Source organism: Scatophagus argus, chromosome 15 (assembly GCF_020382885.2).
Source record: "Scatophagus argus isolate fScaArg1 chromosome 15, fScaArg1.pri, whole genome shotgun sequence".
Classification (NCBI taxonomy): Eukaryota; Metazoa; Chordata; class Actinopteri; family Scatophagidae; genus Scatophagus; species Scatophagus argus.
Window position 1 is genome coordinate 19,006,979 of NC_058507.1, and position 144,179 is coordinate 19,151,157.

The window sequence follows — 144,179 nt, forward strand, 5'->3', positions numbered from 1 at the left end:
TGATCTCAAGCTTTCATATTGTGGGATGTAAGGAAGACTGCACTGTGAGGGCTGCTTAATCTATAAGATTTGTTTTTGTTGCATTTCGTCTGTTTCACATATAAAAGAAACCCTCAGATGTCTCTATCATGTGTACCCATTGCATATTCATTAATGATAAAGTTTGAGCAACGCTGTACATTTTATATGACAAGTGATAACTGCTCCCACGCTGAACTCTAGGTGTTCCTAGCTTTAAAGGTCATACCGTCCCTGCACCACATAAACAGAAACTACAGATCATTTGCTATAGATGGTAAATATACAGACATGTTGAGGTGAAAGATGAAAACACTCTATGAAATCACCTTTTGTTATGTACTCCTTCCTTTTGTGTAATAGCTAATAGGGCATAGTGCTGACGCAAGCTGGGGAGTTGTGAGCCAGTGTGTGGTGTTCAGTGCCTCTGACTCGGTGTTTGTGTGAGTCATTGTCACCTACTGCGATCGGGTTGTTAGGTCAAAAGAACAGCAAACCATTGTTGTGACAGCTAATAATATGCAAGTTGAGAGGCTTGTTTGGAGGAGGTGGTGTGTGTGTGTGTGTGTGTGTGTGTGTGTGTGTGTGTGTGTGTGTGTGCAGGTGTGGAGCTGAACACATGCTGCTTAAAAATATTAATGATTAGCTAGTAGATGTAATCATCATCAGGAAACATGTACTTTATCAGCAAGTGGTTTGGTTGTTAATTCATTTAGACTTCATTTAATTTAGAAACTACATCAATGAGTGAGTTAGGTGTACAATGTTAAGTGAACATTATTTAGCTCATTGTGGTTATGTGGTTTAACACCCCTTGAGCTAAAGTGCTGATCATCTTAAAGCTGCACCACTCGATATTTTTAAATCATCAAGATTTTGAGCACCTTTCAGCTCATTGCTGTCATTTTACCTGACCACAGCATTACTGTTTTGCTGTGACTGCTCTCAACAAGCTCTGACAAACCCTCTCTTTGCCCAGCACAAAATGGCAAACAGACAGCATTGGAGACTGTCTGTGGTGAAAATAGTGGAGCCTTTAATTACTGATGTGCTAAATACTCAGGAGTAGACCAAAACACAGCTTGAAGGAGAGTGAATCAGGTAAGTCATGAGAGGCATAACTCCAAATAAATGCTAATGTTGCTCTATGTAGGCTATACAAAATGTTGATGTCATAAAATATGAATGATCATATTCATTTTTTCCCTGATCATTCAAAAGAATTTGTAATTTACCCTAATTCCACTTTTCAAAGATTATAGGATTGATAATTCTTTTTCGGCACGTTCTCCATCCCAGGTCATCACACACTGATGCCTTTACTGTCTGTCTGCATACTCGAATCCTTCTTGCCACGAGGCTTAACATAAAACAACCCTTGGTTAGGTTTAGGAAATGATCTGCAACATATATTTGGTTTCACACAGGAAGCAAACACCACTCTGCTGGGTGAAAGTTGTGTGTGTGAACCACCCGTTAACCCTGAGTTCCACTTTCTCATTTGTAAATTATGTCACGTTATGCAGTTGCTCTGATCGCCTGGTTGCATTGAAGGTACATTAATTGATTTATAAGTCTGCTGAGTCTCACCTGGACATTAAAGGATACTTTCTGCATCTAGTGGTGATGAACCAAAATGGCGGTATTTGATGCCCTGGGAATGATATTGTTTTGTTTTCACTTTAGCCTCTCTTATGGGGGAGAGGCTAAAGCGGTGGTGAACACTGAGTTTGAAAGTGACACAAAGTAAAGGTCATAAAAAAGTAATCATTGTAACGGACTGTGCATATATAATACTCCTCTAGTCTGACCACTCAAAGTGCTTTACAAAACAAGCCGGCATTCACCCATTCACACAAATATTCACACACCAGTGGCAGAGGACACCATGCATGGTGCCACCTGCTCATCAGGAGCAATAACCATTCACAGGAACATTTTTGGGGTTCAGCGTCTTGCCCAGGGAAACTTCCGACATGCAGATTGCAGGGGCCTATGACTGAACCGCCAGCCTTCTGAATGATGGACGCTCGCTGTATCTCCTGAGCCACAGCCACCCATTGCCACTGGCTGCTTTCCACTATTCCATGTTTTACAGCACGTTCTTGACATCAAATGTGAAACAATAAAAGGAAAAACCAGAAAGGCAACTGACTATTTTTAGATGGTTTACCACCATTTAAAAAAGCCCCTTCATATACACACATATTTTAACATAAGAATGGTCCTTCTTCTGTCAAACAGAAAATAGGGCAGTATGACAGTGTACAAAAGTATAGAAATATATGAAATTCCAAGTAAATATATGCGCAAGCGAGAGAGGCATCATGAGTAAGTGGATAAGTGAGGGAATGTGTGAGTAAGCAAGCAAGCAAGTGGTTGTGTAAACCAGCAAAAATGCTGTTAAAACTGAAATTCATTAAGAGCAGAGACAGTACTAATTTGAGAGCTGGGAGCAAAACCAACTGTCAAACTAGTATTGTATTTGATATTGTGTTTAGTCTTGGTCTGTCTTTGCTCTCCATTTTCTGTGTTTGGCCACGAGCCCAATGGTTCTTACCAAAGATTTGAATCTTTAAAACAGCTCACACCGTATGTAGCTTAAGCAAAAGCTCAGTAATGTAATAATATATCCACTGTCATTTTTAACAATCAAACATGAGTACTGCGTTAACATTTGATGTGCTGGTGGGCATTTACAGCTCCAGGTCACTGCATGCAGAGTTGATACATGGCAACATTGTTTGACTAACAAGTGACATGTCCATACTTCAACAGACATCATTTCTTTTTCTTTTTTTTAACATCTAGAGCCTGATACATCTACTCAGCTCCCATTCTGGCCTTGATTGCTATCAAAACTTGTTTTGCACTTACAAGTTACAATCAAACTTGATTTGTGCTCCTTCAAATGTTTTATTGATTATAATCCGCCAAATCTCAAAATTCAAAGACTTTGAACCATACCTGTTCACTTACTATAAGCCAGCTTGGATAAGAACCTGAGCTCAAGTATCTAAAAATAGAAATTAGTGCCTGAGTAATACAAAATCTGGGAAATAACAGGTCATAAACAAAACGAAAGAGCATGCAAGACAGAGTGAGGAGTGTGAGAGCAAAGAAGTGGGTGAAGGAAAGTGTAGCTAACGTCCGGAGTGACTGTGGAGAGAGCTGAGTGGGTGGGGTGGTGGTGGAGGAGGAGAACTGAAGCTGGAGCTAGTGGTCTCAGCCTCTTTCTCAGAATTATCCCTCAGTGACGCAAGCTCCTCCACTCACATCCTGACAGCTGCTCCCTGCCTGGTTACAGCGCTCCTCGTCCTGCCCAATAACATTCATGTTCATTTCCGTTTTAACGCATGGCTTTTCCCCCTCTGGGTTTACCAGTACAGCTCCATTTAAGCTCATTAGTAAATACTCACTTGCTACTTTTTATTTTCATCTAATCTACGCACTAGTGGGACCTTGGTGTCGCATACACGTTAGAGCTCCTTTTTTGATGGAAAGAAGCTCTGGAAGAAAATATGTCATTATTGTTACTAAAACTCTAAAAATCTCAGGCATTGTTCTTCTTGAGTGGCATTGTTCTTCTTCTTTTTAATCACTCCACCACAACCAAATTTTTCCTGCCCGTCCGGTGTGGGAATCGAACCGGTGACCTGATCACAAGCCGCTTCTCCAACCTCTAGGTCACTGCTGTCCCCCTACAGAGATGGGTCCATGTTGCTTTAGCTTTAGCGTTTCTGTGGAATTTTTTTCCAATTCATGCAGTAGAGCATTTGTGAGGTCAGGACTCTGCCAGTCAGGTTCTTCCACTCCAAACTCATCCAACCATGTTTTTATGGACCTTTGCTTTGTGCACCTTCGCTTTGTGCACTGGGGCACAGTATGGCACAAAGTTGGAAGCATAGCATTGTCCCAGATATAATATGTAAGAAAGTACCTAAGTACCTAAGAAAATACATTTTATTTATATGGCACTTTTTAAAACACAGACTTACAAAGTGCCTCACACAAGAAAAACATAGAAAAATGACATATTGCAATAAAGAAAAGTGCAAAACAAAGTGCAATTAACATAAAAACAGACAGAAGAATAATACATTACAATAAAGCAACGTACAATTAAAATGAGCCACACACTATTTTTTTAAAAGAGTTCTAAAACAAGTTTGACTGGAGAGGTAGGTTTTTAAAAGCTTCTTAAAACAGACCAGAGAATCAGCAGATCTAATGGATTGGGGAAGTTGGTTCGAGAGAGCTGGGGCGAGCACAACAAAGGTACGATCACCTTTTGTCCTGAAGCTGGAACAGGGAATGGATTAAAGGCCAAGATCTGATGAGCCGTCGAGAAGTAGAATATGGTAGCAAGAAGTCAGAAATGTAGCAGGATGAGCAGGATTTTGTAGTTTATTCTAAATTTTATTGGAATCCAGTGGAGAGATACAAGAAAGTTTGCCAATGTCAGCGCACATATGTATGTCATTTGTAACCCTTAATAAAGCAGTCTCAGTGCTGTGCTTGGAATCCAGACTGATTGGACAATTAGCTAGATTTGTGAGGAATCTAATAAAGGAGGCTGCAGATAGATCACTGAAGAGGCAAGAGCAGATTTTAGGTTTCTGTGTTATCGTAGTAGGTAGTAAAGTTGCACCAAAGGTAAGAAATGTATGATCCGGGACAAAGTCAACCTTATTTAGGGAATTAGGGGATACATTCAGGGTAAAAATTAGGTCAAGTAATATGTAACATTTCACTGTGCCAGTGTTTCCATGCCACCACACAAAACACTATTAAGTTACTACTTTATGAGGAGTAGGGGGACTTCCATGGGGCCATTACTGGTATCTGACCTATTGTTCTGACTGAATTCTTTGAAGTTTAAACTAAGATTTTGGGACATTCCAGAGTGTATCTTTTTCCTTACAGCCCATTCATGAAATATGAGCTGCTTCCCCGAGGCCACAGGCACACTGACCAACAAGTAACATCCTTTTGCATGATGACTGTAATTATTTTGTTTATAGGGCTAAATCCAGACTAATTAATTTGAAATAAAATGATGAAGATAACTCCACTGTAAAACTGCCTAAAAAACAAAAACAGTTTCAGCACAGGGAAAGAGAGAGTTGTTCATAATTTTTTTTTCCAAAGAAATGGATAGGGATTGTGGATAGATTTGGTTGGAATCACAAAGCCCATTTCGAGACTATATGAAGCTTGCAGGACCACATTCGACGCAACTTAATTTTAACAATCTAATTTTGGTTAGAAATTCTTAACAGATGCTCTGTTATGGCTTGGCTTAGTATGTTTTCTGTTGTGCTTTTCTTTTTGTGCTCTCTCTGTTCCCCTTTCTATTTCTGTTCTTTTTGCAGAGCCTGTGTGGTAGGGGGTGTGGCTGGCTCCTCCTGTTGGCAGCTGAGGCACACCTGAGTTCTATCAGCCTATTCCCTCCACTTTATAAACCCGACCTTCACTCCTGCTTGCTGCCAGATTGTTCTATGCTCTACCTCTGTATGCTGTTCACCTGTGTTACCTGAATAGAGATTCTCCTGTGTTATGCTGCTGAAGATTTCTTCTTGCCAGCCAGCTCCAAGCCTCCTCAGCCTGTTTTTTGTTCTGGATTTAGTTAGTTGAGTGATTAAAAGAACCTTCTGTTCCCACTCATCAGTGTGTTCTAATCTTAAAAGAACCTAACATGCTCATTTGCTCCCAAGTCAACCGCCAATGTCTTACAAGAAATATGACCAGGAAGAGGCCTGTTCTCCTTCAGAGACAGCTTGTCTAACCATGGATTATCAACGGGATATCATGCCCTGTCAAGTGGCTAATTGAATCTTCCTTTACAAAAAGAATGATTGATCAGACCACTGATGGTTTGGTGAGCTCATTACCAGAAAAAAATATTTCTATGTACTCTAGCCGAAGCTCTTGCTTTTTTCTTTCTTACAAAGTACATAAGCTCACATCAGACATCCAGGAGAGAAACACTATTCAATATCTGCATTCTGTACAAAAAAGTGACAAATGCAATTGAAGAAGAAGAAGAATCACTTTATTGGCAGTATATATATTTTTACACACACACACACTGAATTTGTCTTCTGCATTTGAGCCATCCTTAGTTGAACACCACATGCAACACCCAGCAAATTACATGCAATTGGGCTTGTATGGTGCAGCAGGCAAAAAACATCCATAAACAGAACAAAACAAACAAGGAGTATGAAATCCATACTCACTTGTTCACATTCTTATTTCATTAAAATTATTTTCCTGTAAGCGTTTTGTTTTACAGCCTAACCATGCTATATCTTTGTATTTGTCATCGCATGTGTCATAGTCTTAATCATCATCTGTCTTATTTTGGTTTCCTTCTGGTTGACAGTTGTCTAGAAAATTTTCTTCTTATGCTACTGAAATGCATTTTAATAATTTATGGTGAACAAATTTTATTCATGTGGGCTGCAGTTGATACACCCTGGTAGACTGGCCTTTATCTATGTGGGTCTGGATTATTTTCTTATAGCATGTGTTTTAACTACATTGATTTAAACCTGACCATTTCTTTGTGTTGCTAAAATGATAACTGGTCGGGAAAATGTTTGAATTATTAGTAATATAATAGGTTAATAATAGGTTATAATAGGTAATTCCAGCGCACACGTTGTACCTCAGCGGAACTACACCTTTAAGGGAACCCGGAAGTACTTCTTCCACCGGATGTATAGACTTTTCAATGTGACTTACTTTGGCTAACATTGTTACGGATTTATATTCTCTCCGAGTTGTGTTTTTAAGCCTATAAAATGTTTCTTACCACCGCCAATCGTGAGTAATGCAGTCCTTTTATGTAGTTATTTAAAGCTTCGAGTACCGGGCTGTCTCAAACGTAATCTTAGTTAAATTAACCCATCAGTTCGTTAGCTGTAGCCTAGCGGTGTCAATTGCTCATGCTCTGATGTCAGTCAACATTACCTATTGTGACATTGTCTGTATCTACTTGTGTATTTTTCATGTCAGTATTTTGCGAAACTTCCAATGTAAAGAGTGTTGAGGTGTAGATGTTTGAGTTTGCCTTTTATTGTGCTGTTCTTGCGGTTATCTCTATCTGTGCTTTTTCATGTACTACTTTCATACATGTTGCTTGACTAGTTCGTTAAGCACGGCCTGATTCTGATACATCCTCTGTTCTCTTCCGTGTTTCAGTGGCCAAGGCAAAATCAAAGTAAGTGGAAGCCACTTGCATCGTTAAAATAAGAAGGTTAAGCTCTCGCACAACAATAGCAGATTCCGTGTAAGTTGCAGGCAGAGATGCAGTTACCTAACAGCTCACTGTTATTTTCCGTCAGGACCATCTTGGTGCAGATGATGAGCGCTGCAGGGACAGGCTACTTCTTCAACACAAAGAGGAACCGTCTCCGAGAAAAACTGGTGCTGCGCAAACATGATCCTATTGGTAAGATGTGACTGAGCAGCTGTTAACGCTCAGTGCGAGCACGTAAACACTCTTTATGAAACCGTAGTCTGTACTGGGAAAAAGAATAAAAGGACAAACCTGTCTTTATGGGAACTGTGCCGGGTTGTTAATGCTTTAGAACAAGCCGTTTAAAACTGCCTTTTGAGCAAAGAAACATAAGCATGTAGGGCTGTAGGAAACTGTCTGTCCAGATAAACTCAAATGTATCAGTCATAGGAACAAAAATCTCCAATTATCAGTTACCTTACAGGCATACTTATTCTCTCTTTAAAGTAGCAGATGCTAGATAAAATAATATCTTGGTGGCATGAGTAATAGTAAAATTCAAGACAACAAGTTTATTGTGGAAACGTCTGCATTCAGGCTACTGTGTTGAAACGTCTTCATATTAATTAAATGTCTGTATGTATCTGTGTTGTAGAATAGGTTTTGGCAGGTAAACCACTGACGTAGATAAATCATATAAATCATATCGGCTACAAGCTGAAGCTCTTAGTGTTAAATTCTCTTTTCTCATCCAGATGTTGTGACTTCTATCTCAAATCTGTTTCTTTCTTTGCAGTGAACAAGCATGTCCTGTTTTTTGAAAAGAGGAAGATCAGATCGATTTAACAATGCACCCAAATACCTGGACAACGTCAACCGTTTGGGTTTGAACAGACTTTTTATTATCATGGATCATACAAGGTGTTTCATCTGTCAGTGTTTCTGTTTGGTTTGACACATCTTCAAAGGATTTCTTCTTGGATCTGTGTTGGATCTGAAGGCCTCTGCTCTCTCCATGGCACTAAACCCTGACCAAGCTTCAACAAAGTGTTGTTCACCACTTTTCATGTATAAAAGTGACTTTTATTTATTGCAGTCACCATAGCTGTTTTGATCTGAAGCTCTTAAGTCAGGGAATAACATGTTAAGTGACTATTAAACAGTTCTAACTCTTAATCCAGTCAAGTGTGGTACAAGTTAAAACCAGCACCTGTAATTCAACCACTTGTGAAATGTGGGAAATTAAATAAATGAAATTATGCAAACCGAGGGTAAAGAGGGCTGTCAGCTGTTAATGCACAGTTGTACATTAAAGTAACACTGGTTACATCTTTAACAATCCCCAGTAGTTTCATAATGTTGTTCATTCTCCGATTTCTCAAAATCAGCTCATTTCGCAAGGCCCACGTCAGACTTGGTCCATTTAAACTGGTGTCTACTTGGTGATTTGCTGCTGTCAGATCAGTTCAGCTGGTAGGTCCTTTCTGAAGGGGTAAGACGTCTGTGTGCCGACAGCCTGCACGCTCACCCCCGCCACCTGATTGGCTCTACGGGCCATCTCTTCCAGAGGCATTGTAGGATAATGAGCCATGTAAAATGCCAGTGCTCCAATAAAGCTGTCTCCAGCACCCTGGGAAGAAACAGTATTACAACAACACTTTATTAAATTTCACCTGTGGTTCAGTCACTTCCACTGTGCAAGTCAAGTATCCCACTCAGTAGATTCATAAAACATATGATCTATCTGCCTGTACTCAAGGGACACATGGGGATGTTTAATTCAATAAACTGTCAACAGTAGGGGGTGCTATGGCATTTGTCAGCTGTTTTTCCAAGTGTTGTGTTCCTGCCTAACATCTCAACTACTTTTACACAGCTTACTGAAAATGTGTCTCAGTCACCTCTTTCAGAGAAACATCTGTATTATGGACATTAATCCTAACCATACAGACCCTTTTTCAATGCCAGCAGAATAATAAGTCAGATGTAATAAAGTCATGACATGTCTTAAATGTTGAATGATTGTTGCATCCTTCAGTATTTAGAAAAGTTGAATAATTTCCATTGAATTACAAGAAAAGACCAAACTTGTGCCTAATTAAGCACATTATTATCTGTTCAAGTGACTGATGGGTTGGAAAAGACTGCTGTATATTTATGTATAACATATTATCACTCAAATTGTTGGTAATTAACAAATTAAGAATAATTTTTTCTGAAACAACTTTCTAATCAAAAACTGAAAACAAACAAAAAAGAAACCCCACTGAGTTTTGAGAAGAACACATGCCTGCTTTAATCACTTGTCAGCGGTTTCACCATAACTGCCAAAAGCTCCGGTTTGGGCTATCTTTGAACAGATAAATCATGCATTTTCCCTCCTCGTCTATTGATAGAGATGGAATGTGCTGTCTACGCCCTGGAGGGGGTTGGCTGGAATGGGATGCCGGGGGAGGGGGGGGGACTTGCTGATGGGAAAAGGCACAATGGTATGTGGCGACACGCTCATGTTTAACCACAAATGGCCCCCCGACGCTGGTTCTCACAAGCCCGCTCTATTACTCATCACTGTGGCTCTCAAAAGACTTCACTGCACTCTCTCTTCTCAGTACCTTTGTAACCCCCCCCTCCCTCCCCCAACATCCCTCACCCTTCAACCTCAAAGCAACCCTTCAGTCAGAGGGCAGGCTGCATGCTGGTTGAGCTGGGATGATTCAGTGACTTAGGACAAAAAACAAAAACCCTAAACCTGATGCCAACCAGGCAGACAGAGCCATGTAGAGCACGGGGGACAGAGAGGGCCAAACAGGGTGCATGGTGGATGGGGCAGCTGAAGGGCATAGCCCAGACAACATGGATTTTGTCACAAGCACCTAAAGCATTTTAGCCAGATAATAGACAGGAGCAATGCGTGAAGAAAAAAAAGTGCTCTGATTCGACATTTGAAAGGTCATTATTGCATCCCAACCCAACCCGGTGCATGCCACTCGCGTGACTCCTGGACTGGAGAGATGCTGGAAAGAGTGAGATCAGAGCTCAGACATTTCACAGGCCTGGTGGATTTCCATGTTTAAAGACCTGGTGTGTTTATGTCTCCTGTCTGGTAGCTGGGCTGGGCTACAATACAGTCGCAGTTTGGAAATAAGGCTTTGGTGAAGCAGTCGCACTGGTTTGTCTGGCCCGTCTCCCAGAATCGAACCCCCAGTTCACATGCTGTGGTTGAAACGATGACACCACTCTTGAGTAGGGGTTGATGCTTGGGAACTGACAACCAGTGGAGGACAGTTCAGTGAGTGGTCAGTTTTAACAACTAGATCAGATAAAATAAAATTTAGGTCTTTACATTCATGGAGATGCCTCATTCTTTCTGCACAACTCATTTCTCTTTTATGGTTTTAGTCAGCACTCAACTAATCTATTATTCTATCTAATCTAACTAAAGTTCTGCCAAAACAACCACCTTTGTCTAGTAAGACTACAATCGGGTGAGGCTGAGACCGGTTTCTGAAAGCTTAAACTGGTATTAAGGGCTAAACTTGTGCTGACAGCTAAAATGTAACATATCTCATCCTAACAATACAATAAAATACGTATTATTAATTGAGGGTGGAAAAAACCCACGGACAACAGGCACATTTAGACAAAATCAGAATGTTATACAAATTAAATTTCTTGGGGGTGAAAAGCTACTTAAAATGGCCTGACTGAGTTTTGGAGGAGATTACCAATATCAGCGTCTGAGTTGGGTGGATCTGTACTTCCAAGGGAAAAAAAAAAAAAAACCAGACTGAATTTGCAGCACATATTGGGCTATATGTTGTATGATGTCTGAATTCCTGTTTGCAGAAGGTAAGTTCAAGTTGTGCAATTTCAAAAGCTTGAAAACATTTGTGTGAGCCCTTTCACATGATACAAAATGATTAGATGGATTAATATGAAAAAATATTGATCACAGCAGGGATGTTTAAAGGTGTACTAATGAAACAAGACACTGTTACGATGTAAACTTCAGGGCACTGGATGGCACGAGCCACCATCCAGCCTTTTCTACTTTCTTACTAACAGCGTCTCCTTCCCTGAGACTGGCATGTGACGCTACTGGATCTAGTGAATGAGACTCAACAAGACTGACAAGCGCTATCCCCTTCAGCCTTGCCACCGCTGCCCTCGACACAGTTTGGTGAAGGTTAGATCTGGAGGCCCGTCAATCAAGTGACACAAGTGCTCGCCGCGGATGAGCCCTGACGCTCTTACTCGTTGGCTCCGTCCGCTGCGTTGTGATCTCCGTGCCATTCCTCTGCCTGTTCTTCTCTGCTACTCAGACCGAAGTTAGAGATTAGAATGGCAGGTGTGTCTGTGAGAAGCTTACCAAATTAACAGAGAATAGTTTACGAAGTTCTCTTCAGATCTTATACTAATGTAAAAGTACAAATACCACAGTCTAAATTCACTAACAACCCCATGCCTAAGAATTTATGTTTATATAGATCCAATTTGCAACAGCAAATACATTTATAATGGTAGTACAACTGCAACCTGGGTTATGTTCTGAGAAGTTTATTTGAATTATCTTTTATCTGTGCCACACTGGATTCACAAGGATGTGGTTAGTGTGGATGGTGGAATACAAACTCTGACTCCAGAAATCACAGTTTGAGGCCAGACACAGGTCTGTGGTTAAGTGTAAGCAACAGAAGCTCTATGGTTAAGGTCAGGGAAGTGTTTTTCAATTAAATGTTCCACAAAACCCATAAGTATGTTGTCAGCGAATATTTTCCGGGTATAATTTGTATCAACATTTTAATCAACGTTTCCTCATCATGTTGACAGAAAACGTTATTGGTCACCATTACTTTTCCCTTAAAAATGTATTTATTTTGGCACATTACTTATACGTAAACATAGTTTCGAGGAGAAGGCTGCTTTTACGAGTAAATAACCTGAATTTAAAATCTTATTTAAGAAGTACAGAAGCATTATCAGCAAAATGTACATAAAGCATCAAAGCACTCATTATGCAGAAGGGCTCTTTTCATATTGTTATATTATCTAAGAAGATGATATTATTCTGTTTTTATCACTCGTGAATATTAATATATTACTGAATCACATATAATCTCATATAAGCAAATCATATGTTTTACTGTAAGAAGTAACCAGTAACTATAAAAGTAAAGTAACTATAAATAAAAAAGTAGAGTATTTCCCTCGCAAATTTAGTGGAGTAGGACAATCAAGTAGCATAGGGTGAAAATACAAGTAGAAGTATGCCAAAATTGTACTTAAGTATAGTATTTGAGTAAATGTTCTCTGTTCTCAGATATTTTCCAACACTGGTTTCAGTTTAACTTAGGTGACTTAAAGCATTTTTTCTCATAGACAGATTTAATATTATTAGGTCAGAATGAATCATTTTTCACTTCTTTTAACACAACAATGACAAACCTATAGGAAAAATCTTTATATATTTTTGCATCTAGTAGGCTTTCACTGACAAAACTTCAAGGAAGTGACCTTTTTTTAATGTTTCTGACAGCAGCATGAGTGGTGTGTGTTTTGGAAACATAGAAGAAAAAGTGACTGGTTAACACATGCTGCAATAGTTGCCATGTATAGACAAATAAAGGAGCGCAGACAGAAACTCAGAAGTCCATCAACAGAGAATCCAAGGACAAAGACAGCCGTGGCGCCCACATGCTTTGATTGACATCTTTATGAAGTGCAGTGCAGAAATGCCACAGCATTGAGTGCTAAGCACCAAAGACAAAAAACAAACAGAACCTATAGAAAATGAAGATCTCATAAAGGGCTTCACACTTCTCATCTCCCAATGTTATGAGTCTGTTGCACACACGGAACCTTTCAAACCTCCAGAACCTGTGAATGTAATTCTCACCCAGAGGCCTCCTGCGATCTTGACTCCCACCCCGATATGACAGATGGAGCTATGTACCGTTAACTCCCGAAGCCTCCAGCCTTTGTCAATGAAAGGCACCCCGGGGAGAGCAAAGACCAACTGAGGGGCAGCGATGACTCACAGTGGCTTCCACGTCCGGAAGCTTCCAGTAAGACTTGCAAACAGCCGTTAGCAACTCATCTGAAGTAACGAGGGAGGAAGATTCAGAGATCAAAAACACTTTTAATTGGACCAATTAGGGCTTTCACATCTTTGATGCATCTGCAGTGCTTTGCCTTTGTCCTCTTTCACTCTTTTTTGTATAAAACAGAGTGACATGACTGTACTGGCAGAGGACTGGCCGAACATCTGGGCTCCTAAACAGCAGCTGCTGCATCATGTGCAGTCTATTAGAACATGGTGATGTGGCAGTTTTCTCATTGTGTCATGCTGACCCACAGTTTGCATGGTTGAGGAATTCAGTGCTCAGGAGGTATTCCCTTACTTTGGCCCCCAGGAAGGAACCATGCCAGTTACATATCCCCAGCCAAAGGAGAAGACTGGGAATAATTTGACTGTCCAGACCCACTGTACAGCTGTAATGTCTGGTTCAGACAGTCTACCTTTCGCCCTACACAGTGGACCTCCAGCAGCAGTGGAAATCAAGGCCACCCAAGTTCTGCTGCGGCTGGAAGGAACTGTGTGTGTATGTATTTGTGTGTGTGGGTGCTATAGCCTCGTCTAACTGTCCACACAAAACAGTCAAGACTCTGATCTCAGCGAGGGAAGCCTGTACTCAATTTAAGACAAAAGAAAAGCAAATAGACGAAGGGGGAGACCCACAGTAGATCAGTGGATTTGCTTTGTCATCCAGATTCCTGACCCTGACTCAGCCCATGATTGCTTGCGCAGAGTAAAATGTTCTATTCAGACAGCTGCTGGAGAAGCAGATGATGAAATAGTTAGAGTCATGAGAAAGCCATATCATTATCCGAGCAAGATCAATCAAAAACAAATAAAAAAGTGACGAATTGCATCCAAATAAGAATAGTAAAAGGTGGATTCGTGTTCGTTCTGATAAGCTTTGGGTGGTGCCACCCGTGGCGCCCAACTGAACAGTAGCCTTGCTAAAATAGTGAGAAACCGCAAGTGACTCACTGTGTTGATATGGAAGAATACGGTCTCAATTCACAGTCCGATACTAACAAAACTAGACAGTCAGAGCAATAAAGCTGTAACACAAGAGGTGATCATAACTAAGGAGGCCGGTGTTACCGGAACAGTCTCAGAGATGTGAATAATGATCTTGGTAACAACCTGTTGTTTTTTTCCTCTCTCCATTAAAAAAAAAAAAAAAAAAAAAAAACAGAAAGGGCCTTACTGGAAGAGGGCTTATGATGTCCAAAAGAGTTAAACACTCCAGAATTTATGGGTCCATCAAAGAACAGAAAAGGGGGGAGGGGGGTGTCACGCAGCAGATCCGACCACAGCTTTCTGCTGACTGATGCAGGCCCAAGAGGTGAGTCATGGAAGAGGAGGGGGGGAGGATAGGGGTTGTGGATAAGTTCCCCTGGGGGCTACTGGGAAGTGGAGAGATTGAAAGATTCTGAATAAGGTAAGTTATTTGTGTCTGCTTGAAAAATGTGGGGGCACCAATGAGGTCACACTGTGTTCAAGAAGGCAAGACCTTTGTTCTTGAAACGCCACAGCGACCTGAGCTGCTGTTCAATTCAGCAGCTCCTTTGGAGTGTGTCTAAAAACATACAAACACACACACACACACACACACACTATATCTGATGTTTTTCATGTTGTCTTACAGTGCTGAATGATGAATAGAATTGGGAAATTACAGCACAATAAAAGTACCCAGTGGAATCATTCAGTCGAAGTATCCATTACACAAACAATTAACATGCTTAAATCATTTCTGGCATGTACAAAAGAGGTGATTAACACCTCTGTGCAGTGACGTATTTGCTTGGTAGAACACATGACCCACAAACAGCTCAAGAACAGGAAGCCGAGGCTCCTGTGACGACAACAAGCCACAGAGACCGGTGTGAAATGAGTCAAGCAACGCTGGCCTCTTCAGAAGATTTGAATCAGGGAGGGGAAAGAGCCGCTGGTCACCAAATCTCCAGTGATCTTAAACCTTTCCACTTGAGCAACAGACGGCTCTTTAGCTCCACTAGAGCTCAGAGTAACAGGAGTTCACTCAACTGTGATAAATTAGCAGATAAAAAGTTACATGTGACAGTGCTTTGTTATGGAACAGAGGATTTCCTGTGAAAAATAGTCTGTTCCTCTGTCATTGCTGGAAAGGACATTTTTAAAGAAATTCCTTCCATTATCTATACTGCGAGTGATGTGCTGATTTACGTTTCCATTTGAAACATTTTTCCTTTTTACTAATAAGGTGTGAGCCATTATCTTCTTCGAATGAAAAAATACATGCAATACTGTTAAATACTGTTAAAAAAGTGATTAAAATTTTTTTATCTATTATACTATTAATAATTATAAATTAATAATTATATATGCAAAATGATATGAAATACTGAAAATATATCATTCAGATATATACAAATATATACATAAAAACATTTTTATGTTTAATATACTTTGTAATTAGAAATTGAATATAATTTGAAACTGAAACACAAGACAAAAGTGATGGAGCAACCTACCAACCGACAAAGCTATCCCTAGAGCCAGAACCACTTGCATGATTAAACATGCTGAGGTTCAAGCTTTTATTAAATAACAGTGCTGATTTCTCTGGTTTACATCATTGTAAATGATATGCCCGATATGATATATCTGGACTTAGGAATGATGGTGGGACCAAACAAAAGCAAAAAGCAAATGCATCACATTGAGCTCTGGGAGACTGTGATAGGTATTTTCTGCTGTTTTCTAGACTAAACAATCGATAATTAAGATTAAGGTAATTTAGAGTGCACACCCTGACCAGCAGCTCTATAAGGCTGCACTTAGGCATAGTGACGGTTTGAGCTAACTGCTATGCAAACATGAGTACAATGACAATGTTAACATGCTGATGTTAGTTATTAACATTTCCTAAATATCACTAAACAAAAAGCACAGCTGAGGCTGATGTGGATGTTCTGAGTTTTGCAAGTATTTAGTTGTATAACAAAGTTGTCCTCCAATTAATGTTTGTATTAAAGATTTGTATTTTTTTTTTTTTTTAAAAAAAGCCTATTACAATTTCCTATGACCTACGTAAATGCCATTGAACAGCTTCAAAACCCCTCAAATTATTTATTTTCTATCAAATGAGAAAAAGGGATTGCATGGTATCTTTGCATGGAAAATAACCTTAACAGTTAACAGTTTCTATTCATTTTCTATCTGTCGTCTAATCAACTTACTGTTTCAACAAAGTATTGGACATATTACAGTTCATCCTGAGAACAGGAATGTCTGTACCATGTAACTCACAATTCAATAAAATACACAAATGTTGTGGTGGTGCTTTATCTCAGTACACTGAAAGTGTCTGGGCTTTGGGATGTTTGTTGAAAGAAACAAGCTGAAGTGAAAGACTTCACCTTGGGCTTTTTCTTCACTAAAATAACAACCAGATTACACAAATACACTATAAAGCATGTGTCATGCTTACCGTAGTGTCCACTGCCATAACTGCAGTAGATGGAACGTGTTTTGAGATAGACTCCTGTGCCTTGAGCACCACACAGCCTTGGGGTCCCAAAGTGATGATGACTGACCCGCAGCCTCGCCTCAGCAGCTCCTGACAGGCTCGATGAGCTTCCTCCACATTAGTTACTGAGGAGCCAGTCAGCAGCTCAGCCTGTATGTAGACAGTACCAGAGGAGCAGATGTACAGTACTGTATAATCATACACTCTTCATTTAAGCACTCATCACATTTAGCATAAAATGATAATTGGACACTATTTCTTCTAAACCAGTCTCCTCTTTTCTTTTCTAGGTCAGAGAGACAGGTTAATCAGAGGTTAGGAATTAAAATTAAAGATAGGGCAAAACCAACACCAGTGTGGGACACTGGGAGGATAAATAAGAAACTGCATTGTGGAAATTCCCCAAGGCAAAAACCCAGCACCAAGCACTGTGTATAACATGAAAGATATTCATACATTGCATTTTTTTGTCTTGTGAAAAAAAAAAAAGTCAAAATTAAAAGTTTTGTCTCTCTGGTGCACACAGTTAAATACATTACAGCCACTGAATTTGTCTCTAATTAGAAGTGTTTTACAAGGCTTTTGCTTTTAGTTTATAGTTTTGGTATTAACAGTTTGGGATGAGTCAGCTCTTAATTACACACTGACCGCGGTCGGACAGACTCATAAAACACACTCAATCTGTTAAGGATTTGGTGGATCCGTCAGCAGTCTGCGGGCCAAACATTTTCAAAGAGTAGGTCCTCTGACTACGCTGGTTCATCTGACTCCAAAATGACTAAACAGTGACAAAGCAGGACTCTGCAGCTGATGTCTGAGGAACTTCAAGGAAGCTCAGAACCACAGAAGATTTCTCCAGAGTAAGTGGCATCCTTTGATACAGATGAGCCACAACATTATTCTCTGGTGTTTAAAGGCAACTGCACAAAAGGTTTATCTGCAAGCATAACTGAGGCTTTAGAGAGCACTGTGAGAAAAATTCATAGGGGCAATATATCATTCAACATATCATTTATGTAACACCTATCCTTGTCCATTTAAATACTATCGCATACTTAATATTTTTAAATTTAAATATTTTTACTGTTGATGCCAATTTTTATTAAGTAATAAAATTACTGTTCAGAAGTGCTTGTCCTGCAATCCACCCAAAATCTCAGCCTCAAAAAAAAAAAAAAGCTTTTGGCTCAGTTTTTGTTTTTTACAAGCTTCAAGTTTTTAATGTCCTAAACTGAATTGTTAAATTCTCCTCAACGTTTCACTGTGCGATGTATCTCCCAAAATTCATTTTGTGTCGTCTGTGAGATGCTACAAGTAAAATTAGAACTATAGACTGATAGACACATGCACTCAATGTATGACAGAACATCTTTTGTAACTCCTGGTCATGAACTAAATTTCATGTTTTTTCTTTCGTCTCCAATGGTTAATTGCATGCACAACGTGCATGGACAATGACTGTACGTACATGTTCCTCACTTGTCTTCACTATTTATTATCACAGATATTTTATCACTTTATATCAGATAAAAAAAAATCTATATTTCTATCTCTATTTATATTATATATAAGTAAGAAATTGCTTAGTATAAATCAAATAAGAAATGACTACTTGCTTTGTTACTTACTTTAATCCTGGAGAAAACAATATTTTTTAAACCTTTCAAATGTTCAAATTTTGTCCACATGTGAAGAAAAATCAAAGTGTTTAAAAACCTGTAAAGGGGCAGAAACAGTGTTTCTCCTGAAGTATCTCAGGGTGGACTTTCCCTGTAATTTGCTGCAGAAATTACAGGTCTAGAATCACCTTGTTCTAATAATAGCAGGAGTATGAAAAACATACACACATTAAAAAAAAAAGTTGTTATTTTATGTTGATATCGTGCTTCTATGTGTGAGATCCCTTTCAGATCAGTGCATGATAGAAATGTGGATCCATTTTGGCAGGTGAGGTCCTCAGGTGGACATCAAAGATAATTCCCCTCACTGCGAACTGCTTCAACATAGTATGTGGGCTGAGGATCAAAGAGGACCTGCACTTTGTTATCCTTAAGCCCAGACGCCCCCCCCACCCCACCCCTCAGCCTGAGCGTGGTACAGTGAGACCACACGCACACACAGACAGTACACACATAGACAGTACACAATGTGTGCCAGCAATAACCCCACATGGGAGGGTCAAGGCACGGCTCATGCTAGTGTTGAACAGGGGTCTGAGGATCTGATCCCCCTGCTTTTGTGATCTGTCAAAGTGAACAATGACCTTGGACAGTTCAAAAATAAACCACAGAGTGTATCGGTGCTTTTAGAGCCCGCAGCCACCCCGGTGCTGTCGGATGCCAAGAGAGAAAAAGAGCTGTTTGTTAGTCATCAGCTTCACACCAGGGCAGGGAATCAATCTACCTCCCTCCGTGTACAAGAATATGAGAAAGTTGAATTATGTCTCTCTCGCTGACTGTGTGCGTGTATGCATATCTCAGACACACACACATTCAGTGCACACCTATTTTTTAAAGCATATGCAGTATAAAGCTGCTGACATGGTGGGTGTATTTGCAAGAATGTATATGTTCAGGCATATTGCTGCAGGGTGGAAATAATGTGCTGTCATTACAGCAATTGTGGGCATTTATATTTTTGCTTTACACAGTGTTTAGATTTGTTTTTCCACGCATAAAGTATCCCTTCTTACTGCGTAGCTCTTGTTCCTGTAAATGAATAACTTCATCATATATTGGTGTATTTACAGGATTACTATGTCCTCACCAACGCTTTTTACATTGCTATATTTTTACTAAAAAGACATCATGTCAGGTTTATTTTTTTATTACCCTCATAAATTATTGGAACGAAGTATTATAAAATTTCTCATGCTTTTGTCATGACCTGCAGATGTGTGTATATACATATATGAAATGTGCCAGTATATGTTAAAGCTCCTTAGACCATTTTTTAATTCAAAACCAAAGAATTACATAAATTTCTAATTTAAACTATGCATATAAAAATAAAAGATTTATATAAAAATATATTCAGCATTTGCAGCTTACTTTAGCGAGCTAACATTCTAAGTAAAATCTAACTTTTGGAATCTCTTGCTGGTGTTCACATTAGTGCATGAGACTCATAGGGACAGTAGTATTTAGTGCCAGACAATGTAAAGTATATTTTAATATACTGGAAATGATTGCCATATCATGTTTTGAAGGCCCCTGTGTTTAGTAACACTGATTACTATAAGTAAACCTTGAGAAATTTTCATCTAATTCAATACTCCACTCCTGTACCATTGATGTTCACTATAATTGCAGTCTGTTTAAAAACAATTTTAAAAACATCAAGATGAATTCTTTACAAATATCAAGGCATTTGGTAAAGTAGATGCATTTCAAGACTTTAATCATGGCTACATGATTAAAAGCCAGAACCAAAGATTTATCCAACACAGCACTGAAATTCCTCAGAGCTGATCAGTCACCGCCGCAGACAAACCGCATACTATAACCTGCTTCAATCAAGCATGTGATCATTTGTGCAGAAACATTTAACTCGCTTGTAACACCTGGAATAATGATAATGATGATAAAACGAAGCTCCAACAAAATGGGAAAAAAAAAAACATGAGGGAAAGAAAAATAGTGCACAGTCAGATTCTATTGGTCTAGGTTTTAGTCATGTAATGATATAGATTTTGTGTACTCCTACGAAGCGTTGTCCCTTGATTATTGGCAGGGAACTGTTCTTCTTCTGATGTATTTCTTGTACTTCTCAAATATTATGTCTGCCATCATAATGTCTGTCTGCATCAGGAGCAGCTGCTTTATGCTGCACTGCTGTGAGATCCAAACAGCGTGTCACCTCTTGGTCCCCTTTTAAAAGTATAATCACATAAAGTACAGTTGCATTAGTTACTGTAATCAACAATTTACTGCGTTTAAGAGATCTACATTTTTAACCACAGAATGACAAATGCTACTTAAACTGCTGTTTAACATTCAGAAATTTGCCATGGTCCATGTTGTCACCCTTTCTTTTTTGTTTGACACAAAATCTAAATGTCTTTTGACAAAGTGCGCTTTTCTTTGAATACATTTTATTTCAGATACTGTATTTAAGGGAGATTATTGCTTTATCTCACCTTCACCTTTTCCTGTGGGGATATTTTAGTGTTGTTTCCACCTCTGCATACTGCATAATATATAACATGACAGTATCTCCATGACCTGACACTCTTAAAAAAAAAAAGGAAAGAGAGAAGACATGTTGTGCTTTCGTCAACTCTCCCTTTCATGTCCCCACACCTGGCTACAGCTTCTCTCCGCCCTGCATCACCACATCAAATAGAGGCTCCCAGGCAAACTCACATCCACTTTATCCCCGAGGGGGTGGCTGACTCAGCCAGAGTGCACATCTGCCTTGTTGTTTTCACTACGATTCCCATCTATCCCTGCCCCTCATCACTCATCTGTCATCACCTGACAGTCAAGACACAAAGTGCCATGACACTAGTTTTTACCGTAAAAGGGTGGAGAGATGCTTATTTACCTCTTCATACCACAGGGTTTACATGTATTGCTAAAGGCAATGTTGGGGTTATTGATGTGCTGGTGGGGGTCATGACCCAGGAGGTACAGTTGAATCACTTTGAAAAGGTCTGTGTATGTGTGGGTGCTCATAACATCTCTAACCTCAGATCTTTTACTTTCACAGGGAAGATGAGAAGAAATATTTCTACCTGTATGCAATTTAGGGCAACATAACAAGTCTCTTAGGGCGGCACGGTGGTGCAGTGGTTAGCAAGAGGGTTCCCGGGATGGGCCCTTCTATGTGGAGTTTGCATGTTCTCCCTGTGCCTGTGTGGGTTTTCTCCAGGTTCTCCAGCTTCCTCCCACAATACCAAAGACGTGCATGTTAGGTTAATTGGCTACTCTATATTGCCCCTAGGTGTGAATGTGAGAGTGTGTGGTTGTCGGTTCTTCTGTGTTGGCCCTGCGATTGACTGGCGACCAGTCCAGGGTGAACCCCGCCTCTCGCCCGTAGTCAGCTATATATAGAAAATGGATGAATGGATGGACATTGCCCCTAGGTGTGAGTGTGTGCTTGTGTGGTTGTCTGTCTTTGTGTGTCAACCCTGCAACTGAGTCCAGGGTTTACCCTGCCTCTCACCTGTAGTCAGCTGGGATAGACTCCAGCCCCCCCGCGACCCTGACGGATAAACCGTATAGAGAGTAGATGGATAACAAGTCTCTTACAAAGTGCTGACTGGGCACATTTTCACTCCATCTTCAGCCATGTTCCTTAAGCATGATTTTGTGTATGTAGTCATCAAGTGCATATTTAAGAATCCCTTTTACAAAGATTTTTTTTTTTTTTTTTTAAAGTGGATCAGAAGAAAACCTTAAAAAGTCAGAAGACATGTTCATACACACTCATGGAGCTAACATTTGCCTAATTAGCAAGATAGCAACATCTGAAGAAAACGTGAGACTTCATTTTAGAAAGCAAAACTGATGCTTTCTGGGTGCAAAGGCAAGGCCTACCTTTTTCTCATTCTGAGAGTAATTCTTGGAACCTGCCTACCTGAGAATCTGCCCCTGATATCACTGTGTATGTGTGCAGTGTGAGAGCGAAAAGTTGCTCTACTTAAAGTTCTGATGCATAAGAACAGGTGTCAGTTTTCTTTTTGCTCCTTTGGTATTGTGACTGTCTGAAGAGAAAGATTATAGTGTCAGGAAGCATGAATGTTGACGTGATTAATACTGTCTAACTGTGTGTGATCAATCACCTCAGATTCATTACAGCAAAACACATCAGAGGCTCTGTAGAAACCTGTGTCCAGATCAGGAATGGCCGGCGCAGGGTTGAATATTGTCTTTACTGTAACAACAAAAAAAACAGACAGGCATCCATTTTATTGATGTCAGCAGCAATATCATAATCTCATTCAAGATAACAATCATTAACATGGATTTTAAAAAGAAATTATCAAAAATTATCAATCAATTAATCAATCATCAATGTTTTTAGTAATGCACTCAGTTATAATTGAGATTGCCTTTAAAAGGATACAATTTTGACCATGTCCCTCAGTGACACATTTTACACTTGTGTAGTGTTTCTTTTCCATTTGCTAAGCTTCACTGTCAAGGTCTGGCATTACCTTAATTAAACTTTCAATAGGAACAAAGGCTAGCAGGACACCGCTGGGGACTGCTCTCGCAGGCAAAGCTCAAGTGGATAAGCTTCTATAAAAAGACACCTTTTAAACGATTAAATTAGCATTCCCCTGAAAAGAACACTGGAGAGAAAAGGGAAGAAAAGAGCTGGTGGAAACGGCCTCACATCCTGTAGTTGTGTGTGGCGTGCTGTAACCCCTGTACCTCCAGGTTCATGTGTGAGGAAAAGATTCGACATGAGGTATATAACCCTATATATGTGTGTCAGTGTGTGGGTGAGATGAGTTGTGACCCTTTCTGTGTATGCTGAGGAGCGCGAGAGAGGGAGAGAGGGAGAGAGTGAGAGAAAGCAAGAGTGTTTGTCAGAAGTAATCCTCTGTACGTGTTGCACATCACTGTCTTATGCATATTCATGAGCTCAGAGCATTAATGCATCTAATACCATGATTTCTGTGTATGTGTGAGGATAAGCCCAGCTTGACGAAGCGATTAATTCTGATATCTGTGTATGAAATAAAGCCTCATGCAAGTGTATGTGTGTTCCTGTGTGTGTTTGCGAGGGAAATATATGTTCAGCGTTAGTGACATCAAAGTCTGTTGCGCAAAAGTGTGTGCCTAGTTCCTGTGTGAGTTTGTGTGTGTTTGCGTGGGCACACAAGAGAGCAGCTGCGTGGGTTTGTGCAGGGCTTTGGCCACCTGGCGCTTTGAGGTGGATGCTGGGCTGCTCGCGAGTAAAAGTGGAAATAATGTCTCTCTCTCTCTCTTTCAGCACACACTCTTACACTGTACTGTATGCATACCCACATGAGCCACAGCCATGTTGCAAAAAAAGTAACACTTGGCACTTTGTGACTCTTCCTCTTAGATATCTGAATTCTCCAACGCTTCAGTTTTGCTTAAGGAAGGATCTCTGTCCTTGCTCTGTCTGCAGCCCTCTGTATCCCTTCCTCATCTCCTCCTCCACTAAAAATATTTTAAACTCTTGTCTACCTCACTATCCTCACCATTAAAAGGACAGTGAGACAACAAAATGAAACGTTTGTTCCTGTACTCCAAAGTACACAATACTTTTCACATCAGCTTTAAGGTTTCACTGCAATTGACACTATCATATAGAAATTAAAAGCACATTTTTTTGTTTTGTTTCGAATCATTGCTGTTATGTTATCGTCTTGCAGTGTGGCTCATCATTGTTTTTAACGTTAATTAACGTTAATTGTTTTAACGATTCTTTTTTTGGTGTGGTTTTGGTGTTTTCATGAGATTTATTGACAGTGAGAAAAAAGGTAATGGTTGCAGGCACTCTTAGACACTGAGGTGTTGATTGCTTATGGCAGAGGGAAATTTAATTTTCAAATTTGATGATTTTGTGTATCTGGGTCTATAGTATAGCTTGCTACACACCTATAATATTTGTTATTATTTCCGCCCTAACAAAGATGCTGTGAGTCAAATCAAAACAATTAATATGCCTGACTAAGAAAAGCAGGTCTCTACGAACTACAGAGAGAAAGCTGCTGTTCTTGAGGAAATCAAGGCACAAGGAAGAGGAGAGGGATAAATGATTTGTTCAGCTTCAGCGACATTTGAAATTTATTGGGAACGTGTTTCAGCAAGTTGCAATTCAGTTCGTTAGTTAGTTTAAACCCCTTTTAATCCACCTTTTCGTTTGCACAATGTTTTCTGCCTACACAAATTTTTCAGCTTGTTCTCTTTTGCACAACTGTACTGTAAACAATCTTGAATCTCAATTAATGCATACACATAAAAATGTTTATTTGGATAATGATAAATACACAAACCTCCCACCCCAGTACTCAGGAGAGGAATCAGCAGTTTTCCTACTTTACCTCATCACTTTTTTCCAATGTTCTTCAGAAGCTCACATGCACATCAAACATGTGGTGTTAACCCCATGCTGATTTTGTAAGCTTGATTATGCTGTTAATTGGAGTGATTATCATAAAATTCAGTGACTTTAACAGACACCCTTCACTCTGTTAGTGAAGTGCTAACCACATCCTGCATGCCATGTAGATGGGACGAATAGAGTTGCATCATGTGAAAGGCTTACTCACACTGTACTCTGACTATATATTATTAGTTGTAGCCCTAGACAAAACTGATAGAAAATACATTGTTGTCCTCCACTGTCTGCCCCCTCATTTGCCATCTGTGGTGTAACTGACCGTGTCACTGATATTAAATGCATAGCGCCAAGCGCTCATGAAGTATACGTGCAATTAAAGAGCTGAGGATGGAAGCTTATCAATATGCACACAAGACCAGCTTGTGTAAAATCCCTAATGCACTGATGCATGAAGGAATCTGCCTCTCTGATGCAAGGAGCTGCTACTGTGGACGTAACATTAACCGACGTGTTGGTCTCAGGTTGCTATGTTTTGCTCTCCAGGTGTTAACGAAACCACAAAAACACACTCTGGCGCACACACCAAATACACACATATTCACAGCTGCTGCGACAGATGTGGCAATACTGAGATGTGTGCATACTGAGTCACGTCTGGCAGGAGAGTGTGTGTGCATGTGTGTGTCATGACTTTGGGTTTTTCTTTCTTTTTTTTGTATGAGAGGTTCAAAGTCTGGTCGCACATGCTGGATGTGCAGCCAGAACAGTCCAGAAAGTACAAAAATACAGCAGTTTATTGCTGTGGTCGATTTAAGAAGAGCGGTGGATGGAAAACAAGGGCAGAGGGAAAACAGAAAGACTCTTACACACTCTTACATACATGCACACTTAAACACACACATACACACACAAACACATACACACACACAAAAGAAATGAGTCATCACTGAGTATGTGAAAGGGCTTTAAGAGGCTCTAATTGCATCTGATGAGAAATATAAAAGCGGCTTCTTGCTCAGACAAGGAAGAGGGGGAGGAAGACGGGGTTAAGACGGAAGAAGAAAGAAAGAGTGAAACTACACAACTCCTACCATTTCCTCAGTTCTTAGAATAATTTAATTCCATTAACTTCTCCATATTAAATGGTATACGGCAATGAATTCCATACATACATATGTATGACAAGAGTTTTGGAGAGCTGACATCTACAGTATGTGTGGCTTGATGGTGACATTTGCGTAATTTGTGCGGCGCTTCACCCCCGCGTCAATAAATCCTCATCACCAAACCCATTAACACCCATTCTTTCCAGAGAACTCCATTTACGCAATGCTCTGGTGCGGCAGCATTGAGGTGCTGTCCTTGCCAAGTGTCTTCGCTCGTCTTGCCTCTCTCCTGGCACTGCATTCTGAGCCTAATCCCGTGGTACAGTCAATTCGGGGTGGGGGGGGCTTGAGGAAAGAGGGTGGCGCTCGGCGAGGCCATCTGGGTATCCCATCTGCAACACGGTTATGGCTGCGACTCTTTCGTTCTGGCAGCCTGCAGCGAGCGATTACCGACGACAGGCCATGATGACAGGGGTGAGAGGCTCCCCAGACGTCCCGAATGACGTGGAGGCCTGCTAATAATAGGATGCTTAAAGATGATGAGGTCAGTAACCTGGTTATCACCAAAAAGGTGGAGACATGGCGGTTGATATAGAAAGTGAGAAGAAGAGACACAACAAATACTGACAAAAATATTACATTTATCCACTTCTCACTCTTTGCTTCGATAAAGTGATAGTAGTCAGAAAGTGGAAAAGTGGAACACAAACAGAAACGTCACATGACACCCAGTCATTTAGATGCATCTTCTCATCCTCCACTGCAATGCCACTGTCAGGCAGACATCACTGAATCTAAGCTATGTGTAGGTTTCTTAAGCCATCCATCCATTTCTTCTGCTTTTGGTCATGGGGGCAGCAGCTTGAGCAGGGATGCCCAGACTTCCCTCTCCCTGGACTCTTCCTCCAGCACTTCTGGGTGGTTCCCAGGCCAGGAGAGTGACATAGTCCCTCCAGCGTGTCGCGGGTCTTCCTCTGGGCCTCCTCCCGGTGGGACACGCCCGAAACACCTCCCCAGGGAGATGTCCAAGAGGCATTCGAAACAGATGCCCAAGCATTAGCCACAATAAGCTACTAATCATAACTAAACCAAATAAGACTGTAGCAGTATAACCTCGGAGCGTTCTTGAACGTTTTTCATTCATTCATTTTCTATACCACTTATCTGTGAGGGTCGCAGGGGTGCTGGAGCCTATCCCAGCTGACTACGGGCAAGAGGCAGGGTACACCACCCGCCAGTCACAGGGCTGACACAAAGACAGACAACCACACACTCACACCTAGGGGCAATGTAGAGTAGCCAATTAACCTAATGTGCATGTTTTTGGGATTGTGGGGGGAAGCCAGGGTACCTAAGAGAAGACCCACGCAAGATCAGGGACAACATGCAAACTTCACACAGGCGGGTTCAGACTGGGATTCGAACCTGAAACCCTCATGATATGAGGCGACAGTGCTAACCATTGCACGACTGTGCTGTCAGCGGTCTTGACGTTTTAATTTGTAATATGTTTAGTTGCATGTAAAGGGTGATACTGTACCTGAAATATATCTTTTCACAGTGAAGCACTCAGTAGCTACTCAGTAGTTTATTTCTTCACATAAAATGCTGATTACAGTATGTTTGGATTCACAGCAGCTAGAATAGATTCAATTAGACGGTGATATTAGCATGAAATCCAGTTTTGTTAAAATATATCTGTTTCTATTTAAATCCTCTTGCTCTTAGCTGTTAAGCTTGTGAGTAGCTGGTTGCATTGGTTTTTACCTGGCATTGGTCGGAATCGCTTTTACTTTCTTTGTTATTACTAACTGACTGAATTTGTTTGAATTTGTTTTTTCTCTTTCTCTTTATACATAATATAATAAAAAAATCTATATAAAACTTCTCTGCCACGTATGGTCTGTTGTGTTTAGAGAATGTGCAGCTTCAAGCTAACCAGTGAGTAAACTCAGACAGAGCAGCTCATCTGGCCAAAAGAAGCAAGCTCAACAGGGTCATGTATGAGGATTACGACTGAAGCAGTTCATACAGTCACACTTTGGCAAAAATATGAGGGTTTGGACATACTCAGCAAACAGATGGCCAGTAGAGAAGTGGATTATGTTGCAGATGTGGTTTGAAAAGTTTCTATGGAAATACTGATACTTTTCTCCACACATTTTCTTCCTCTGCCACAACTAGAACTCATTGTAACATCATGAAGCCACACCATCATCACTGACCTTTACTCTCCTGAGCCAAGCGTAAAGCCTGCAAAGATGTCTGAGGGCTGATCTCCAGCTGGCACACCAGCACTTTTGCATGACTGATGGCTGGAAGAGCTTTATGAAGATCCTCGCTGCCCAGCAACATGTTGGCACCAGCTACGATCACAATGGCATTCTCACCTGCCAATGGACACCAAAAGAGATGTGTGAAGGAACAACCACTCTATGATGACTCTGAGAATGCATGGGTACTGCTTAAATAGGGCTAAACTGGGGATATGTGATGGGAGAAAATGTTATGACTTACTGGATATTTCATCTTTTTATTTTATCACAAACACACTTTTCATATGTGAAAATCACTGTCAGCTTTAAACGTGTGGCAAATGAACTATGATATTCAGGTGTTTGCTGAATTACTGTATTAACCCTTTAAGCAAAAATCTCTATTTGTCAATATATCCTAAAAGTCAAAATGCTTCAGATCAACTCACATTTAATCACATAAACCCAAATGTTTTGTCAGTTACTCTTTGGTTTGTTTTTCTCAGTCAGCATTCATTATCAACAACTAAGAAATGCGCTAAACATATTTGAATGGATTTCCCTTTTCACACTAATGGAAAAACGTATGAGCATCATCATCATTTATTGTGGGTCATTTCTTCAGTCTCCCAATTTAACACTTTCATTTAGACCTCTGTCTTATTTGAACACAGTGAACTCAAACAGTCAGCTGTTTGGCATGATGACATATGAGAATGTACTTTATTCGGTAAAAGCTTGAGAGGGGATGCACGTCATGAAAAGTTATAATTAACCTGTCTGTATTTACTACATGACAGAAATTGCTCTCCAGGAAGAAAGCTTTGGACTGTAGCAGACCGTAACCTGTGTGTGTGTGTGTGTGTGTGTGTATTACGGCCACTTGAGCAGTGGTGAGTCAATGGCAGTACTGAATGGACACAGTGTATGTGTATGCAGTACTGAGAAAGAATGCAAGGACAACACACATGTAATCTTAGTGGTGTGTGCACATGACCATTTCTCCAAGTCAAAGAGCTTTTAGGATCTCAAAAGGAAAAGCATTTACCTGCATCGTTGACAATGATGGAGGCAGCTCCTGTGGCAGCATTACAGGTCTGCCCTACAAAGTCTAAAACAGAAATAGAGAGAAAAGTTGAAAGCAAAAAACAGGGTTTGGAAGCATCCATTGTCTGTCTTTCCCGCAAAAAAAGCTGATTTTTATTTCTTGACAGCATAACAAAAAAAAAAAAAAAAAAAAAAAAATTAAAGTGACTATCAAATATTTCTGAAAAACAAAGTGCACCCATAACCACTTCTAATTTTTGGCTATGAACAGGCAGGCCACATACACCTGGTGTCTAATACAGCAGCACAAGTTTTGAAAAGCAACTTCATTTTTAACAAATCCAAATGATTTAACAATTATTGTCACAACAACGGGGATACTTAACAGTGCATACAAAACCCTCAAGTGTAACTAAAAAGAACAGACAAAATCCAGTCTAAAAAACCATTTCTCTGAAAGTGAACTTTTTGCCATGCAACATTGAAATGGCAACCAATTTGGCATATAATGAAAAAAAACCCTCTACTTTACCTGTGTATACACCACTGTCCTTGAAATTCTGGATGTAATTGTCTCCAAAGAAGTCTTTACCAACCTAAAAAAGATTGAAGGCAAAACGATAACAACAAAGAGAGTGTCAAGCGGGGTCAGACTTGGTTAGCGGCAACTTCTGAAAAGTGGTATACTCAAACCTCAGTTGGGTTGGATTTTCGTGTGCCCTGCCAGCATACTGGCATGGTGCCGCCGCCGAAAATGTGCAAAAACGAACACACAAAGTCAACAAACGCACACACGCGCAAACACACGACCAGCTGCGCCAAGCCTTCAAGACACGATAACCCCGCCTTCACGCCTCTTCATGCCCACCTCGCTTTCGTTTTCTTTCCCTCCTTCCCCTCTTCCCCTGAACCGCACAGGGATGTCCACATCTGTAGCTACTATGGGTTGTGGAAGGGGTCCCCACCTTGCCCCAAGGCACCTACTTCGAACCCACGCTTTCCAATAAACGTGCCAAAATGCGGGCACTTCTAACTGGCTGTGATAGTGGGTTGGGCTGGTATTGGCTGCTTGGCCCCAATCTCTTTGAAGAGCGGCCTTCCGTCTTGGATGTTTTTGACAAGCCCGGGTGTCTATTTTTGGGTTCTCCCCATGCCCGGAGAGCTCCTCCCGCACTGGGTTGATATCGATCGGGCCTCTTTGTTCTGACAGAGGTGGGGCTTCGGTGCTTTGGTGCTCAGGTTGAAAGGCCACACTGAGCTTACTGATTGGAGACTCAGGGTTACATGGTATGGGAATAGACTTGTTTGAAGGCGCACAAGCGTGAGTGGGCGTTTGCATGCGGCATGGTATTGATCAAGACAAAATGAGGCAAGAAGAATTGATATTGTGAAATGACTGAAGTTGTGAACGAAGCTATAAGGATTCCGAGAGTTGTTAACTAGTTGATGGACCATGAGAGCTGATTATTTGTACTGAGTAAAAGATGGTTGAGTCAAGGGTTGGACAAGCAAAAGACATGCACACATTCACAATTCAAACTAACACACACTATAACAAAAACTAACAAAAACAAAGAGCTGCAAACCCAGTCCCGGTTTCACACCTTGCAGACCATAGCAGTTTTGGCCCCCAGTCTTGCAGCCTGTATGCACTGGTTGGCCCCTTTCCCTCCAAAACCAATGAAGAACTTGTGACCATGGATGGTTTCGCCAGCTTTAGGTAGCCTTGGTGCCTGGCTGTGAGAAGAAAAAGGGTAATAAGCACAATATTAAGGTGTACATATTCACATTCAAAAGAACTTCACAGGATGAAAAAATGAAAAGTTAAAATACATCTTCTTAAAGTAATGCTTCCTCTCAACAATCTCCTCACACTGCAGATTAAAGTTTGAAAGTTTCTCGTCAAATTTAAAGAAGCAAAGGGAGATGTCAAAATGTGAAGATAACGCATCAGGCTAAATTTTTCCCTTGTAAAATATTTATTTATCACTGGAAAATGTGTAAAGTCTGCTGACAATTATATCTGTTGGTCTTGTGCAAGTCTTCAATATGAACATGACAGAATCAAAGGAGCATGGGAAGTGTTTTCCACTTTCCATGCATAAAAACAACAGCATTAATAGAAACACAATCAGAACATTGCTTCATCACTCTAAGAAGCACTCTAGATATTTTACCTCAACATTCAGTCAGATATGCTCATGCAAGTCTCTTTAAATTTGCAAATGATGCAACCAGCAAAAGCCATAGATGTCTCAACTTGACACTGGCTGCATCAGTAATGCCTGACTCATCAGGGTTGGGTAAAGTTCCGCCTTTCCCTCTAGGTTGATATGCCACAGGTGGGTGCCCTCAGGAGAAGCTGTCTGTTCGCTGATTCCTCGAATCACAGAGCCAGAGAGGGTGGTGAGTAAGACAGGGGAGAGACAACAGACAGACAGCTTCATGTTGTACGTCAGGACACTGTGGTCTGGCCCTGGGCCAGTACTGCCCAGTGCCAAAGGGTTTTTGCGGATGGTGAAATGTTGTCATAAACTTGTTTTTCACGCATGCTGTTGTTGCTCTTTTTTACACTTGTGTGTGTATGTGTGTGTTTGTGGCAGGTGAGCTATTACAGTAAATTCACTCAATCACAGGATTTCCAGTAAGTGAGACACTGGTGGCAAACACTGGAGGTTGTTATAAATGCTGCTGTTTTTGCACCGGCGTGTGAAAACACTAAAATGCCCAAAGCTATAACAGGATGTAGGGTCAGCGAGGCTGAAATGTGGTGAGAAGCAAACGGAACAAAGGACGAACACATGTAAATACACACGCACCTCCTCCACACACACATTACCTATTCTGCTTTGTGCAGCTGCCTTAGTAAATTTTTCCCACCTGTGTCACCGATGTATGACTCTTGGTGAACAAAGCAGCACTTACACACTGACTTCAATTACGTTTACTTAAATGTTCACAGACGAAGTTTTGCTGGGGGAAAATCATGACTACTTCCGCACATTGTATCAAAAAGGTTGTGGGCCAGAAGAGACGAGATTTAAAAAAAAAAAAAAAAAAAGTAAACATGCCTAAGGCAGGAAATAAACACAAACATGACAACAATGTGTAATAAATACAGCATAACACACATATTTGTAAAAAATGAACAAAAATTACATAAAAATACAGTAAAAGTGCATTTTTGCAAGGGTGCCGATAAGTGGATTTTGTAGCCTTTTAGACAGAGCCAGTCTAGCTGTTTGTTTGTTTGATGTCCCTGTGTCAGTGTTTGTGCTAAGCTAAGCTAAGCTAATTGGCTGCCAGCAGTGATTTCCAATTTAGATACGATAGAGGTGCGGATTTTTTTATTATCTAACCCCAGAAACAAATAGTAGAATTTCCTTAAAATTTCAAATTATTTGTTCAAGGTCTTACCTTTAGGCCTATGGCCTCCCTGAGACGCACCATCATCATATTGAACATTACATACAGCTTCTAGTTCAAACTGACAAGTTCAAGTTCTTTTAAGTGTAATATGATTTTATTTTATTTGTGTATAAATATGTATAAATAGAACTTATATTTTGGTTGAGGTTCAAGGAATAGTATACTTTGCAAAATACTCAAATCTCAGATCCAGTCATGATAGAAACATATCAATGTGTATCCTCCCCAGCTCCACCCACTCAGTCCAAATATGGTCACTTGAAGGCTCCAGAAAAGCAAGATGGTGACATCTCTAAGGCCAAACTCATGACTTCAAAACAGCAGTCCACAAACTAGTGGGTGACATCGGAGTGGGTTTACACTTCTTGCAGACTAACGTTCTGCCTTTTTCTGTTTCATAAAAATTATGATTAGAATTAGGTGTACTAGTCATATTCACACACATAGTCATTAGTAGTCATATTTGATCTTAACATTTAATGCTCATAAATGCACAATTGTTGGGGTATTCAAAAAATAATGAACAGGGCCTTTGTAAGATTGTCAGCATAGCATTTGGCCGACAGCCACCTGAAGCCGGATAACTGACAGGTAAGATAAACAGATTTCCAAATTCTTAAATAAACCCACCCACGCCTCTTCATGCCCGGAGAGACACTTGCCTATTGTTGTCTGTGGTGAGTGCACCAAACAAACAGGGCACTTATGTGCTAAAGTGCAACCTCAGTGCGTTTTCTCCCATGGAACCAAAAGGGTAAAGCAGGTGTTCAGTGACGTGAAGTGTTTGCTTTGAGGCTGGCTCTCATTTCCCTCTCCTCCGTCTCTATTAAAGTCATTCCTCAGCTGTTGGTGAGCAACAGGGGGAAGCAGACTTGGACAAAAACAAACTGAAATGCTGTTTTCCAAAGTTTGAACAAGAGATTGTCTTTCCAGTTCCCAACACAATCTCCAAAGAGAACTTCCATGCGCAATAAAAGTGAGCTCAAACTTTTTCCTTGCACTAATTAAAATTTCATAGAATTACTGAAATGATAATTATGTAATTCTTGTACTAAACACACAGGCCATTATCATTTCAATGTGATAACCTTCAGCTCATATTGTGCCACAGACAGCACAGCTTTTCAAGCCTGTGCACCTGATATTAATGTTCTCATCTTTTATAATTTTCCTTGTCCATGAAAGTCTCTTTAGTTGAAGCTCAAGCAAATCAGGACAAGGTAAAGAACAGGTTGAGCAAAGACAGCATACCTCACATGGACATTGTGAGCTGCTCTGCAAACAAGAGGTGCAGTGTCGGAGTAGAACGTGGGTGTTTATTTTTGTGTGGTCAGACCATTTGTTGGATCCACGTGCATGTTGCTATTATTCACTCAGTGGTCAAAAGCAGCCTATCAGTGGATATAATGAGCCACTTATCAACCTATTCAGAGTCTGAAATGGTCAGCGCTTATAGAGATCACAGCTTTGTTTCATGTTTTTACATTTACATTAAAGATTCCTCGACAGATCTCTCATAGTATAAACATATTAAACAATAAGGGAATTTTGAAAATAACAAGTTAATACTTTGTGAATAGTACTTTGTGTATTTCATTTGTAGGCAACACTGTCCCACATCACTGAGGTGGAAATGCCCTCAGAGGGGATGGAGGAGTGGTTACCAAACAGGGTGTTTAGACGCATCCAAAGGATCATAAGAAAATATGAGAGGGCCAAAGATATTTCACAGGACAAGAAAGAAGGACAATATGTTTGGTTCCAAAACACAATATTAGTTTTTCAATTAAGTATATGGTACTGAATAGCATCAAATCACAAGAAAAGTTATGCAGCCATAGGGCAAAAGGATTGAAATCAAAGCTGTAAAATATCTGCAAATTTTGAAAAATGTCCCCCAGAGATTGTATCCAATGTCTTGTGGTATTTGTTTTAGCTGACTAACAGTCCAAAACTCAGGTACAGTCAGTTTACTATCATGAAAGACTAGGAAAGACAGTAAATATTTTCATTTGAGAAGTTAGAACCAGTAAGCCTTTGCAATTTTTGCTTAAAAAATTCTTAAACATTGATTAGGGTCAAACTAGTAATAATTTTTTTTTTCTTTCAATTGACCCATGTAATGATTCACCAGTTATTACTTACCAGACTTAGAGCTGGGGGCTTGAGATTCACTCATATAAAAACATTAAATAAAGATGTGTTTACTGTACTTTGATACAAACAACCCTGTGGTACATTTTGGCTCCACTCTATAATTTGAGGAAAGTTGGTTTTCACTGAGCAGATGAAGAGTGTTTTGAAACAGTGAGCTCTGGCAGTAGGGGGCACTGTATGGCTTTGACAGTTGGTTAAAAGCCTGAGAAGCTCTGCTCCTCCTCTTTGTGCACTGCATATAGTCGACAATTAAACACAATCGTTTACTAAAAAAGGAGCATTTTGCTCTGCAGCTTGACTGATACACTTTTAACAAAACACCACAGAGCTCAGTGTTACACTTGTGTGTTTGTATGACAGGGCAGGAGGGAAGAGAGACAGTGTGTGAGAGTGTATGTAAGAGTGTGTGTGTGTGTCTCTGCTGTCTGTCAGTTAATTGTACTGCCACCCAAACACTGGATGTTCAAGACAACTGGATTTCTAACTTCAAAGCCATGCATATCACTTTGAAGGGCTGCGAATGTATTCCAACTACCCTCCCCTATCCGCATTCTGACCTCCATCCAAAAAGCCCGAACCCCACACACACATACATTCGCCAAATACAGGCAATTTCCCGTTAGCTTATTAGGGTCTTAATTGACAACTCCTGCCCTTCAAAGCAGAAAGTTACTGGTTGAATTGCTAATGAGCAACAAAATAAATACCCCCCCCCCAGGGAGGCATATGTTTTTGATAAGTGGGGACTTGTGAGTGACAACTAAAATGTGACAACTTGAATTGTGTGCACTCCCCAGAATGCCAGGAAACTTTTTTTTCCGCTAGCACAGATTGTAGTTGTTTATTCGGAGCTCCATTTGCTGGCAGCCAGGTGACAGTTATTATTCCCAGGGTTTCACATAAAAATATAACACAAGCTGTATGACAAAACTGTCGCATGAGCTCAAACAACACGCTTCTTCACGCTGACAGGAAGATATTTAGTTGGCTGGAGCTCATGAAGACTTGACATTACACTGTATTTACTTCACGTATCTTTTTGAGATTGTGTCATTCCTCACAAAGGTTATGGTAAATGAGGGTGACAAATTGTTTTCAACAAACCCATTGTGCTGGAGTTGATGACTAATGATTTGTGGGAATGGATCCTACTTGGCTCAACAGATCTCAACCACGTATGAGAATGATGCAACACTGACATTTTAGTGAGCAGTAATTATACCAGATCATCTGTACAGTGTAGAGTGTTTGAAACCTGAGTCGGATTTACCATGATGGTCACACCTACATCATCTGTCAATGACTACTGGATCAATAAAAACAACCTGCTGGAAGAGTGAATCAGTTTTAATGTTTTAGAACAGCAGCTGATGTATTTAAAAAAGTATAAAGAATGACCTGTTCTTATTACAGAAAAATTTCTAAAATTTGGCAGAAAGATGGACAGCTGCCTCCCTATTTAACCTGAAGTCTACTCACTATTGTTGCTTAATGGCCTAAAAGCTGTTATACCAGAGATGTTCTATACAACATTTTGGGCTTTTAGGACAAGTATTGAAAAGGCAGCAGCATGATCTAAGTTTAGACCACTTCCTCTATTCATGTGCAGACAGGACTGTGCAGCCCATTTCAAGTCATGATGGAAAATACCAATCAGCCCTTATGCCATATTTTCCACAAGGTTGCACGTCAAAATAAAATCCATGCAGGAAAATGGTGGTTGTGGTGGTTAATAATAATAAAGGGAAACATGTTTTAAGCAAAGACAATTGACCATTTCCTAAGCTACACCCCCTAACTTACTGCTGCCATGCCTGTCAATCTTTCTGTTCTTGTCCAAGACAATAATCCAGTTTACACTCAAAATCTTAAGTCATTTTTTAAACAATGGGTCACTGATTTCAGACAGAAATACATAAAAGCATATATACATCCATAAAATTTTGCCGTCTGAAATGGCATCTGTCACTGGCAGGATTTTATCAGCTGTAGCTAATTAGCTGTTTAAGCTAACATTAGCTCAGTGAATCGAACACCTAACTTTTTGATTTTAAAATACTGGCCTCAGTGCTATAAATACACCTTTTCAGAGGGAGGGAGTCTAAAAGCCACCTAGCTTACTTGTCAGTATTTTCAAATGTTGCTAGTTTTACATTATAAATTAAAAAAGCTTTTAGGATGAGGACTTACTGATGTTTTGGTAAATGTAACCCTGTCTCTGGTAATGTTCAGTAGCTAGACGTACCTAAATCTAACCTAATAAAAAAGCAGTACACAACTACTAATGTTACCCTAAACTCTGATAGGGGTAGGGCCACCTTCCACACAGTACTGGAGTACTACACACAGCATACTGTGTGCTTGTCATGAACCAGGCTTTTCACAAAATAATGAAGTTAATTAACCCTATAACGCCAAACGTATCATATTTGATACATATTTGATTTGAGTTTTTCAGCCCTCTACATGAGTAGTGTAATATTTTTTCCCTGAAAAACCTGATGTATACAATCAGATACATGCAGTGCACAGATATGATATTTGAATTTTGTTTTGTTTGTTTGTTCAGAGGGACCAATAAAGGCTCCAAGTTCAAAGAATTGGAATAATTCTGTCAATTATTTAATGGTTTGGGCTTTACAGGGTTAACAATATGTGTTAGTAAGTATGTCACACTTAGTAACTACTGTAGGTAGTATATTAGTTAGCTGAGCATGTTAATGACAGCAGCTTACGATAAAACAGATGAACACATTGTTCCATTCCTTCCAATTTTGCTCTTGCATTTTTGGTTTTGTTGACACCTTTGTCCACATTCTTTAAATGGAGACCTAAGAACTGTCATCCGTGTCAGACCGTTTCACTTGAACACTTGTCAGAGGCCTAAAGAAGCGACGATGTTCAGTATTTCAAAAGAAAAGCATTATTGCAGTTGGAGAGTCAGAATAGGTTAAGAATAGGTTAAGTTTGTGTAAAACAAAAAATATATTTTAAAAAATGTATCCAAAAATGTTGTGTTTGAAACCCCATCTACATATTAAGCAAAGTCATGTGGGTTCTGACACAAAGGTTGAGAAAATTTACTTTACATTTTTAAAACACATGTCCTAATATGGTCGTAAAAATAAGCCCAGTAAGCTGCTTCCTGTTGGGCCCACCTGAGGAAGCAGAGGAGTTTCCTGAACCCACATTTAGCTAGATTTTCTTCTCAGCCTTCTCAGAAAGTTCAGGTTGGTATATTTCAAGAAGCACACAAAGTACTGACCTGTTCAATAGACAAACTCAGGAAAGGGCAACATTTACTCACCTCACCAGGTCAGTCATACACGAGCCAACCACCACCACATCAAAAGCCTCTTCAGTCATTATCTGATTGAGAGACACATTTACATTATATTAATAGCAACAACACTCACTTTAGGACATGCAATGTTGCATTTTCATAATGTCAGCATCCACAATTACTCATTTTTATTATATATTAATGATGTAGATGATAATTGAATTTCTTCAGATCTATCCAGCCTTTCTAGTTAAACCTATTCATGATAGAGGACAAAACCTAAAACCGGACACCTTGGGGGCATATCAGGCAAAATATGTAAACTAGTTTCCCAACAGCCTCCAAACAAAAATCACTTGACATTATTTATCTCCCACATTAGCATCAGCTTGAGTGAAACAAGGAAGACGGTAAAAATAGAGCATTCATCGCTGCCTGAGTTGGACAGGTTCCAATCTTGTTGCGGGTGGAGTAGGGGGGTGGAGGTATTTCAATGCTACACCACGTGAATGCACCGCAGCCCAGTAAAGTCTATAATTAATTCAATCCTCAGCTTGTATCAGAGCTGATGCTAGTGTGTTAATCTCTTCAAATCTCTGCCTAGGCAGTGGAAGACTTGGAAAGCCTGGCCGCTGGCTGCAGGATGGCTCAATTCTTTCTCTCACATCTCACAGTATATTGTCTTCTCTCGACAGGCATGAAAAGGCAGCCTAGAACCCCATCATGTCTCCACTGCAGGAGAATATTATGAGCTCTCTATTGTCTGACCACTTGAAACAGCAAAGAACCCTCTTAAATGCTACATTTCATGAAATTGAATTATCATAAAGTAGTTGACCAACATGAGCATGTGTCTGCAGACACAGCTTAATGTGCTCAAAACACACCTTCAGAAAAGGTTCCACTCAGCCACAGGCAAAACATAATATGTGCAAAATGAGTGAATTAAGGGATGATTTCAGAGATGATGCAACCATTTTGGGGCTTAAAAAAGCATGATATCAAAAGACAGCAGTGATATATTTAAACGATTTAGGCTAAATGCAAATCAAAGTTGCACACAGTGGGCTGAACAATCTACACCAAGCTATCAGAAAAATCCGAATGAAAACAATGTTGAGCACATTAAAAAAAACAAAACAAAACAAAAAAAAACTTGTAAGATTAAATATTTTGGCTATGTCTGGTTGGCCAGTCAAGACTTAACTGGATAATGATTGTTATCACAATTATACAACCATTTATGTTTAAAAAATGCTTTTCAGAAGTTTAGATAATGATTGTACTTGGCAAAATATTCTCATCCCTACCCCAACACCACCCTAAGAAACAAACACACTTAGTTTGTAAGAGGTACTTTTTTATTCATATATTTTATATATTTCTAACAGTTTAACTCAGAAGACAACTGTAGCCAATAACTAATAAGACATCAGCTAATCATCAACTAATAACATCTGATCAATGAATGAATTACATCAGTAACGGTTGGATGAACAGCCAGTTAAATACATTTTACTGTCACTGTCTCGAAGTTCAAGGTATATGTTCTTTTTATTTGTCATAATGCAGGATTGCACAATGAAATATAGTTTTCTACAGAATATGGAAATAGTTTTTCATTATTCTGAATCGCTCCTGACTGTTACTGCTATAACCCTCACACCACTGGCCTGCACGTATTAATACAATTTCTTTGCCTTTTTACTAATTTTTCATTTTAAATCTCCAAGCTAGATTTGTTCTAAATGTCTGAGACAATCATTTTCCCTATCACCTTAAATGTTTTTCAGTCTGTGAGGTGTTTTTTGATGAGCTATGATAAATTTGTCAATGATGAAGAACTGATCTGAGGTATTGATTGATGTGAGTGCAATCACACTCTGTATGAATACAAAGAAGGGAAATGTAACAACACAAGTTTGAGAGAAAAAGTAACTGTGTGTGTGTGTGTCCATATATACTAGTAACCAAAATTATATATATATATATATATATATATAATATATATAAAATAAGTATATATATATATATATAAGTAGGCCAACGTAAGTAATTAAAATAATTAGGCTGTTAATATTAAAAAACTATAAATAAAATATCTAATGTGAATAATGCTTAATCCTGTATGTACCTGTAAGACATCCGAGCTAGTCATAGTGAATAAAGTAATAGAGAGGAGTACAAATTTGAACGGCAGTATTGGTTTCCTGTACAGTGTTTTACATAAGAATCCTTACTGAATAAATACGTGGCTCAAAATGGAAATCATAAGTTAACTTTAAAGAAACTGCGTGTGCTGCCAAACGTTCTTCCAACTCTGGAAATATAGGAGCACTGTGGAATGAATCGCTACAAACTGAAAGGAAAATGACCCAGCTTAATCAGACGAACGCTAAAGTGATATATAGTGTGTTGAGACAAACGTTTGTTGATAAATGCGACGCAATAATTACCTTGCACTCAAATTTTCTTTTGCAGAGTGGACAACTGAACACCTACTACAGACAGTTGACGATCAAAGTACATTATGACAGCCGCCTAACGTTGTACCTATTGCCTGAGCCATTGCTGTCACTGAATAGGTACATACGCATTTAGTGTTGCTTTAAATAATTAAAATATAATTACACTAAACGAGACATTGTTTGTGAGTAAAATAACACCGAGAAATGTAGCTCTACGAATGAAAACGTCCATTTCGTCGACAGGCATTATTATAGACAGCTAAGTAGGGGGCTCTTGAAAGGACCCAAACAGCAGTAACCGGAAATTTTGAGAGCATGAAGTAAACATTGGCGATAACACTTGAAATATCTGATTTCCAGCTCTTTCAGGTACTCTAACTTACACCACATATTGTATTTAAATGGCCAACAATCAACAAGTTATTTATCGAATAAGCTGTTGTTTCAAATTGTGGCAATTGACGCTCAATTTTGTGGTAAGCTAACAATGGCTAACGATACCGAGCTGACCAGTATTTACAGAAAATAAAATCTTGATAAGAACATCGGATGCACAGACTTATTTCCCTAAACCACTGAGGTGTAGGGCATCCACTTAGTGCTTTCTTGTGTTTACCATGCAGTATGGCCATCCTACATGTCAGATCATGAATGAGAGGAGACCAACAGTGTCATAGGTAACATTTGTATACCTGTTGGACTTTTCATGGTGTAATCGTAATGTAACTTCGAGCAGCATCGACGTGAAATTGCCTACGTATTCTTCTCGTTAAGAAATTCCCTGAAATATCTGTGACAGGAAGCTAAAAGAGAACTAAATACACTCTTATGAGCATAGAATATTTTCCATGACGCAGGAAATGACAGCTAGGTGACCGTGTCACCTACGTGAAGTAGTTTAGTCTTGAGAGCAAAGTGCTCTAGCTTTATATAAAATACTGTCTTGATGCATTGCATTAAAGCATTTAATCAAGGTATTGCTGTATCTTCACAGACTCCTCAGAGCGGTTAAAATGAACAACATGTCCCCTGAGGTCGCCCTGCACCGGATCTCTCCTGAGCTTCGGCCCTTGCTGTGCAGCGTTGTGCGGAACGGCCGTGTAGGGCTCGACTCCACAAACTGTCTCCGTGTCACAGACCTCAAAACTGGGTGAGGAGTGATTTTGGGCCATAAGTCCTTTATGCTAAGCACAAGTTCCATTCAGTCTCTGTTGCACTGTAGTAATGATGCATTCAAATATTATGAGAAAGAAAGGTGCATGAATAGCAAATATGAAATTATTTTTACACACTGAAACATTTATAATATATATACATATGTATACATACACACTTTATGGCTGGTTTTGTAGGTATTCTTCTACAAGTTAGCATTTGAAAGATTTCCATGAATAATAACCATAATGATAACTGCTTTTCATCAATGTATCACATGGAGGTACATTAATGTCAAAGACATTGGCATAGATTCCAATTTTGTTTTTGACAATTTATTATTATTTTTTTTCCATAGTTCATCATTATTAGTCTTTGTAAACACTGGTCTATTTGCTAATTCATGAAAGAATGTCCGACAGTGAAATATTTAAACTGACCAATGCATTGTAAGGGCTCTACAAAGCCTAATTTGAGCTCAAGCTTGCCAGCAACCCATGCAGTATATTTAGATCAGTGATTACATTTTACCTGAAGTTATCTTACCAAAATGTTCCTTGCAATCTGAAGTCTGTATATTCTTATGTGCACAGTCTCATATCTTTGATATTTTGTTAAAAAGAGAGATACTTTCGAAAATATATTCTCTACAATAACACTATATAATACAGCAATCACAGATATTGTCACTTGACCCGTAGCATATACAGGATAATGTATATGGAAAACTAGTAAGCAAGAAAATTCCACAAATTTGAACCTGTAGAGATTATTTAGATATCTTTAACTACTCGGGGGCTCTGGCAAACTGTAATGAACATATTTCACAATTTCTTTGACATTTTATAAGCACTGATTAATTGTGACAATTAATCGATAATGAATTCTGACATTTAAATTTTTTTTTTTTTTTTTAAATGTTCTCTTTATTTCTCACAGTATCCACCAAATGCTGTAGCAGTATTTGTTTATTTCTTTAGTGTTTCATGTTTTACAAAAATCACACAAATATAATCCTCACCAGGTGCATGCCAGTTAAGGCAAAGAAAAAACTGGCATATCCTAAATCCTTTAGTCCTAAATCCTTCAGTCGACAGATTCGGAAAACTAGTTTGGGTTGATACATTAAGCTGTCAAAGTAGCTCCACATTATGTGTTATACATTGTAATGTGCATGCAGCCTTAGAGGAGGGTCTCTGCAGACTGACCTTTGAGCAGACAAGCAACTGGATATCCCTTGGGTGCAATGAACAGTCCAAACTGCAAGGCCTTATTCAGGCAGTTTGAGCTCTTTGAAACAACTTGGCGAGACTAACACTTAGTGTTTGTACAACTAATAATACTGTTTTACTGTTTTATGCCTTATTGTCACATCCGGAAAAGCGGAGATCTGGCAGTCTGATATCATTTGCCTTGTTTGATTGTCCTTATTTAGTCATTTAAAGATTTATTGATCTAAGTTCAGATTCCGCTTTTAGATCTCAGCCAATGTACCCTGCTGGTGCTTACTGTTGTGTTCCCAGGCTAATAGATTGATTTTGTGTTTTTGTTGTTGTCATCAACCCGCATGTTCAGATGTACATCTCTGACCCCTGGTCCCTGCTGCGATCGCTTTAAACTTCACATCCCCTATGCTGGAGAAACACTGAAATGTAAGTAAATTGGTCAGTTTCAGATAAATCACACCAGTTTGAGTAAATATCCATTGATGGTCACTGAGTCTTGCGTTGATGAGTTGTTATTTTTGGCTTTTGGGAAAATTTGGCTAGAGACGCTATTTGCAAACATTGCTTTTCCTTATTAAGTCACAAAAAAGTAGTTGTAGAACTCGGGGTCAGCTGAGGCTCTTCGCAGTCTTAAAATCAGTTTTGTCTGTTGGTCTGTATGTGCCGATATATTCTGAGGTTAATTCACGGCAAACGCAACTTAAGCAGCAGTTAGAAGCTAAATCCTGCCGATTGCACAACTTAGTCCATTTTGATTGCATTTATTTAATCTATTTGTTTGTTCTTTGTACTCTGACAGCATTTGAATTTGCAGATTACCAACTGTGCTCAGGTTAATTGATCCATTGTCTAGAGCAATGAACCTGCACTTAAAAAAAAAACAATCATCAGTGTTGAATTAATTTTATTTTCCAGTCCAGCCTTAATTAGTGTTAAGAGATCCACTTCTGTTGCACAGTGGGCTGGTTTGTAAAATGAGAGGTGGCTTCAGGTCAACACCAGCTGAAGTCGGCAACACCAGTGGACATGTGAAATCAACGCATAATTCAACCCACGTATTCGGCACAGCCCTTTAAAAATGTAACCTGACTATAAACAGAGGCTGTATGAAATATTCTGACAATAGCCTCAGATGATTATACAGAGGTTTAATCAATGAAAATACCATGTAAACGTTATGTGTCTCTGGAACAAAAAGCAGAATTAACTGAAGTTACCGTAGGAATGTTTTGTACTAAGCAGACAGTGAGGCCAAAAGCACCCACAGGAATTCTTGAAGTACAAAAACAAGATGAACATTTTTCTTATTATGGTGATGCCTAATCATTGAAATGATACCAGTAAACATGCTGTAGTTTGTGGCACCAAACCTTTACTGGAAGGGTCGCTCACTCACTTCTGAATCAAGTTGCCACATCAGAGACTCTCCCTTCTGAGCATGCCTCCTAAAGTGCCCATTGGGCTCTAAATGTTGTTAGTGATTATAATCATGGTTTAGCATGATTTCAACTTCGTGTTACTGGAATTGTGGTGACTCAAGTGAGCCATGTCAGGTCTGTGTGTACACACGCGTGCCGAAAAGATCAGTTACCATCTCTTAATTCACAGCAAAGAGAGTGTATTTATCATTTGTAAGTGTATTTGGTTGTGCTTGAAGCTTTAAGGTCCAGTGTGAAGGATTTAGGGGTATGAATGGCATAAAATATTCATGATTATGTTTTTATTAGTGTTAATCATATGAAACTGAGAGTCGGTGTGTTTTCGTTACCTTAGAATGTGCTTTTTATATCTAAAAAGTTCACCATGTTGCACCAGTATGTTTGTTCAGAAGCCGAGAAGGGACAAACACTGGCTCTAGAAGGACCTTTTTCATGTCTTCTGCAGCCACTGTAGGGGGAGGCGGAGACGAGAGGCCTTCACTTGGTTGCAATCGGCAACCTCACCTCTACCTGCCACTAAATTTAAAGGAAGCTTCAAGAAATAAATGCTTTGAAATGATTCAGCGCATGAGTACAAAATAACGTTTTATATCAAAAGTTGCAAAAATACATAAATAACTAGCTTCACCCGTTATTTCACATAATACCTTTTAAAATCTCCAAACTATATTCTCACTCACTTCAAAAGATACAGTAGGCGACACACGACAGTCTGGCAGCTAGATTGGTGAAACAGGTTTGGTGGCTGATGAGTTACTGAGAAGATGTTTGAACAGATGCCCACTCATTTCAGAAGGTTTCATGAAATGGGAAATAAGTAGCCTGTTCATGAGCAGGCCTAAATAATATCTGTAGTCTCAAGTTTGGGAACAACACAACATCTCAAATTCATCAAGACAAAATGTATAGCGTTTCATTCAGCCGTTCATAAAGTTTGATGCAAATGTGGCCCAGCTTGGTGAAAAAAAAGAGGAAGTAGGATTTGCTTATTTTGCAAATCTCTTGGACAAAAAAAAAAAACTAAAAAGAAAAAAAACTGTCCAGGCAGAAATGGTTGTGACCTCTGTTAGGATGTCAAAGCCCGGCTCGAGGAATGTGTAGATGTGATTGTAAGAATATGCAACACAGCTGTGGAGTCACATGGCAACATGTAAAAGTGGTTTTGACCTTCTGGGTGACAGCAGGATGAGATTTCAGACCCACCTGAAATGTGTTATTGCAACACTTCTGTATTTTTCCCCCAATAGTTTTGCCTCATTTAAATGTTGAGTAATGTTTTGGTTTGATTTACCTGGAATAATGTTAAAAGTACTTGTACCTGGAACTGTGGTTTTCATGTTTTGTTTTTTCTTATTATTATTAGTTTGAATAGAGCCATGTAATATATGTTCAGACTGCTCATGACAGTGTGAATAGCACAAATCACTTGGAATCTAATCTCAGACCCAGTTTGGAACACTTTCATATGCAGTCCTAAATCAGGTACACATTTGCCACTTCAGTCTGAACTGTCATATCTGAATTTGTGTTACTGAACTGAACTGAACTGAGCGTCATGTGGATCGGTTCTGACGTGTAGTTGAAGCTGAAATTTTGGAGGAAATCCGTTTGTATGAACACATTCACGCCACAGTCTCACCACTCCTGGCACCATCATTGGTGCACAGGAAGCCACAATTAAAACTTTGGCTCTTTCTCCTCAACCTTCTCCTCTGCTCACAAATTCACTGGCTTCCACTGCACATCAGCTTATAAATGAAACCATAGACACTTATTTCAGTGGCCCTCGTATTTGCTTATGTCTTTATTATTGTTCTTTTGAGCATGTGGGTTCGTTCCAAACTGTCACCAGTTCACACTAGAATCTGATATTTAAAAAAAAAATGCGAGCATGAAGTCCAAATAAACCACTGTGTACATCTGTCTTAGTTTAGGGAGACATATTTAATTTATGGTGGCATAAATTACACACACACACACACACACACACACACACACACACACACACACACAAAAAAGGTCATCTGTGCAGCTGTTGCTTTAATATGTGTGCTTCGGCCCGAGAAAGAAGGCCTGTTTAATTGTGGATGCAGTGCTGCATGTTGGTGTCTGCCAGCCCAGGGACCTGCCCACTGATAGCGTGCAAAAGTAAGGCACACTCTGCACAGAGCTAAGCACTACTAATGCAAGCCCAACCCCTTCCACTTCACTGCCGTGGCTGGCACTGCTAAACAACAAATTGTGGTCTTTGTTGTTGTATAATCACACCCTGATGACCTCAATAAAATGTCGGGCTGAAATAGAAGACTTTGAGGAGGGACTTTGTGCAGTCACTTGACTGCACATTTGAGTGAGGCTTCTTCATTTCTGTATGAACAAAGCTATATATAAAAGCCTATGCTGTAACTTGTAAACACTTCCAAGACCTCCATTTCCCTCTGGAACCATACCAGTAGATCTCTGACAGACGTCCAGTGGTTTTGAACAGATTTTCAGTACATCCTCCCGTCTCCTTGTTTGACTCTTCTCCAGTGGAAAAATACTTCCATATGTGTACGTTTGTCTCTTCGTGCTGTTGCTGGAACAACATAAAAAAGCAGAACAGAACAGTCTTGCAGCACACAAATAGAATTGTGTAATATCAGAACATCGTGAACCAGACCAAGGAATGTACTATGTGTTCATGTTATGATATCTTGTCCTCAGTGAGGGCCATTCACAGTCTGTAGTTTTCTACGTTGTCTGAATCCATCATGCTTTTTGGAAATTATAGCACAGTTTGTTTCACTCTGTTCAGATTTTGAAGGAATGAAACTACATTTATGTAATTTTTTTTACGGTTACTTTATGTGTGCTATACTGAAATACTTATGCAATTATCTTTACAAAACAGACCTGTTTGGCAGGATTTGAGCGGCTTCAGTGGTAAATGTCAAGTTTGCTCATTACCATTGGTACTTAAATTAAAAAACCTCAGAGCCCAACAGCTGCGAATCATGCGGTTGTTAAGGCAGTGGCTGAAAAAAAGCAGCTGCCTTAACAAGCCTTTGCATGTCAGATTCAGATTCGAGACTGACTTGCTTATGATCATGTCAAATTGTTCCCACTCCAGTTTCCATTTATTCAGCGCTGTTCAGAAAATTACTCTCCATGTCATAGAATGCAGAAACAGAGCGATTTCAGAGCTCAGTTGTACACAAAAGCACGTTAAGACTGAGGGGATTTTTTATTTGTAGAGAGTGCAAACACATGAAAATGAGCTGTTGTGAGGTGAAAGAGATTCATCCTTTGATATGTCAAGGTCATTTTTATCATCAATCACATAATGAGTTGTCCTCTTTTTCTCACAGGGGATATCATATTCAATGCACAGTATCCAGAATTGCCACCAGATTTTATTTTTGGAGAAGATGCTGAGTTTCTCCCTGAGCCCTCAGAGCTACCGGTGAGTACCACAGAACTTTAAAATCAAAATGTATTCCTTTCATTTTGTCCTATTTTACAGTGAATATGTGATTCATTTTGTTATTGTTCTGCGCAAGAAAAGAAAATACCACATGATTTCTTCTTTCTCACTTGATAGAGCCAGTTATTTTCATTCATTTGCCAAATCGCGTGGTTCTCCTGTGTGGTCCCAAATGTCAGACAGATGCATCAAATCACATCTTCACTCATCCCAGTAGCCAGAGGGAGTTGTAGCAGTGCCACATACACCCTCTGTCAAAGCGAAGTAGCGCTGTGCGGCCACCATGGCTATGTGGTGTCAGATAGCTGGAAATGTTGCAGTAATTGGCAGTTGTATCTCTTGATGCCATAAACTCTGTTTTGACTGTCTGTTTATCTGGAATTCTGATCATCTCTGCAGAGCCATGAATCACTAGCATGCTAGCCTAAACAGGATAAATGGCCTGTGCCAGTTTTTGTAGAACACGTATGTTAACCTCCCCTGTAATTAGAATGGTATAGATGAGCCATCAGTCAGATGATTGGCATTAGCAAGGTTCATGAGGTTCATGACAATTCTTTAGCTGGAGGGAAAATATATGGTACTTCAACCTTAAGAAATTTGTTTGTTTCTTTGTTTCCACTATGGAAGTATATTTAACTTGAACCAGAATACGGTAACATAAAAGTATCTAGACAATGCAAATAATTGCATGTCTATTATGAGAACTGGTTTTCAAGGACTGATTGTATCAGCACTGTTTAGCTTCATGTAAGGTGTGGTTTTACTGTTTGTATGTTAATACAAGCTGGTGCGCGACAAAAAGTGGTTACAACATGACCCTTAGTTCAAGATAATCTGTATGCGTGTTTTAACCACACCTAGTTTTCAGTCCTCTGCAGTCATTTGAATAGTCTGATCCCTTTATTGTTTTCATTGGTATGAAGGAATACTACTAAGTAAATATCTTCTGGTAATTTTCCATATATGTCACTTTACAGAAGTCTTCAAAAGTCTATTTAACAATTTAATTTCCTGGTTTAGGACAATAAAGTAGCACCAACATGACAGGAAGGAATAACATGCTTCCAGCAATGTACGAACCCCCTCATTTACTTCTGCATGCTCTTCCTTGTCAGTCACTCAGGTTACAGCTCAGTACTCCATTTCAAGACACAAGCATGCTGCACATATGTAGCACCAACAAATGTACCTTTCTGCCTCCAAAATATGGACATCTCTCTCAGAAGCTAAAATACTAGTAATTAAAGCTGTTTACATGAGGGCTGTAAAGATTAAAAGAACGAGAAAGAGATTTTTCCCCATGTGACATGTATCATGAAGCCTTTATCTTGAAAGAACAAGGCTCTAGGGATGTCTGTGCTGCTTCCCTCACACAGGAGTCTTGGCCCAATCCATTGGAGCTAACCCTAACCCCAAACTTAACGTGTTCACACTGATCTGCTCTGATTAAGCCACCAATTGGCCTGATTCTTTTTTAAAGGTTACAAATAAGTCTGTCACTATACAGACTTAGTATGTTTTAAGGTAAAAAACCTTGTAACCAAATCTGAAGGCTTATGTGTATTTTCTTTGTTTGGTGCCGATGTAATAATCTGTCACTGTATAGTTACATTTACAGATGCTCCTCATTCATTTCTTCAGCCACTGGCCAACGCTGCTCTGGTCAGTGTTCAAAAAACTGTGCTCAGCCCAGTGTACAGCACACCTTGATTCAGGATAACAAACAGTGAAGGGGCACGCTCAAGATGCCCATACGTTTGTCTTTTAGATTTCACCAGCGCATTGCAAAAACTAATGGTCTTGTTGACATGACATCTGTTGTGAACATCAATGCTCAACACAAAGAGAGAACTTTTTTTTTCTGACCCTATGACTGATCATCAGAAAGATGCCAAAATTTGGACAATTCTGCAATACCTGAGACAATGCGCAATGCCAATGTTTGTCAGATTCGCTTTTTCTGCAGTATCTGTACATTGCAACTACCGTATGGTGAAGGTCAGGGAAAGCTCTCGGTTACAGGAAGTGAAATGTGGTTTAAATATGATTCGACAACTAAAATACTTGGTTAAGTTCAGGAAAGATTTTGGTTGGGATTAATAAAATGACCCACACAACCTCACTTGCATCAGCACATGCAGAGTTGGTAACGTGTGTTGAATCTAAATCATGAGGTGCAGAGTTGCTCAATATGGACATAGTCCTTTGGAATGATTGGCTGGCTATTCAGTTTGTTCTAACTAAAATGATCTGTCCAATCTTATAAATTACACTGAATAATGTTGTCTGCCATCGACTCAGTAAAGTGTTGACTAGGGAGATTATCAGTCCTGGAGATCAACACTGTATTGAGTACTTCCCTCTTGTTGTTGTTAAGCTACCACCATTCAGTTCTCCAATGCTATTTTTGAAGCAACCTAGCATGGAGAAGCTAAATTCCCCTGCTTGTGTCAGAGTCTGGGAGTAGAGAGGGGAGTATTGCTCACCGTCTCACAAATCCAGCTGTGCACATAAGGGGAAGTACCTCTGCTGAGCCAGTGCTTGGCAGCCCATCGCTTGTTTATTTTTCTCACTTATGTTCTTGCTGTGTTATGGTGTTCATGCTTTCATAATCCTCCTTCGCCTGTCTGTCTGCCTGAGATCCTCCTCTCCTACTCACTCCTTTTTCCTGTACATTTTCAGTAAGTACAGCCCCCTCAAACTCTTTAAAACACTGAATTCCCAGCAATTCCATAAATCCCCCCCACCCACCTCCACCAATTCCCCAGGAAATTTTTTACCATCAGCTGGGCACTGGCTGTGTGACTTCAGAAAGAATCCTTCAGAAAACAAAAAGGGGCTGCATGATGTTTATGATAGATAATTAAAGAAACATCTGACCTCTTTATTTAAACAAAATGATAAGATCATGCTGGTTACTGACAAGTAAAACTATTATGGTGAGATACTGATTATTACTCTTAATAAATAAACTCTGTGTGGAGTGCAAAGCATTTTTGGCCCTCTCATGCAGTATGTTTCTAGCTTTTGTTATCCAGTGGGGGTAAACATTAGGCTAATTTTAGTCCCTCTGTCAGTGGCTGGTTGAATTCTTGATGTCTCAGCAACACATTGCTCTTGTTTACAGCTGGCCAAGGGTATCATTAGCTTCTCTGTTTAGCCTTGTGTTTTTCCCCAGTGTCACCAGGCCTTGAATAGGTTAGTTATCCATGTTTCTGTTTAGACGGAGAAATGCATTGCTGTTGCACAAGAAAAATAAAATAAGAGGATGGAAACATTCGCAATACCTCCGAGGTCAACCCTGCATGGTACAGCATGGAAATGTTGTTCTTAAAAAATAATTTTCACTTTCAACAAGGTAGACTTCCGCAGAACCAGGTTTTGAGCTTGAGCTTGCCTTTGTGACAGTGTCCTCTGTAAAACGTATTCCATCACTATGACCCCCTTACGCCCAGCATAAGATGAAGTTTGGAATCCAAAATCACAATTGGCCTTCAGTGGTTTCACAACCCTTTCAACTGGGAAAATAAATGAAAGAAAGAAAAGGAGGGATCCCCATACCAGAATGAGCAGATGTGCAAAAGAGCAGCATCAGAAGGCAGGGCCCTGTAATCTTATGAAAGTTGCTCAGTGGTGCTTGAAGCCAACAAAGTTGAACTTCTTGGATATGAAATTACCTGAATGTTCTGGATAGCTTCTGCCCTGATGCTTTATTCATCCCCAAAGGAAAATTCACATTCACACTGTGGGGCTATAGAGCATGTACACTGGAGATTTCTGCTAGCTAAATGGCTAACTTCCGGTTTAGCCCTCCACTAACGTGAAGGGGGATTAAATCATTTAATTGTGCTGCTCTTTTAGACTTTCCAAATGTTTTCAGACCAGATGGATTAAATTTAAGTAGTGAACCGAGTCATTTTGCAGGGGGTTGTGATGCTCAAAAAAAAATCTATCTACCTTTTCACAGCAGTTTCTGTCACAGTTTTATGAGCCCATCACGTGATGCTGTGAGTACATGGTTTGGCCACGATATCAAACTGGCTTCAAAGCCATATTCTGTTCCTGTCAAGATTTATTATGTGAGTTTGCCAAACTACAAAACTGAGCTGTTGTCTTTTTTGTGGTAAACCTGAATTACAACTCGATGTCAGTTAGTATTATCTGCCAAAGATAGTTTTAGTGAGTGATATGCCGTTCTGTGTTGTTTTAATACTTTAAAAGTGTTTACTGTTCACAAAGACTAAGTCATTTTAATGCCAGTGTTGACTGACAGCTGAGGTTAGCAGATAATATATAACAGAATTATAAAATATTTATCGGTATTATAATTTCTTGAAATATTCCAAAGCAGTACTACTACTACTAAGATGTCTAAAATGACATGTTCATCAATTTTTTATAAAACTGTAAAAAATTAAAAACTGCACTCACCAGCTGTTTTCAATTTTTTTATTTTATTTATTTATTTTTTTGCTCCCCTTGGAAAGAGTTGCAACCCCCCCAGAAAATACCAAGGGATATATTCAACATACTCCCAAAAGTCCTGAGTCAAACACTGCTGTTGAACTGCCTGCATGCCACCTTTTAGATGGTGTAGCCACTCAAACATGAAATACTACACCAACAATAAGGAAGAAATCCTCAATCCTCAGTGATTATTAAGAAAAGTCCTTTCAACATTTAAACCACAATGCATGAGGGATGAAAGGGACTTAATTGCTGCAGCTGGATGATGAGAGGCCACATGTCCCACAAATAAACCTTTTATAGCAGAACAGTTCCATGAGCCATGGAATATGAGCAAAGCCTGCCACAAATTTATTGAGGTTCACTGTTGCATTGTTGCTAGGGTGCAAGGGTTCATTGTCAAGTGCAAATGTAAGCTAAATGGTATCCAGATCATGGGTAATTGGCCACCAGGGCAGTTTTCCCTGTCAGAGTACTTTGATAAACATATTGTGAGGCTTTTCTTTTACTGGCCACTCATGTTAAGTCTCACACTAACTTCATGAATCTAATCCTGTCATGGCTGTGGAAAGTCATCTGCTGGTCTAATGAGTTTATTTTGGGCACAGAACAAGCCATTTTTCCTTTCAATATGGAAATAATTCTTAAATTTACCATTGATTGCCTTATTTATTTTAATCATCACTTGACCAGTCCAGTCATACATTTACAGCTGTCTAATCTAAAGATTGAATTCAGTCCAGGTCAGCAGTTAAAAAATTGTTTATCAGAGGTTACTTAATTGTGGTCAACATGCTGAGACTGTAGTTCTAGTACAGGATATGCCATGCCTGGGAAAAAAACAGTTTCTGCGAAGTTTCATCTGACCTCATCTCAAGGCAAAAGTGTTTTTTCTTTTGTGTTTTTTTTCCAGAAGTGTTGATTCAAATGTAAGTTAATTTTGGAGGTTGTAGATGCCATTGGTAAACAGATTGTGGCATATGGAATTATAGTTTTTGTGTGTACACTGTGACCACAGGTGTAAATGGATGTGTTCTTGGAGGAGATTTGGACATAGCACTAAAATGCTATGACAAAAGCTACCTACAACAAAATGTGTTGCGCTGATGTATTATCATCAGATATATGCCTCATGCTTTCCAGCAGTAGATGCTTCTCAGATGATTCAGCTGTAGTGTTTTCATCTCTCTAGAAATAGAGATTGCCATTTTACCATCAAAACTGATAAATCCACTGGATCTGTTTCCAGGCTGCTCCCACTGTGGTTAATTGGAGACAGCACACCCTATTCCAGTCAGTAAAACAAGTTCATAGGGATTGTTCAATTTTGCATGAGTGGAGGAGCGCAAACACAGTGGAGATGAGTTTAGAAAGGCATGTGATCACCAAAATTATTGACAGGAATGCAACTGAGTAGGTCCACAGTTGCTGGGAAAAATGACCAGAGAGGAGGAAATGACAAAGACAAGAGGCATTAAAGGAGGAAGGGAAGATGGAGTGCAATACTATTGAAATCATTTACATAGAAAGATTGTTGCATAACCTGGTTCTTTTTTCTTCCCTAATTCAGTAAATGACGTCCGACAACAGACAGAATTTAATTTTAGCTTTAGTTGTATACAAATACTTGCATGCCATATCTAAAAATGTGAATCTGTTGAATGGTTTTGATGTAAAAAGTTCTGAACTCAGTACACATATGTCTGGTTATGATGGTGCATTTTGCTTGTTTTTCTTTCGGCGGTGTTGTCATTTTGTGATTGTGATGCACTAGTCTGTAATCATAAATTGCCTGTCATCCCCTCCCCTCTGTGATTTGTTGTAGACACTTACCATACACACCCACATAAGTTCAGTGAGTTAAAGGTACTGCAGGTGGCCTTGCGTGTTTTTTGCCCAGTAAATGCAAATCACTTTATATCTCTGTCACTGATTTGGATAAACAGCACAAGAGTTCCAGTTCAACCCTGCTCAATTTAGGGACAGAAGTAATACATGACCCAATGAATCTCAGAACAAATGTTTGAACATTTTAGTAACATTATCCCCCTGTTATCAGCTGTCCTACTGAATTTTGATAGTGCTCCAAGACATTTAAAGCGAAACTGTGTCATTCAACAGACTCTGCACAGTCACATATGGAGTTAGTGAACTATGTACCCTTTAACATCATGTCATTGCTTGTGTTACTTTATTGCTACAGACTTATAAGCAATCACGCTATTTAGTTTCCACTGTGCGCTAGGAATAAATATGCAGCACTCTAATTGCGCTTCTTTTTTTACTCACCTAATACTACTATTTGTCTGCCCCTCTGTGCCCCTCTTGGTGCGTAATGTATCATTTGTCTGGTCTAGACATGTCCGGTGAAGCGTTCAGGCACCAAACGTTTTGGGACTTCCCCAGTGTTTTGCATCTTTCTTGGTCTGTGTGCCTAAGTGCCCCGGACCTGGGGTTAGCCTCATTGGCCTCTCTAGATACAACATGAACATGTTTCCACTTATCTTTCCTGCAGTGCTTTGCTTTTACAGGCTGCCTCTGTCGAGTCACAGTGGGAATTCCAGAAGTGGTTTCTGTTGCATTGTGTGGATTTGTTGTTGTTTGGTCCTGTTCTCCTAGCCATTAATTAGCAGGATTTTTTTTCTTTGTTTTTTTGCTGCTTTTGCGTTTGGTCACTTAACATAGAAAGTTGTAGGTTTAGTGTGAACAAGGAAAAAGACATTTTCAGTAATGCAAAGAAAAAAACCTCAGCTTTTCTGTGACACATGTATCTACTTCAGCTGGGCTTCATAGTAATAATACTGTCGGTTTTGCTCTTTGTAGTCTTAATAACAATCCAGTCACTCCTCAATTTAAATTTAACCCAGATAAACTTTGAGAAGTAGGCCATTCTAGTATAATATTTACTAAAAAGAATGTGCAAAGAATTTTCCTATTATGCTTCTGCATGGCAGAAGGAGTATCAAATCCAGACATATTGTCTGAAAAGCCCATATTTAAACCAATTTCAGTCTTGGTTGGTAAAAGAGGTGATTTTGAATGTGATTAACTCACAGTAGACTGCTTGTAATTCTTCCCCTTTAATTTAGTGTTGGGTTTTCTTTCAGAGTCAGGGTATGACACAAAATTCAAGGTCATTGACTGGATGTCATGTAAGGTCTGTTATATGTAAGTTGGAAGGCTTAATACACTTAAGGCTTAAATGTGGTGATATTCTGCATTTTAATTACAGTATGAGTAATTCTCAATGAATACCATGGGAAAAAAAACAAAACCAACAATGAACAGATCCCACCAACAAGGACTGAAACTATTAAAAACATATCAGTGAACCCCACTGTAGAACTGAGACTGACATGTTCCTTCAGGAACACAGCCGCTCGAGATTTCTTTTTACAACCACAAATGAGTATTCTCCTTAACAACGGAGGAAGCTGGATGTTTGTTTTACAGTGTAAAAAAACAACCAGAAAGAAAATGTAAAATGGCTCCATAGAGGTCATCCATTGTAACCTGTCTGGAGTGGGTGCACAAGCCTAAACGGCTGTACACGGGCTGCTAGACAAGATAAACCTTATCAGAGATCTGTCAGTTATGTGTAATCAAAGCTTCTGAGTAACAGGTAAACACTGATGTTAGTTAGTTCTCATTGATCTCGTCTAGCAGCAAATGTATACGTGTTTGAGCTTGTGCACCCACTTCAAACGAGGTCACACTGGACAAGTTGTAAGGAGCCATTTTAGTTTAGTTTAGTATAGTTTTTTTATTATTATTTTACATATTAATACATGTCTCCATCATCTTCAGTCGTTTAGGAGAATGCTGCAACGACAAAAATACTTCATCTGACTTTCCATCAGCATGGTGATCAGTAAATAATGACTGAATTTTCATTTCATTTTAGATGAACTACCCCTTTAATGTAACAAAGTGCTCTGTTTACTCCTGTTTGAGTAACCTTTATTTAAAACCTGCAATGTCCAGCTATTTTAGAGTTGTTTTTAAATATCTGCATCTTTAATGGGAACCGGTGGGCTGTGGACTGAAGGCTACAGGGTGGAGACTCATTGACCAGCAATATATAGATGAAATATTGAAAGAAGAATTTTCCCCCTTTATAGAAAATTAAGACCCCTCAGAGAAGTAATGGTCTCGTACAATGACACATTGTTTGTGATTTAGATATCAGGAATACTCCCACAAAGAAAATGGAGTGTAAAGCCTACCAAAGTGCTCTCCAGTGAAGGAAAGGGAAACATTACCTAGTTCACGTTACCCCCAGGTAATCCAGAATGCCATGCACTGGTGAGCACTTCCTATCTCCTGCTCCAGCTCGTCCCCTGTTACTCTTCTAACAATGGACCTCAGATGGCCCATAAAGCGAAATTATGTCAACCTGGCCATAGTGTACAAACTGCTGCCCCCTGTTTCCTTCCCGATTTTGGGAATAACGTGTTCCAGCTTTTATTAGAGTTTATTGTTGGCAGGCCTCGCTGACAGGTCTGGGAATGCTTTTAGTAGGCAGGCTATTGTTTGCGACCAGGGCTGGCTGGTGGAAAGGGGATTGGCAATTCCTAAACACCAGCTGATGGATGGAAGAAAACAAGAGATGCAAGTGCCAAGACTAAGATGGGACAATAGTATCAGCCCTCATCGGTACTCGGCTAAAGCAGTTACTCAGCGCCATTGAAAGTACTCAGAAAAGTGCTATTTCTGTCAACAAGTTGTACTGTGTTGGACACAAACCGCACAGATCACAGTGAAAAAACACTGGGCTGGGAATGCCAAGTGTCTTAAACACATGACAAGAGCAATTTAGCATGATCTTAGACTTGGCACTCTCCGGGGGCGAAACAGGGTGTGAGCCCACACTTGAATTAGAGACTAACAGAGATTAATTTAATACTTTGGAGTTTTTTAATGCCTCACACTTTCAAGTCTACAGCGATTTATTGGATCAGGTTGCCAGCATCTATAAAAATCACATTTAAGACGTAAAAACAAATATCTTCTCTTGGCCTATATAATTATCTTACATTTTCAGATGCCAGTCCCTCTCTCACTGGCCTAAGATAAATATTGGATCGAAGATGGTACAGACGGATGGCACAGGAAGACATAATTCTGTCAACTTGGGTCTATTCACTGTGAAGATTCCCAATTTAGGTGTACATTTTGTTCTAAGGAATGCACTGTTTCTGTTGAGTTCTTCCCTTATCCTCAACATATTTACGTTACACTCACTAAAACTGTAGCTTAAGGAAACTATTGCGTGACATGACATGTTGAAATGACCGTTACTTTGTTGCATTAAGTCACAGATTTTAACAAAGTAGTTTTCTGTTTATTCAAACAGTATTACACGTGTCTGGGAATGGCAGTCAGTCTGTCAGTCAGTTGGTCCGCAGCATTCCTTCAAAAATATTTATACACCTACAGAATGGATTGCCATTAAATTTTGTACAGATATTTGTGTTCCCCAGAGAATTAATTCTGCAGACTTTTCCTCTCACACCATCATGAGTTTGACATGTGTCCCTCAGAATAAAATATCTTAACACTGATTAGACGTGTTCCTCAGATTCCCCGTGTTAGGAGGATGTTCTTCCAACCTCTGTGTGTTCATGAGCTTTTAAGTAGCTGCAGGACATTACCTAAAACTATTAAAATATCATTTTAACTTAGTTGTTAATCAAGGTTAATAGTAATAAATAACTTTTCTAACTAATCTAGGTCACTGTACACAAACAGAAAACAACAGTTATAATCTAAAGTTATACAAATGACATGTGAGCACATGAATTACTAACAAGATTCTAACCACCAACCAAACATTTACTTTGGTCAAAGTTGGTAGTCATGTAACAATATTTTCATTCATGTGAGTTGCACTAGTCTGTAACTAATTTTTCCAGTTATTCTGACACAACACGAATGTACTACAAGTACAACCTCACAGAGCCACCAGCATGGCTGTAGACTCTTACTCTTGTTCATAACTAGTGGTGGATTTCAAATTAAAGTTCTTTAAAACTCTCAAAACCTATGTGGCTAACTTTATCCTTATTTTGCAGCACTTTAAATTATTTCTTATACATATATTACATGTTTCTACAAAGAATATTCTTCATTCTGTTCCACAGGCTCAAAACAACACACAGCCAGTCTGCCTGCCTATTTTGAAAAGGTGTAATTTGAGTAAATTAATCAATAGGCAGAAAGAACAAGTATTTTCTTTTAAAAGGCATGATGTTCTATAATATTTATGTCAACCAACTGTGCTATTTTGACTGTGTTTTTAACATTGCCTTGGACACACTGATACATGATTACCCAAAATGCTAAATTCTAATGCTAATCCAATATATTTTTAATATTCAGTGTTTAACATTGATATTGAATCAAATCCTAATATCTTAAGGTAATGCGATTATGAATGGCTTTGCTTACAGATATGTGTTGTTTTCAAAAAAGGAAGGTATCAGTGGTTTATTTATTAGAGGTGACAGGTTTTATCATGAGCCAAGTTCATGCTTAATCATTTGACACAGGTTTAGCCAGTGTGCTCTGACAAAAAATTGGATTATAAGGTCCACATTGAACCAGGGAGTATTGTTGAGGGCTATGACATCTACCCCCTGTGGTTAAAGCCTTAAGAAAGATGTTTCTTTCATACAGAATGAGCTATAGGACATGTAGATAGATTTTTATTTTTTACAGTTCATTTCATCAAATGTTATATCTCAGCTCTCAAACAGCCTAGATTGCAACTATGGCATCTTTTTTTATGTATCAAATCTGTACATTTTCCGCAGGGCTTATCCTATTCATGAAAAAAAAAACACATAGATTTGTTTTGGCACACACAGCCTTCAGCAGAGCGTATAAAATCAATTCAGTGAAGAGTCTGTACAGACTCACATGTCTGAACACAAACACACGCACACATTGCAACACATGGACATTGCTATTTGGCTCAGTGCTCTTCACTGTCTCCCTCTATGTTCGACCAATTCTTTGCTGCAGCATTCAAGCACCACCTTGTTAAGTCAGAACATTCAGTACAATACAAGATAAATCAGTGCAATGTTCTGTTACTGGCCATAACTGAGGTTTTAGCTATGATAGTGGCATGGCTGATGGAATGGTCATGTTGATCTGTTTTTGTCTGTCAGTCAGTTGGTCCATCAGTTTGGTCCATATCTTAACAACTATTGGATTGGTTGAATCCTGCTAATTCTGTGCCACCAAAGGGTTGTTTTTTTTTCTCTCTCTCTCTCTTTTTATGCCACACCTTTTGCTGGCACAGAGGCACATCTATCTGTGACACTAATCTTGGGTGTTCACCTTAAACTGTGCTGATTGCATAGATTGTCTGTGCTGCTGTATTGAAAATGTGTGTGAAGCATCCGCGTTTTAGAATTTGTAGCTTCTTTGTGTTCTGTCAGAATCAGCTTTACCGGCCAAGCATGTGAACACATAGAAGGAACTGAACTATTTTTTTTTTGTTAACTCTGGGAATCATACATGTCAATATAGTTATAACTCCCATTTAGTTAAAGATACACTTAATACCCCTCAGTAAATTCTTTCTCATTCTTCACTACATGTATATGAGTCTGGTCAGACATGATTTAAACAGCAACTTTGCACATGCACAGAGGCATTCAGCTGTGAGGCATTAATTATAGTTTAAGTTAAATGTCTTAATGAGTATTGGATGGATCCCCTGACTTTTTATGTAGCACCATCATCTGATCAAAATATATATTGTCTTATATCTATGACCAAATACCCACTAATTCATTCCCATCACCCTCAGCTGTACTTTGTGTTTAGTGCTACTTAGCAAATACTAGCATGCTAACACACTAAACTGAGATTGTGAACATGTTAGACATTATACCTGCTAAACATCAGCTCATGAGAGTTGTGAGCATGGTAGCATCCTGATATTAGCCTTTGGCTCAATGCTCCTCTGTGACACAGAACGGTTTCAATGAATAGCTAGCATAACTATAGGCTCTAGTCATCTTAAAATATAATAGCCATTCTTTACACCATTAGACGTCATTCTAGCTGTCTTCCAGCAACACCCTGCCCCACCTGGGAGCTGCCCTATACAGCTCCACTGTCACTGGCCAGTAAATAGCACCATTAGAGCACTAGAGGATTACTACTGAGCATGTAATAATGGAATACAATTGCACTGCCATGCTCTTCACCTCACTTATTTTATTATAGAAATACAGTTTTGTTTACACTCTCATTGTTAGCTACCCATGAAACCAAAGCCTGTTTTTCATTGGCCTTGGCCTAGTTGCTAGAGCTCTACAGCTTTACCCCCGCCCCTCCTCCTACCTCTGATCTCTCCTTCTCCTGAGTGGAGTTTCACTGATATTCAGTGTCACAATCCTGACTTAGCACTTCCTCAGTCTCTCCTCAGTTTCAGCTCACTCCTGCCCTGGAGCGCTGACTGTCTGTTTTGGACAATGCCCATCCTTGTTTGCATCGCCCCCTCGTTTCGGGAATCCCAGCATTGCTGGTAACCACTGGTGGCTCAGGAATGATGAGGTCACTGTTTCTGTTTAGCCTGGCCTTGCCATCACCCCCCTTCTCCCTTACCAAGGGGTATGGGTTGCTCTAAAACAATGGAAGCTTTCTCCATTGGGACGATATGGACTGCCAAACAGACAGGCAGGCAGACAGACAAAAAGACAGACAGTCAGGGAGAGGAGCTTATTCAAGTCAAAGACATACTGCTTTTGACACCTTAATGAAATTGGTATTAATGTATTTCCAGCACATACAAAGCTTCCTTCCCACTCACCAAAATGGCTCTCCAGTTTGTTCGTCACGTAGGTTGACCTGTAGATCTTAAAGGCTTGATTCCTACAGCAAGGCAGGGAATATCAGTGACTGTAGTTCCACATGTACTCTAGCATTGCAGTTATGTCATGAGGTTGCACTTCTTTTGTCTACTCACTTTCTACTACACTACACTACTTTCAGGACTCAAGAGAGACCTGCACCATTCCCCTAAACGAATGGAACCTGCTTACTACCCTTTTTATCTTCATTGTTGTCATTGTATCCATCCGCTTCACATTAAATCTGATGGGAGTGTGGTATGGTGGGCAGTGGGTTCCACTGTTACTTATTCAATCTTGTATCAAATATTGTCAGTGTGGAAAGATTGAATTTTGAAAGCCATTTTCTTGATGTAGCATAAATCTCTTTGAATTAACAAGCACAGTCATTTCAAAGTCCAAACAGTGCAGTTAATTCGTTAAGCCAGTTTGCCTTTTTATTTTCTTGTTTTGCTTTAGTCTTAAATTGCATGCCACACATCTCTATTATAAAGCTCTCACCATCCATTTGTCTTTATTAGATTTGACATGTTTACTGCAATTTATTTTTACACAGTCTTATTTGCATTAATTACAAGCATTTTATTCTTTGCGCATCAATGGGCTGGTTTCCCTTAAGAGAGGGAAAACGTTTGTTTTACCCTGTAGGTCTCGTTTGGTTGGTTCTTACTCATATGTGGCAGGTGACATCATATTTGTACTTTTGTCCTGTGAATTTGCATGTTGGTTTGAGGTCTCTTGGTCAAGTGCTGTTTGTGATGGCTGAAATTAAGTGTCTGAGTGTGATATAGATCCCCATGCTACAAACTGCACCCTCATAGCTATCAACAACTGTGGCTACAGAGGTCAGAGAAGTCATAGATTGATGAGGTCATGCTTAGTACTTTTCCATATCAGTCTAAATTACTCTGTGGCAACAGGACATCCTTAAGTACAACCCCTTCCTTCTGATCTGGTGATGGGAAGTGCTGTTTGTCAGGATTAGGCTATTACTGTGACATTTTCTTTTATTAAGGGCATGGTTTTTTTCCCTCTGCCCTGGTCTTCCCATCTATCCCTACTGTAAAGTGCCCATTTTTGACTCACTATACTACTGCTGTTTATCAGTTCTCAACTTTTCTCGCGTTGTCTGAAGTGTCTTCAAATTGATCCACTCTTCAGAGGTAATCTGACCACATGTATGCCAGAGGATTCCAACTCAGTGTCTGAGTGCGGTGTATATTTTTATAAGAGTGGAAACAAAAAAGTCCATGGTCAAGAAAATAATTGGTATTCATCCAGAGCACAAAAAATGTTCCTTTTGGCTCCAGTGTGTCTCAACAGGATCTTGCCATTAGATGACATCTGAAATACTGAAATGTTCAGTTTGTGCTGGAATCATAGCACCCTGTTTGTTTTTAATACCATATTGAAATCCCCTTTTTGTGTCTAAATTCAGTTTAGAGGATTTCTTGCAAAATCTGCCCCAACAGAAAGTGGCGTAGATGCCAAACAAGGCTGCTAATCCTCTCAGTTCATTTGCGTTCTGTAATTATAATAATGCTGTATTGATTTTACATGCTAACATGTTGTGAACATGAAACAAAAAAAAAGATGAATGGCATGTCTTGTGTCTGTCCTTATGTCTCTTCCCTGGTGTCTACCTCAGCACTTGGTCCAGTGGGATGCTGGGAACCCAGAATGTTTGCTCCAGCTGGTGAAGGAGCTTATCCAGCAGTACCACTACTACCAGTGCCAGCGTCTGAGAGAAAGCTCCAGGCTGCTCTTTGAGTACGATAGCCTGCTGGAGGATCCCAACTATGGCCGGAACATGGAGATTTATGCAGGGCGCAAGAACAGCTGGGTAGGCAACCGTTCAATGACTTTGTGTTTGTTTACAATGTCATGTGATGGCATTAGCCTGGAAACACTCTGCACATGCTTTTGCTGCTATAGCTTGGTCAACCTTGAGTTGAGAACATCAGCACTTGTGACTGTTGAAGGTTGAGGTTAGATGGAATGTGCATGAATCTACTTTACCTTACCCTCTTATGCCTCTATTCTAAAAATGATTTTTAAAGAACCGAATTATTACACATAATTACATCCAACTGTGTATGCAGGCTTCAGAATAAATTTCCTGATAAAATAACATGTAATAAGACTTCCTGTTGAATTGTACAAAAGAGCTGGCGTCAACAGACATATTTGTTTTGACCATTCACATTATGCTGCCCCATTGTATGTGGTTTTCAGGTGAATGTGCCATCATGTTGGCTCTGATCTGTATAAATGTGTAAAGACATTCTTGAGGATACAATCACTTATGAACAGTACATAAAATAATTTTATGTTTACACTTATGCGTTGTACATTTCCAGTTAATTACTGGGTTTAGAACATCAAGCTGCTTATATCTGCATGGCAGGAGTGGTGTTGAAGGTGTCTGCAAAGAGACATATTGCCGGGTACGCCAAACCAGTCTTTCTCGTGTAGTGAGCAGCTGGGCTCCAATGTGTTGACATAGAATCACATGAACTAGAACTTTTTTTTCGTGAACACCGTAGCCGTCAGCCATCGTTGCTTAAAGTCCCCAGTATCAGACAAAACAGAACTAAAACTACATAACGCTTCAAAACACAGAGTGTGTTTTTAAGATACTGTGTATTTGAACACAAGTATCTTTAAATAAATGGATTTTGTTAATGATCTAGGAACCTAATTAAAATGATAATTAATGACCTGAGTAGCATAACCTTTTTTTGCTTAATATATCACAGTGGCACACTGATATTGATGATATCAGGTAAAGTATCTTAATAAATAAGGACATTTAAGCAGCAGGACAACTGTGTCTCTTGGTTAAGAAAGTATACTGAAAGGCGTCCTGATAGTTGACTGAGGCAAAATGTTCTATGTTGTGGTTTATGAGGTTGATGCTAACTGAAGTAACAGAGTTGTGGAGTTTTTCCGGCAGTAACCAATCACTGTGGTGAAGATGATCCATTACTGTGGTGGCAGAAAGCTCAGTAATTCAACAAATCATATTTCCTGTTTACAACTAAAACATTGTGTTCTATTTGCTGATGAGGGCTGTGTCAGACCTGAATACTTGAACACAATAAAAACACACTACATTGGTTGAAGTTAACTGTGCTTATACTTTACACACAAAACACAACAGTATAAAAGTTCTGTACTGTAAGAAGAAGCACTAAGCTATGAGCTGTGACCCGCTTCGGCAATAAAGCAAAGAAAATGTCAGGACTGATTCTACGATGGATCTGTAAAATAAAACCATCAGCCTTCTGTCAATATTAAAACTGTATAGCCTCCACAGAAAATTCATCCATGCCTTTTCTTGCATTTTGCCTCGGTGTTCACATCAAAACTCAAATTCCTATATGTGTAAGTGCCAAGGTACTTGTAACCCTGTACCTGTACTTGTAGCATGTAGCTCCCAACAGCTTCTGCATCTGTACTTGTGTACTTTAGGTCTGAGAAGTCCATAACCATGTCTTTGGTTTTGGAAATGTTTAGTCCCAGAAAGTGATCATCACACCACTATACAAGATCACTGACCACAGGCCCATGTGGTGACTCACTTCCATGAAGCAGACAACAACTGTGTCATATGTGAATTTAAGAGTGTGCCTTTCCCTGGAATGTCTGCCACAGTCATAGGTGTGTAGAATAAACAGTAGTGGGAACAGGACACAACCATGTGGGGGAGCCTGTGGAGGACAAATGCTGCTTAGACAACACTATTTACTTCGACCCTCTGAGGTCTATCATCATCGTGTATCAAAGTGACAACTATCTAAGTAGTTGTTTTGTAAATCAGAGAACCTTTCACTGTAATCCAGTCTAGTCTGAATTACACTGAGCAATTTGGCATATTAAGCTAAATGTAAAAAAGAGTTAAAGGCACATAATAATCTTGATGCCCATACTAACATCTCAGAAAAATAGTTGTTTGTAACTGCATCAGAAACTCCAGTCAGTGTTTGTTACCATATGACTTGTGTGGTGTGCTCTCTGTAAAGTTCTTTGCCTCTGTTTCCTGTTCTCAGACGGGAGAGTTTTCAGCACGTTTCCTTCTCAAACTCCCTGTGGACTTCAACAACATCCCTGTCTATCTGCTTAAGGTAATTAACCACCAAACCCCATACACATTTTGACTCATTATACCTTCTTCGCATTATGTGCACACCTTGCAGACCTGCAAATTTGTTAGTTTCAAAGTACACTTTGTCATGCTGTGAGCTTTCATGAGATACAGTGAGATATTGTCTTTGAGTTTTTGTTTACATGTATATGTGTCCATATGTTTTTTTATATATATATATGTGCAATGATAACAGCAAGGTTTATTCAAATGAGCTGCAGTGTGCGTGTGTCTAAGTGTGTGCATGTATCCAGACTCCGGTCTTGGGGGCTGTGAGTTGACTAATCAGCAAGCCGTCACTCCCGATCTGCTCTGAGCCGCGTGGTGTCTGGAGGCAGCTTAGCCCCAACACAAACTCCCCCCCCGTTCTCTCTCGTTGTCTTTTCACTCTCTGGTTACCCCCCCCCCCCCCATCTTGGACTGTCTGCATGCTGGAGGCCTTGGCTCTCTGGCCTTTTCCAGCTTGGCTTCTGTTTGTGATGTGAAATGATGGTAAACATAAGGGAAACAGCAATCACCATCAGCCTCACATCAGGTCCAGCCATGTGTCTGAGACCTGCGGCTCTGGGACTCGTCTCCCTGCAGGCTTTGAGTGGACCCAGCTCAAAGTCGCTGGTCATGATTGATTTTTTTGATTTGACAAAGTTTTTATGGATTTCTCTTTACCTGTGTGTCTTGAGGCAGGTAAGCTTCTCCACCCAGGCCTGAGCGGAGCTGTATGGGTGACTTTTTTTTTCTTTCCCAAACAAGCATGCTGTCATTTGGTCCGGATTTCTATGCAAAAGCTTTGAAAAATGAGGCAGACACACTGACACCTTTAACCAGTGGGTGGTGGTAGCACTGTGTCCACTGACAGAATATTGTCAAAGGAGAACTCTGTGATATTTACTATTTTTCATTAGAGACTACATTTTTGAGATGGATGTACATTTCTGTCTTCCTAATTATATCATGTTCCTTGCTTTACATGCACATACACTCTCACAGTGTTGTGCAGTACTTGGCAGCTCGGGTATACATAGCATCACCGTAGAAGCTCTTGAAGAATAAGGAAGAGTATCGACTCTCAGAGAGGAAAGTAATAAACATCAGCCCACACCTTGTCCACCTACACATTTCAGAGGATCGGGATTATGAAGCATATAGGCTGGACTTTAAGAGCACAAATGTACTGTACGCCAAACCACTGACCTGAATTTTCAGTTTGACAGTTGTCATGCAATTAGTTCTGTCAATATGAATGCCGACTGTTAATGTGCATTGCACATTTGTCCACTGCAAGTAATTCCAGACTGCTATACAGCAATTGAAGTACAATTAATTCCCTCATACAGTCTGACCGAGCACACAGATATACCGATTTATATTCACTGTAAAGGAGCACTGCAACAACATTTGTTAGGTTAAAAATCCGACACATGGAGCCAAATTTACTGCAGCTTTTGCGCCTGTTGTTCAGTCGTAGCTTTGGCACATTCTGTCCGAAACACAGGCTGTACCGTGACAGAGTGATAGGCAGGAGTCGCTGTTTGTGTGTCATTTGTGTGAATGTCTGTAAGATGCGTCTTTTGCTGTATTGCATGCGTATTTAAGGCAGGATTGCCCAAATAATAGTGGTTGATTACTTATTCTACTGGATTTACTGAGGTCTCTGTCTGTATTCCTGCCAGCTGCTGTGCCTTGTGTGTCTTTGGTTTGTCTTACTATATGACTTCATCCCCTGTATTTATTGTCTCCATGTGCATTACTAATTAGATATTTTCTAAATATTATATGAGCATAATTTTAGGAGCAATGGTAATAGGTTTTTCCAGGTGGAGTTGTACCATGACCAAAGCATGTTGTAATCAAGGCCACAACATTTCTTTTCTGAGTTTAGTGAAATCATAGAAACCCCAGTGCTGAACCTCATTTACTGAGCTTTCCTCTCTGCACTCGGAGAATGCATCTGGAGGGCAGTACCAGGATCAGTCCAGGTCCTGACTGCGTAATGAACCCCTGTCTCAGTAAATCAGGTACTGAAGCCATGCAGATTGTGGCTGCAAGCTCAATGAAAACCACAGTGCACATTTGCAATTTCCTTAGTAAATCTGTCAGCTTTTAACTGATTAGCAGATTCTCAAACAGACCTTCATTTTAATGGTGCTACTAGGTTGCCACAACTCAGCTGCTAATGCACAGGGTTGGCCAGCAAAATGGCTCAACCTTGTCTTAACCTTTGTTACAGTTTAATGCAGTATAATCTGACCAAACACTGTGTTGGTCAATCAAATATCTGAAACTTACATTCTTGGTAGCTTATATGGGTATTGATTTCTACTATTTTGAACTGTTATACAGTGTTTTGTCTGATAAGCTTTCAGGGGTGCGGATGTCTTAATTAAACTCAAAGTTCTCCATTGCATTTCTTTATCTGACCGGTACCTGCAGCAACACGCCCCCATCAATGCAGCCCTTTGCATTATTTTAACACCGGTCTATCATTGCCCACTAAGCCTTCGAAATAACCTACAACCTATTCAATAGCTGGTCTTACCTTACAAAAGCAAGAAAAACTTTAACAGGTGATGTTTTTCAGACAGAATTTAAGCCATCAGCCAGGTACTGTAGGTAGAGGTCAGACTGTTGACCCTGATTTGAATCAACCTCCTCATCAAATCCATGAATGTCCTTGCTTGAGGAGGGACGGTTTGGCACTGAAGCGGAAATCTGTTCAGACATAGGCTACTCTGCACCGCTATTGAATGCCGAGATGTTGCTGGTGGGCGCAGAGCTGTGGAGGACGACTGTTACCTGGAGCGAAGCATCCGCGTGGTCTGAGCTCACCACAGTGGACATGTTTACCTTCCTGCATGGACTGCCCTGCCTCAGGGAGAGGGGGGAGGAGGGTTGCAAGTGTATTTATTTATTTATTTTTTTTTAAAGGGGGGCAGCCCATCATAGTCAAAATGTAAGAGTTGGAAGGACATTGAGAGCAGAGATGAAGGGAAGATAGTGAAATGCACACAGATGGATGTTGGCAGTTTTTCTTCCTCTTTAAAGGGCATGTGGTCCTCTTGGGCACCGTTTTAGTGTCTCATCTTTTGATCATACCTTGACCTCTGTGTTGTCACCCATTTCAACTTGCTTTAACTCAGTCTCTCATTTAGCGTTGACCTTTGACCTCCAACTGTGTAACATACTGTATTTGTTCACATTGGTTAGTTCTAAAAACATGGCTGGTGGGTGCAGTACAATGTGTCTCATTTGTTATGGTCCAGTTAACACATTCATTTCGGTTGGTTATAAGAGAAAAAGCAAACATATTTGATTTTCTGTGTTGTAAAATACAGTAATTTGACCATTCACATCTCATCTTGCTTCTTTCTTCTAAGCGCAGAGACCAGCTTATTATTTTTATAATTATAGCCATGACCTTTTCGTTAAAATATGTCCCTCTTGCAGCTTACCGGGATGTCTGTCTGTCCATCCTCGGTCTGTCGATTACGTCCAGTGTATGTGCTGTGGCGACTCACTTCTAAATGTCCGCGCTGATCTGCATGGAGTGACGCCACATTCGTGACTGAGCTTTCTGCTCTCGCTTCACTTGAGCTTTGTTTCCCCCATGAGCACTGACCCATGTCACCAGCTCCACAGTGATTGCTGTGTGTCTAAATTATATGACAATAGACACAAATATTCAGTCTTGTCAGTATAAATACTTATAAAACCCCCACACGTGAAATGTTTACAGCCGCTGTGTCTATTAAAGCTGTAAGAAGCACTTGATGTTAACAAGTTAGATGGAACAATTGACACTACTTTCATGTATGTTTATTAAATATAAGGCTACAGCTAGCTAGGTTAGCTTAGCTTAGCCCAAAGGCAGAAAACAGGGTAAAAATGCTTTGAGCAGTTCAGAAGAGATTCAGAAGAGAGACCAGAAGAGATTCAAGGAAGATACAGTGCTCCTCCCAGCCAAAAACTAGTCCAACTACCCAACTCCTCATAAAATGGCAAACTGTTGTTTTTACACTTCACTTTTTGTACAGATTAGATGTAACATGTTCATTGAGCGCTAGGGATGGTGATTTTTTTTTTTTTTTTTTTTTACCTTTGGACAGTGCGCTACACTAGGCCAACACTGTGTAATTTTATTGGTGAAATGTTTAACTACAGAGATTTATGGACAATAGTTATAGAGTTTTGTATGTAACTTGCTGACAAACATAAATAATGAGTGATGAATATTCAGTGCTATAGCAAGCACATCAGTTGTCTGTCTGCTGCAGCCCCACTGTGGCTTTAAGTTTAGGCTAATCTGCCACAGTTTAAATTACATGCTGATTAAATTTTCACTGAAATGTCATTTTTTCATTGTGAAATGTTGCTTTACAAGAAACAAGCATCTGCTGCTAGTGTTAACAATAATGATGAAGTTGCTAGTGAAGAATGTGCTGATTAGTGATTTTAAATGGCTCTTATACATAATATTATTCTGTGATTTTATAAATTAAATTGTGCTCAACTTTTCTTTCTTTTAGACTAGTTAACTAGTCTATGTTAATATCCCTAGTTTGTAGTTGCACATTTGTGAATGTTTTTCCATCCCAAGCCTCTCAAATCCCCAGCAATCAGCAACATGCTTCCTGCAAATCTGACCTGAGGGATGTTGCATTGAGCCCCAGGCGTTCCTGTATTCACATTTTGCCTGTAAAAGCTGTGCATGCTTCAACAAGAGCACTTACATCTAATTATTTTTACTCTAATTATTTTTGTTTCTGCATGCACACCCCCCCCCCCAAACACACATACACACACATTATACACACTTTAACCTTCAAAGCTGTACAGGCAGCAACTGAATGGGGGGGGGGGGGGGGGGGGGCAACGTGAAGCAGAGCCCTGGGCTCTTGTCCTGTCTTTTCATTTGTGGCTCCATTATTTCTGTACTTCCTTTTCATTTCCTGTCTTGTTTTTTTATTCTTTCATACAATTATCAACTCTTGAATTGGCCTTGAGCAAATGTTGCATTCCCGGGCAAATTTTTTGATAAATGAAAAGTTTAAAATAAAAGCTGAAATCACAAACCGTAGTTATGTTGAAGAAAAAGTAGCATCCACATACTGTCCCTTCCATTTTGGGTTGTCATTGTCAATTAAGATCTTGATTATAATTTGATAACATTCAAGTAGAGGCCATCTGGGCCTTCTCTTTTCTTGTTTTAATAATATTTCCGGCTCCTACTATTTAAAGAGCAACAAATCAGCTTCAGTAAACACTTCACAGAGGGGGACAAAACATGAAAATGTTCTCCTAATGATCTTAAAATGTGTTCTTGCCACTCCTTGAGGCTGTGTTTAACAACGGCACTGTCCTCCACCTCAGTAGCAGAGGGTGAGCGTGCAGCGTTGCCCCCGCCCCCACCCCCACCCCCACCCTGGGGGCATAGTGGAGGAGCTGAGGACAGATTGAGGGTGCGATTGCGGTTGGCAGCAGAGTGCGGGGCAAGCACATCACAGTCTCACCGTGTAGGTCGAGGACTCTTGACATGGCACATGACGACTAGCAGACTGTTTTCTTGTGCATAATAATTCAGCTGTGGTTAGACATGGGACTTTTATCAGATTGCTTCATTTCAAAATTGCCTAAAGGCTATGCTGAATTTGGAAAGAAAAAGGTTCTGGTGAAAATATCACTGTTGTACTGACAGCTTAAGGATTTTAGGACTACAGTTTGTGTTAAGCAAACAAGGTTTTTCCAAGCATTATCACAAAATGTTATCTCTTTAAAGAGAATTGAATCTGATATAATGAAAGAGTTGAGCAGTTTTCAAATTAAAATTCACCAGTTAACCTCACATTTATTAAGATATCACATGAAGTTATGCCTGTCACTAATACTCAGATAGCATCGTTCTATTCAAAGGTGACACTTTGTTTATTAACAGCTGCCTAGTTGTTGACCTGTAAGGTAAGGTGAGCCATGTCTGACATTGTTATCAGAAGATGATGATGCAGACAGCTCTGCACTGCTGCTGTAGGTTTGCTTCGCAGACTGACAAGGGAGAATTTGTCCAACATTTGAAAACTGCCCTAAAAATCAAGAATTTGATATAGAAACAAATAAATCAGTTTTAGCAATAGTGAGTGTAAAATGTAATTTGAATGATCAACCTCTTCTCAAAGCAGCTGCCTCTTTACACAGTGATTTTTGCTCTACGTGACCCCAGCTTTGATGCCACCACATACAGAAGAAAAATATCTTCATAACCTATAGCCTGTTTAAGAGTTCCCTTCCTGCTTTAGAGTGAAATGGGTTATGAAGGGATCAAACCGGATAGCACAAGGTCAGCTTTTCATTAATTCAGAGGGCTGATTAAGTAGGTGTTGTTGTGTTGTTTATTCCAATCAATTGGTTTCACCCTCCCACTCTTCACCTCTGTGTATTGCTTTATTTGTTGATGTTGTGTGGCTCAAAGTGAGGTTTTAAAATAGATCAAGAATGTTAACAGTCAGTCAGACATGACCCAGTGATGAACATCATTTAAAGGAGAGGTTATATGAGTTGCAATCTGTTGTGTGTTTGGTTGTCATCCTATTCTAACTGAGCTCACAGCAAATCTCGTTCACACATGATATGTATTTTCTATCAAACTGTTCTAAAAAATAATATATTTCTTTCTTTCTTTCTTTGCACTTCATTGCATTGAAATGTGAATTTGCACAATGGAAATGGTTGACTTATTTTTAATAGTTACTTTACTTTTGTTGTGAAGCAGAGTGAATATTGCCTTCAGTCATATGCAGTACTGCATGTGATAGAAAACCTAAGAAATAGAAATAATGTCACTATTGCCTATTGCAATATGAACACTGTATGTACATGTATGGACATTGCCAGTGTGCTCAGTTGCTTAATACATTTCTGTGCAGAAGGAAACAGAAGTAATTTAGGTGCCATGCATTAGGATACCAGGCAGTGGACCAAGCCCTGAGGAGAGGTATCAGGCTCTGTGTTGATTATGGTGTGGTGGCCACTTTCAATTGCAGGTCACATCACCATTGGGTCCAGAAAGGACTGTTAGTAAATAAACAACCATGAAAACATGAAGGGGAAGTAGACTCCATCACACACACAAAAATATCTCTTTATTGATCACAATTTAAATCATTAGGTGAAATTTTGTGTCATTCATGAAGGACTCCAGTGCACATGTGGTATGAGCCATTCACAATTATGAGGAAATTATCTGTTCACTTGTTAATAAAATATCATAAAACAGTGAGCGATGCGTACCACCATTTCAATTCCATGTTAATTATTTGGTTGTTGTAAACTCTGGTATGGAGCCATTATGGAAGACAGTGTCCAATTCTCTTAATACATCCGTAGATGGACATTAATCATTTTGTCACCTCATCTGGAACCTGTTGGCCCATTACAGAACTTTTAACAATCAGGGCAAACAGGGAGTTCAGCTTTGCTGATGCAGATTTCACCTCAGCAGGCCAGGGCCACACCCTGAATTCACACATCTGCGACTGTGCCCTTAATGCTTTACTCTCCAGCTTTTATATAAGTGACACTCCTCTGCATTAACCTGCAGTTGCTATAGCTTGTTCAGAGCTGTCAAGTAAAATTCAACTGCAAAATTACCAGAAGTTGAACATGACATCTTCAGATTGTGTCCAGATCACATTAAACCATGAGAAACAGTTAAATCCTTCACAGTGCAATGGTTTCCAGACTTATCAATCTGAGCACCTGACTAGTCCTTTTAAAAAACACTTTGACTCAACACCTCCTCTTCACAGAGCTCAGATTAAGGGAGAGAGCGACACAAAGCCACTTATGTGACGGCCTACACCACTGAATCACCACTGGCGGCGGAACACCTTTAGGATTTTCCAGGCCAGCAATCATGCTTGTTTATGTGTTTGTTCTTTTTTTCTATGAGGACACAGTGGCTACCAGAGCTTTCAACAGATACTCCCATCCATTCGTCTATCCATCCATTTTCTATACCACTTATCTGTGCAGGTTCGCAAGGGGCTGGAGCCTATCCCAGGTGACAACTGGTGAGAGGCGAGTTACACTTTAACTGGTCGCAGAGAAACACACAAGTTCACTCCTAGGGACAATGTAGAGTAGTCAGTTAACCTAATGTGTAGGTTTTTGGGATTGTGGGAGGAGACTGGAGTACCTGGAGAAAATCCACACAGGCACAGGGAGAACTCCGTGCAGAAGGGCCCAGACCAAGATTTGAACCACAAACCCTCTTGCTGTGAGGTGACAGTCCTAACAAGCGCACCACCGCCATGCCACCCCCAACAGATAAGCCAATGACCTCAACAGCCTCCTGCAGCTGCAGTTACCTTACCGTTCCGGTTACCACACAATTGTTGCTCCTTTCTCAACCACTCATGAGGCTTTTGTTGTTGCGGTTTTCTGTCCAGCTCACGTCCCCTTCTGCGTGGCAGTTGAGCTTTTGGAGAAGTCGTGGCTGAAGATAGTCCGCTGCGTCACATGATGAGTCTTTCGCAATTCTCAGCACAGACCTGGAAAACAACGCTGTGGCCACTACACATGCACGTACATGTCTGAACACACCACAACAACCATTACTGATGATCCATTAAGGCTATGATTGAAATGACCCTCAGTCGGCCATTACAGCTGGCCGTGCTGTCTATGGTGTCCATTGTGTCATTTGCTGTGTCATGACCAGAGCAGGGATTTCATTGGTATCTGTTGTGCACTTTGACTGCATTATTCCTTGGCTGGTCTAACCTGCTGGTTGTGGTTTTTACCGCATGGCTTCACATCAGGTCAGAAGAGTTGTTGTCACTCACTTCAGTGAATTGAATGCCACCCTGCAGTCTAAAGTATAAATGAAACAGGATATGATAGTCTGCCAATCCCTTTTAACGCGTACTCATTTGAAAACAGCACAAAGACAGTACATTTAATGTTTTACTTCATCAGCTTCATTGATTTTTGTAAATATATGCTTATTCTGAATTTGATGCCAGCCGCATGTTTCAGACAGTTTAGGACAGGAGCAACTGAAGACTGGGAAAGTTGTGTGGGGTTCAAAAACCACCTGTTTGGAACATTCCTCAGGTAACAGGTGGTAGTATCATGACTGGGTATGAAAGGAGCATCCTTGAAAGGCTCAGTCGTTCGCAAGCAGTGAGGTTTACTGGTTTGTGAACACGTAATTGTATAAAGGGTATTGCTGAATATCTGTCATCTCTCGTCGGTAAGCACAGTTTCTGTTTTATTTACGTTTCATATGGAGTCCCGACTTTTTTGGAATCAGCTTTGTAGAATTTTCTTTTGCTGTATTATGCAATCTTAAAAGGGCTGGAGTGTTACCATTCAGGTGATCCTACGACAAAAGGAATAACAAAAAAAAAAAAAAAATACCTAATGGCCACCCTCCAATCCATTACCTTTCTGTCTTTCTATTCTCGGCCTGTCTGCTACTTTGAGAGAAAGCTCAGGCCTGTGCGTGACTGTTGAGCATTTGGTGCCAAAGCAAGTGGTTGTAATTTGTGGCCTTGCTGTGCCCTTGCACGGTAAACACTGACTAAGAGCTCAGGAATCTTAAGAGCTATAAAATAATTGCAGGTTACTCCCATAATGCCCAGAGTGTTCTGCTCTGTGCCTCAGCTCTGCCTCTTCAAGTCTCATCCCATTTTTTTCTTTTTTTCTGCACAGCCTTGACTGTGCTGCTGCTTTTTTTTTTTTTTGCTGGATCTGTTCTCCGGTGTGCTTATTACGGTAGTTACCTAATAATGCAAAGAAAGTTATTTAGTCCCTAATGTGTCAGAGACATTCAGCAAATGTTCACTCTTCTTCTTAGCTGTTTTTGAATTCTGTGTGAAAGTTAAACGCATCCTTATGCCGTTAATTGTGGATTTAGATTTATATATGCATAAAGCATTTTTCATTTAAATATAATTGCACATAAATCTATTTTTGCATGAATATGATACAGTCAAAGCATTGCTAGAGAGATTTAAACAAGAGGTAACTATGCTGTTATTTGTAAATACTTGTGGTGGGGTATGAAGCCAAGATGACTTTTTCCAGAGACAGTAAAGTATCCGCACTGTCAAAGGACTCTCTCTGATGGGAGCATACTGTATATTTTAGTGTTTCATTTAAAATGTACTTTTATTAATTCCAGTGCTGAAAATGCAAAGTCGGTGTTGAGATATGTTTTGAATAAATTCAGGGTAAACGAAAGCATATCAAGAGGTATTCATCTTGTGTTCATAGTGCTTTTTGAAAGTCCTGTTGCTGAGTGATGGCATATCTCTATAGCACTGAGACATGGCATTTAGTAGGAAAGCAAGTTGCCCAAAAGACATCGTCAAGTAATTGCCAGTTTGGGCTTCACTAATGTAGTGTACCACTGAAATCTGAAAAGGCCAGCCACTGCTTCCACGCAGATAAACAATTATGTGGCTTTTAAATGGTGGATGTATTATAGCTTGGTATGCTCTTGAAGATGAATTTAAATGTCAGACGCAATAACTCTAAAACAGAAATAAGAAGAAAGATAGTAGAAAGTGTTAAAATATTCATTTTTATTCTCAGAATATCATTTTGTATACATTTTTATATCTTACTGTTATGAGAGACTTGTGATTTCTGATCACGTCATCAACTAATGACTCGTTTCCAATCAGTGATGTAGTTAAATGATACCAAATGTGGCTAATATCTGCTCCGTGATGGCTTTGAGTCCAAACTGATGGCAGGAAATGCACACCCCTCTCCTGAGTTTGCTGACGCAGTAAACTGAAACTCCTCTGTTGCAAGAGGTTGGATGCAGTTGCAAAAAGAGAAGGACACCGTGGGTTGTGCATTATTGTCAAATGTTAGTGTTACATCAGTCCTTATGTTGATTTCAGGGAGAAGACCAGGGGCCTCTTTGACTTAGGCTGACAAAAAGAAATATATGGACACTATCATATCCACCTGATCATTATTGACTTTATTTATATTAATATTTAGATAAAATTTTTGTTATGTTATCCATTAATCAGAAATTTGTTGTTCAAATCATATAGATTTTTTATAAAATAAAACCCTGTTTGTGATAGTTCGTGGTTTTGGCAATAGCTATTGGACGTATTGATACTTCCTCTAATTATACAGAGGTTTTTATTGTTAGTGAAACAGTCTACCATTCCCACACAGGACTCATATTACCTCCACTCACATTAAGGATTCATCGGAAACGATGCGTCCATGGAATCGAGCGTTCTTCTTTGTAACACTGATATGAGCTACACTGTTCACTCACTTAGTGCTGTGTTAGTGCTAATCTACTCTGAGCATTTAAACTTGTGTGGCTTTGGTTTTGTTTTATTTAGTTTACTGTTATCAGCAGTAATCAAAGGTATCGACACAACTGGGACTGAAATCTTAAGGGTTGAAACTTTTTCTGAACTTTTTTTTTTCAATATTATACTTACTATACTATATACTACATACTATACTATACTATATACTTTTTATTTTTTGTTTATGTAAAAAGGACAGTGCATATTAATTATCATTGACATTTTAGCAACATAATAGATGTGGAAGGTATATCTAGGCAGCTGGTTGCTATCCATAATTCGTACAAAACACAACTGATGCAACTTTGAAGATAAAAAAAGATTCTTCATTTATATCAAGATGAGTTTTCATGAATTCTAGTATTTTTCCACAAGGACAAATTTTGCCCAGATGAGCAAGGTCTTTGCTTATTTGTTCTTTTCCATCCAAGTTGCCATGAACACGTTTGCCTTGAAGCACCCACAATCGAAAGTGTGTCAGCTGTGATTGGAAAGCAGGACAGTGAGCCTGCATGTACCTCTGGTTTATTGAACGTCTATAATTGTTACTGATTGAGTCTCCTTCCTAGAGGTCTAGAACTTTGTATCTGATTTGTCTTGTTCACAAGTTCTATGGATTTTAGAACCCTGCTGAGATAACTGCCAGGTGGTTTAACATCTGCTGTTCCACAACTCTCAGCCCTCTGAGAAAATGTCCTGAAATGAGAAAGTTGAAGGGAGTTGCTCTTGTTAATAGAGGAAGAAAGCACCACACAGTGAAATGGTGGGCATGGTACTGAAATCAAAGAACACCTGTGTACTAGCGTGCAAACATATAATGTTTGATAGAAGCTGTCTCAGACACACACGGCATGATGTTTTTGATCATACGTACATGCGACTGATCCCTGCGGTCTCCTTGAAAACCACCTGTTACAGAGAAAGCATTTGACTCAAACTGCAGCTGCAACTGTACTGCTTCCCCTACAACATCAAACATGACTGAGGAAGCAAGCAATGTGATTTAACCAAGCACTGTCCCAGCCCCCATACAGCATATTTAACACTTAAAATTGTCTGCACTGCATCTGAAGTTTCAGTGTGTGGGATGGACATTGGGGAGGATACTGGGCCTAAGAAAACATTATGAGAGAAGAGTGTAGTTCTCTGGAAATGTCTTAGTTATACTGGAAAGTAAACATAAAAAGTAAATTTCAGAAAAAAAAGTCTAAATAAGGAGTTGTTTGTAGCAATAGTATGTGGTAAACCAGACTTCACTGATTAATCATATTGATATTCAATAAATGGTATTGTGGACAGAAGTCACAAAGATTGTGAGGTCATATAAATTACTGCACAGTATGACTCAAGCAAATTGTCTGGAATAGGTATGACTGGGCATGTAGACAACTGAATGTACTCTAACGTTCGTCTAAATCCTAAAAGTAGAAAGCCCATGGAAACCAGAAAGTACTTTATCCATGTTCTTGTAAATATCAATTTGTGGTTAGTGATGCCCACACCCTGAAAACACCCAGAAAGCCAAATGTAAATATTTGAACTTGATCTTTGGACTATGACATAATCATTACCGTTAAACTCCAGCTGCAGTTTGCTGCTGGCTCAACTTGTTTTTATTTTCTGAAAAGGTGGTTATGGTGAGATCTAAAAGGCAAACCAATCTACTCTTTGGTTTATTTCATTTAAGTTGTGAGAGACATTGTGCAACATTGCATATGAATGTTGCCATTTGATGTACTGAAACTGTTATTTTCCATTTGCACCACCTAGGTAAGGTCAAGCATATATAAAATCAATTAGAACACTCAACAAACAGGACAGGACACTTAATACTAAAATGCAGCAGTATATCACTTCAGTCATATCAACAAGAAGTGTGAAGACTGTGTGGGCATGTGCAGGCTGTGCTGGATACACATCTCCCCCTCTCTCTCCTGCTTTGTCGCACCTGCCAGGGCAGGGAAGCTTATCAGGCGAGACTTGAAATAATGCAGCTGCTGTAGCTAGCTTAGCTAGTAGTCTAACAATAGCATTTCACTAGTAGGGAATTATATATCTTTTATATCTTTTCGTAAAACTTTATTTTACTTGTAACTTTGTTGTTGTCCTTCATCTGTGTCCTTGGACTGAACTTCCCACCTGCTCTGCTGCTTATTCTCATTCACCAGGCAGTTATGGAAACAAAGATACGCTGTACTTCCTGAAGGCCACCTCAGATATTTTGATTTCACAAGCACAGATGTAACTAACTACATTAACTGCATTTCCATGCAGGTATGCCATTGCCATGGCCCTAGTGTTGTGCACGCCTGGTTAAAGGTACCATGTGGAGTTTTTGATCGTGGAGAAAAGTTGGTCTTCAATCTGTGTGTTCACACACATGTAGACAAGGACATACATGGAAACATGTTTGCCTCCCTGAACCTTTACTGGAAAGTCCTGGTCATACAAGGAAGTAGAGAAGAGCTACATTTGAAGATGAGTAAGATGACACCTGTGGTTTTCCTGCTTTAAAGTCAGAATATCCATCGTGACAAAGGGCTTATGGGTACAAGTACAAAAATTGTGCTCTTTTGCAGGTCAATGTCCAGAAAAGGTGAACTTTAAACGACACATCTGCTTGAGTATGTCAGATCTCATACCAAAACCAAAAGCACATTCTTGACTTTGTCAGTCCTGCATGCCTCAGTGGAAGTGAATGGTTCATGTGGCAAATGTTTGCAGAGACTAGTCAGAGTGTGACTGAGCTGCACCTTTCTTGTTAGTAGTGTCTGGTGACCTCACATAATCCTCAGCATGAATGATGAACAGCTGAAAACACGTGTTGAGATATGCATCAGATTGAGTTTTTGTCCAGATAAACGATGTGTCATGTTGATTTTATTAATGTTAATGAAACTTTTTACTGTTAGCATTCAAGACATATAATAAAACCACAAGTGTAAATGTCATGAGGTCAGAGAGTCACCTCCATCAGTGCACTTCCATCCACTGACCCATCACTTGCGGCAACAACCCTGGCTGCTGCATTGACAGATGGGTTGTCAGAAAGGTCGTGCCCAGAGGTGAAGGCGTCAGCCATTCTCCATCATTCTTTGTTGTGACACATGACTAGTGGCACCAGAGCCTCGCCGCTTGATGAGGTGGTTAGCAACAACAGAAAACGTGAGCTTCCTGACCTTTTTATTTCTTTTACTCTCTCTTTCTTTGCGACAGCTCCCATCTCCTGGCCTGCTTTCTCTTTTCTCCTGCACGTTTTTCCGTTTCCCAGTTTAATTTTGCTTTTATGCAGCGCTGCCATACTGAGCTAGTAATCAGAGGTGAGAATTCATCAGAGACACCTTAGTGCATTCACATCCCATTGATGATGACACTCATGTGGCCTATTTAGTCTTGCTGTATCATATCATAACTAGGTGTTGGACTGTATGCAGTGACTAATGCCACAGAATGCCTCTGACGCTGGTGAATTGATAATTGTTTGCACATGATAAACAACATATTCCTCACTGTAAGTGAGTCATCTCTTGCCTCATGATGTCATGGCAGACACGCAATCAGGGAGCATATTTACTCAGTATGTCTCATCTCGTTGGTGATGACACTTAAAACCATTTGTTTTTATCTGATTATCTTTTTTAATTTTTTTTTCAGTTTGTATTTCTGTGTACATATACTTTCTGTATACATATACTGCTTCTATACTGTGCATAGAAGCTGTGATTGTGGCATTTCTTGGCCTTTAGTTTAGACCAACACAGTTCTTTATGTACTCTTTATTTAAGAATTCGCTCCATTTCTGCCTGTCTGTTGAAAAAAGCCGACCTACCAGCCTACCCTTTTACCGATGTTCTTTACATCCCCATGAGTAGGTATAAATAAAGCACTCGTCTTCTATATCAGGAAATGATGAAATGTTACATGTAACAATGGATGCTTCCTTCACCTCTTTTTGAAGTGTTGAAGTAAATGGCAAAAGATTATTTAAAGAGATGAAGGAGAGCAGCACGGCATCCTCTGAAAAACGGGGAATTAAAGAGCCTTAGGAGGGGTGGTTAGAGAGCACACAGTTCAAATCCATTTCCTAATGCTCCAGTGACCCCAGTGTGACTCCCTGATACCAAAGGTCATGCCCACCTCCTGTCTCCCTTGGCGAATCTGTAATCCACAGTCACCTCCCCCCATCCCCAAATAGCCACCCACACTGCGTCTCCAAATGAAGATTCCCACCCACCTGCTTGTACCCCCAGCTGAGCATCAGAGGATTCCAGCTTTACAGTCTCAGGAGAACACCCCCCTCCCCCCTCCCTCCTCCTCCTCTTCTTCTTCCTCCTCCGTCCCCCCACACTTCTCCACGCCTCCATGGAATTACTTCTATCTGGCCTACTTTCCACCCTCACTCCATATCAAGTTGTACACTATCTATATGTTGTTTTTCTGTAACACCTCCAAATGTTGTTCTCACTAATCCTTTGTTTTTGTCACCTCAACCCTGATGTTATTCTGCCATCATTTAGCTCTTAGTTCCTTGCCCCTTTGCATGCCATATTCTGCCTTTGGAGGGCAGATTTTATTTTATCAACACATTGGCTTCAGGGTGAAATTGTGTCCCTATATGTTGCCTGTCTGTGCTCATTTGGCGTTTGCTTACCCTTGACTTACCAATGAGTTCAAAAAGGCCCATAGTAAAGAAGAATCAGACTTGTTCTCTCCTAGTGTGCCTTTTGCCTTTATTTCTACAAAGTGATGTACAAAAGCTTAAATGAAGCCATCACCACTAATAGTCTCAGCGGCAGAATCTGAAAACAAGTCAACCAGATTAATTGGATTCTCCAATAGCTGGAATTATTTGGTTGCAGTGGAGCAAGTGACACTTAGGTTGGCAAAATAAAACAATTTGTTCTGCTTCAATGCCAACGAATCTGTTATTGAGTCTCTTATTTTTGCTATTTCTTATTAGGAAGATCAATGTACAAAATATTCGGATAACAGTTTCACATTTTTAGCCACAGCTGCCTCTGATTTGCAGATTAAATGACATATCAGTTGTCACTAATTCATGTTAAATCTGTAGAGATGACAGACAAAATTAATGACAGGCCAAAGCAAAATGTGGCTGTTTTCAGGTATGTGTGCTCTCTGCAAGTTGGTGTCTGTAGTCCATCAAAAAAAAAGAAAAATGTATGACGTGAAGAAGCATCACTCTAACACCAGTGTACTGCAGTGTAGGGGAGGAGTGTTCATGGTTCCCACGACTCCAACAGAGTGAAACATCTTCTGGAGTCATAGGTGTGTTCACCAAGCTTTTGGCACATTACTGTGTATACTGAGCAGTTATTTTTCTGGACGAATTATGTTCTCATTTTCACATTTAGCTGCGTGTTGTGGAGAATGACCCTGATTCCAATACAGACAGGACACTGGAAATGTAAATAAAAACATGAAAAAGCTTTTTTAAGGTTGATTTGGAATTCATGAATGCAAATGACTGTAGAATAATGCATCCAAGTAGAGGTTTTTAAACTAAAGGAATGATAGTTTTCTTATAGCATTGACCAATAGGCAGAGTATGTGCATTTTGAGATGTCTGTATGCAGCAGTAGACCTGGTGGTTTGTCCTGAATGCTGAAACAAATCCTCCTGAAAAATGGCTTTTTTGTCACTGTCCAGATGATTTTGTAATTCCAGTAAATGCCTTTATTTCGCGGTTATTTAGATCCAATGTCCCATCAGTCCAAAACAGAGGCTGCAATGGTTCAAATGACCGGAATCGTCTCATTAATGGTGCAGAAACCCCCTCCAACTCTGTCACTGAAGCAGTATTAATGCAATTACAAGTATCATCCCCAGAAAATGCCACAGTAACCATACCAATGTGTTGTCAGCTTAAAGTTTACACTCAGTGCTAGCGTAATTTTCTCCAAAGTCAGATAAGAGAAGGTATGAAAAGAATGCTGTGTTGACTGCCATTAAGCCCTCCTGTAGATTTAAGATCTAAAGATGTTACACATAAAACTGTCACCACAAGGCCTAAATGTCAGATGGCACTTGACTTATAAGTCACTCCGTATTGTGTCATCTGTATGAATATACTACATACAATCATTCATTTCTTGAAATGCACAGGCATGCAGTTCACCACATACGAACACACATACTTGAGTCACCCTTGTGGCTTCAAGCCCGAGCATCACGCAGTGCAGCGGAGGCTAGATCATTGCAGTGAAACACTATCAGTGACACTTGGCCACGGTCACACACATGACTCGTGTTTCAGTGAAATAATGATCAGCTTGCTTAAGTGTCTCAGTAGCACATCTGTTGGTCATCTGCCAGTTATTGTTGAGAAGAATGTAAAGACTTTTGCCTTGTGGCCCAGTTCCACAGGAACTGGGCCAATTTAGTGTTGCAAAACACTCATAGAATAAAAAAACATGGAATTATTGCAGAAGGCTGTGTAAATAAAGTTCAGGATCTTTTCTCATTGATTTTGTGCATTTTCTGTCTCATCTGATGAGTTGTAGAGACTGAACTGTTGGCCCAACTGGTTGTGTTAACCTATATTTTACCCATGTTTGTGACTCAGCAATAGGTGTTTCACTCAATCTCATTTCCAAGCAGTGGATGTTAAGTGTGTGGGTTTTCAGGGTGGAGACTGGTTAAGTCTTTAGCAACACAATGCACTTGTGAGTTATTTTCAGTTACGGCTTCTTTTATTTCCATTTATACTGGATTAGAGTGACTTACCGAATGGCCAATTTAAAGATCACATTTTAACTGAAACTACTTGTCGTGTGTGTGAATTGAAGCCACTGATTTTGCATCAAAATAGCCATCCTGCTTCATATACCACCACTTTTATTATTATTATTTTTATTATAAGGTTATTGTTGCTTGGAGGAAGCTCAGCATTATTTGCACTCAAAACTGGAAACACAGCTGCTAACATTTTCTGTGAAAGCTCATTCGGCCTTCCTGCAGTTTCCATTTTAAATCATTCTATGTATACAATAACTACAATAGTATAAAAAGCTTTTTTTGTTTGTTTGTTTGTTCTGTATATACTGTAATACATACACTGAAAAAAATGATTATTAGGCACAAATCAACACTCAAAGCTCAAATTTGAATGAAAATTGCATTATAAAATTCAATTTTACTCTATAGTGGGTTTCACACTGCTGGCCATGGGGCTTAATGTACTAACCAGTTAATTTAGGAACATTCTGGTAACTAATTCTAGAGATTACCATTTATTGCCACACCCATAATACTGAAAGGTCTCCACAGAGAGAGGCTCACACACAAATATATATTCTTATTCTTCGGTTTGCAAACACACCCCATGCGCAAAGCTTTTGTGACTGTGGCAACAGGGCAGTGTTTAGGTGTGTTTGAGTCCTGTTTTACCGACTCGCTTCCAGGTGGAGCATATGTGCTTTTTATTCTTTCACCTATTGTGCTCTTGTCAAAATTAAGCTCTTGCACAGGGTACAGCTATGTAGTGGCACGAAGCCAGTTGTGGTTAATCATCTACCATTCTGGTCTTACATCAGCCTGAGTGACTGCATGAGCTGAGAGTTTGTTGGGGAGGAGAGTTCGAGAAAGAGAGGGACAGACATGGGATAGGGCAGATATTTTAGAAGAAGGCGTTAAGTCCTCTTGGACATGCGTGCCAGTTGGGTTGTGGTGAGTTGTGCTTGCACATGCAGTGTTCTGTATTTTGAGGTGGAGGGAGTGGGATCATCATGGCCCCTGGAGTACACCACATGTCTGCTCATCCCCTCCCCACAAGCAGCCAAGGCAACATCATTAGGAACAATACCCTCAACTTTCTTTCTCAATCAGAACATTTCATGTCATGCAATGAGACATTTTGGCAGCTGCCACCTTGACCCCGTGTTTGTCTCCCTCAGGGTGAGATGGCGCAAGTCTCTGTCAACCTATGAAAAGGCTGACACAAACGCATAACTCAGCATCTCAGACATTAATTCACTATATTCCATTGAAGGCCTTAAAGTTTTATTTAACATATTGTGCTCTACTGTCCAAGGTTCTTGACTTTGAACATGGAGGATACGTTTTTGTGCTGATCAACATTCTTGAGAGTTCACTGAAATTCATTTGTTGGAGAATTACAATTATTTTTATAATAATTTTTTCTTTTTCTTTTTAGAACAGACTAGAGGTGCTCCAATCAGGATTTTGGAGCTGATTACCGATTGCTGGAAGCAGTATTAGCTGATGCCAATGAATCATTTGCTGTTTTTTCACTTTGTTATCATCTGTAGTTGTTATTAGGACTATCATAAAAGCACCATTAGAATGTTGAGGAAATAAATGTATTTATTTTGCCCAAGAAATAGGCAAAGTGAAACAAAATGAAATATTAGGTGTTAACTTTACTAAAACAGAATAGGACACAGAATTAGTTAAAAAATTCTGTGTCAGTTGTCATAGTCTTCGTCCTGAGGTCTTTGGGTCCTGAAGTCACTTGTCCACCAGTTGCTCACTGCTTCTATTTTTTTTTTGGCTTCATCTCTGACAGAAGTTTGGTCAAATGTACACCAATTTAAAGTGTCTGTAGCTCCAAGGTATTGTTACCTTCAAACCCTACTCAACTGATGTACTTCAGACAGAGATAGATACATAGATAGGGATTTATTCATCCCCAAGGGAGGTTCACAGTACATGCATTTTTAAACTGGAGTTCACTGTTTTACTTCATGAACAGAAACTCTCAGTCCTGCTGTGTGTTTGGCTTCCTCGTTTGCTAGCTATTAGCTAATAGCTATTAGCTATTTAGCTCTGTCAGCTGTTAATTTTTAATTTAATTTTATTTTTTTAATTTAAGTTACTTTATTAATCCCAAGCTGGGAAATTACTTCTCTGCATTTAACCCATCACTGATTGAAACACACACACGCAACATGCAACATGCAGTGAAACAGCAGTGGGCAGCATCAGCAGTGGGCAACATCAAGGAGCATATATTGGGGGGGTTAAGTGCCTTGTTCAAGGGCACATCAGCTGGCTAATGGCTGATGGGGGTTGGGGACATTATCACTCCACCACACCACCACCCCACTCCTGCCCGTCCGGTGGGGGAATTGAACCAGCGACCTTCCGATCACAAGCCGCTTCTCCAACCTCTAGGCCACGGCTGCCCCAGCTCCCATAGCCAAGCACACTGCAGGTCTCTGCTGCTCACCGGCTTCCAACAGCTAACCACTAACTAGCTCCCCTCCCTCCTGTTTCAATACACATTTGCTGTGCCTTCTTGGTTTAAACAGCTCAACATATTTGCAAGGTCCTGCCAGCAGGCTGTCTGTGACCGAGGGGACAGATAGAGCAGTACCACGACATTTCAGAATCTTCATATTTTGCATAGGCCTTGGGCTGAGGTCCAACCAGCGATAGTATTTATAGTAACAGCGTGAGATGACATGCTCTGATGTGGTCAGTGCTTGGTTCAGTTTGTCTTTTGCTAAGCAATAGTCCCAAACACATTTTCTTTAGCCTGGTTTGGTTAAAGGGTTCAATCAGGGACAACAATGTTCAAGCGCTATGCCGTTTATCATGGCACAGAAAAACTGTCTTGCACAGATCAAACTATTTATAACAAATATCAGTCAGTAACAGTCAGTGACTGATCAATCTGAGAATCCTTAGATCACACTTGAATAGCTGATAGCCTACATACAGAGCTTAACCTCAGAAATTTCAGCAATTCTGCAATACAACCTTACAAAAAATGAAAACTGTCTATAGCACTTGCCGTATGATATTCATATTCTGAAATAATGATTATTATAAAGTGTTTGTGTTGTTTAAATATTCAGTATCAAAGCCTGAACTTAGTCAAGCTGAATTGGTAGCAACTCAGCAGACTCTTAGCGAGTCTCATGTGAGTTTAAATTCTTGAGTCTTTCAAGTTTTTAGCAGATTATGTACTCCATTTAAACCCATACATAAATACAAGACAGTGACATAAACAAGACCAGGCAAAACTCAGCTATTTCTGCAGGATACAGTGTCCCCAGAGAGTATGTGTACTGAAAGTGGTTTTGCAAGGTGGCCACTGCACACTCAGGCATATTTAATTTTCCGTGAATAGATATGAGTTTAAAATTTGTTACAATTCTTGCTTAGCAATTACTAGCTGTATAGCAAAGTGCAGCCTTGTTTCATCTGTGTCATTGTTTTGGTATCACTCGTTCACTTTGTTGCTTCATAAAATATTTTGTTTGCACCTTCGCTACGTGGTGTTTCGGAGAGTACTGCATGCAGGAGTGTGCTGAACATTAACGCCTGTAGCTCATGCACCATATGCAGAGACCTGCCTGAGCATTCAAAACTCACAAGCCTCCTGATGAGGCTTTTGATTCAGGACTGTTGGCACCTATTCATTCTGAAAGAGCAATAGCCAGTGAGGGGAAACACCAGCACTCAACTGGCTAATGGTGTAATTTCATCACTCACTCACTAAGTCACTGACAGATTTTCACATTTACTGTGGTCCAGCCAGAAAATGAAAGACCTGCAGTTTCAGTAGTTGCCAGCAAATGGCATGTGTCGAAATGTCTAAGTGTCAAAACTGCTACGACTTGCCAGGAGATGGTTCATATTGTAGCAGTTCTAGGCTGGTGGTTATTTGTTTGTGGAGAGGTGGCAGTTTGATTGATGCTGCAGATGTGAAGCTGGTGCTGTTGGGGCAGTTGGATGACATTGGCTGGGCCATATTTTAGATGTTTGGTTGCTAAGTGTACTTATTCTTTTGTAGTATCCTGACTTTTGCCACTTAACTACATCTTCCATCATTAGTAGAATTCTCCATCTTAGTTTATATGAACTGTAAATTGACACAGAATGGTATACAACAATGTCTGATAGCTGATTCCCTACTCTTGTTAGACAAGACTGCACCCTTTTGCTTCAGAGGGTTCTGTTGCATATAAAGCAGAATAATTTTTTTTCTTTTTGTTAAATTAGCAACCTCCATACAGTAATGGCACAGAAAAAGTAACTGAACACATTCCATGTTCCTTGGGTTGAAAAACTGATCGCAGATCTATCTGCTATCTATCTACTAATGTAGGTATCATATTGTTTTAAAGTTACATCAGAAAGTATTAATATCAGTACTTTGATACTTTTGACAAACTTAACACACTCTTCACCCCCTGAAAGAGCATTCACAAAATTTAAATCATAGTCATTCAGTTTTTTTTTTCCATTTCATATTTTTCCCTGGTCACCCACTTCCCCTCAGTGGCACAGTGGGCTCCTGCAAAGGAACCCACCCCCAATCTGAGAACCATTGGTATAGACCAAGGGAAAAAAATGTTTTTGCCTTTTAGTTCTAGTTTGTGTTTGCACTGAAGAGCTGTGAACATGAAGTTCAGACTGAAAATTATCGTTGAGACAATTTTGGTGTCTCAGGTTTGTTTGGTTTGCATTAGGGTTTTACAGCCTAAATGAACTAACCATGCAAACTCAAACAGGTTCATTTTAATGGAGCCAAACAAGGTAAGAGTGAAAGCACCTAGAGTTAGCCTTGATCACCAAGTGAAGAACCAGAGTTTCTCAAATTGCCCAACCTAAATTGCAGCTGTTGCTTTGTACTTATTGTTGATTGCTGAATGCAAAGCAGCACTATGTCCAGCATGTGTAGAGGGGCACTCAAAACTGATCGCCTAGAAGCTGGACATGTCCTTGCACAACAACCCTGCTGTCAGTCAAGCCGCCCCATTAAGTTGGGCATGACATTTAAAGTTGGGCGAAGAAGGCGGACAAAGTGCCCTTACCTCCTCCGTACTAGCCCTGCAGTCGAGCCCCTGTGTAGCGTTTGTGGATGAGTGTGATTGTGTGTGTTGTGACTTTGGCCAGACTTAGTCTGGCATAAGGACAGCTGTCACATCTCCAACCTGTCACATGCGACACAGAGGAGATGCCAGAGGCCGGGGCATCAGGAGACACAAGGACGGACACAAAGAAGAGTGTCTGTGCATTTGTGTGTTCATGAAGCCATGTGTCTGAAAGAGTAAGGAGGATGGAGGACATGGGGTGGTGGCCACGTGAAACGCTTTGACTCGGAGGCACCCTCTAACCTTGATGTCCACGCGTGCACACTCTTCACTCGCTTTCTTAAATCCAGTCCTAAAGGACTTGAGTCACATCCCCCAGGGCCATGTAGTAAATACTGCTTTAACATCCAACCAACACCCCTGCAGGACGCCCTCCTTGCAGTCCTCTGACCCAGGCCATTTCAGTGCTCATTACTTACCAATGAAGAAGTCTCTTCATTAAGGTCCTGCCTGTGGCCTATGGAGCAAAGGCTTTTTTTTTTAAATGTTCCTTCTATAATAACTCTTTACATAAGCAAGCAGCAGTTGCCCTCAAGTGTATTTAGTTGAAAGGGCTTAAGATGTGTGTATGTGTGCACAGAAACATTAATGGCCATTTGGGGGCTTTTATTTCATTACAGAGGGAAGAGCTCTTCTGTTTCAATTTAAGTAATCGTTTCAAGGCGACTGGGTTAAAAGGTCAACTTTGTTCTCATTAAGCTATCTTCTCATAACTTGCTGTATAGATTTGCAAAGTTTTGGGAGAAGAAAATCACGAGAGAGTTTTCAGATGCCTCTAAACTACACCACTACATTACAACAGTATTCCATAACCAAAACCAGCTGTCATATAAATCATTTGTATTGCCTCTCTGCACTTTAATTTACTTTAAACATCCCAAGCATGAAAACTTTTTTCTCCAGAAATGGCATCATGAAATTTGAGCAGTGCATGACTTTCAGAGACAAAAACATCTTGCTCTCGCTCCCAGTAGTCACGAAAAAGCTACGTTATTTAAAATGTGTTTTATAACCATATCATATTTTATTCCTCAGAGATCATTGGTTTGTTTAGTAAGGTACAGCTCCTGAGGCTTTAGTGGTCATGAAGATGAAGACTGTTAAAGTCGTATTTCTTGAGCTATATGCTTACACTGAACATAGAAAACCACAAACTCAGTCAAATCAGACATCAGACAGCTGCGTTGCTTTGTCTGATATCGGAGACTAGACAGCCCTGAGGGTCACAGATGACTTAAATCCACTTTGCATCTGCTCGCACAGTGTATGGAAATAAATATATAGAAGTTTAAGTACCTTTCATTGGCTGTTCAGGTATCACAGCAGTGAAATGTTGATGACAACCAAAAAATGTACTCTGCTGTGGTGTCTCTTTGATGTTCATTTACAGAGACAAGGAAACACTCTTATTTTAAAATTTTGGTTTATGATAGCATACCTAGAAAACTTTCAATCAGCGAGTTGTATTTTGTGTTTAGTGCCAGTTAGCAGATCCTAGCTTGCTAACACAATAAACTAATATGGTGAATATGGTCAGCACTACAAGTTGAGCTCATGGGACTGCTTTGTGGCTGTATTAGGTCAAAGTACAGCTGTTATTTTTTTGTTCTGATAATATTTAATTTTAGGCTGATACCCTGGAAGACAGTGGCAGACATAGAGAGTGAGAGAAAATAATCATGTAAAGTTTGATATAAAGTTATACTAAACTAAACAAGACTAAAAAAAAACCTTTTTACCAAACTACATATCTACATAACTTCAGCTCCCTTGCACAACACGTTAATTTAGAATGGCAATAGCTAAAAGTTAAAGGGTCTGGCTTTAGTTTTTGTTTGTTTGTTTCACTGATGCATTATGACTTGTGACAGCTCTTCTCTGTCTGCTGGGACGAGATGAGTCTGAATCATTCCACAAAAAGACACTCCTCTCAACAGCGCCCTTGGTCTGACCCAGTCGAGGGATGGTCCGCTGCAGCCCGAGCAGAGCTGCCCCACGTTCCCCATCTGGCCCTCTCACCTTCCTGTTGGTTCTCATCTGTCTGTTTACTCTGTCCCAGTCCAAAAGAAGCATCCGTTAAATCACCTTTAAAGATGAGAACGGGACTTGACAGCTACAAACTGGAGCAAAACAATCTTTTTCTCAAGTCCCGCGCCCACCCCAGCCCCACATCTACATGCCTCTTCCTATCTGTCCCGTATCGTCGGCGGCAGAAGCTGCGAGCGCTGCTGTGAGGCAGAGAGCAGCTCTTGTTTACTGATGCACACTATATTGATGTGAGCTGATTCCATCAGGCAACACTTTTGGCTGCCACACGCCCCGCTGTCTTTCACTGCCTCCCTTATACTCCGTATGTCTTTCCTCCCTAATGTATCTGCCATGACAAGACAGACTGCATGATATTCAGCAGAACTGCAGCCATTGTTGTGACTGTTTATATCCACATATGCTTCAGTGTAATGTAGTGTGGTTTCAGGAACTGCACATTAATGACCCTTATTTGCCTTCCTTGTTACACACAAAAGGCAAAAATCCTCAAGAGGTGCTCCCCGTCCCCATGACATTTGTTACACACCTGGGATGACAACTAGCTCATATTCTGGGTGATTTTATCGTTTTTGATTACGTTATGTGTTTTTTTCTTTAACTTAACGCAATGTTCAGTATCATTAGATTACATGCAGGAAAATTAATTCCACTCTACTTGGAGGAAAAATGTTCAGTGGAGGAATTTCTTTTTCCACCCACTCAGCCGTGTCTTTCTCAAAGCAATGGTCAGTTTGCTTTTGAGATCAGCAGTCCAAAGCGTGTGTAATTAGTTAATAAGCCTGATCACGTTTGAGGCTTCCGTGCTACAAACTGGTTGCACCGTGCCTCTGTCCATCATGCATGGTGGTTAGATTTCCTCTCACCACAGCGGGCAGCGATTATAACAAATGGATGAGTTCAAACCATCTGTAAGACATTTGATTAACACTGCCGAGCCTCTGTCAGGAGAGAGAGAGAGCACAGAATGGTACTTGATGTGGAATTGCACTAATGACAGTGCCTGAGAAAGTAGCCATGCTCGAGGAAAAACATCACAGAATGAGAAATTAGAGCCTTGAAGAGACAGACGAGGTTTGTAGCGAGCAGCTCCGGGTGGCCTCTGCATCCATCTCACACATGATTTGATTGGTGCTCCCAGTCATCAGCTCTGCCACATAGTGCAGCTGTTGAAGCTAATGTGGCATGAAACAAAACAGATGTTTTTTCTGGTGTCTTTGCTCTTTGCCTCTCCAGCTCCTTTAGTATTTTTGGGACTTGCACGCCTATTTCGTGACATAGATAGCTACTTTATAGTGACTACCTGAAAACTTGTAACCAAATCTAAAGGAGTCAGAATGCTTCAAATAAATGTTTGGCAGGTTGTGGAACAGCACCTAAATCTCCCTCCCCTTTGCTCGTAAAACATTTTTTTATACCTTTCAAAAGTTGACAATTCAACAAGCTACCCCGATACACACCATCATTACCCAGATGTGCGAAAACAGTAGGCGGGATTTAAAGACCGGTGTGTAAGATTCAGTGGCATCTAGGAGTGTGGTTGCAGATTGCGATCAATTGTACACCCCTCATCTCATCCGCCCATACAGTGGTTGTAGAAACAAGTCGGTGCAACATGGCAGACATTGTCGAATAGGACCTGCTTCATCTGTAGATATAAAAGGCTCACTCTAAGGTGAAAAATAACAAAACACAATGGTTCTTATTTTTAGTACATGCAAGTGCATGCCAAAACTATGAAGACCCTCAAGGAGATAATGTCTGACAGTGTACAGCATCAATCCCCATTTAAACAATTATTCAGTCTCACCCTTTTCTATTATGGCTGACTTCTTTGGCCCATCTTCTAGTGTGGCTTTTCGGAATTGGAATTAAATTTGTCAGTTCCATGTGACGGGCAGCTTTTCTAAAAATGCTTTCTGTGTGAATTGGCCTTTTAACATGTCAACACCCTACAAACTAGTTCATTTCATGCATGCCCCAGCCTTGACTCAAACAATTCCATGCTATGTTAGTACCAGCTTCATCTCAATGGTGTTTTGCCTATGGATAGTGCTCATGGTGAATAACATCACCGACATGACCTTGTCTTTCTCAGGACACTGCGCTGGATCCTGGAGAGGACGTAGCCCTTCTCTCAGTGAGCTTTGAGGATGCTGAGGCTACCCAAGTCTTCCCTAAACTCTACCTTTCCCCCAGTATTGAACAGTAAGCATATCACATTTATAAATGTGTTTTGATTTTTCCTTTATCAGCTGTTTCAGTTAAACGTATGTTTTGATGTTTTAATGTATGCTATATCCATTATAGTGATTTGTTTATGCAGCCAAATGCAGTAGCAAGAGGTCAGATTTTATCTGCGGCAGCAAAGAACCTCAAAGTTACAATAATGAACTGGATTTGAACTGAGATGATCAACTTTTTCTCATTTAACAACAACTATTCTACCATCTTTTGCATCTAAATTTTTTTATATTTATATGATAATTTAAAAAAAAAACCGTTGTATAATGTGTCACTTGACGTGCATGAAACAAGTTTATCATGACCATTTTTGCCATTATGCAGCAGAATTTCTGTGAAGTACTTTACTGTAAATTTGTGGTATAAAAGATATATTAACCCCCCAGGATTAAAAGTCCTTAAATTCTATTGTGATATTGAGTATTGAGGGAGAAGGAAGGGGTCTGAAAGTTTGTTCCAGGGATTCACGAGAGAAGGTACCTTATGAATAACAGGGAGGGTCAGGAGAAGGTCAGTCAAAGGTGATGTGGGCCCATTTGCCCTGCTCCCGATTTTCCAGAACGCAAGATGTAGTTGACGGATTAACATGAGTGTGTTGTGAATGTAGCGACATATTATGTCACTGTGAATAATTCCTCATCCCAGTGTCTGGACTCATCAGTCAGTTGCTCAGAAACAACAGGGGAAGAACAAAAAATGAGATGGATGACACACAGCGTCTGAGCTAGGGATGACTGGATGTCTGCAGACATCTGGGGTGTTAACAGTACAGAGACTGCGTGCGTGCGTGTGTGTGTGTGTACACAGTCTTGTGTGGAATGTTTTCTGTGAGTCTGTGGGCACTGTGTGAGTGGGTACTTCAGCAGTGTGCGTATTCTCTTTGTTCAAATCCATCTTTGTGTGTGTATGTGTGCATTTGTCAGTTTACATTTGTGTGTGTGTGTGTGTGTGTGTGTGTAGCTGTGTGTGTGTGTGTTTGGGTACATGCTTGTAGGTTTTTATATCCCAAATGTATGTGTCTGTTGTCATGTGTTTGTGTGCATGAAGCAGAATTGGCTTTGCTCTCAACACAGTCTTTGTAGGTGTGGATGTAGATGTGTGTGTGTGTGTGTGTGCATGTGAGAGGGAGAGAGAGAGAGACAGGTATGGGCCCACTTTGACCTCAGGGCCCCACGGTCTGGGCTTTCGTGCTCGGAATAATCTCAGGCTGATGTTTATTTACAAGCACACGCCCCGTCGCACCAGGTTAGGAGACCTCTGCCCCCCTCCCCCCTCGCTCCCCCACCCACTTACCTCCGCTCTATCATCGCTTCATTTCTTTTTCTTTCTCTCGTGCTCGTCCTCCATCCTCTTGTCTCTTTTTCATCCTCATCTTCCGTCCTCCTCTGTGGTAGACCTGCTCGTTTTTTCTGATTTTTCCAATAATCAGACGCTTCCTCATCTCTTCCATCTCCCACCATTTGCATTCATTTTTTGCACATTCTGTTTCTCTCTTTTACTGTATGTATCCACTTATCTCTCCAGCACAATCACCTTTTCTCCAATATGTAAAAATAAACTGTGACAGGACCTTATCCCTGTGGAGCATCTGCAACCAAATACCCTAATTACACCACACAAAACAAAGGTCACCTACCTACTGCTTGTCCTACATAATCCTCATTTTTTCCGTGCTGTGCATGTGTACGAGCACATGTAAGTAGAAAGACTGCTGTATCCTCTTTACAAGACACAATTCTAATGACCTTGAGGTAGCAAAACCTCCAGGATGTTTCATTTATTTATTTATTTTTTACTGTAGTATTAAGCATTGATAACAAATATACAAGCTGTAGGTTTTGCTGTCTGTGGCTTGCATGTACTGTGCGTTCTTGGCAATGTTGCCTGGCCCTGCTTTAACAGAGAATGTGCGGTTTTGATGGACACCTCTCTGCACAGATGTAAACCACTTGGTTGTGCAGACTTTCACCAAGAGCGCTGTTATGGTGTTGAAATTGCAGAACACCTCAGGGTTTACATATGCATGTTCATTACATCTGTCTGCCTGTTTTATGATGAGACTGCGCTGTGTGTGTGTGTGTGTGTGTGTGTGTGTGTGTGTGTGTGTGTGTGTGTGTGTGTGTGTGTGTGTGTGTGTGTGTGTGTGTGTGTGTGTGTGTGTGTGTGTGCATATTTGTGAGCGAGACTGACCTTACCGCAGTTCTAGACCAGACTGAAGCTGTTGCAGTGGTGTTAGAGGCTGTGCTCCTCCGCCAGTTGTGTGAGGAGAACAGACAGAAGGAGGCTAAAGGCAGTAGAGTTGAGAGCAGAAAGTGGGGAAACTACGGCGCAGGGGAAGGAGAGGGGTGGTTGCTGGCGGTGGGGGGGTTAGATAAAGGAGGAGAAGCTGTAAAACAAATCCTCTTCATCTAAACCCAAGAAACATGTGAAAAAGCAGAGGCTTAACAGCGTCGCATTGAGCCAAGCTCTCTTTTACCACCCCTCTTCTCCTGCTTAATGTTGCCTTTTTGTTTTGAGATATTTGCACATATGCATATCAAGGCCGTGCATGAATATGCTCTGCTACATGCTTTTGTGCACCTTTTTGTCAGCTGTGTGGGAGTGTGTTAATTCATGACCCAGGGCAAGAATGTATGTTTTTCTGCACAGTTGTTTGAAGACAAACGATTGCATGTGTGTGCAAGTTCACGCATGAACGCATTTGCATTGTGTTCTTTGTGATGGAACTTAATTTAGCACGAGGATGTGAGCAATGACTTTTGTTGTACATGTGTTCATGCAGATCTGTTACCCTGTTAGTTTTCGTCCATGTCCTTACTAACCCTTGTTAGTCTTTGGTCTTGTGTAGTTGCTCGTTGTCTCTGCATTGGCTTCAGTGAAGAGGAAAACTCATTTCTTGCAGCGTTCCTGCACATTTCTCTGTTTTTCTAGCAAGCATTTGATAGACAGCGACATGCAGGAGCTTCTGCATTAACCCGAGTGACCGCGAATGTTCACAATATTCCACACATATAATGCCAGAATAAAATTCACATCAAGACAGCTTTGGAAATTGTTTAGATCACTTCTAATTTATGAAATGGTGAGTGTAGCAGCTGCAGACAGCTACAGAAATTGGCTCAGCTTTGGTTTTGGCACTGCTGGATTTCAGTGTTGGTGCAGCCTGTCATATCAACTACATCTATTCAGTGTCAAAATGTTCTTTATGTCTGCAATCTTTCTGTCATTCCGGCTTTTCATCCTGTCATTTTTTTTCCCATTTATCTGTTATCTGTGCATTCTTCCTCCCTCTGTCCACACATCTATTCTTTTTTCCCACTCCTTTATCTCCTATATGACTCTTTTTTCTGGGCACTTTGTTTTAATTCACTCTTACCAGTTTTGTATCAACCCTGCTTTCCTCCCTTGCTTAAAACCTTGCTTTCACCACGCAGTTCTGTCTGCCACCGGGCACAAAATCTCCCAGGAAAATGAAAACTGACTAGCGATCCAGTCAGGCTGGCAGCCTGGCACCATTTCTGTCTGCTTTCATGTCTCCACTACAGACTAAATGAACGAATAAACTCACAATTTTGTCTTGTGTTGTTAATATGTGCTACTGTAAGGAAAATGGAAGGCAGTCCAGATGTCTTTGTCACAGCAGTAATACCACTTTGAAATTCTGTTCGGGAAGGAGGTGGGGGGTCTGTTTCTACTTTAAAGTTGTAATCCTTAGGATTTCTGTCCTGGCTGATTTGGTGGTATGGCGGTAATAGAATAACACTTAAGGTAACTCTGGTTGCGCAGCTACAGAAATACACCTGGTTTATCAGTTTATGGTGCAGTCGAACAAAAGCCACTATTTTAATCAGCCACATTGTGATTTACATCTCACTTGCACTCTCTGCGTGTATCCACAACCAGAAGCATATTTTTAGCCTTAAAGTCTCTTTTCAAGCTTTTTGCTCAAAACTGCAGAGACTGTAAAAACCAAATGACTTACGTTTCACACTGCACCTGAATGCATACAGTGCGAGTGCAGAAAATGACCGCTGTTTTGTTTTGGAGGTGCATTTTTGATTAATATTCACTGACCATGGTGACAAAAAACACATTATTCATGTGACTGCAACACACATTTAATAGTGAAGCAGCAGCTGTAGGATACGTTTGCATTTGCAGTAACTTAATATAGCTCTGACGCAGTGTAAAGAGTATGCAGTGAGGCTATTAGCAGTGAGATAAAATTACCTCATATTTCAGGCAGCATCATTTTCCTGTGAATCTGTTGTGCAAAGGTAGACGACCTGAATTAAGAATGGGAAAAATGCCATGAATAGTATAAAAAATGGGATTTGATTTCATGAAAATATTCAAACTTTAAACTTAAACCATTGAACAGCTTTGTAAAAAGCTGTAATTGTCTGAGTGTAGGAGCTTTGGACAGACATCATTTCAGCTTTGGTACCGCTGGATTTCAGTGTTAAGTGTAGAGGCATATCAACTACTTGTACATGTTCACATCCACATCTTTCCGTCATTATCTTATTTTATTAGTTATCTCATTATCCATTGTTTAGTTGTCTGTGCATTCTTCCTCTATCCTTCCGTCCCTTGCTCCCTTACCCTTCACTGCTGTCTTGTCTGTCTCACTTGTTTTAAATGTACTTTTTCCTGTTTTTAACTCTTGTGTCCTCGGTCGTATTTCTCCAAACCCCCCCCCCCAAACCTCCACCACCACCGTTTTTCACATGTCTGCCGCCCGTCTCTTTTCTCTCCATCTTTCTCCATTTTTCTATCGCTCCCTCTCCTCTGCTGATCCCTCTGGCTGATCCTCAAAGGGAACCGAGAGAGTGAGTGGGACTTAAAAGAGAGAGAAGAGCTGTGCTCTACCCAGCAAGGTCGTCCCTCGCTCGACTGAAATGCAGCGAGGAAAAAAAACAACACACGGGAGAGAGGAGAGCTTTTCCCTCTCTCCTTTTCTCTTTCCTCCACCTCTCTACTCTTCCCTTTCATCACTCCTGAGTTGTTTGATATCTCACTTTTACTCTCCTTCAGCAGGGGCTCGGATCTAAGAGCTCTGAACGCAAACTCGTAAGCCCCCTGAGCTACAGTGTTATACCTCTATTTCTATTCCCTCTTCCTCTCTTTTTCTTATTCTCTCTGTTACATTTTCTTCCCCTGTCTTCAAACAGACGATCACTGTAATGTTTTCTGCTTTACAGAGCGGCAACGGGGAAAAAAAGATGTTGAAATACCCTGACAGACTCCCACATTTTTACCAATAACGTACAGTGTACGTAGACTACTGCATCGGCTCATCTCTTTGATGGGACTGTACTACCGTATTTTCCTCTTTTTCTGTAGGAAAATTATTGATTATGAGAAATCAAATCACTGTTATTCTGTAGGCTTACAGATTTACCTGCTTAAGAATCAGTGTTCATTTGTTATATAACGTTTTATAGACCATCTAGAAGAAAATATACTGTGAAAGGCATGGTGATGCACTGTGTAGTCCCTAAGATTTTTCCTCCCTACTCATTCAACTAGCTGCTCAGTGTAAAATTCATGTAGACGTTTTGAGAATGTAAAAAATGTTTGTTCTCGAGGCGTCTTTGGGTAGAGTTTGTGAAGTAAAATGATTTCTTTTAACGACTAGTGTTACAGTGGAGGTCGTGCAGTGATCAGACCAAAGAATGTTGCATTCCAGAATCCCAGAAAAACAGAATAATTATAAGACAGGGCAGTCGTCGGGTCACAAGTATCAAGTGGGTTGGGAGCGTGTTGGCTTGCGTTTATATACCAAAGAGACAAGTCCAATTAAAGATATGAATAGCTCTCGGATTGGGCAGAGATTTTCATAAGATGCAGTTGAAACATATCTGTCCTTGTGGAATATCCTAACGTCAGTCTCTGAGAAGGCATCAAACAATTTCTGGTGAACTAACATAGATAGTATCCTTCTGTGGCTTTAGGCAGTAGAGCCTTTACTCCATTTTTATCATTTCACTGAGTTGTATGTAACAGTACATGAAAGCAGAGCTCTCCAGATGGCATGATAATTGGTGACTGTCTTTAAATGGAGAACAGAAAGCACGAAAAGACATAATCTTTTAGATTGATATGGTGAAATGATTAGGAAAAAGGTGCTTATTAACACAGCAAGATTAGCATTCATTTGCAGTCGCATCACTCAGTACAGTCCAATATTCAGTCTACTTTCCACTCTGTTTCGCTCTCCGTTAACTCTTAAACAAGCAAGGGAAATATCTGGCTCCTTTGCTGTTAAAATGCTCCACGGTGTTGACCAGCTAGTCACTAACTGTGTCTGTCAGCTGTGTCTGTGCTGGGCAGGTAGTGTTCACTCAGTCTTTTAAAGCTTTTAAAGTTTTGATGAGTTCATTGGGGCTGAAGCAGTAAAGGAGGACTCTGAGGACCTCTGACCACCAGAGAACAATGTGCTGAAAGCCATGAACACTGTCTGTGGTAATGTAGTGATGTGATGCACTTTCTTATAAGAATATTGATTATGGATGTCCTAACGGATACACACACTACTCAGTATTTACATCCGGGAGCTGAAGACAAGAATATTTGCTAGTTTTGCTTTTAAAAATGACTTAAAAATGTGCCAAATACCGAGGACCCTGTTTCAAAACAAGCTAATTTTAAATTTAAATTATTCATCTGATACTAAAGGTACGATCCTGCTCTGTGTGGATACAAAAGGCTCATTCTAAGGTAACAAAAACACTTAGTTTCAGGTGACTATACACTGCTGGAAATATAATTACAGATATTACATTCCATTTCTTCCCTTAAAGTCTACCCTCTGGACCATTAAGGAGGATGTGATTTTTGACATGAAGCCATCATCTAGACTGGGACTAAAACTCTACTTGCTGTTGTACAGTGGCATCGCAGAGTGATGTGTCTTTTACTGCACAAACAATCTCTGGCAGAGTAGACGCACAGAGTTTGCAGAGAGCTCACAAACCCAGCTACAGACAGATTTAATTTTGGCCTGCCGTCTAGTTACTCATAGAATTAGCTTTAATTAGTGACAGCTGATTTGACCTGCTGTCGGTCACGTCCCGTTTCGACTGGCGAAAGTGATGGTGTGCTCTGGATAAAAGCAAGAAGTTGCAACCTTAACTTTTATACTCTGCTCTTTGCCAATGAGACGGAGATAAAGCTCACTGAATTTACTGCTCCTGGTCTCAGAGCAGTCAGACACCAATGCAAACAATTCGTTTTTTTGCATTTGCGCAATCTGCTATGCAATGAAATGTTGCACTCTGGAAGCCAGCTGTCATTAAGGAGAGCAGCGCTGCAACACCAGCAGGTTGAGGTAGACAGAGGATCAGATTAAAGAAAAGAAAGGATCGGATTTAGAACAGCAGGATCAGCTCGGGACATCTCTACTTCTTTTCTTTTCTTATTTTATTCTTTTGTTGTTAATGCTGCATTGCTCATTAGTATGGCTTACTGAGAGCTTATCTTTTACAGTGAATGATTTGAACAAGTAATGAGACTGTTTCATAGTAGCATGCGTCAGTTTGAGAGACCCTCCGTGTTTAATCTGGCTCTGTAACCATCAACAACCACACACCTGCGGTCTGTTGTTTTTTTGTTTATTTTTTTTTTTCACCTGATTGCTTTTGTGTCTCCTCCGACCATTTTGTAACCAGACTTCTCACTCTATTCATTTTCACTTTTACTTCTCGTTTACCTGATTGTACTGTGCCCATGAGATGAGTTGGATACATCTCTCCTTCCCCCAGAAAACCTGCTGCATTGCATAAAAGAATCGAGTGGGCACCGTCTCTGCCCCCAAACCAGATTTAGGAGCCCAGAAAAATCAACACAGAGAGACAGTTTTAGGCTGCAGTGCACTTATGTTTGTGTATCTGCATTTGCCTTTAGGTGCCTGTGTGTGTGTGTGTGTGTGTGTGTGCGCGCCTGCCTGCTGCCTGCCTGCCTGCCTGCTGATGTGTGTCAGTATGTGTGTGTGCATGTGCCTGTGTGGGTGTACAGTTTGTGTGTCCCTTCTCCAGGGTCTGTAGAGGTGTTTTATAGCCTTTGAAAATCTTTGCATTTCGATCAGATATTTTTCAAGGTTTTGTGAGCGCCTTGTCACAGTCAGAAATTGTCAGTCTGATGAAATAAATTCACCACTAACCCAGCAAACCCACTCAACAGTCTGAGATGTCAGCGCAGACACTTCACTTCCCTCAGCAGCTCAAAGCACTCTGCCACTTTTTCCTGCTCCTTGAACACTCCTGCATTATGTGTTTTTCTATACGTCTGTGTGAAGCGAGTTTTGCGATGCTGCTTTGCTGGGTTCTCTTCAGTATGTAGGCCATCTAAAAATCCCCTGTGGTTAGTATACAGCATGTGTGCATGCTAAATATTTTCACTGAACATCTGACCAGCGTTGTTCATTAAAAAGAGATCTAAACATGCAAATAGCATGACTGAAAGTTTGCAATGAACTATTTAGTGGCTTTTAATAATAAATGTTATGTACATTGGTGTCTAAATGACTTATGCATGAACATTAATAGTAATAATAAACCATATTTATGTAGCGTTACCTAAAACCACAAAGTTACATTGAATAAACTCACAAAAGGAAATGACAAAGAGAGCAAGGTTACATATCCATTAGTGTGCAGTACAGAACCCATGCACAAAAAAACATGTGCATTCATGACATAAGTCACAATCAAAACCAGTTCAACCAGTCAGAGAAAACATTTATGGGGTATAAACTCAACTGAGCCTTCGACCTAAACAGACAACCTCGCAGCAGTCAACAGGTGATGATTCAGATGTTGTGATTCTTGTACAGCAACCTTTTTTCAATTTAGCCCTGCCCCCTTCAAACCAGTGACAAGAGTACAAATATGAAATCTGTAATGTAAAATTACCAAAACTGGGAGAATTTCTGTGTTTATATAGGACCCCATCACTCTGCGTAAGAACCTGACAGCTTTTCTGGTCATTTAAATCAAAAGCATTATGGTTTTCATGTGGTACACACTGTGCCGGGATTTGTTATCCCACAGCCGAGTTTAGCTCTGCTCCCTCATCATTAGTGCTTCCAGCTTTGAAACAGGGAATTATCAAGGGACTACAAATTCCACAATTGGGAGTTTCTCTGATAATATACACAATACTTGTTGTTTTATTAACCTCTAAAGGCACAGTTTATAATTTTTGAGTAGCTTCAAATTGGGCTGCAGTCACTGGTGACCTGTCCTGTCTCTGCACATTGTCAAACTGCATAAACCACCTGATATACAATAGCCGCAACCATGTAGACCTGCACCCAAGCCACTGCTGGATATGTCAGTTACTGCCAGTAGACGAATGATAGTCAGCAGTAAGAAAATGTTTTCCTGTTCCTCAGCCTTATAAAATTCCAGTGTATAATACTTGCAGCTCTCGGCTGTTATTAATCTGGCTTTATTCAAATTAATGATGAATAGTGAATCTGAGTAAAACTCAGCACTGTTATGCCAGGATAAGAGAAAGGTTACTGACTCCTATAGCCATAGGCCAAAGGCGCTTTTTCCTGTCACAGAGGAAGAATGGAGTGTAATTTAGTCCAAAGAGTCAACGGGCAGAGTCATATGTGGGCCTCTGAGGAACCTCCAGGCTTTGGGAAATGAAGAATGCAATCAAAATGAAAATGCTGCTGCTTTGAAACTACATTTGAATCTCTAAACAGTTCTTCTTAGCCTTATCTTTCACTTTGGTAATGAATCATGTCTGCCCTCTTTCCAATTGAGTCTTTATCAGCTCTCACACTGTTACTGCACTGCCATGCACACCCTCTCTCTCTCTCTCTCTCTCTCACACACACACACACACACACACACACACACACCCACACACAAAGAGACACACAAATAAACAAACTGAGCTTCGTCACATCCACCTGAGTCACACAGGATAATCTCTGGTTGATGAAGTCACAGTCAGCCCTGTCACTGTACAGCATGAGCGTGTGTACGTGTTTGTTTACATGCATGCATGTACCACTGTCTACAGTAAATATGTCATACAGTAGCTTGCATTGCTCAGAGGGGTTGTGTTAGGCAGCATGTCTGCATGATGACTCCAGTATGTGTGGGTAGTGTTGAGAGCAGTGTCACCAGTGGAGACAGAAGCGCGGACTCTTCAGGGTGCCACTTGGAAAGTAAAACACCATTATGTCTACACTCTGAGCCCACCCACAGGAAACTCCATTTACAGCAATTTAAAGCTCATACTGCGAATCTGATAATACTGACCTATTATAGTGAAGATACAGCCATGTCAGAAACATTTTACTTACTGCTTTCTTGATAAAAATGTCAATTTGTACTTTCATTTATAAGATATCCATCAACACCTAACAGCATCACTTTGGTCAGTGTTCTGTCAACCCACTGTCTGATTAAAGGGGAATTCCACTGATTTAATGCTTAAAGGTCAGCACATGAGTCCCAAGGAGTACCACTCAGCCTGTGAACAGCCTGCTAACAGAAAACCTGTGTTACAAACAGAGAGTGTGGGGTTTGAAAGCCACAAGCATTTACCAGACAGGAAGTGTCTGACAAAAATCTACTTTCAGTTGCATTATTAGGAATGTAGGATCCAGCAGCTTGCTCTCAAATCATATTAGGTATCAGAAGGGCATCCTTTTAATTTTTGCACACACGCATGTTTATTGCTTATTAAAATCTTATGTCATATTTCTGGATTGTAGTAACTCCTCAGATCAGGGATGCAGGTTTGCACATGTTAAAACTGCTGCCTCATTAAATTCACTCAGCTTGACCTTGAGATAAAGTGTTGCTTTTCAGATATCTGATCCTTAGTTTTGGCAGCTGAGTGCAATTTATTATAGCCTTCCGCAGTTAAACATGGCTCATGTTCAGGAAATATACTCTGCAGTCAGCATTTCTCTGTAGGGATTGTTGGCTTTGTTCAAGGTGGAGGCTTGAAAAGCTAACTTAACAGTCATATTTTGAAACAGTGATTTCAAAACGGTAGGTGAGTGAGTCATGAGTGCATCAACTTTGGGGGAAAAAAAGGAAACTTAACTAGAAGACTTAACTTTGAAATATAGAACATTTATTGACAAGGAAGCTTTTTGATGCCTGCTGATGCCAGCTCTGTCTGTTGACAGTGTCTGTCTTTCCACAGTGTTTGCTGTCTTGAACTGCTTGAGGAGAAGCTATCCGCTTCCTATTAGGCTGCCAATTATGAAAGCGAATGTATTCAACTTTGTTCCACTTAAACTGCGTGCTAAAAAAAAATAACAGTTTTATGCAGTGAAGCACTGAAGCTTAGCTTGACAGCAACTGATTCTCTTCATTCTCACAGGTGATCTGTTCAGAAAGTACCATAATCTGTTTTAATCACAATCATGATCCATGATATAAATTCCGTTTTTTTTTCTTTATGTTGAAATGCTCTGTGCTTATGAATTAATCCATTTGCGCCTTCAAAAAACAATATTGTATTGAATAATGTTACGTGAAGTTTGGAAACAGAAGTAAGAGGACGTAAAATATCACAGTTTCTACAATTTGTCTGAAAAGTAGATTTAGGACTCCTTCAAGACTGAGCTGGATTTAAAACCACAAGATCGTCCAACCCTATTCTGCACCGTTTTATTGCCAGTTTCAGTAGCCTGAATAACCCTGGAGTAACTGCCATTTTTTAAAATGTGGATGTGGACCCTCAGACTGGACCAACTCCTTTCATTTGTTACTAGTATAAGAGGCTGGCATTTAATCAGCCTCTATTCAATTAAATGTTCCAGTGGCAAAAAAAAGAAAAAACAATCCAAAATGCATCACATTTGTTTGCATGCCTGCCATTGACACAAATGAGTGACGAACACACCACCATCTATTTTGTGCTTCTGTCCGCATTTCCATTTGAATGATACAGAGCTATTCTTAGATCTGTGGGAGGATAGATGGGCATCATTTAGATTTTCAAAGGCTTCTTTCCTCGTTGCTGCAAGTCATTTTCAATCAACCATTTGTTGGTGCAGAGCAAAATGCACAGACTAATGCTAATTATCTGACTCTAAGTGGTGGCTTTAGAGTTCTGGAGAAAAGGGTTATGACAATGAAAATGGCTAAGACCATATTAATATTCAGCTCAGTATCAGTAGCCAAAAAGCCTAAACTTGGACCAGTGATTCCGAGCAAACGCCATTAATGTATTTGAATCATTGTGCATTTGTGTGATTCTTATCTTGAGGTAATTTCAGTAAATCCAGTAAAACATTTGTGTGCCACAAGTGAACAGCTGCTGAGAAACCACAGAGCATGAGAACAGTTCTGTTAGTTATTTTGCAGCTTTCAGGCCACGTTTTAACAGTCAAGACTGTGAGTCCATTTGCTGTTGACCTGTTCATGACCCCTGTGAAGACATCATTTCCCACAAACGTTTGTTTTGTTTTGTTTTTGCTTTTTGTGGAGCGTGACAGTAAGGTGGAGTGAATGGTGATGTGCTCCACCTTCCTCCTCACTTACTCCCACAGAATTTCTTTGGAAGTTTTAGCATTGTGCAATACTCAAGGCTACTGTGTTATGTTGAAAATATTTTCATACATCATTGGGAAAATTTCTTTGTGGCTGTGGACAGATGATGCAGAGCTGTACACGTGAGATGTGTACTCATTTGCTATAAGACTTGGCTTAGAAGAGAGGAGACTTGACTGAATGACCCCTAAATATTGAAGAAGCCGGAACGAATGTTGCTTTTTTTTGGATCTCTGCCCAGCTGTCAAGAATAATTAATTAACATAAGCAATATGTCTCTTTCCATAACTTAATGCACATCTTAAGTAGTAGCTGCTGCCATCGGAAAAAAGAAAAAAAAGTCTAAATTCAAATTTTTAAAAAAAGGTTTAAATTAGCTTTTAAAATGAGTCATATTTTTTCCATTTATTGAGGTATTTTTACTCATTTATATATTCATATTTACACTTATAGATTTATTTATTTAATATTGAATTAAATGTCATTCAGTACAATATATCTAATTATGAATTGCCTACCAGGACTTTAAGTTAACTGGACAGGTTTTGCTCATTAATTACAATGCAGTCCTCTGCCTTGGCTCCGTGCTGTTTTCAGATGAAACCGGAGCAGTGATGAACAATGTTCCACACAGACAGGAAGTCATCATGGTTCTTGTTGTACAGTAACACCTTGTTTTGAGTGTTCTCAATGGACTGTTTGACACAGACAGAGATGCTTTGATTCTTACTTTTGACTCAACATTAAATGCTCTGTTTTCATTGAAAAATAGCTATTTTGTGTGTTTTTGGCCCTTGCACACATGAAATTTCACTCTAAGCATTGATAGATTAGAAAAACTGAAAACTTGGCACTTGACTTTCCCACTAAAGACTTAGCAACATCTCTGGGACGATGTGATGAAAGTGGTCTATAACTCATTGTTATTGTGCTTCACGTTTAGAGACATTAATGCCATTTTAACTTCATAAACTTTCTGATCAAATAAAGAATAAGCCCTTTGGGCTGCATTTCAACAAATGTGATCTTTGTCATTTGACATTATGTTACATGATCTACGTGCATCATGCATGCCTAACCTGATAAACAGCAGTCATCCACTTATAATATGACATAATGGCATTTCTAAATGCCGTGTGACTGTCCTGCTTTAATGAAGAATGGAATATAAATAGAAAGCTGCTGAAGAAATCCTCTTCTGTGTGTCTTAAAATGCACATTAAAAGCCAATAAGCGGTTCCTTGAGACCTTTAACCCATCCTCAGGGTATTCCCTCTGTTTTTGCCCCAGATCAGAAAAAAGGAGGGAGTGACTACTTCGGTTGGTTAGTCACTGGGGAGCTGCAGCAGCAGATTTCCTGATTAAACAAGCATGCAGTAATCACTAATGGAGCTGTGCTGCAGGATTGAATCAGGAGGACGTCAAAAGAATAAATAGACAAGTGAAGGAGAATGAGGAGGATGCCACAGGCATGGGACAGCCCTTTATTTTTAATTCCACAAGTTCAGCAGATGGTAGCCAGCTATTGTGCTCAATTATAGTTCTTGTTTTGTAGTTTAAATAAGTTTCCATGAAGGCAGGTGGTAATACAAAGTCTGTGTGTTGTGGTGGCACAGAGAACATGGTATAACTTTATGTTCTTGGTAACCAAAGCATGTGTATTTACAGGTTGTTGTCCTTTCTATTTAATCAGTGCACTGGGAGGCTCCTCAGCACTTCATATCCCAGCATTCCCCAGTGGTGGATGCCTAATTGACTATGTCCCTCAAGTGTGCCAGTTACTCACCAACAAGGTAAGCGTGCTTCTTTTGTGTGTTTCTAGATGTCTTCATCACAGACAGGAAATGTGCATGCTTGTGTGTGACAGGTATGTGATTCATTTATGGCAAAAGTTGTAGACTCTGGTGCAGCAAAGCATGTGTCCACTGAAGAATGTCTTTAAGCTGCATGTGTGCATTAATGTGTGTATGAGTATTCATGCACGTGTGTCTGGCATCTGCCGATGTGGGCGTGCTGGCCGACCTCCATAGGCTGTCTGAGCGCTCCCCGGCATCTGCAGGTTGACAGGTAGATACGCTATGCAGAGACGATGCCATTTCCCTCAGGGGGAATGCCCATCCCCCACCCCCACATACACACACGACACATGCCCTCCCATCTCTTCCTGTTCACCTGGACCCTGACCAGCACGCTCAGGGTGTCTGGAACTCTTGTGTCCCCGGCTGACCTCCTGTCTCTTGGTGTTTAAGTCCAGCTGCAGTGTCTGAGCCTGTGCCTCCACTTTACTGAAGAAGTGAAGGAGGCTGCAGTCTGTGTTGGGCAGACACCATGAACAGCAGAACCAATAGCTGATACAGACACGAGGAAGGAGTGCAGCCACTTGCTATTATTTTCGTTTTCACAATTAATTGAGTCCATACAATGTCAGAAATTTGCTAAAAATGCTTTCCACAATTTGCCAATATTGCAACAATTATCTTGCTGTCAACTGCAAACTGCTGCCAACACCACAGAGCTACATACGACAGCATTGGTATGCTAGCTTAAATACCATTTTATATTGTTGCAGTTTGAATTAAAGTCTATCCTTTGAATGTGGAGGGAAAAAATGAGTGTAGAGACCTGTTAAAAAATTTCAAATCTTCAGCGTATAATCACACCGGCTCTGTTTCCACGAGGCATGGTTGTGTCTTCACACTTTTCTTCCGTTATCCACACCAGGAGCGTTTCAGAATCAGAGCATTCGTTGCCTGTGTTTGCTGACTCTGCTCAGGTTTTGTTGATTTCATCATTTTTTCTTGATTTTTGGGCTTCTACCATTGGTAAGTAGGCAATGTCGGAAAATAGCCTGACATGCGCTGCAGTGCATCGCAGCCTGAACTCATGCGCCTGATAAAGCAGCAACACAAAGAAGAAAGTGGTGACTATTGCTGTTGAATCAGTTTTGGCACTTTTGATTGGCTTCAACAGTATCTACATATCTTCCACACAGTGAAATTGGAAGATGTGGAGTGAAGTTTAAAAATGATCACTTTACCGTTAGAGACTTTTTACACCCCTGTGGTTTGAGAGTGTTGTCTCAGAGATGAAAGACACAAGCTGGAGGTGTAAGCAGATTAGATTGGATTTTTATATATACATATATATTTCTTATTGTTTGTGAGATTCATCAACTTAGACCAAAAGCTAAAGAAAGAAAAGAAACCATTCTAACATCCCAGACAAAGATTCTTATAATCTTTTCGAGGACATTCTGTGCAGTCATTTTGTTCTTTTAACACCCTCCTTTATTTCCTCCCACTTATTCCAGATGCTGTGATTGTATTGACACAGCTATACCACCACATACCTCAGCTGTGACTGTGATCAGTGATGGCAGCATCTGGCATCTGCATCGTTTAAGAAAAAAGAAAAAAAATAAATAAATAAATAAAACGTGGTGAAAATCAGCTTCAGAAGCTAATAGGCCTTGAGAGGTTTTCAGTCATCTGCTATATACATTCAGTAAATGAACACAAGATAGTTGCTTTCAATCAGTTTCAATGAAATCATCCAGTCATCGTATTTTTTGACATGACTGTAATTGTCAGGTAGGAAATAGGCTTGTGAGAGGGAAGCTGAGAGTTATTAAGAGTGAAAGCAGTGTAATGTGTTCTTTCTCTCAGTTGTGTGTTTTCTTGCTCAGTAATATTCTCTGATGAGAGTGCTAGTGTTTATACAAGAGATTAACAACCTGGTGTTAAACAGCAGTCCGACATAAAGATAATAATCAAACGCAACATTCAAATTTATAGCTGGTAAATACATCATATGTTCTCGTTGCTGGCATTCTCATTGCATTTAATAGACAGTGAAAGGAGAAGTCAGTTACAAAAACAACTGTAGTGATCACCTGGTCGACACATTAATATACAGCAACAACTGTCAGTCCTGGAGGAGGAACATGTTGTCTTTCATAGGCAACAGATGAGACAACAGGTTCCTTCCACTGCTCTGATCTCAAGGTAAACAGGCCGCGAATACTGTGCTGACATCGCCGTACACCTAACAAGTGCATAGTAACAATCCAAATAAAGAAAGATAGAAACCAGTTCCTGAAAGTGCGGGGGTTAGGTTCATTTATTCACCTGGAAACAAGTGAGACTACAAGTTTCAGTCTCTCTTTAAAGGTTTCAGTGCTGTTTACCTCTGTGATCAAGTGTAGATTTTACTTTTCAACTGCTTCTGCCAGCAAATATGTCCACAAGATCTCACAGAGCATGTTGTCTCTTGGCACAGCAAAGTGCTTCTGAACTAAAGTTTGCATTCTGAACACTCAGACTAGGGATTTCTTCCTGCCTTTACAGTATTACATTTGCACATTTGAGATATTTATGATGATTAAATTATACATTTTTTTTGTTTGTTTGTTTAATTATTTTATTATTATTTGAAGTTTGCTTGTTTATACTTAGAAACTACCAGGTCAGCTAACCTTTTTTGACTGAATAACAGAAGCAAACTTGAGTCATGCTCTTCCTAACCTGTAACCTGTGGACCGTACTTTCTTGCAAATATGATAGAACTCTGTGCTCCCATTTCTTTTAGTGATTTTTTTTTCCTCCTCTACAATTTTTCTGTAGTATTTGAATTTTGATGGATGTGTTGGATCTTTTCAAATAAGATTTTGATTTTTAACATGAATTAATAGTCACGTATCAGATCAGTCTCTCTTTATAATATGAAAGCCGGGGGTGGTGTGAATGCGTATGTGACAGAGAGAGAAGAGATTTCTTAATCACACAGCAGGAAGCACTTCCGGCGTTATTGCATCACACTCCCCACAGACACATGCACAAACACAATAAATGGATGTGCGGGCGAGAGAGTCATGGGTGCAGGCAGGTTTGAATACCTGCAGAGCGAGATCACCTGTCTTGCATCATTCAAACCTCCAGGCAGCCAATAAAAGGACTTGGCCACGAGTCGCAGAGGCAGTGGGGGCAGGAAATCTTTTCTCAGCATGGGTGGGAAAGTTCAGTGATCCACAGTTCCCTTGAAACAGGCACACACACACACATATGCGCAGGGTAACTAGATAAACAGCTTATTGAGTGTGCGGCCTTGCAGCTTTTGAGAAAGCTAATTTGCCGCCCCTACTGTCCCATGTAAACATAATTGAACAGGAGGCTGAGTCACAATGCGTCTGTGTTTAAGGGCTCTTGAAGAGACGAGTCCCGTCACATGCACACGGCTGTGTGTATCAGAGATTACAACTTTCCTCTCTCACAAAATGCTGTCATTCATACATGGTTGATGAGTAATCACAACCATGCAGTGGCAGCGGGTAAGGCAATACAGTCTCTAGCTTTATTCATGACATACTCTGTCCTCAAATGAACCTCGCTATTTTACCACAAGATACTGACCACCGCTTCGTGCTGGGACAAATAATAATAACTGCAATGTGGACTTTCAGCAGACGTCATAGATGCACTGGCGCCAATTCACTTTACAACCAGGTCATCACAAGACCATAAACTATAAGAGTTAACTGATTAATCGATTCAAAAAAAGTGTTAGCAGCTATTCTGATAATTGATTATTTCAGGCATTTTTCAAGAAAAAATGTTGCTTGAAAAATGCCTGAAAATTTGCTGGTTGCAACTTCTTAAATGTAAAGCTTTGTTGCTTTTCTTTGTCATTTATGACAGTAAATGAAGGGCCTTTGGGTCCTTTGGGTTTTGCACTGTTGGTTGGATAAAAGAAGAAATTTGACATCTTCACTCTGGGTTCTGGGAAATTGTGTTATTTACAAATTTGGGAGGAATAATCAATTCATTGTTCTTATAATCAGCAGACTGATTGATAATGAAAATTTGTGCAGCCTTAAATATGATTTCAGAATGAAAAACAATACTCAATACCACTGTTGATACCACAGCAACAAAACAGAATCCACAGAATAGAACAGAATTTTTTTTTCTCATTTTTCTGATTAACCTGTATGTAGTATTGAACACATTCCAACACATTTATAATAATGTTAATATACATGTAGTCTTGGGTTGTAGATTTTACTGTATTTGGACTGATGTTTCCCATTTTAGAGGCATGTTTACCTCTACTTCTACACAGATAAAGGTTTGATTATCTTGACAAATTATATCCAGGAAATTGGTTATAGAAGCTTTTTCAGTCCTACAAAGCCTGAGATTAAAATATATACATCTGCCTGAAGTGGTCTCTGCTGGCTAAAATACATATGTCTGTGTAACTTTGAAACTTTGAAGGTGTTTCTTTCTTGCAATATGTTGAACAGTAAATAAGTTAATAAAATAATGAATAGTGAATAGCTCTACTGGTTTTGATTTTCTGGCAGCCAAATTTTGATTCTGTGCAGTATTTACATTTCTCTGTCACATCCAGAAGTTATTTGGTGCTGCATAAAATTAAAAAAAAAAAAAAGAAAATAATTTTTAAGACATTTGATCCTATATTTTTCCAAAAAAAAAAAATTAGATCTTATATTACCTATTCATCATTTAATATTTTTGGGGGAAAATTTTAATGGCTGTAATATTGCTTTTCAGTGGTTTTATTTCATAGGTGTTAGGCCTCTTTTTCTGTGGGTTCAGAAAATTTGCAACTTACAGCTTTTAACTTATGACTTTTTTATTTCAGAAATGGGCAATTTTTTGATTCTGGGTGACTTCGATGGATTTCGTTTTGTTGAATTTTGTTCATGTCCCTTAAATAAATTGCGTGTATGTCTTAATTTTACGACTTAATCGTGTTGTTCAGTAATCTGAGCCTCGCCAACATGGTGCAGGTGCAACAATATAAAACCATCCTGCTAAGGCTCAGTCTTGCTCAGTGAATGGAGGAGGTCACCTTCATGGCTGGCTGAGTGACTGCAGGCTTTCTCACCTGCCCAGGATGCTCAACAGTCAAGCGAGCCCAGAGCTTCTCCTCTTTGGGATTATAGATAATAGCTAATCACGCCTGTCAACACGTGCTAAAGACGTGTTTGTCATGTGCACACAAGAGGAGAACGTTCATTTGGAGTCATTGAAATGAATTTTATTTTATTTTTTGTGTGCCTGTGAATGTCTCTACTCCACCTTTAAATTCCTACATTTTTCATATGCCCTCATGTATTTTGAAAACCTGCCGCCTCCCAGCAAGAATGCAGCTGAGGCCTTCCAGTGTGGACCATGTTCATGATACCAATGCTGACAGGTAGCAGTCACTTCGGGGTCTTACTCTCAATGACACCATTAAGATTTAAGATTACCCACCTTAAAACAAGCACTACATCTTTTTGCTTCTTTTGTAATTTGATGCACAGTGTTGGTAAATATGCATGGAGCTCATGCGAGGAGCAAACAACTGAAATTGTTTCCATATTTTATCAACATTTTAGGAAGAAAAAACAGTTTTGAAACTCCTTGGAAGAATGTTGACTGAAATGGAGAAATTTTATTACAATTAACACAGTACCATGAGCAGGCAGTCTTTTCTAGTAACATTTGACAGACTCTACGGTAGAGCTTTTAACACCAGCTTATTTGGCTGTCAAGTGGTAAGCTAATAACTTTGTACTTCTGTGACATTTAAATTCGCCAGTACAAAGATTGCATGTAATACTGCTTTTGTATTCTGAGCTGTCTGGTTTTAAAGTGAAAGCAACCATTAAAAAGTTCACCTCTCCTAATCTCTCTCCAGGCCAAGGCATTGTTTGCATTCTGGGCAGGTTCGCTCAGAAGGCCTTTCTGCTAGCCTGTACTGTACTCCCAGCATTTCCTCTCATGCTGCACGCAGACTGAGAGTCAGCTCAATCGCCAAGTTTCTCAGGGGGATTAAAAGGGGAATGCAGCTGATGAGGCTGAAAACAATAAACACAATATTTTTGTTCATTAAACAGGAAATGCGTAAGTTCTGTTGCTGAAAGGGTAATCATCCAGGCCAGGGGTCAGAGACCTTTGATCATGTGATCATGGCATTCCCAGTTCCCGTCATCTCCTATGTTTTTTGTCGCTTCCTACTGTCACATCAAATAATGTTAAAATTCTTTACAACTCTTGCAGGTCCAGGACGGTGTACTGTATGGCCTCATGGACTCATTGTACCTTACTAGCTTTCTGTTGTTATCTGATGTGAAGTATTCTAAAGTGTTGGTGTTAACATTTGCAATTAGATGTTTTTAAAAGAGCCTACTGAAGAATGCGTGATAATTTTGACATGTGGACAGTGGTATGCAGCTGATTTGGTAGCAGCATTGACTGTTGATCATTGGTTCAGTCTTTAAATGATTTGTGACAGAAAACTTGATTCATATTAAATGATTCAGTCACATCTCTGGTGAGATGTCAATCATCTAATGCTATCAGAATGCAAAAAATGCTATCTAATCTAACTTATTTACTCAGTCACTGTAGTGTGGCCTGAATTCAGACCCCACTGCAGTCAGCTTGGTGAAGTCTTTTTTTTTTTTTTTTTTTTACAATAACTTGGTTTTTGGCATTGGACCAACCAATGCGATCGTCACACAGTGGCTTTGCATTGGGTCACTCGGCTCTTTCACAGCCTTTTCCCCCAGTTCCTCTGCCATCCATCAGAAGCAAATTAGTTTGAGCAGATTTGTGTATTTATTTTAGTCTTTCCATTTGTCCTAAATGCAAATCAAGCAAAATCACTACTGGTGTTCCTTTGCGGTGCCGTCCATTGTGTGTCCTAACCCTGTCACTTTGTTCCGTCCAGGTGCAGTATGTGATCCAAGGCTATCACAAGAGGAGAGAGTACATCGCTGCTTTCCTCAGCCACTTTGGAACGTGAGTTGACCAGACAGTAGCACATCCTCCACTGAACTGATCACAGCATGTGTTCAGTGTGTACATTGGTTACTGTCCTCTTTCAAGAAGCTCCTGAAGGTGTAAAACAACGTAATGAGACTTTACACAAATGAATGTGTGTATTGCAGGGGCGTAGTGGAGTATGATGCAGAGGGATTCACAAAACTCACACTTCTGCTCATGTGGAAGGACTTTTGCTTCCTAGTACATGGTAGGAAAGACACAAAACACACACTTTTTCATACACACACACATTCATACTGATCTACCCGAACTGAAATCTGATTCTATACACTAACTTCTCTTTCTCCCTCTATGCATTTTCGTCTGTCTGTCCCTCTGCACCTCGTAGTGGATCTCCCGCTGTACTTCCCCAGGGACCAGCCCACCCTCACCTTCCAATCTGTGTACCACTTTACCAACAGCGGTCAGCTCTACTCTCAGGTGCAGAAGTCGTATCCCTACAGCCCTCGCTGGGATGGCAATGAGATGGCTAAGAGGGCCAAGTGAGTAGATCTTGCCTTATGTGGCTGATTTGGGTGCATTTTTTAACAAATTTGAAACATTTTGCATATATATGCATATTTACTGAAACACAGTGGACATTGACCTGAAAATTAAAAGCAGCAGGATGTTTTTCCAGGTCTTGAGTAGTGTCCATTTTAGGAGTATTTTTTAAGACTGTACAGCCCAGTAAAACTGCTTCTGATAAGTCCTGCAAAGTCATTCATCATATGCATTTGATGTATGATACAAGATCGTATTGTCTGGACTGTGCTATACACCAACCCTTTGTTGATATTCACGTGTTTTATTCCACCCTCAATAAACAAAAACTGGTATGAACACATTCAGGTAAATCTACATGTTCACCCATGGACTGAGGAGTGTTTGCTTTTTGCAAGGTAAAGGTTAATAACTGCTGTAAATATCTGAAAGATCTGAGTGATTGCAGAATGTGCAGGAGACAAAAGACATTGTGTTTTGTGCTCAGTATACATTCTATGTGCTCATAGATTATCTGTGTAATTCTTCTCTATTTTATTTGTTTCAATGTATCTTAACATCTGCTATTTCCACATATTGTTTAAAGCAGCAAAGATTGTTTAAAGGAAAATTCAGGTATTTTTCAACCTTGTTCTTATTCTAATATTTGTCAGCTTTCTGACTCTGGGTCATGCTAACTTAATGCTCGCCAACTTGCTGTTGGAGAGATTTGCGAATGTGGTCTTTGGCACAACAGTCTATATCAGGGTGAGCAGCACAAACCTCATGAAGCTCTCCAAATAAACTAAACATTCATTTCTAAGTCTGACAAATTAGCCTACTGCATTAGCTATATTTGCTGTTTGCATAAGGATGTACTTACAAGGCAGTCGGATGGCTGGTTATATATATCATGATTCTACTTCAGCTACTTCAGTAAAGTAAAATAAAGCTGAATGGTGAGGGTGGCTTTTTAGGGGTTGTTATTGCTGTTGCTTACCTTATGTAGAGCTGCCCATTTGGTTGAGTTAGCCTCAGACTTGGAGTTGAGTTTTGGTGAAGTGAAACATCTTCTCCAGCAGTCTAGATCGCATCCACAATTTCTGTTAGTGACACACCTGGGATCGTGTCTAGATCTCCTGATATTAAAATTTAAATGTCTTTTTTGTTTGTTTGTTTGATTTATTTGAAATCACTGGCCAGCAAATAGTCACACACAATTTTTTGTACAAATGAAACAAATAAGACATAATGTGTTCATTTGTGAATTTTAGGAGTGCTTTTATGTCACATTTGAACAGAGTCAGACTGGCTGTTTCCCACTACATCCAGCCCTGATGCTATGCTAAGCTAAGCTAAGCATATTGAATCAGCACATTTCTTACACACACACAAACCTTAACACACCACCTGAATATGTGGTTAAATACCTTGCAGGCTGTTTTTGTTTTCTTTTTTTTTTTTTTTTACCCCGTTTGATTTCTTACTTGAGTTAAGACATGGAGAGCAGATATGTCATTTGTAACTGTAACAAGTAAACACACTCTGGCTTTCATCTGTACTTTGATACATGCCAGGGCTGGGACTGACCCAGGGAAGTGAGTGATGCTTTGAAGCAAATGAAACACAATTATTGTCAAATTTTGATGTTTCATTTGCTGTACTCACCCCTCCCTCCTCTCTTCCTCTCTGTCTCTCACCCAGGGCATACTTCAAGAGCTTTATCCCTCAGTTCCAAGAGGGAGCGTTTGCCAACGGGAAACTCTAGTACCCTCTAGCTTAATTAAACGCCTGGAGAGTTGCCTATGGGAGCGTGTCTGTGAATGTGTGTTTTTTTGTTTATACCAGTGTGTACCTGTATATGATTATGCACAGACTTACATTTGTGATATGTACTGTACTATCAGTACAGTGAGAATGGCAGTGTGCTTGCACACCGACTCTGTGAATTCCACAGTTTGCCCTTGAAATGGTTGTCTCATAGTACATTCACTTTATACCTGAAAAGCCACTCTGGTGTAGTTTAGAACACTGGCACTGCAATACGCTACAGCTAAAACTCCATACAGCAAAACTCTCACAAAATAGCTGGAATGAGCACAAACTCTGAAACACAAGATTTCTGCTGTTTATGCACACAGCTGATGTGATGATTAAGTTCCTCCACGTCTGCAAAGGATGATGTGAAACATTGTGCTCATGTCACGTAGTTTTGTGTGAGCAAGATGAAATGATGATTGCTTCTCAGTTGTTGCCTGCTCACAGTTAAAGGCCTTTAATTTTGAAGAGAAACTTTGACAGGAAGGCGATGACAACCTGTTCAATTTGACAGTCTCAGCTAAAAACAAATGTATATCGTTAAATGTTTTGTTCAAACCAGAGTTTTGGGCTCACACCACTCCATCCAGAGCTGCAATGCTATGAACAGAAATTTGTTGATATGTAAACAAGATGTAAATTATTCACATAGAGCTGTAGGGATGATGCAAAACACCTTCGTTAACTGTTCGTTTTTTTTTTTGTCAGACACAAGTTGGCTCCTCTTTCGATGTTAAAATGATCTACAGCTAATTTTGCCTTTTAATTGTATGTTCTATTTGACTGTTAAAAGCCTTGTGAAGTCTTTTGCTGACATGTTGACTGTAAGTTGGAATATGTTTTGTCAAAATTTCTACACAGTAAAAAAGTCTGTTTCCCATGACAGCACGTCATTGTTTTGTCTTTTTGTCTGTAGTGTTTGATTGTTGTATTGGATCGCTGCTAAAAAAAAATGCCATGTTCACGACTAGCGTTCACAACATCATTTGTATGGTTACAGGATTTGTTCATGTTAGGGTTAAAATGTTCTGCATTGATAATGTAAACCATATCCATCACATTTGAGGTTAATTATATTGAACAGCATTGGCTGATGTGAGATTTCCATGTTTGTATATTTATATGTAACACCTCCATATTATAATGTGCCAAGTTGGATATAGTGGAGCTCTCATTAAAATCTGAGTTTCCCAGTCAATCATATAATTATGACTTGGATGTTGACCTGAATGCTGAATACAAATTACAAAGTCTCAGTGATTCCCTGTATAATAATGGGCAGAGCAGTGTTTCGGGCATTACTGTGGGAATAACAAGTTATTTATCTTGTAGGGAACATCAAAGTCTGCCTCCTTATTCATTAGGAGTTATCCTCTGTGGACAATGAATATCAGTGCCAAACTAAATGGCAATTCATCCAGTTACATTCATCACAGCAGTTATTTGCCAAACAACGCCATCATCCCAAGAGCCACAATGCTAGTGTGGCCAAAAACAGAAACTGACTACATTTTTTAAATAAAAGACACCATGGAGTTGTAGAAATAACATTTAAAGGAAACATTTTCCATTATTATTGCAATTCATACAGTTTAATATGAACCTCAGCATTCAGAATGTGTAAAGGTGTACTTAGGTGTTTACAGTATTTGTAAAACATTTATAAATCCTTTTGATGATGTTTCTTTCAGGCCCAAATGGGCTTGTGTAACAAGAAGCCATATACACAGAGGGACTGTGTGTGTGTGTGTGTGTGTGTTTGTGTGTATGTGTGCGTGCATGCATGGATGTGCACATGCATGTGCTTGAGTGAGGCAGAGTGTTCGCTTGCTTGTTTTCATCATTAAATATGAGGGTCATAGTTAGGGGTCCTTCCTGGCCTAAGGCACAGCCCTTTGCTATATTTATTGTGGGTAATGCAGCAACTGTCAAGTCTAATTGAGAACTATAGGGTGAATGTATCTGGGGCATTTAATAGCATCAAGGCTCTTAATAAAATAATTAAAAAGCAAGATTCTTTTTGTCTTTTTCACTGCCCCGCTCCATGTTTCTTGCTCTAACCTTTCTCGACCTGCTTTCAAAACATTTCTGTTGTCAGCCGCAGGATGGGCTGCTCTCATTTTGGAGATGTGGGGTGGAGGGGGGGTTCAAAGGAGGGGAAGGAGGCTGGTGGGTACCATCTTAACAAGCATGAGCAGAGTATAGTTTAACTTGGCAGTCAACTTGAAACATCACAATATGCATTCAAAAGGTAGCAATTGATTTTCGGTGGTGGTGAATATCAGTATGGGTTTAGCCCTGCGTGTGAACAGAAGCATGCCAAATCTGAAGTGTTTAGCCTACATTAGAAGAGTCATTCAATCATTAGATTTAAAAGGTGTAGCTTAAATTATTCTTTTGAATACAAACCATAACATTGCAATGTGTAAAGTGTGCCAACTTAGATTGTCAATCCAGAAAAAAAGTATTCACTGCTGAAGTTTTCTTCAGTCCTTGATATTGACCTGAGTTGACATAAGCCCTTTAAGTAACTTGTAAACAATTCCTTCCAAAATGGCTTAAACTGTGTCACTGTTGCAATGCTTAAGTCACATTTAGTTAGCCTCCTCCCTCAAAAGTGTCTTCACCGAAACATGGCTCACCTTTACACGCTTCTAAGCAACTTAACATGGATTTATCCAGTGTAATGATCCTGTGAAGGTGCTGCTCAAGGTACCTTTTGAAGATGCGTTTCTCAGCCCCCTGAATCACAGTGCAGAGGTCTGCCAACCCTCCAAGCTAATACTCCAAATCCACTAATCCAGCCGTCTTTAAGAGATCTCAACGGCGGTCGGATGGAATAATTAAAGGCTGGAATAATTAGCTTGAAATCTGTGGATGGGGGATGATTAAATTGATGAGAATGTTTTTTTGAGGTCCGTCTGAGTTCACGCTTTGCTGGACTGGGATTCGATGTGAGGAATGGTTGAAAACGCAGTGGTCTTTTTCCCTCCTAGGATGAATGGGCGATGGATGGTGTCTAAACTTTTGATTTACCTAGTGTTTACCTCTCTGTATGTCTTTAGGTTAAAAGAGTTTCATCTTTACCCTAGTCTTGCTGGTGGCAGGACAGCTAAGCCTGAAAAAGCAATGAGTGGTGGACGCTAACAGCGTTGATGGTAACGGACGCATGCCTGCTCCTGAAGCAGGTGTCCTTAGCTAAAAGTGAACTGACACACATGAATATTAGCATTAGATTAACATTAACTGCTCTGGTGACAACCCTATAAGCAGCCAGCTCGGAGGCAGCAAGGACCTGCCAGCCCAAAGAACTGACAAGTGTGTGAAACAGGATCACTTACAGCTCAGCAGAGAGCACCTTCCTGGGCAATAACCCAGAGTTAACTCTTCATCATTCACCCCACTTCACCTCAGAAGTCGGGCTATTTGTTGGAAACTTTTGAAGAGTGGGAAATATGTAGAAGATAGACAAAGTTGCGGGAGTGTACCATAGACGTGGGGAGTGTATATAGAAAGATGATAACAGAAAAGGAGGGAATGTGTAAAAAGTAATGGAAAGTCCTGAATCATCACCTTATGAACAGAAATGTAAACAGCTGAGGCAGTGGCAAGGATGAGGTAATCAGAAGGAAGCAAGAAACATCCAAAAGGCCAGAATATGTAAGAGTGCAACAAAGGAGGACAGGCGCCTTATTTGAGATGTTCGCTTTCCTCTCCAGTCGTCATATCCAAGTCACCTGAGCTGTCAGCCTTGCATGATTCTCTTTCTTCATTTTCATTTTTTGAACAGCAGCCTCTTGATTTAACATATTCCCCCGAAAAAGACAAAAAAACCAACAGCTAAATGAAAGAGGAAAGAGGAGGGTGAAATCACAAACTCTCATGACTGTGGGGTACTTTGTGTTTTGTCTGTAAGTACAAATTCAGAGTGACATATGGGGAGTTTTCTTCTTCCCCCCCCCCCCCCCCATTTTTTTGGAGGGAGGGGGTTGAAGAGGAGCGTGTGTGAGGAGGGGTGGATTTCAGAGGCTATGCAGCATTTGTGATGCAGCGTAGGGTTGTTGATGCGAGCCATGTTGAGGATGATGGAGCTGAGAGGCTTAACTAATTTTGGAAAGAGAGAGCAGGAGGAGGAGAGCGGAGGGGGGATTTGGGGCCTTTTGTTACAGCCTGTTTGATCTGGGAATTTGAAAAAAAAATGGCCCAGAGATGTCGTGAAAATGAGAGAATTACTGCTTGGGTCCCTCACTCTTCTTTTTTATCAAACTCAAGTAGCACAGGAATTCTAATGCACTCCCAAGTCAAAGCAGCAGATACCCCCCCTTTGCTTACAGATAATAACTGGATCTGGTTAAACCCTGATTGTTAATTGCTAATTACTCCTCGTACATGAGAAGCCAGGAGAGCGTAGCTAAGCTGATCAAATGAGTCTTCGCTCTGGAGCTTGTAGGTTTTCCTGTTTTGTGTTTCTTCGTGTTGTTGAGGCGTTCTGGATGGGCTTGTTTTCGATGGCTTTTGACAAGATAAAGACAGATTTTTGTTGAAGAGAGGAAGAAGCAGAGGGGGGGCTCCTTCATTTTCCCCTGGGTGTGATCATAGACACTTGATTTAAGCCTTTCATGGGTTAACCAAAGCACATCCCGCAGGTGTTTTTTCTCTGGAATACAGCTCTTGGTTCCCCCTGCGTTAAGCGAGCAGTTTGGCCTTGGTTCAATGTGCTTGATTGTCGTAAAAAATGACTCAATTTTCTCAAAAATATTCAAACTAGCACTTTGTGCTTCCGCAACAGAAAAAGGATTTCTGAGCTTTAATGGAGCTTTTAAAGGTAATGTTTGGCAACAATTGCTCAGTTACAAAGCGTTATCTCAGAATCACTTTTTTATCTTATTATATGGGTTTGTGAAATTCAGGAAACAGCAGTAACATCAGTCATGCTGGGTGTACTGTTTCAGAGTGTTTACCTTCTTTAATTTACTCCTCTTGTTGTGTTTGTGTTCTTTTACTTCTCAGCAGCTTTTGTCTAGCCTCTCTCCCCTCAGATTCCTCCCTCCCCCCTTCCCTCCACCAGCTACCTGAGGAGCTGTCAGTCTGGATTGCAGCGCTGTCGGTTCAGGCTGTCAGGCTGAGGGACGTGTTCTGATCAGCCGTGGACACTGATAGACCTGTCAGGTGAGATGACAGCCGCAAGTGAAGACGCACACAGACAGGTACATGTAATGTGACAAGACTCCTTCATCTCTCCACCACCACCTCTTCCCTCCCGCCTTCAACCCCCCCCCCCCAATTCCAAAAAAATGTGTTGGAAGTTGGAAGAGTGCACAAGGGATGAGCATGTTTCCTGACGAGTTGAGCGAAACTTTTCTTTTGAGGCTGAGCTGATGTGATGCAGCCACGTGATGAAGTGCGGCTGCAGCATCAGTTTAGTATCATGTCAACTTCCAGTTTGAACATTATTTGTGTACATGGCTTGAATGAAATTAAAGGTTAAGGTTCTCTGTCCACCTACTTCCACAGTATTCCACCGTACTTCACACTGCAGCTAATAATGTTGGTTAGATATTAACAGTTATCCAAAAGCCTACATATGACCAACAATCTATAATAAAACAGACTGTCAGTTGTGTGGTGGAAGCCTCGTATTATAATGTCACACAAGCATCAAGATAAAAAAGGCTGTCAGCACCTTTTCTCCTCTCTCCATGCAGCAGTGTATCTACACATCAGTTCTCAGTGGCAGCTCCACCACATCAGGTCTCACCAGCTTCAAAACCTCTGTGCAGCTGTAAACTGTTGACTTCTCTCTGTTCCTTTGGCCCGGTGGGTCATGTCCTGAAGGACTGTGGGTTAAAATACAAAAAGAGGCGCAAACACCGGGGTTGTTGTAGTAAATGAGACAGGAGCAAAGGGTGAGTGAGGGTGGGAGAGGGAGGGGACTGATGATGGTGGTGGTGGTAGTGGGTGAGGGTGGGGGATGGCTCATGCCAAGTGACACAAACCCCCCTTGGCAGCCTAATTAAATTTTCCACTTTTCCACACTCACATTAAGCCTCCATCGAGCCAGAAGGAATGGACGCACCAGAGGAGTCGACCCCAGGAAGAAGATCATCCACCACCCCCTCCTCCTTCCTTCCTTCCTTCCTTCCTTCCTTCCCCTTCCTCCCTCCAATTCCACATTTCTGTTTGATCAATGACTGTTCAACCACAAGATGTTAGAGTCCCAACTGATAGTTTCATTTATATTCATGTGCGTATTTGGGCCATTTTGTTGTTCCATTGAGAAGATATTAAGGCTTACAGAGAAGCATGTTTCAGTCTGTCTTTCTTGACTGACAGGTGTCTCCATGTATCACAGCAGTAGTGACAGCAGCTTACTCTTCCATGTATGGCATTTTTTGCTTTTCAAAATATCCCTTCAGAAACCCATGGGTAATGTCACACAACACTCTGTGCTTGACCACCGTACAAGTATTGTCTAAAAAAACAGAAATGTTCCCACGTTTGTAAGACTGAACCCACACTTCTTCAGGCGACACATTATGTTGCACAATCAGTTATCAGTCAATCAGAGATGTCATCAGTATGGGTTGATCTGTTGCTTTTTTGCCACAATGTGTCTATACAGATGAAACATCAGTATGTTGGTCAGATGGAAACATCATCGCAACTATGGCATGGACCACCATTAAGTTTGTTTAGATATTAATGGTATATTAATCGAGGATGAACTGTATTACCTTTTCAACTGTCATTGGGTCAAAGGTGGCATTCCCATCAGCCTCAGCTGTACTTTGTGTTTACTGCGAAGCAAATGTTAGCATGCTAAAAGGCAAAATTTAAGATGGTGAACTTGGCACAGCAAAGCTTCACTACAGTTTCACAGAGCCTGCTAGCATCGCTGCAGATTCTTAAGCCCTGTTTGGACTGGGCTTCTCTGCCTGAGATGGGGTCATTTTAACATGACCTGTGTTTGTCAGTGATTTAACACCCTCCCACCATGTGAGTTTGTGTAAATTGTCATATCATTCCAATAACAATTACAGCTGCAATTCCCTACTGTTAACTGGCTAGTCCTGACTATGTCCATTAAGCCTTCCTCCTTCTTTAAAAACAATATACTTTTTCAAATTTTACTGAATTCTGCTTTTGTACTGAACATATTTTTGTGTCTGTTGATCTGGTATTGTATTTTCAAAAAATCATATTAAAACAATTTTTTAAAAAAGAAGGCAAAATGATGTAAGCACTGCTTGCTTCATTTTAAGATGATGCCGAGGTGCTTGAGATGATATAAAATGCTGCTTGCCAAGCAGCATCTTATCATTAAGCTACCAGACATATTACAAGCAGCAAGATAACACAGAGGCAACAGTGGGGCCAATCTGAAAGCTCATCATTTAAAACACTAAGATCTTCCCATCCCATCTCACTCCACAATAGAATAATAAATTCAGTTAAAACAATGTGGATTATGCTACAGTGAAGATAAGCCTCAGAGTGTCATGTGAGGAACTGAGTGAGATGCTGGCACACGTATAGCTGAACATGAATTCTGTATGTTAACACCAAGAAATGCAAGACTGCATCTAAAGATAAGCCAACAGTGCTAATCTTCCCTAAGCTTCAACAGGATGTGGAGGGAAGTTTTCTAATACAGTACTGCTTGAATGAGATACTCAGTAGCAACAAGCATAAAAATGTTCCTTAAATCCACATCTTTCTTTCTGCTTTTACAGTAATAGTCAGCATGATTCAACCTATAGCTCAGAAAAGCTTTTGGACTTGTTGTTTTTGACACTTTTACCACTTCCTGGGAAAGAATCTGCACATGAAGTGCTGTGTTTGTGTTTCCAGACTTCCAGAATAAATGTGTAGTAAGTTAGTAGGTAGTAAGATCAAAAGCCTTGAAACTCAAACGTCATCAACCGAAGATCCAAGCTAGAATGATGCCACTGTACCGCCCACATTTTTAGTTTTATTTCTGGGAAGTGTAGTGCAGAAAACAACAACAATAAAGAACCAAATATAGACTTAAAAACAAAAGCCTCAACAACCTTGTGTATGACTTCTTCTTTAAACTTCAGATTGCTTTGCTTCAAGTTGTTAGTTGTAGAGAGGAGGATGCTAGTTTCTCAGCTGAGGTCAAACAACAGCCGGACGACTCAGTTCCTCAACCAAAACCCATTAACATTCCAAGCTGCACAGCCCTCTGCCTGCTCTCAGACCAGCATACTCATAAATTACACTGACAACCTTGTTGACAGAGTGAGATAAACTTGCCCATTGTGTGTGCACTGTGGCTGCACTGAGACGCGTCACTCAGAAATGCTATTTGATTTGACTGGTTCGGGCCAACGACGAGGAAAACAACACGCAGGAAGACCAACACAAAATAACGCTTAGCTATAAAGCCCATTTTTGTCGTGCAAGCAACATTTCCTTTCCCTGGTTTCTAGGGACGGCGAGGGGGGAACTTTTGTTTTCTTCCACTGAGAACAAGCAGTCCAGTAAAAGTGGAAGAAACACCGGGGTCCTGTTTATTTGTCAGCTGCAGGTGGCTGTGCTGACCGCTCGGCGCCTGCTCAGAAGTCCCCCCGACCACTTGTTCTTTTCTCCGCTCAGACCCTGTTATTTGTTCACTTCTTCCATCACATGCTCCAACGTTTCCCCTTCTGTCTCTGCTGTTTTTGCTCGAGCAGCGTTCCATTCTTCTTTGTCTCAAGGTACAGCGCGTCTGTGACGCACTTCCTTCCATTGTATCAGGAACTGACACCTTAATGCTTGTGAAGTTACTGTCAAGAGTGTGTTGATTGGAAGGTACTGTGTGCTCAGCACAGGTAAATACTGTGTGTGAATCTCCACTTGGCTATTTCAGTGTGGTCAATGTTTTGATCAAACAGAGCTGTCTGGTAAATTACAGAGTGAAGCACCTTGTTTTACTATAATCTATTGTATCAAAATGTATTTTAGATTTGCTAGCAAGTAAACCTGCACAATGACATGAATACAAGATGTAGTTGAGTCAGATGCGGTCACTTGGTTTTTATTTACTAACTGCAGCAGCAAACAAGCAAGGAAATATTCGGTTGCTATGTGGTGACCTTTGATAAGATGCTCCCACCCCCTAATTCCCACCTCACAGCAAATCCAGCAGTGCTCTTGTTTTAGTTTGAGGTCCAGCAAACAACTCTAATAAAGAATTAATTTGTCTCATCTAGAAATTCTAATTCTAAAAATCCACTTATTTACTGTAAGAAGAGAATCAGTTCCACTGTTGATGAGTATGCAGGTTTCAGGTTGCAACACTTAAACCACATGTGAGTCCTGCATGAAAGTAAGCAGCTCTCCCAACTGCTGCCTTTTATTTTCACTACGTGGACTGATATTTATCTAAAAGGGACCTCTTTAAATAACTGATATTCAGCAGGAAGACATATTTAGTATCAATATTGATATCTGCCATAATAAAAACTAGGTTGTCCCCCAGATTTAGACCGTGGAACATGTATATACCTACGAAATCAATCAGCTTCCTGTTATTAGATCAGTATTTTGGGAAACATATTTGGTTTCTTGCCAAGAGCTGGATAAGAAGATCACTACAAGTCCTTCCCATTTACTAAATTTCCCATTTATTAAATACAAGGGCGCATATTGTCCTGCTTTTACCTGGTTTACCTGCCCGCAGCACCTGAAAAATCATTTATTGTTCATGTTCTAGCTCATTTATTTCATCTGTACGCAAAACCAAAGCGTAAAAACAACAAGTTATGGATCATGGGTAAGCTAAGCTAACTGTCTGCTGGTTGCTTAGTACACACATGAGACTGGTGTAAAGTTTCTCCTCAAACTCTGGGCAAGAAAGTCCAACAATGTTAGCATTCTGAAGATGTAAGTCCAAAAATGTTTTTCTTATTCTGCTAAAGCAGCTGTAATGGATATTCTTATGACAAGCGAAAGGGCTGGCTCCAAGTGATGAAACTACAGAGAATTAGCACTTGACTGTGAAGCTCCTCTCAGCTCTGCAGAGCCTTACTGTAAGTTTCAGTTCATGGTTTAGCATCAGCTATTTTCAGTGAAGACATCATGAAAACAAATGCACACAATTAGCTGGTGAACGCAGTGGAGATTGGAACAGCTAAAGAGACAGACATTTCCTTCAGGAGCTGGTATAGACTACAGAAAGAGGGTAGACACAAACACGACTCCAAATAATCACGTTGCTCCATGACTGTTGTTGTTGTAAATAAGCAAATATGAGAAACTTGTTTCAACAGTTTTGCCATATAATATTGCACTAACATGCAGTGAGGTGAACTGTGAGAGACATATTGAAAAAGGAATAGCTAAACTTTTGTTTGTTTGTTATTCCATTTGACCATCCAGACCTGGTGAGTGCCCATATCTTCATTCCATACATCCACTTCCATCCTCCACAAATTTGACTCCAAGTCCATGTCGAGACAACCCTGATGATGTCACTGGGGTTATCATCCTCAGAAGACATAATGCAACTGTTTTCACATGCTGAGTAGTACTTCCCATGGCAAATAAACTGATCTTTATCTCTCTTCTTTATGTGTAAAATGGTGGAGTACCTCTTTAATTATTGTCACTAAATGCCACCAATCTGCATAATTTTTTTATGTTATTAGTCAACTAAGAGTCACAGTCGAAATTGTCACAGAGTATTTGCATTCACTTGTGTTCATTAATTGTTCTTTCATATTGGATGTGGCATTCAGGCCAAACCACGTAGCATGACATAAATGATCTGCCTCATGTTCATGTGCAGTCCAGACAAACTGCATGTCACCAAGAGAAAGATGCTGTCAAACAGCTGCTATGCTTTTTGCATACCTGAATGTGATTGGCCTTATTGGAGGATATGCAGCCAGTGAATCCATATTCTTCTCTCCACAATCCCACACTCCAGAGGTCAAGAATGATCAAATTATCCCTCTGTGCTGCTGTGTTTCACTTCTTCACATGAGTCACCAAGGCAACCAGTAAATGAAATCACTGAAGGATGGTTACTTTAATTCACGAAAGCTGTCTGCCAGTTTGGCATCCAGCCTGTTTTTAAAGCCATGTTCTTTGCACAGTGGGCATTCTGATGAAACTGCTGATTAGATTTCTATTTAAAAGTCCAACTTTCACAAGACACTGTGACAAGAGAACGCATGCTTGCCACTGCATTGTCAGAGCAAACCTAGTCATATGGGATAGTTCCAATGGGATTTATGTCATTGTCACCAGTGTGGGAACAAGAAAAAGCCGAGTGTTGCTCACTGGCTGGTCTACCCAGCTTCATGTATCGTGTAGTAAATCCAACAGACATGCAGTACTTCTTCTTTGCAGCATTGCATCATAAAACAACATGTTAACTGTGCTGGCTACTGGCACAACAATAAATCCCACTGTCAGTCATGCTAATTGTTCTTTAACCCACTCTCTATGCTCCTAGTCAGCACTTTGGTGCCTGCGTGTGTCCAGAACCTGAGCTGTGAGATTAGCCATGCAGATCATGTTGAGCTATTATCTAGGTTAAGGTATTACAAGAGAGGTGAGTGACGCTAAACAGAGGAAAACAAAGAAGGCAAGGACAAAAACAGTAAGGGTAAAATGACCCAACACCAGGATCATGGTGGATCCTGAATTTGCTGACTTGAGTCAGATAAAACAGCCTCTTCCTCTCTGTTCCACTGAGCTGCAAATTATTTAGCAATCAGTGATACTGTGAATGTTATGAATGTACCTTTCAGTAGGTTTTACTCCCCATTTGAATCTGTTTCATTCATCACAAAAATCTAAAGTTGTGAATGGCTTTTTTCAGTGTCAGAAAATGCACTTGAATCATGCCTAAATTCAATCCAAATGAGCTAATGCTCACTGACGACACTACATACCATGAGAGGCGTTTGGGGCTCTGGTGGCTCATGATAACAAAATAGCCAGCGATGGATGAGGTATTCTGATCCTTATGTAAAGAAGCAATACCGCAAAACAAAAATGAGCAGCCACAAGTAACAAATGTAGATGTTTGACCTACAGTTGAAATGTAGTAGACTGAAAGCATAAAGTAGCACAACAAGGAAATACTCAAGTAAATACAAGTGCCTCAGAATAGTGTTTAAATGCAATACTCAAGTACTGAGTACTTTGATGTTCTCCACCACTGGTAGTACCCTAAGGAGAATGTGTGATGTGTATGCCTATATGTAAGAGAACATAAACTGTTTAAATATAACATGTTTGTGGTCAAACTCCCATCTCTCTGTATTCGTACTGCCTCAAAGCTGCACACATAGTATCATCAAGTGTCAAAAGTGCTTTCTTTTCATCTGTTATCTCTGGCTTTTTGTACAGCATTATTCTTTTAATATTATTGTTATGCAGACCTATGAAGGTCATATATATACACACACCACTACAGCCACTCCACTACTCCTGCTGTTCATTCCCATGGCAACCCTCTTTGCATCCCTCCTCTCGACCCCTAACCATCCCTCCGAACGCTACCCTCATCCTATCCATCCCAAAGCTTTGTCACTCCAGATCAAATGTCTTTGAACTATTCAATGGCATGGTCCTTGTTAGTGAAATTTTAATTAAAAATGTAATTAGCAGAAGCCAAGCACATTCTGTGCATAAGTTGGTGTTAAACCTGAATAATCTTTCTAGTCTGTCTGTGAACCACGCAAATATATTTTTTAAACAAATTAATAAAACAAAATGTTCTCCTCCTTGTACTACAGCTGCTACATGCAGCTCTGCACAGTTGAGCCTAATCCATCTTAAATATGGGATCTGTTTTCATCACTCTAGACCAAACGCGCCACCAAACTGCCATTTATTTACAGTCTCCCACTGGGATTCAGCAGACGGGTACTTGAAAGCAGCATTAGGGCCATCAACCCTCTTGCGTCACGAGCACCTGTAACACGTCGGCCACGGCCAGGTAAGCCTCTTGCTTATAGTGTGTCAGTGAACATAATTCCTGTGTAGACGGCATCCTGGATGAGATATTCTGTGAGCTGATTCCTTATGGTGTGTGATGGAGGGACAGTGGCGCACCACCTGCGGATCAGCCAGCCTCAGTGCGCACGCTGACCCCTCAGCCTGTATCTGTCACCTGACCTGACCTCCGATAGCCGCTGCAGTGCTGCTGAGGCACTCAACTTTCTAATAAGTCCCTGAATCTGTCATTCGCCATCATGCACGCATGACACTAATGACAAGTTGGAGCAATAAGGTCTGAATGATAGGCATCACATAACGCTGTTTGTTGTCTATTCTAATATTTGCCTGATATCTCATTATGTACTTAAATATCCAAATTGGACTCGTACAGGAACAGAACCTGTCACATTGCCATAACTTGCTCTCCCCAAAATTGAGACGCCGGTGGGTGCATCTCAAATTATATTACAGCATTAATTATAGGACTATGGCAGATTACATTTCCCCAAGCAATTTAGCAGAAACGGTGTCGCTTAGCAACGCCGTTACCTTTCAAAAGCTATGTCGCTGGCAGATGATAAACATTAATCATTAATTAATATCATTCAAATAAACATTTCTCGAACATCTGCGTGCTTTCTGTTGCCTTTCACGTGACCACAAGCTCGGGGTAGCAGCGGTGCTCTGAAGCCTCTCCACGCAGGGACTTACAGATCACTGCGCGGGTCAAAAAGCAATGTAGCGAAAATGACACACAACTCTGGAAAGGGTGACATATCGGAGGGCTGGAGTACCTACAGTGTAATTGACGTGTTCTCGTTATGAGCAAGCGCATAAACTCAGTCCCTGCGTGGCGACTGGTCACCTCAGAAAACCCCCTGCAGATTATTTTTCCCTCGACACAACTTCCCCGCCTGAATGGTGCAGCTAAAACTTTTTGATGGGAGCGACTCTTTCTGGCAAAGATATGCGCGGCGAACAGCTTTAAGAGAGCTCAGCATAACCAGTTGTGGTGATACAGATTAAAATAGGAACCATAGCAGATTGGATTATACTTAATACGCCATGTCATATCGTGTAACGTGTCACATTCTGGGCGCTGTGCCCTTGTTTATGAGGTGCGTCCGAATTACAATTAGCCCACATTTCACTGAGATCCCTTTGAAGCAGCCGTTCTGCGCTGTTGTGTAGACCCAACCAGTGGGCCACATTCATTTGACCAAATGCATGGGATCAGGCTGCATTTTGTGTCATCCATTTGCGCTCCATGCCACCTCTCCAAATTACGCACAATGCGTCTCCGGCAAATAAGACAAAGGTTCACTTGTGCAGAACCGCCGCATGTCCAATCATTTTGGGTGGTCTTTATTAAGAGGAACGGTAGGAAATTAGGAAATTAGGAAATTAGGAAATGAAAGCCGGTGCACGTTGAGCTCGCTTGTCTCCAAGCAGTAGAAACACCGGGGATGGCGCAGGCGCCTGGCCTCTCTCCTCCCTCTGCCTATCTTTATCTGCTGTCAATACATTTTAAGCATTTTAGGCTGAGCACAGATGCGGATATCGATTTAATTCTGGCATAGAAAACTTCCAAGAGATGTTGTTTTTTCATGTTCTCACTCCTACTGTGCCCGCGCGACTCTAAACCGGCGTGTGTCCGTGTGCTCTGTGTCCGCACTTTCAAAGCGTTTATATCTTCGTATTCCTGCACTGAGGGGGTGAACGGACCGGGACCCGCTCGATAAGAGCTCCGAGTCCGGAGTGCAGTGCGCGAGGGGAGGGAATCCCTCCAGTGTCTGACGCTTCCTTTACCAAGGAAACCCACACGCGCTCTCTGACGCAACTGCCCATTTTAGGAAACATGCGTCAATGGACCAAAGCATGTCAGACAAATAGTGAACTCCACAGCAGGCACTGACGTCCGTATCAAAAAATAAATCTCTCCAAACACATTTTAGCTACTTGTACTGAATCCCTGCTTTTCCTGTGCATCTCCAGTGTCCGCTGGGCGAAGCATGGTCACAGCGGATCTTTCTCTTTCACTGCCTTATCCAGAATCGACCCCTCCCTGGATGAAGTCGCAACGCCCTGGCGTGACGTAGGCTGTTTCGTTGGTGTTGAAAAGCCGTTGCAGTTCTTCATAGTGCCATTGAAGTGAGTCATCTCTAGGAAGTGTGGTAAAAAGGAAAAGAAAAAAAGTCAGAACTGTTCCGTGAACAGCAGAGAGCTCAGATAGAAATGTGTAGTAGGCAAGGCGACGGAAAATACTGAGAAGATTAGCCAGGCAATAGGTTTTAAAGCGAATGTTAACCTGCGTGAGTCACTCTGTAACTGCAGGTTCACTTGTCTCGACTGGATTTGACTGCTGAAGGTGTGCTGCTGACTTTAGGTTGAAGTTTGTGCACCTGATAGGATCTCTGGTGTAGTATAGGTGTACCTGCGGCTCAAGGGTAATAAAGGCACAATAAGAAATAGCATTTACAAGCAGGGCAAAGACACAAGAAGACAATATTTTTTTGACTGGTAATATCTGTGAGAAGTTTTAGGTTAGTTCAGAGGAGCATAATTGCACTTTGTCTTTGCCAACTCTTCTCTGGATATCCCAAATTAACGACGTCTCGAGTCAAAGGATTTTTTTTTTCCTGTTGGTGCCTTTTCACTTCGAGGATTTAAAAAAAAAGAGTTTCAGAACCCAAACCATCTGCTGAAATATTCCTCTTTCCTGGATCATGTACCAGGACTACTCCGGGAACTACGACACCTCGTCCCGCGGCAGCAGCACCTCTCCGGCCCAGCCAGAGTCCTTTACAAGCGGCAGCAGCACGATCGGAAGTCCGATCTCTACCTCAAGCTACCAGGTAAGACGAGAAAACACCGGGCTGTCGCGACACTATCTTCTAACAATGCACCATATATATCTGTCCTGGGTTCAATTTTAAGTCGCAACCTTATAAATGTGCTTTCTAATCATGTTACGGGTTTAACCCAGTAGTGTGGATTTAGGAATTCTCTAAGTCACTTGGGAAAAATACGACGAACCCAATGACACCGATTGCATCGGTGACTCAACAGATGCAAGACGCGATCTATGCACTGCTATTTTGGACTCATGCCTTTTGGATTTTGTCATGAACTATCGAAATACAATCGATAATTCAAAATACTCTTGATTACATATCGCATCTACGTACCTACAGGCGCGCATGCCGTGGATCCAAATGGCAACGAAGAAAAATAAACACGATTTTTCAGCAGGTTCTTATGATAAGACTAAACTTGGAAACGTGCATGTTACACAGTGTCAGATGTGGTCCTTTGTGTGCTGTTGGCTGCAGTAAAAATTCAAGCCTTGGATTTCCAGACGTCAGTTTCAAGTCTATTATCTCGTTCTGGCTTTCCCATCTTTTCTATCTGTGCGTAAAATATTATTCTGCCGAAGTGTCTTCGATAGGACACGACTGGAGACGCTTTTTACATGCTTGCATTATGAGGACGTTAAATCCCTCAGTGTATAGTAGAGAATGCAACAGGCATAGAGTGCTTTACACAATTAACACAAGGAGCAGACCATGTCCAATTTCTCTTGGCCACCGGTGAAGGCGCTTTGGAGCGCATCAAAGACGTGCTGTTGCAAAATGTGATATTCGGTTAAAGTTGGCATTTGTGGCAGATATTTATCTCGTTAAACTGCTACAACTTAAGGATCAGACTGCAGTCTGATTTTCGCAGCGGGTCGAGTGTTGTACATGGCACATTTCCTCAAGGTGGAAGCGCGCACAGACCGGGAGAACATGGCAAAAAAAAAAGAAAAGAAAAGAAAGCGCCGTGTTCTGACAGACCAGGTTAAAAGCATCAAACCCTACATAAAACCTCACAGATTTCATCAGAGGTTAAGGTTTCATACGCTTTCAGTGAGCCATAGCCTATATATACTGTATGTGTGCCAGTGTAACGCTATGAGGCCGCCGTGCCCATATATTCAAATATAATTGGACATAAATCCGGGAAGAGGCATGTTGTTTACCCGCACCCAAGTCTTGCGTATAGTGCACTTCTGTGGAAAAGCGTCGTCAGGCTCACGCAACATACCGTAAACGACTTTTGGCCAGCATCTATCATTGCTTTGGTTCCCTGTAATCACACGCTGGTTGCCTGTTTCCCATTACAGCGAGCTGGAACACGACCTCTTTGTGGGGGTTTGTTGAGAAGGCAGACAATTAGAATTTATTTATCAGATCAGAAGTTTAATTAGCTCAAGTCCGGGGCTTCTTCGTCACTCACCGTTCATGTATTTCACACTCCACTGCATACACTCATTGTTTCTAATCACAGAAATAAAATTCTGGCAAAGTGTCTGGCTTGTTACAACTAGCTGCTTCCCCCTTTACTGGAACTGACCGGGTTTCACATGTGCTCAACAAATCTCAAACACAATGAGTCACCAGATAAACAAAGTTCCAATAGACTGCCGGGATATCCGACGGAAAGTCGGGAATAACGGGGATATGGGGACGTGCGTAAATTACGCACACAGACAGGCAGCCCGTCTGTTTGTGGACTCCAGAGACATGAAGTAATGCTGATCGACTCGCATACTGGAGATTATTATTACAGATTTGTGGCGACTGTAGACATTTGTACATTTAAAATTAGAACCTTAAAGACTTGAATTAATCGGGGTTAGTGCCAAAGTGTCATGAAGTCATGATATTAAGACCAGAATCATGTCTTGAATCACTGTATGGCATTAGACATACTGTGAACACAACTACAGGAAAGTGCATCACTGAGCTTTAAATAATAATTTTAGCAAAGTAAAGGTTGTCTCAAACATCACTTATAAGATTTTATATTTCAGAGGGAAAAAAAATTATCCTTCTAGACAATATATGAGTCTATGCTACCATATGAGCCTTTACATGATGTCTCTGCCCTTTCAAATATGCACCTAATGTGTATATTTACCCTCCTGCCAGTCCAGACATGTGTAACACGTCTTCAGCACTGTGTTTTGTCTCCTGTTTATTGTAGTAAAGTGAGATGCACTGGACACCTTGGGCTTTCCCACATGATTCACAGCATGTGTCACTGTTCCACTCCAGGGGTTACATACACAGTGTTTTGCCTGTGCGGCTTGAATCATTACTATAAGCTTGAAATGTGTAAAATGTATGAATTTGATAATGGTGGGTGGTGGTGTGTGTCTCTGTGATTGTGCTGTGAGTGAAATGAGGCAGGGCTTATAGATATTAACTGAGATGCTTAGATGGGATTAAGTTACATGCATTGAGTCGTACCAGCAGACAGTTTTGCTCCTTTAAAGGCAGATGTCACTCCACTTTTCTGGAAAATTTTCCCAGATGTGATCCCCTCTAATCACATCTCTCTCATTCCTTCTCTTTCCAGAAGTACAGGGTCGACATGCCCGGCTCTAACAGTGCCTTCATACCCACCATCAATGCAATCACGACCAGCCAAGACCTGCAGTGGATGGTACAGCCCACCGTCATCACCTCCATGTCCAACCCTTACTCCCGCTCCCACCCATATGGCCATCACCTGACCAACGGGCCTGGGCTGCTGGGACACAACACGCTGGCTCGACCCGGGGTCATCCGCTCCATTGGAGACGCCAGGGGCCGACGCAAGAGGGATGAACAGGTGAGGCACCTGGGATGGAGATGTGGGTGGAACAGGACTGCAGAAAGATCACCAGGGCATTTTTCTTTTCACCAGATATAATTTCAATTTTTTTTTCCTTTTAAATCTAAGGCTGCATTTTGCTTCAGAGGATATTTTACAAAGCAATATGAAAACAAAGCAAAACACCTTATTATTTTCATAAGAAGGCATTAAATAAACATGTTGGTTCAATGGCAAAGAAGCGAATCCTCTTAACTCTACATCTTCATATCATTGTTATTCTCCTCACAGCCAACCAGTAGCTCTTGTTTATACTCTTGCTCCTGACTTCATATTGATTGTGCGTGTCTGTCAAACAGCTCATTTTATCTGCCGTGTTCCGTCTTTACTTGCCCTTAGCTCACCCCAGAGGAAGAGGAGAAAAGGAGGGTGAGGCGTGAGAGGAATAAGTTAGCCGCCGCCAAATGCCGCAACCGCAGGCGAGAGCTCACAGAGATGCTGCAAGGGGTGAGTAGAAGGCTGAAAAGTGGAGCCATCAGAAAAAAACAGAAATCTGTTAGGGGGAGTTCATGCCACAAATCAGTATAAGTGATTAACTATTGTGTTCCCGTTATGCTGCAGGCACTCTGAGCTAATAAACACCAGTGCTTGATCATTTTTGGGCCAGTGGCAAAAAAAAAAAAAAGTGACAAAAGAAAAAATTCTACACGAAGAGAATACAAGAAGTCTGGCAGGAGTTCACATTTTTTGATGAGTGATTGAACTCCACACCTAATTTTACAAACTTGCGTTACTGGTCTGACTCTTGCTGTGTCTCTGAGTGCAAGGTCTGAGTGAAGAGATGACAGGCGATGAAAAGCTTTTTGTCTCAGGCAGCTGTAGACAGAGGTAGGGCTGTCTCGCTGCCCTGCCTGGCAGACAGTAACGGCAACTAAATGGACTAATTAGCAGAATTACAGTGAGGTTGAGCTTGTCAGGCCTTAAAAAACCCCCAGGAATGGAATTTGCTGTAGGCAGCTGTCTCCATGAATGCAGGGCATTTTGTAAAAGGGGCCAATTGCTTGTCTCACAGTCCCACATAGAGCCATGCTGTGCACACACATATTACAGACACACACATACACACACACCACAGCCATTACTTCCAGGCGAAAAAAAGAAAACAAAATAAAAACGCCTTCTCGTCTTCACACGCCTATATATATATATATAGATATATATATATCTATATATATATATACATATAAAATTCCAAATAAAGAGGAGTCCCTTTCCACTGAAAGAAGGCGCAGTATTCCTGCAGTGTTTCCTTATCCGACTGATATCTGCAGCTCCTTTAAAAAACATTTCCTCATACCTTTGCCCATGAGTCAAAGTTCTTAGATGGCTTATCTTTACCTGCGAGATGTCTAGAAGTGACAAAGCAGCTTTTATGAAATCTGTCTTTGTCTTTTATGAGGCACATTAATGAAACACTGTCGATCCACATCTCATATCTTAGTGACACAAACAATGCCCAGTCCTTATATAAGACCCAAATTCAAGCAGAAGGCTTTGAGATTACGCACAGTAAGTCTAAATGGCCCATGACAAATTCTTGACTTAATTTGTTGACTGTGCTGCTTTCTATGTTTAGGAAACTGTAGCAAACAAACACTGCCCTCTTCTGGCCCTCTAGGGGAACACTCGTACAAGAAATGTGTCTAAAGCTTTGATTAGGCTGACGATCATTTTTACAGACACACAGTCAATTTTTTTGCAGTTTTGTCACTAAATATCAATTAAAATGTTGTCACAGTATTTGTTTTCACTGCGCTTAAACTCTCCTGCTTTGCCTTGGTGGCCTAAGGGTTAAAGGTTAAGCAGTTCTTGGTTAACTGTTCAGTCTTATCCCAAATCATCACATACTCACACTTTGGTTTGGTACTGACCATGAACTGCACCATGAACTGCCATATCCCTCTACTGCTGCAGTCAGATAAAGGAGAAAATGCCTCCAAAATAATGTCAAAACTCATCTACTCATACTCAAGCTCAAGTGCTCAACTTTATTTCCTGTTTCTCCTCACAGGAGACTGAGAAGCTGGAGGAGGAGAAAGCAGACCTGCAGAAGGAGATCGAAAGCCTGCAGAAGGAGAAAGACAAGCTGGAGTTCATGCTGGTTGCCCACAATCCCGTGTGCAAGCTGCCCATCGAGGAGCGCCATCAGCCATCAGGGCACCAGCAGCACCAGCACCAGCACCCGCACCAGCAGCAGCAGTGCGCCCCCCTCCCCCTGACCATGCGCCCCAACTTGGGAACCCGGGCTCACATGAACCAAGTGGTAGTGAAGCAAGAGCCAGAGGATGACGAGGAGGCGTTGGGCAAGCAGCAGCACTCCGTCATCAAGCCAATCTGCCTGGGTGGCAGTGGTGTCAGTGGTGGGATGTACTGCACAGATGGAGACAGCCTGAACACACCAGTGGTGGCAGCGTCCACCCCAGCCTCCACACCCAATGCCCCGAGCCTCATATTCACCTACCCAAGCATGCTGGAGCCCGAGAGCCCCTCACCCTCCTCCGAGTCCTGCTCCAAGGCTCACCGGCGCAGCAGCAGCAGCGGCGACCAATCCTCAGACTCCCTCAACTCTCCCACTCTCCTGGCCCTCTGAGCGAGGGCTCGGCTCGGCGCAGCTGAGAAACAAACACTGTGGCTGAAGGCAAGCATGAGCATCAACTACGCGCCCCCCGACTCCCAGTGTCTTTTAAAGACCCAAGAGCACATTCAACAGTCCAGACCAAGCTGACCATGTGAGCCGTTTCCCCTTCCGCAGGGAGACCCACAAGGGCTACGCCATGTGTTTCTTCTTGTTCTGCTTCAGTGTAATTTTTTTTTTTTTTTTGTTTGTAAAATCGTGTGCACCAATCCTAAGACGTGTCATCCCTTCGCCATTTCAACTCCAGAGTGTCAACTTGTTTACTGAGCAGACAATTCCGAAGAAAAACATGCCAAAATCTGGCAATTGTGAGTTCATGTGACTAAACCAGAGAGCGCATTCTTAATATATTTTTTTGAAAATGTTTAAAAAGCCATGTGGCCGACACTTGCACTCTGCCAAGACGAATCAATAAATCACTAAGCGAGGTCAGCGTTCTACTGGAATTTCAGAGGAGAGAAAGAGACAATGAGCAAAGACTTCCTCTCATCGTTTTTTTCCATCTTAGATATGTCCTTTCATAACTTGGACCTTGATTCAGGAATCGCTACTTAGAGTGTACACACATTTCTAACGCTATTTCCATCTCTTTAATTGTATTTATGGCCTGTGCTGATTAAATTTTACAGTGTTTCGTTGAGACATTGTCCTCTCCTTAATCTGCCTGTAGAAAAGCAAAATGGTCATCACTTGGTGACCAAAAGCACTCCTCAGTGTTTCAAAGGATACGAGCCAACTTTCAATCAATGACTAGTTCCTCAATACTCTATACCTTCTATTTTGCCATAGCGGCGTGACTTTACAGTAGTATTGGTGTGCTTTTCCTCAGTGATTCTGTACCTGAACTTTACAACATGTTTATGACAAAGTGTATGTGATTTACATTGATGTCAGGGATATCTCTCATGTGTAGTAGAACCCCATCGTGAAGAACGTTGCAGGACTTCAGGCTGTCGTACGGTCTAGCCAAAGTGTTGCAGAGGTGGTACGATAAGTGAAGGGACGATAAACTTTGTGTCATGTCAAGAAAGGTTTGCCTTTTTGCTCAGACCCTGCGAAGAGACACAGAAGTTTGAACAAGCCCCTCTTCTACTGAATTCTGCACTTCTCTCTTTGTTTCTTACATAAATAAAGGTCTAACCTTTTTCAACACTGCCTCTCAGGGCAGGTCAGGTTTCAAAAAGCCAAAAAGGTTTGTATGACACATGTTATCCTGTAATTCGTCCATCTTTGTCTAAAAGGAGGGATTTTGCTCAATTTAAAAAAAAAAAAAAAAAAGCCACTGTGGTCTAGACTGTCGCCAGCTGCCAATGATGTCAACCCTGTTCATACTGTGTTTGTAAATCTGTCACTTTTAGTAAAGAAATGATGTTTCGATTGAACTCAGATGTGCTGATTTATGGGTGTATGAACATACGCCAGCGCCGAGGTACTCAGTGGAAACTTAGTGCAAGCAAATAAGGGCCAGACACAGTTCACTTTTTGACAATAAGGAAGGGATAAGAAGACTCTACAGCTGGCCTGAGATGAAAGACAGGACACTTTGAGAAGATGTAATATTTCTGAGGTTCTATGAAGCACTTCTTGTTCATTATTTTTACATGTGTGTATCTTAAAGGGATGAGGGTTTTCAATACTGTGCACTGAGAAGGACACAACAGCGATATTTGGGACTTTTTTGTTTACTTCAAACATTCCTAATGAATACAATGTCGGGGATCAAAGGGGGGATGTCATCTTTGTGCGAAGCCTTTTTGTTATCAGAGGAGTAAAAGTTGTGGTTATTAAGGATTTTGCAATTCAATACAAGCTGCTGCTACTTTGAAAAGAACACGTTGGCTATTTATCATTTGAAGATGCTGAGTTTAACATCACTGGTTGTGATATCGAATGGATGCGACAGGAAATATTTGATCCTGTATGATAACATAAAGAGGTGAAATGATAACCAAAAACATTACTGTGGGCGAGTCTGATATGTCTGTACGTTGAAATATTCTGGAGCCCCTCGACACACATAGAAAAGCCATTGACTGTAGATCTTCTGCTGTACATGTCATCTACTGTCTGTCGCCTGTTTTCAACTACTATTACTTCTTTTCCAAATGCTTTAACTGTTTAAAATGATTCAAAATTAATAAAAAACAGCAATATGGATAGCAGTGTTTGTTAATTTAAATGAATAATAATAAAAATCATTTTCAACCTGAATTTGTCCTGTTTCATTCATGGAAAAATATCATCACCCTTTTAATTTCCCATTTTGATCACTCCGAAAATAAATGAAAGAAAAAAGACTATCTGGCACTAATTTTCACTCAGCTGGTGGTGCTGACAGATGAAAAGCTGAAGATCAGATTGACAAGTAGCTGAAAAAAAGACAAAGAACCACAAAAAAAGTATAAGTATTCATTCAGAGCACATTGAAGGGACTGACTGTTTCTTTGAATCGTCTCTGATCGGTGTCTTAGAACACCATGATACTGTCGGCTGTGCACTGTGACAGGTACTGATATGTTGAGTATAAGCTACATGTTTTAAAATAATTCCTGGTGAAATCGAATGATTGTTCTGAACACAGAAAAGTATAACAGACAGTCTTGAAAGAATACATTTGAATAAGCCATAGAAGTATTATTCTCGGTGTATCACGTGATGGCCAAATCTAATGTCAGATGCAAGTCTGTTCAGCAGAATGCGACTGTACTACAAGAAAGCAGCCTGTTGTGCTAGAAAGCTGTCTTTTTTACTGTAATATTGATATTAAACCACTAGAGGACTGTACCCTTTAACGTACACCATTTTGTAATGGTTTAAAAAGGTAGGTTTTCTTCTATTAGACGCGTTAGTTTCGCCTCTGTATATTTATTCGGTGTTTAAAATTACAGTCACACTGTGTTAGCATTTTGCCTACATAAACACTGTGTTTTTACCATTCATACACAACACTTTAGTTAGGATAAAAACCTATAATTTTCCGGGCTCATGTCCTGTCACTGAAAACTAGAACTAAAAGTAGGCTACTGTAGGCCTGTCAAGACACTTGCAATAAAGTTGTATCAACTGCAATAAAGCCACAAAACTGGAAAGCTCGGTGTATATTTTATGAAATATATTGTGAGACCAAATGTGTATTAACATAACATTTTATTTATTTCTTTTTTGAAAGTAGAAATCGGAAGTGTTTGGGCCTATTACTGAGTGCACTTTGGCTTGCCAAGTGAATGGTTGTGATAAACGTGTTTTAAATCATGAGCGTTTGCTGCCCTCTAGTGGTCACAATACAAAATTACAACAGTTTTAAGTGGGAAAACTAAACATTCATAGTGGTTCACCTGTCAGCGGTAACCCTGAACGTACGGGTCTGCTTGTTCTGTTGTTTACATTGTTTCTGCCTTCACACTGACAAAGTGAATGGTTGTTATACAAGAAAATGACACAACGTCAGTAATTAATGCCCTGGTATTCATGAAGCTAAGAGGTAAGTCATTTTATTCATTTTTGAGTCATTTTATATTAAGCCCGACTGGCAATGACACGGATGTCTGACAAAATCGCCTATTTGAAAACGACTGACAGGTCAAAGTCAAAGTTAAAGTGTACTTTATTGTCAAAGATCTATGTAACAGGGGTTAGCACAGAAAATTGAAATTTCGTTTGACCAGTCTCCAATGTGCAGTAAAAACTAAACATGTAGGTAAGACAGTGACAATAATTACACACACACGCACACACACCCATACCCATACACCCAAAACAGGCACACACAGTGTGCAGTAAAGGACAACATCCTGATACAACTATGTACAATAAAAATACACACACACACACACACACACACACACACACACACACAGTCATAGCAGCAGAAGTACAGTCAATGGACATACCGGTATGTGCAGTAGGATGCAGTATGTAAGGTGCAAAGAGTAAAGTGCAAGTGACATGTCGTGAAATGTTCATGGAGTGTTCATCAGTGTGTTGATGAGTCTGATGGCTTGTGGAAAGAAGCTGTTTCTCAGTCTGCTTGTGCGGCACCGCATGTTGCGGTAGCGCCTCCCTGATGGTAGTAGGGAGAACAGTTTATGTGCTGGGTGAGTGGGGTCTTTGATGATGGTTATTGCTCTTCTGGAACAGTGTGAGGTGTAGAGGTCCTGAATGGCTGGTAGTGGTGATCTGATGATCTTTTCTGCAGTCCTCACCACCCTCTGTAGTGCCTAAAACACATGTTCCCTGACCGGGAATCGAACCCGGGCCGCGGCGGTGAGAGCGCCGAATCCTAACCACTAGACCACCAGGGAGTGGTGTGTATGTGTATGTTTACAATGCAGTGTTCTGCGGGGAAACCTTGTGTTCTGGCAACCATGGGGATGTTCCACGACACGCACTTCCGACCTGGAGGCCCCACCTGACTTGTCAAGGGAATAGACACAGGACCTCCGGGGGGTGTGTTTAAGGTCACCGGCATCGGCATGCTGGATCCTCTGGGTCCTGTGCAATGAGGGTGGAGCTGGTGGGAGGAGCTGGTGGGAGGAGCTGGTGGGAGGGTGGGTGTTCATGTGCGTGACAGAGGCAGCTAAAGGCATCGATAGGCTACGTATTGGTATCCTTCTTACAAGCTACTACTCAACACCTCTATTTTACCTTGAAGCTTTTTTACATTTTATTTACACATCAATCAATCAAATCAAAATTGTCTTGAAAGGGAGGGAGAGACACAAAACTACGAGGAGAACTGGACACACAGTTAGTGACATAAAATAATGGATCATATGTTGATCTGATGAGGGGAGAGGAAGGAGAATTTTAAAGTCTATTCTTTACCGGAAGCCAGTGAAGAGAAGCTAAGATGGCGGAGATATGATCCCTTTTACTGGTTCCTGTCAAAACTCTAGCTGATGCATTCTGGATCAGCTGAAGGCTATTAATAGAGTAATTTGGACACCCTGATAATAATGATATGGCAGTAGTCCAGCCTAGAAGTAACAAAAGCGGACACCAGGACAATGAAAACCCCCAAAACACTGTTAGCAAAACTTTACGATCTGCCTCACCCTTTCTGCTGCACTCTCCCTCCACTGGCAGCCATGCTAAACTGCACACAATTAAAAAGTCTAAAAAGGTGATAAAATTCAATAAAACTGATCACATGTCATAACTTTGACCTGGTCACCAAAATGTCCCAACCCAAGCTATGGGATAAGACAACATAGCTGATAACAGTAGCATGATATTACTGTTTGAGCAATGCGATAAACTGTTAGTAGACAAAATCAGAGACAGCGCTGATCCTAAAAGCTCATTTCATGTGAGTTTATACTCCACTCAATGCATTTGTGCAGGGAAATTGAATGAAAACACTAATCTAGCTTGTTAACAATATAATTTAACAGTAGGTCCAACTTTACTTAACCTACGTCTGTTATTAGAAATACGAAGCAGGAACCTTTCATTTCAAATAATGTAAAAAAAAAACATGCTTGGAAAATAAAATCACTGAAATTGTCTTTTAACCTTTTCCTTGGTCCACAAGGCTTGTCACTGTGTTTGCAAATCCATGCGAAACATTAATATGTCTACGTTTAGTTTGCACAGTGTTCAGTATGAAAACAACATGTGGTTGTGGAGGACCCCCATGTCGAAGCTGGTGTCAGTGCACTGCAGGGCTCCAGTCAGAAATGCACTGACTGTGGCCTAAATGAGAGCAAGTGAAGGCAGGTGACATCCATCAGCAGATGAAAGCAGATGGTTTTCCATCTCTCTCTGATTGATGATGATGGGCTCATTCTACAAAGCTTTCAGTACAGTGGAGCATCAGTTTATTTTGCAGTCTTACAGGTAGACATACACGCTTTATGAATTACAACAGTTTGCTGACTATTGTGTATTGTAAGGTATGGTAACAACTGTTTTGCTGCAAAGTATATGCTATGTTGTGTGGTTTATAGTGTAGTAATGTAAAAAACAAACTTCCGTCTTTTATTTATTCTGAATTATTCTACTTACCTTTATACTGTAGTAGAGTTTATACTGTAGAGAAAGAATAAAAAGACATGTAATTACACCTTTTGACCACTGAAGGTCACTCTTGGCAACCGTCAATTCCACCACCATCGAGACGGAAACAGAACACTGACACTTACAGTGAATACTTTCAGAATAAAAGTTGATAGATGTTTATGTGGCCTGCAGCATCTTCCTCTTCTTGTCCTTCTTCTTACTGTTGTTGTTGTTGTTGTTAGTAGTAGTAGTATATCACTAGGTCCAGCATGGTCCAGCATGCAGTAAACAGGAGCTTC

General features: G+C 40.4%; 4 protein-coding genes and 1 non-coding gene across 6 annotated transcripts; 3 read left to right on the plus strand and 2 right to left on the minus strand.

The window, feature by feature from the left end:
• The first annotated feature begins 6,704 nt into the window (after positions 1-6,704).
• On the plus strand, positions 6,705-8,540 carry mrpl33 (mitochondrial ribosomal protein L33). Its single transcript, XM_046413291.1, has 4 exons — positions 6,705-6,849; positions 7,228-7,246; positions 7,371-7,477; positions 8,061-8,540. The coding sequence occupies exons 1-4, from the start codon at positions 6,828-6,830 to the stop codon at positions 8,108-8,110; spliced, it is 198 nt and encodes a 65-aa protein (XP_046269247.1). The 5' UTR covers positions 6,705-6,827; the 3' UTR covers positions 8,111-8,540.
• rbks (ribokinase) lies at positions 8,144-40,777 on the minus strand. 2 transcript variants are annotated; one of them, XM_046413289.1, is made up of 9 exons: positions 40,628-40,775; positions 38,196-38,257; positions 30,907-31,039; positions 29,835-29,898; positions 29,304-29,366; positions 28,226-28,390; positions 22,634-22,725; positions 16,810-16,998; positions 8,144-8,894 (listed from the first exon to the last, which is right to left on the minus strand). In XM_046413289.1, exons 2-9 carry the CDS (start codon positions 38,252-38,254, stop codon positions 8,721-8,723), a joined length of 939 nt encoding a protein of 312 aa, XP_046269245.1. In that variant the 5' UTR covers positions 38,255-38,257; positions 40,628-40,775; the 3' UTR covers positions 8,144-8,720. The 2 variants fall into 2 exon arrangements, with proteins under 2 accessions (XP_046269245.1, XP_046269246.1); XM_046413290.1 differs by lacking the exon at positions 8,144-8,894 and adding an exon at positions 12,963-13,361 and having other exon boundaries at positions 40,628-40,777.
• Positions 40,778-40,860: 83 nt separating this feature from the next.
• babam2 (BRISC and BRCA1 A complex member 2) lies at positions 40,861-117,468 on the plus strand. Its single transcript, XM_046413287.1, has 12 exons — positions 40,861-41,008; positions 41,634-41,789; positions 43,370-43,446; positions 47,810-47,904; positions 62,914-63,108; positions 65,318-65,392; positions 92,766-92,875; positions 107,141-107,240; positions 114,190-114,260; positions 114,410-114,492; positions 114,634-114,787; positions 116,472-117,468. Exons 2-12 carry the CDS (start codon positions 41,653-41,655, stop codon positions 116,533-116,535), a joined length of 1,161 nt encoding a protein of 386 aa, XP_046269243.1. The 5' UTR covers positions 40,861-41,008; positions 41,634-41,652; the 3' UTR covers positions 116,536-117,468.
• A 14,232-nt stretch (positions 117,469-131,700) lies between these two features.
• Positions 131,701-140,091, plus strand: fosl2 (FOS like 2, AP-1 transcription factor subunit). The gene is made up of 4 exons (XM_046412950.1): positions 131,701-132,400; positions 134,949-135,203; positions 135,585-135,692; positions 137,257-140,091. Exons 1-4 carry the CDS (start codon positions 132,272-132,274, stop codon positions 137,833-137,835), a joined length of 1,071 nt encoding a protein of 356 aa, XP_046268906.1. The 5' UTR covers positions 131,701-132,271; the 3' UTR covers positions 137,836-140,091.
• A 2,018-nt stretch (positions 140,092-142,109) lies between these two features.
• On the minus strand, positions 142,110-142,181 carry trnae-cuc. Its single transcript has one exon. It is a non-coding gene; the product is annotated as a tRNA-Glu (tRNA).
• Positions 142,182-144,179: the final 1,998 nt, after the last annotated feature.

What these genes read in the sequence shown, in the direction of transcription:
- mrpl33 (XM_046413291.1), top strand. Translation starts at nt 6,828, where the DNA reads ATGTTTCTTACCACCGCCAATC. An exon ending in GCGCAAACATGATCCTATTG is followed by an intron (nt 7,478 to 8,060) that starts GTAAGATGTGAC and finishes CTTTCTTTGCAG; the next exon opens with TGAACAAGCATGTCCTGTTT.
- rbks (XM_046413289.1), bottom strand. Translation starts at nt 38,254, where the DNA reads ATGACTGAAGAGGCTTTTGATGTGGTGGTGGTTGGCTCGTGTATGACT. An exon ending in TTTGCTGTAATGAATCTGAG is followed by an intron (nt 16,999 to 22,633) that starts GTGATTGATCAC and finishes GTCTACATACAG; the next exon opens with GCTGAGCTGCTGACTGGCTC. An exon ending in TTATGGCAGTGGACACTACG is followed by an intron (nt 8,895 to 16,809) that starts GTAAGCATGACA and finishes GTTTCTTCCCAG; the next exon opens with GGTGCTGGAGACAGCTTTAT.
- babam2 (XM_046413287.1), top strand. Translation starts at nt 41,653, where the DNA reads ATGAACAACATGTCCCCTGAGGTCGCCCTGCACCGGATCTCTCCTGAG. An exon ending in GTCACAGACCTCAAAACTGG is followed by an intron (nt 41,790 to 43,369) that starts GTGAGGAGTGAT and finishes CCGCATGTTCAG; the next exon opens with ATGTACATCTCTGACCCCTG. An exon ending in TTCCTCAGCCACTTTGGAAC is followed by an intron (nt 114,261 to 114,409) that starts GTGAGTTGACCA and finishes TGTGTATTGCAG; the next exon opens with GGGCGTAGTGGAGTATGATG.
- fosl2 (XM_046412950.1), top strand. Translation starts at nt 132,272, where the DNA reads ATGTACCAGGACTACTCCGGGAACTACGACACCTCGTCCCGCGGCAGC. An exon ending in TCTCTACCTCAAGCTACCAG is followed by an intron (nt 132,401 to 134,948) that starts GTAAGACGAGAA and finishes TTCTCTTTCCAG; the next exon opens with AAGTACAGGGTCGACATGCC. An exon ending in GACGCAAGAGGGATGAACAG is followed by an intron (nt 135,204 to 135,584) that starts GTGAGGCACCTG and finishes ACTTGCCCTTAG; the next exon opens with CTCACCCCAGAGGAAGAGGA.